We start from the raw sequence: 135,247 nt of genomic DNA, 5'->3' as shown, positions 1-135,247 counted from the left end.
TTGTAAAGGGAACCCAGTACAACCCAGGTGTGTGCTTCAGTGAACTGAAGTCTTACTGTCCGTACAGTATCTTGCTTGTTTAATATAATGTCTGCAGTCTGTAGATTATGATAAATCAAATCCATTACATCAGCTCATGGGGCACGTACCACACACCAACTTTTCTAGTCAGGGGTTACCAACAAATTATTCTTAAAACAAAGCCTGTTGTGAGATTTCCTGTCTGTGTCATTAACTGTTGAAAATACCCTCTCACATTCATCTGTGGTAGTTAAATAGGTCTTACTGGCAATCAGAAGTCTCTTCAGAGTTTCTCCCTGTGTCCCTTGTAGTTTAAAATCCCTGAATTCCTGAACTGCTTCTCTGGTTGGCTACCCAAGGAGTTTTGCAATCTTGTGCACCTCAGTCTCACCAAACAAGATGAGCTCTTCACTCTTCGGTGGCCAGCTAGATGTCTCAAGGGGTCTCAGTAACTGAACAAGGTCGTCAGACAAGCAGTCAAGTTGTCAGCAGCTGCTTGGTAAAATTGAGAGCTATTTATCTCCCTTGATTTTATTTTTTATTTCTTTATTTTATCAATCTATTTATTTTTCACCAGTAACACTCACACCTTTGAACAGGCCAGCCATGATGCTCTGTTGAGCCTTTGCAGTTGACTTTCCACCCTGCATTTTCATTGCAGTTAGAATTTCAGTTGTCTGTTGGATGTAGTGGTGTCTGTCAACAAGTGTCGTGTCTCTTCGCTGCAGCTTCAGTGAGAGGCTCTGCAACTCTCTGAAAACACATTTCATGCAGGCCAAATCACACAAAAAACTTGCATTGGTGAGGTACTTCAACAGCCCAGTGTACTTCTTCCTCACACTGTCAGAATAAGATTGGTCCTCACTTTCAGTTTTAAAATATTTTGCCAGAGCAGGAAAACTTTTCCACACTGCTCTCACGGTGTTAAAACTACTGGCTACTGATCTTATTGTGAAGACCTGGCCAATCTTCAGAATTTGAATGTTTAGATCAATTGCTCCTTCTTGCAGCAACTGTGCAGTTTTGCGGGACTAATGAAACAAGCTGTATAGCTTTGAAATTAATGTTTCAAAATGATTGCAGCTTGACGCAGATTTTAATGAGTCATGTCCAGCTAACTCCAATCGGTGAGCTAAGCAGTGAATGGATTTTACGTTGGGAAAGTCACATTTTAATTTTGCAGTTACTTTGGTCCACCACCTGCCATGGCAATGAGATTTCTGTGCAAAAAAATCATCATCGAAGCCAGCTTCCTGTACACTTCTTCTCAGCCCATTATAAATGGAATTTATAATATATTTATTTTCAATTCAAACAGATGTAAAAAAAATGTGATCAACATCGCCATCTCCAGTTACATCACATCTGATGAATGTGATCATGTATGCTAGACCAAACACTGTGCTCTCATCAATTGTTAAGTTAATCCAGAAGTTCTCATCTCTTATATTTGGCACCACTTTTTTCTTCATTTCATTTGCTATGTGGTCCACAATTTCAGCACAGGATTGGTCTGAGCGTTGCACATTTCCCACTACAGTTCCATTCAGTTCTTGCAGCTTCATCAGTGGAGGCATCTTTCTTAACAACCATCTTTCTTCTGCGATTGCATATGCAGTTCTGAATGAGGTAGTCCATCCATCCATCCATCCATCCATTTTCTTCCGCTTATCCGAGGTCAGGTCGCGGGGGCAGCAGCCTAAGCAGGGAAGCCCAGACCTCCCTCTACCCGGCCACTTCGTCCAGCTCTTCCCAGGAGATCCCGAGGCGTTCCCAGGCCAGCTGTGAGACATAGTCTCTCCAGCGTGTCCTGGGTCTTCCCCAGGGCCTCCTACCGGTGGGACGTGCCCTGAACACCTCACCAGGGAGGCGTCCTGAAGGGATCCTAATTAGATGCCCGAGCCACCTCATCTGGCTCTTCTCAATGCGGAGGAGCAGCGGCTCGACTCCGAGCTCCTCCCGGATGACCGAGCTTCTCACCCTATTTTTAAGGGAGACCCCGGCCACCCTACTGAGGAAGCTCATTTTGGCCGCTTGTACCAGCAATCTGGTTCTTTCGGTCACTACCCAAAGCTCGTGACCATAGGTGAGGGTAGGAACGAAGATCCATCCATCCATCCATCCATTTTCTTCCGCTTATCCAGGGTCGGGTCGCGGGGGCAGCAGCCTAAGCAAGGAAACCCAGACTTCCCTCTCCCCGACCACTTCCCTCTCCCCGACCACTTCGTCCAGCTCTTCCTAGGGGACCCTGAGGCATTCCCAGGTTCCACCCAGCTGCCACCCAGCTCACATTGCACCCGACCCCTACGGCCCCTCACCCCATAGGTGAGGGTAGGAACGAAAATCGACCGGTAAATCAAGAGCTTTGCCTTTCGGCTCAGCTCCCTCTTCACCACGACAGATCGGTGCAGAGTCCGCATTACTGCAGACGCTGCACCGATCCGCCTGTCGATCTCTCACTCCATCCTTCCCTCACTCGTGAACAAGACTCCGAGGTACTTAAACTCCTCCACTTGGAGCAGGATCTCGTCCCCGATCCGATGAGGTAGTCATTTCCTGGATTAAATTTGCATTCATTTTCATCACTTTGTTGGGCAGCGTTTCCTTTTGTTTCTGGCTGGCTTTATCAGTAGCCCTCTGATGTGATCAGTAATGATTGCCTTATTAAAAGTCCAAGCATATAAGTTGAGAAGAACAATAGGGTATGGTTGTTGTGCATCCCAAAAGTTTCTAAAAGTACTATATTCTAAATGTGTAAAGTTGCTTATGTTGAGTAATCAAACATAACTGAAGGCTGTCTTCTAAAAGTTAAAAACAACCTAATGTTAGCGTTCATCCCTAAACACTTAGACACAATCTAATTCAGAAATTCTGAATGTAAGAAAGTAAAGTGTATTAGCCAGCTACTTAATTTACATTAGCGTCCTCCAATGTCTCCATTGGCGAGTGCGACTTTTTTTTTTTCTCACGCTTGCGCAACATACATCACAAACAACATGTTCAACTTACATCAGCGTTTGTTTGTTTGTTTGTTTATTATTTAGCAAATGTTAAAAGTCAACATTACAATTATCATAAAAATGGGAAATATGCAAGGAGGTCCTAAAAAACCCTCAAGGGGCTTGACAAGAGGACCAACCTAGATCAACATTAAATTGGACATTGTCATATGCATGAAAATATGAAATCACTCTGAAGTTCACACACTGACACACACAGATCAGGTGGGTATTATTGATACAGCAAGAAATTCTTTACAGATTTTTTAAATGATTCATCAGAAGGTTTGACAAGGTGGGGAGGAAGTGAATTCCATAACTTGGATCCTCTGTAGGAGATCTTAAATTGGGATGATGTAGTTCGTGATGGTGGTGGCCGGAGCTGGGACGCCTTTCGGGTTAAATAATTGTGAAATTGATTGTTTAAAGAAAAGAAATTGTGAAAGAAAGTGGGAAGTGTTTTATTTAAAGAACCATACACAAATTGAATTATTTGGAAACTATTGATCTGATAAATATTGAGAATGCCGAATTTACGAAATAAGGGTAATGAATGACTTCTTGGGGCTGAAAGGGCGATGATCCTCACTGCTCGTTTCTGTAACTTAAAAATAGGTTGCAATTTTGTTTGGTGAGTACTGGCCCAGGCAATGTTGCAGTAAAGGGATAAATCATAGAATAATAAAGGTTGAGGGAAACTTTTGTATTTAAAAGATAACGGATTTTTCCAATAATCCCAATATTTTTTGCAATTTTAGTTGAGATAAGTGAAATTTGAGGTTTCCAAGATAGGTTTTTATCAATTAGTACACCAAGAAAACGAGTCGAATCAACATTAGTTATTGAGACATTATCAATCAACACTGTAATATTCTCATCAAGGTTCTTGTGATTGTTACTAAACAGAATAAAATTTGTTTTCTTAATGTTTAGCGACAGTTTGTTAATTTTGAACCATTTAGAGATTTTATCTAATTCTTCATTGACAACTTTCACAATCATATTAGGACTTCTGTGGGAAAAAAACAAACTAGTATCGTCAGCAAATAAAATTTTGGATAGTTGATTTGATACATTGGACAAATCGTTAATATAAATAAGAAATAACAATGGCCCTAGAATAGATCCCTGGGGAACACCACATTTTATAGTGAGAGGACAAGAGTTCACTCCTTTAAAAGTTACAAATTGTTTCCTGTGGTCCAAGTAACTGGTAAACCACAACAATGCTTGCTCACGGAGTCCCAAATATTTCAGTTTTTGCAGTAAAATATGATGATCTACCATATCAAAAGCTTTTGACAAATCTATGAAAATTCCAATAGTATGTTCTTTGTTATCATTGGCTCTATGTAATTCATTGGTAAGATGGGTAATAGCCATGTAAGTACAATAGGATTTCCTAAAACCATATTGATGTTTGTATAATATTTCATTCTTGTCAAGGTAGCTCAGTAATCTGTTATAGGCTAGCTTTTCAAGAATCTTTGAAATAGAGGGTAGAATGGAAATTGGTCTGTAGTTAGTAAATACTGCAGGATCTTCAGCTTTGTATATAGGAATGATTTTGGCCATTTTAAATTCCTGGGGCACAATTCCAGTTGAAAAGGACAAGTTGAATATATGTGTCAGTGGTTTGACAATTGCAACAGAAACCACTTTAAGTAGCTCTGCACTTAAATTATCATAACCTGGAGCTGAGTTCTTCAAAGAGTCTAATATCTCAGAGACTTCACTGCAGGTGACAGGACTTGGATGAAATTCACCATTAGGGGGTGGTGTTATAAATTGAAGTGGGCTTTCATTGATCACAGGAATTTTAGAGGCCAATGCTGGTCGTACTTCGGTGAAAAACTGGTTAAAGTTGTGGGCTATACTTATAGGATCCTTTATTAGTGATCCATTGATTCTAAATTCACTGGGAAAAGATTTCTGTGTTTTCCTTTTGTTGAGAATTTTATTAATGATACACCAGAGTGCCCTCATATTATCTTTACACTTGGAGAGTTCGGTACTGAAATAATGTTTCTTAGCCCCCCTAATAATATAATTTAATTTATTTCTGTAATGTATAAATTTCCTATGATGAAATGGAGTAGGATTAGAGAGATATTTTTTGTATAGTTTATGCTTATTTCTAATGGACTTGATAATTCCTATGGTTACCCCTGGCTTTGTTGGTTTAGAGTGAGACTTAGAATTCCTATTCTTTTCAGGAAAGGCAACATTGAAGGATTTGATTACTTCATTAATGAATATGGTATATGCCCTCTGTGGGTCATCCAAGTCCAAAACAGTATCCCATGAAAGATGCTCAATCAGCTCCTTAAATTGGTTGATAGTAAATGTGTTGATTAATCTATAGGTAGATGGGTTGGAGTTGTTGACCATAATAGATGAACGAGCAGAAATCATGATAAATATTGGAAGGTGATCTGATATGTCTATACAAAGGATTCCTGAATTCATTTTTTTATCAAGCACATTGGTGAAAATATTATCAATCAGCGTGGCTGAAGTTTCAGTAACTCGGGTTGGTTTGGAGATCACAGGGTAAAAAAAAGTGTGAAAACATTGTATCCAAGAATGAATGAATTTGAGTATTCTTAACAGAGTCTATAATATTAATATTAAAATCTCACATGATATAACAGTCTTTTCTCTCTCTGGATACAATGTCAAGCACATCTGTCAAGTGAGAGTTAAAGTCACTGATACTCAAATTCGGTGGTTTATAGATACATCCAATGATAGTATGATTATATGTTTCTATGAAAACACTCTCACCAGAGGTCAAGAAGCTTTTTTCAAGATCATGCCTTTCCTTATACTCTAGGCAGGTGTTTACATACAGAGAGGTTCCTCCGCCTATTTTATCCGTTCTAAATCTATATACGTGGTTATAATTCTCAATACCATACAAGTCACAGTTTTCTTGATTTAACCAAGTTTCTGAGACTCCCACTACAGAGAAGGTGTGATTTAGGTTAGATAAGCAGACTGTAAGTAAATCAAAATTCTTTGGTATACTGCGAGCATTAATATGCAAAAGTGAGAGGTCATCTTTCTTTTTAAATTGATCATTGATATATTTAAAGTCCTCTTCCACAAGATAACTAGAATCAGACATAAGGGTTTGTTTCCTGTCAGATAAACAATTCATATCCGGGTCATTGCTACACAGTATATCACTTGAGGGTGAGTCACCTCGATCAAAGGATCAAAAGTGATTACACCATTGGGCTTGACCTTTATATGGTGTTTTTTTTTGTTGCCACGGGACATGCTTACCTGCTGTTAAAGTTGAGATGGATGGATTTCCAAGTTGTTGAGGAGTTGCTGCTGCAGCTGGGCCTGGTGTGGGCCTGTGTCCAACATGGTAGCTGGGCTGAGACTGCTGCTGCTGGGCCTGGTGTGGGCCTGTGTCCAGCCTGGTAGCTGGTCTGTTGTTGTTCTGAAGCTAACGGCTAACAGTTAATATGGAACATGGAGCGCTGCTCGCGCTGTTAAACTCGCACCCGGTTCCATTGGTGAAGCAGTGAAGCGGACCCAGTGAAATGCATCCCCGGAGCGCCGAATCCGCTCCATCCCTCCGCACCACTGGCCTGAGACAGGCCAGTCTTTTTCAGTCCTGCCTCCGGTCCCGCGCAGCGGCTCGTCGCGCTGCTTGTCCCCGCTCTCCGGCGCTCTGTGGGCGGCTGTGTGGCGGTGAATGCCCGCTGCTCCTCCGGACGGACAGCTCAGTGTGTGTTGGCGGTTTGAACTGGGCTGTGGCGGGTCGGTAGGTCCAGTTTTCCGGTGTTGTTGCCTCGGCGTGTCCCCCGGTGTGTCTCTCTGCTGCTCGTGTATTACACTTTATTGTGGAGGATTTTGATGCAATTTACAGCTGTATATGATATGGGTTAATATGGTATGGTCTACTTTAGAAGTGTGAAATCATGTTACAGTATTCCTCCAGGCATGAATATGGAAAATAATATATGATTACGGGAATTGAATTGAAGTGAATTGAATTGAACTCCAGTTAACCCTTTTAGACACCAAAGTCACAAAACAACACAAACAAACTGTGGTAGATCATCAGCTTCTTGGTTTAGGTAAAATTACTGATTTTGTCAAAAGAGAATGGATAAGCTTTGGAAATGGCTGTCTGTTTGAGAATTATTGAGCACACAACTGGATAAACTACGCTGAAAAAGTTGTGTGGGAGTTTGTGAACAGATGTTTCGATGACGTTTTGCTGTTCTGAAACACAAACCCCTGTGACTAATTCATCAAGAATTTGCATTTTTGTTTAATTGGAGGCATGCAAGAAAACATGTTTTCTTCACAAATTCAACATAGAATCAGGGTGAGAAACTAATATACAAAGGATCACTTGGGAGAGGAAGTATTCCTTTGAAACCTCTGTGGGGAAAATCTATGTTTACTTTTTTTCTGATGGTATTGGGTCTGAATTAATCTCCTTTCCAGAGACAAAAAAACAAAGGAGAAATTGGTTTCCTTAGCTTTCAATGGTACTATTGGTCATTAATACTGTTCCTTCTCTACAAATAGTTTAATAAAACAGTTTCTTTCATCTGTTAAACATGATTGGCTACTTCAATCACTTAGATTTCTCAGTGCTAATTGTCAGTTGAAAGGGGACAAACTTTAATTCCCTCATTGGGGGAGTAACAGGCTTTAAAGTTGAGCGGACCTGAGGGCCTCCAAGCACTCTGCGACACCAATAATAGTTTGATTTCTTTGGCACAACTTTCAATCTTTAGACAATGCAGTTACATAAGGAAATGCCATTGAAGAAGTATCACAGAACACATGCTTTGGCTGTAATCTAAATTTACAATTTATTTGGCATAAAATACATCTATCTTCCAGGAACTCCTTCCCCAGGCAGATCTTGGATAGGATTTTAATGTTTTATGGGAAGGATGGTGGAAGGGTTCTGAGAGGGAGGGGCACATTATTCACTTTCTTTTGATCTATTTGCTTCTGAAAAACATGAAGGATATTGAACAGTAGTTAAGAGAAACAAATTTGCACAACACCAATGTTCAGTTTGGGTTTGCAGGGTCATTTAAATGTATCTTTGCAGATGCAAACCTGCAGCTTTATTCAGCATCATCTACAGACCATGAGCCCACTGAATGTACATTCCCTGTGTTGAAACTTGAGTGGTGTGTTTATTGTTTTAGTGGTGTTTTTATTGCAACATGTAAGTTGTCGGTGATGAGTAGCTTGCCATGTTGTTCTATGTATTGTATATTGGCTGTGGAGCTGTGGATAGTAGTTGGCCAGTAGCTCCCATGAACTTTGACTAGTTAAGGAAACTGATTTTTTATATAAAGAACATAAAAATGCTAAAAGGGCTTGCCAAATGCATGCATTTCATGGGAGTATGCAGGTTGATCAATGGGTGATGATCGGAAGTCTATAGCTGAACATTTAGGTGTTAGGATTTGCAATACTTTTTCCATTTCCTCTTGTTTCTCCAGTGTTCTTCTCTCCCTTCTTGTTGAATGTTTGTCCCCAGTTTTTTTTCCCCTATCTGTGTGTGTCTTGGCTGGACACTGAACTCCTCACACACCTGCTGCTCTTCAAACCCCTGCTCATTTAAGGCCGGACCCTCCTCTTTGCCAGTTCGTTGAAATTTTGACCACCCTCAGACTCAGTAGAAGAAGCATTTCGTTCAAATAACTGGTCTGAAATTGATTGCAAGTTTGATTAATCTTTCAGTATTTCAAAGTCTTTGGTGTTTTTTCTCACCGTATTTTTAAGCCATTCAGACAGCTATACTAAACTGCATGATTTAGCAATACTGATGTTGTTTCTGCTTAGATTGTTATCTCCCTGTTATTTTAACCAGAATGAAAATTACATGTATAAAATTCAGACTGTCCAATCTAAACAGCCCAAAATATCAGCTAGTACCAGTGTTTGATCCAAAAATGTCTGAAAAGACATCAGCTAACAATATCTGATCCGAAAGTGTCCGAAAATAATTTTAAGGGGTGGAAGGATTATACTGTCAAATAATGCATGCTGTTCAAGCTAAAAGCTGGGTATTTTATATCCCGTGGAGCATTGGGTGCCCTGCTCGGGTCTACGCACAGAAATCAACTCCTCTGGCACCTTAAAGACAACATGCAAGACACACACACACACACACACACACACACACACACACACAGAGCAATACCATCACATATACAACATGCAAAGGAATGAAATAAATAATAATAAATAAAATAATAAATAATATAATAATAAATAATATCAGTCAGTCAGTCATTTTCTGTAACCGCCTGTCCTCGTAAGGGTCGCGGGGGGGCTGGAGCAAGTCCCAGCTGTCATTGGGCGGAAGGCGGGGTACACCCTGGACAGTTCGCCAGACCATCGCAGGGCCAACACATATAGACGAACAACCATACACACTCACATTCACACCTAAGGGCAATTTAGAGTCACCAAATAACCTGAGCCGCATGTCTTTGGACTGTGGGAGGAAGCCGGAGACCCCGGAGAGAACCCATGCAGACACGGGGAGAACATGCAAACTCCGCACAGAAGGGCCCCCGCCCGGACCAAACCCGGTTCCAACCGGGATTCGAACCAGGGACCCTCTTGCTATAATAAATAATATAATAAATAATATTAAAATATCTATTGTCCCAACTTTTCTTGTCTTGTGTTATAAAATTATTACACACTATGATAATCAAGGAGATACTTGGTTAATAAAAAGTCCCTCCCTTGCCTTCTTTGCACCCACATATATGTCTTGTTATAGGCAATTACATTATTATTATTTTTGGGTTGAAATCATCATCAGACATGTTTGTGAATCACAAAACAGGATGCTCACTTGAGAGGAAGGAGACACAAATCTAAATAACATTTGCCAAGTGTTCATGCCTGACCCTTGTTATGGACTGGCCGGTATTGTTTCACTCTGTTCCGTTCCCGTTAGACACACCATTACTAATGGAACACATTCCATGTTGCCGACAGGAATGTCTGATTATTTGAGATGTTTCAATACATGAGAAAAAAACAGACATTACTAAACAACATATTATCAGCCGTTAGGGAGTCACTGAAATACCTAACATACCATTATGGACTATTTCATGTAAATGTAGCCAAAACAACTTTGGGGCCCTGTGTATTTTGTTTTTGTTGCTACTGTTGACTGAATTCCATGTAAGTTTAAAAATAAAATCTATCCAAATGTGAAGTTAATCAGCTTTAATGGAAAAAACAACATGCCAAACATAATATTTCTCAGTTGAGCTATGTTTCAGGGGGAAAAAAAGGAACTGTTGACTTTTGTGCAAACAAGTTTGAGGTTTATGTTTCCAAACACAGAAACAGGATGCTAAAAACATCAATTAGAAACCTGGACAGTTTACACACAAACACATTTGAAATATATTTCTATTTTCAGAAAAGATAGAGATATAATCTGACAAAGTGATAGTGACTGTGAACCCAAAAGCAAAGGGATCTTACAAACAAACTCAGGCAGTTGACACACACATATTGTCTGTTTTATGTTACAGTGATAGTTCAGTTTTTTTGAAGGGAGGTTGTATGGGATACTTATCCATGGAAAGTATTACATACAAGGGATGTCAGCCAGCACACCACTTTTTTGGAGAAGTAGGTTTGAGTCCAACATGGAAGTCAGACAATCTTCTTCTGTGGAGGAGTCCACAACAAAACATATTTTAGCCACCTACAAAAGGCCCCACCTAAAAAACAACAATATTTGTTTAGGTGCACACTATATTGAGAGAATTTTCACTGCTTTACCTTAATGTCAGTCAGTGATTTCCAACTGAAAAATGAAGCTGTTTTTCCACCCTCTTCAAAGCCAGACTCCACTGAGAAAAACAGTGATTTAACATCACAACACAGGAGCTGCTGGTCTACCACTGTCTTGAACATTTATTTTGTTTGTGTTATTATGTACGACAGAGGATTAGGGCCACATTAAGGGAAAAAAATTTAATTATTTACGAGATTAAAGTCATTAGTTACGAGAAAAAACTCATTATTAACGAGAAAAAACTAATTATTAACGAGAAAAAACTCATTATTAATGAGAAAAAAGTCATTATTTACGAGATTAAACTCATTATTAACGAGAAAAAAGTCATTATTAACGAGAAAAAAGTCATTATTAACGAGATCAAACTCATTATTAACGAGAAAAATGTCATTATTTATGAGAATAAAGTCATAATATTCAAACCTGCTGCTTTTGGAGATACTTGTTAACATGAGGGCTACGGAGGATTTGTTTCTTGAGACACAACGAAACCCCTCTGAATAGACCGTAGATGCATCCAACGATAACCCTGCAGTTGACCAGTTCAGCCATTTCCCCCTCCAGAAAAGCAGCAACATCCTCCAAATCCGACTGGTTCTTTCGCCAGAAAAGATGCAATTTCTTGCATATTCTTTTTAAAGTCCTGATACTTATGATAATGTGATGCTGATGTGCCAAAAGATTAAGTATCTCCTTGTTTGTGAAACCTATCCTAAAATACAACTCAACCAAATCCTCCGTAGCCCTCATGTTAACAAGTGTCTCCAAAAGCAGCAGGTTTGAATATTATGACTTTATTCTCATAAGTAATGACTTGTTTCTCGTTAATAATGACTTTTTTCTCGTTAATAATGAGTTTAATCTCGTAAATAATGACTTTTTTCTCATTAATAATGACTTTTTTTCTCGTTAATAATGAGTTTTTTCTCGTTAATAATGACTTTTTTCTCGTTAATAATGAGTTTAATCTCGTAAATAATGACTTTTTTCTCATTAATATTGACTTTTTTCTCGTTAATAATGAGTTTAATCTCGTAAATAATGACTTTTTTCTTATTAATAATGACTTTTTTCTCGTTAATAATGAGTTTTTTCTAGTAACTAATGACTTTAATCTTGTAAATAATTTTTTTTTTTTTTTTCCTTAATGTGGCCCTAATCCTCCGTCGTAATTATGTAACTTTGGCATTTAAAATGGTTAGTTCAGATTCACCAAAATCACACAGTAATAGAAATTAACTGATCGAACCAGTAAACCTGCAGCTCCTGTGTTCAGTGAGCTAAAATCACTGTTTTTGTCGAGTATGCTGGCGTTGAGAATAGCACTGATGGACGGTCTGATGGTAAGGTAAAGCATTAAAAATACTCAATAAAGCATCCCCTTAAACATTTTAAGATATTTTTAGATGGGACTTTTTTGGGTGACTAAAATGCACTTTGTTGCTGACCCCCAGCCACAGCAGTACATTGACTAGCTTCTGTGTTGACTACAGCCTGCTTCTCCAAACTGAAGGCATGCTAACCGACATCTACTGTAAGTAATACACTGACTATGGGTAAGACTAGTCTATGAAACCCCATCTGAAAAAGTCCTAACTATCCCTTTAAGACAAATAGAGAGCAGGAGTGAATATGTTTGTGTCTCATAAAAGGACAATAAAGATGGACTATTGAGCTGCTGATAAGCAGTAGCCATACACAGATCATTAAAACCTATTAAAGCTACCTGCAGACCCAGAAGCAACATCACCAATACACATTCAGATTGGGAATCAGCTGTTGAGTGATAGCATTGAATAAGACTGGAATAGATAGATAAATAGAATTGCATGGATGAGACAGACAGAGAGAAGAGTAAACTGGACTGACAATGTTCCCACCTGTAGCACCTGTATATTGATGGTGTCAAACAGCTGAGGAAATATTATTCGTCTTGATGCTGTCGCTTAGCGCGACTTCATAGCACACAAACGATGAAACGAAAATCTGTCTGCAGTCTTTACACGTGACAATGAAGAAGGATTTCTCCTGCTGCTGCCCATCCTTGATCCCTAGCAGGGAAACTGCTAGTTTCTATCTGCTCTGTGTGCTCGTTGCTCTTTACATGCTGGCTAGCGCTGCCATATTTTTTTCCTTGGAGAAACCAGCGGAGCTAAAAGCCCATCAGCTTTGCAAAACGGGGCTAAGAGATTTCAGTTATCAGTATAACATAAGTGGTAAAGACCTGAAATCTCTGTTGCACCACTATGAGGATGCTAGGACTGCAGGGATCCATGCAGAACCAGGAAGATCCTTATGGGACATCCCAGGCGCCTTTTACTTTGTGGGAACTGTGGTCTCCAACATTGGTAAGTCAACAAGAACGGTTTATGGGAAGAAACATATTTAAAATGGTAACGCGTGATTCATCTACAATCCACAAACAGCTGTAAACCTGATACAGAAAATGTTTTCAATTTCCAGATAGTTCTTAACAACTCCATTGTGTTTTAGAGTTGTTTTCTTCAAATCACACCACGTTCATATGTAGCTTAGCAGATTCCTTTTTTTTTCAATGAATGACCACCCTGTCATCGATCTTTCAATCTGAAGTCTTGCACCCACCTCCCTTAGTTATTTTTGATAAGTCGGACAAGTGTGACTAAAAAAAAACTGGCGATGCCTGGTGCCAAGGTGTCTATTAGATAGTTTTAGGGCATCAGACAATATAGCTTCGACAAGCAGACAGCAAGGATTGCAGTATGTGATGGAAGGATATATATTCACCATAACATTTTGTCATCAAATTTTTCTGAACAGGTTAGATTTTCTGCATTTTTTTTTTTCATTTGTCAAAAGCCTTTGGAGAGTTGTTTGACCAAGAATCAATGAGGAAAATGTGCCGGCAGGACACATCAATAAGACAGAAGAACGAGCACACAGTATCCTTTTCTTGAGTCAGATAGCTTACTTCTCAATAGATCAGATACTAATATTCTGGTGGATGATAATAATAAAAAAGAGAACAAAAGTGTGAAAACAATTGCTGTGTCCTTATTCAGGGTCTGCATTCTTTTGAGGCTGCATTTGAAGGCTGATTATGTCACAACGCTTGTGCGAAGGCTTGTCCCATTTCAAAGGCTCCTTCAAACACAGCCCCCAAATGTTCCCTCTTTTTGGAGGATGCATTGCTATTGTCCTTCACTTCCATTCATTTCCCAAGATTCCTTGCGTGCCCAGATCTTCAAAAATAATTGGCATCATGGCGGTACAGAGCATGCATTTCACTTAATGTGGGTTTTTGCTCATTTGAAAATTAAACGCCAGATATGTTAAACGTAGAGGGACATTAAAGCCTCATTATTTGTTTTATGATATGTGATGTTAGTAATGCTAACATGTATCCACCTAGCATACTAGCTATGAAAATGTAGAGCCAGCTCAGCCGATGATGGATTTCAAAAACATATCTGAAAAAAAAGACCAATTGTGCATGGGCCTTAAATGTAATCGCCAAAAGCAAAAAGCTAACATTAGGCTATAAACAAACGACAATATGATCACATGACTTAATATCCTCAAGGCTGTAGTGATGTTTCCCATGGAGACATTCTGTGGTCTCTTTTAGCCACTCATTGGCAATTGCCTACACTATGACTCTGGAACCAATTTTTAGCCTTCCAACTAAATCCTTTATCCATTAGTTACTGTGTGCTTGTGTTGTCTAAACATAACCTGCAGTATAATACCACCATGTGTTTCTGTTGACATCATGGTAGCGCATGGCATCCCAGAACATTAACAGCAGGTGAATAAGGATAGAGCATAATCAGCAGACGCTCAAGTTCATTGCAAAGCGGCAATCTGTGACGACTTGAGATGAAAACATGTTGCTGGTCAGTCTCATGGTAGCACTGATGAAAAGACCAAAGGATTCATCCTCCTATAAATGTCTGGATTTTGTGCTAATCCATCAAGTAGATGTTGTGATAATTCTCAGGATAAGTGAAAAGTTTGGGCTTCTGTTAGTGCTACAGGCAAAGTTGGAGATAACCAAAGTCTTTTGATTCGCCCTCTGGGCACCACAATTCGATCTGCAAAATCTACTGGCAAACCATTCAATAGTTAATGAGATATTTCTGTGTGGACTAAAGTGGTGGACAGACAGAAAGACCAACCGACTGACTGACAGACCAACATTGCCAGTGATCTGTCTCTTTGAGTGTCACTGTAGAATTGATTCACGGATGTCTGAAATGTATTGTTGAATAATTAGGGGAAAGTGCAGATCATTGTGAAGCCTGTGTACTTTCTGGTAGTTTTGGTCCAGGCGGCAATCACAAACAATAAGGAAACCACCTGTATAAACAATTACGTCAAGGTGACCTTATGAATATCATAACAACAAAGTATCATCAAAGTGTCAGCATGGCAGCCAACCAATAACACATAACAGATTTTAAGAAAATAAAAACACTTTATATCTTATGCGATAGGCAATAGAGATGAGCCAGAGATAAAGATAAATAGAGATATATTTGGAAAGATGAGGGAAAGACACTGTAGGGTGATATATGAAGGGACAGTCATGGCACAGTGGCCATTAAAGATAACCAAACACCCATGTCAGCACGGTGGCCAACAAAAAACACAGCACAAATCTGAAAAATAAAAATGGCACTTATTTTAGGAGGCGATAGTTCAGTCTGCAGGGACTTGATGTGGGAACTGGAGGATGGTGCCCTTGAGCAAGGCACAAGAGCTCTAACTACTTGGAGCTCTGAGTTTGTGTCGGCTCCAGTTGTCTAACATCTCCCTGCAAGTAATGCATGTCTATAGGTCCTGTGTGTGCATGTGTTTGTGTATAAACCTATAACAGCAGTAGTGTTACATTCAATTTCAACAGTTATCGTATAATATAAAGTAGATCTAAACCAATACATCCAAGTTGATAGACAACAGATAGTCATGGCATGGTAGCCATGACAGAAAATCAAACCAACCAAACACAACAAAAAACGTCACTTAAGCATTATATCTGACATTTTTTGTCAAAGTTATTATTCTTATTCTGTGACAACTTAACGTTTTGTGAGGTGTTTCATAAAAGTTATATGTATTTTTGTACTTTTTATTGAAAAAACAAAAACCATTAAACATTAGAATTTTTGCAACCATGAATGCTAAATTTTGAAGCTCAATATCTCAAAACCGCTCAGAATGCAGATAGAAACTCATAATTGTAAGGTGGCAAAATGTAAATGACACTTATATCTCATAGCAAATAGAGGGGAGATACAGACAGAAAGTCGGGGAACGGCGGCCATAAATAGATAAAGAGGGATGAGGAATAGAGATAGACAGAGAGGCAAAACCAGAGATAAGGGATAGTTACAGACATAAGAGATGGATAGTCATGGCACGGCGGCCACAATCAATAATCAAACAGATTGGTCAGCATGGCGGCCAACCGGAACCATAACAAAGAATAAAAATGGCCCTTACTATGTGTAGATTTAGTTTGGCAGCCGTAGCTCAGTGTGGTGTGGGAACGAGAGGGTGCTGGGTTGGAGTCCAGAAGTCCAGCATGGACCATGTTATGGAATGTGGACTGGTAGAAAGACAAAGAATAAGGAGATATAGAGGTATAGTCATTGCACAGCGGCCAGAAAGACAACACAGACATAAGATAAGCAATGGCTGTATTTTACCCAAATTTACTGACAATACAATACTAAATTTGTAACACAATAAATATATAATCATAAATTCATGGTTGATAATGAGGATGTTTTTTTTTCTCTCTCAACTGATAAAGAAGTAAATATTATTAGAAAATATTATGTAATACCACCTACCACCTTAAAAGCGCCGATGAAAATAGCTAACGTTAGCTAACTGTTAAGAAGCTATCTCTACACTGACAGGTTTCATTTGGAAACAAAGGCTTGGTGGCATTTACATTGAATAGGTTAACCTCAAATTAAAAAACCCAACATCAGTTTGTCACCAATTAAAAGTGAACCTCACCTTATTAATAAATGTTTAATTTACAATTGAGTATATGGAAGTTGAGAGTAGCTGTGTCCCAATTCAAGGTCTGCATCGAAGGCCAAGTACGTCACATCGCTGCGCGAACGCTGTAGCCCACAAATGCGGCCTTCTTTTTCCTCTTTTAAGAGGACACATCACTACTATCCTTCGCGGCCTTCCATTTCCCAAGATTCCTTGCACGCCCGCAGTTTTCAGAAATAATTGTCATAATGACAGCACAGAGCAACTAAATGTGGGTTTTTACTCATTTGAAAATCAAATGCCAGATATGTTAAACTTAGAGGGACATCAAAATCTCACAATTTCCTTCATAGTACGTGACGTTAGTAATGCTAACACGTGGCCACCTGGTATAATAGCTATGGGAATGAATCAGAATCATCTCTGTTTGATATTACAGTTGGGCATAAGATCTCCTTTAAGTTCATCAATGGGTTAAGGTTAATATTAAGTTCACCAACAACTTTTGAGGTTATGGCTTGTGATTTTAACCAACAAGTGAGGAGAGGCTCTCAACGCCAGCTGACAGGAACAAGCATCATGCACGCTGAACGTGAACGGGGGCGCTACATCCTTATGTTCCACTATTAGCTAATGCTACTTTAAAGTTAGCTCGTTAGCTAGCTATCTACCACTAGCTTTACCATGACGCAGCAGTGGTACTGAAGTTACTAAAAACAGTTTCAAATTGTCCTTAATATACTTGTTTTCCAATCACAGAGAAACAATTTTCACCACAGTATAACATTATAGCTTCAAAAACATCAGTAATACATCTAAAAGAAAAAAAACTGCCTTTTTTTAACCACAATACTGACACCAAAAATTTTGGAAGATTTCTGAAATACTAGCTAGCCTCCACTTCTTTAAGCTAGCCCCCGAGACGTTTTGCGCTGTTTATCACACACTGGAGCGGGATGATGCTGCCACTGTTTGATTCTGTGTGAAAGTGCAAAGGCAGCATAAAGAAAGAACTTGGTAGCAGCCTTTTAGCACAATCTCTGTGTAAGAGGGACTTCTGGCTTAGGGATCTTAGGTCTGTGCCCCATAGGTGAGACAATTTCCATGAGATCCATCCATGGAGGCAAGCTGAGAGAATGTGGGGATTTTCACACTTTTATCTGATTATAAAAATAATGAATATAACTAATGCTCTACAATTTTGTTTACTTTAACCTCATGGGTGGGTTTTTGTGGCTTGCTCACTGATTTTGAGTCAGATATGATGAGTCATAAACTGTGCACATTCAACTATTCCTGGGCTTGATATAAACCTATTAGCAAAGTGTTTGAAGTTGTAATTGCTATCTTTATTTCCCACAAACATCAAACACCGACACCAGAGATCTATCTGTTGTCTGATCCAGGTTCAAAGGATGCTTGCTTGATTGCTAAAAGATACTGGCTATGATAAAAATGTTGTCAGCTTCTGGATAGCATGGTCTATCTGGAGTTTTCCGAGAAGCAAACTTTGAAAATGATGGCCATAAAAACTATTGGTATATACAGAGTTTTATCTCCAACTGCTGTCTGCTGCCTACAAGATCGGTGTCAGGATATCTTTCTTATCAGAGGCAACATGTTGTGCTGGCAGCATTATCATGCACATAAATATGGTCATATAATGTTACCTAAGAAGTCAATATCTAAGAGGCTATGGTTATCAAGGCTAGGTTATAAGAGGCTGTGATTGTTCTTTTCATTTGTTTCTTACCTCAGTTGATATTATTTCTTTGTTTTTCCTGAGACTTTTGTTCTTCTCCTCTGTTTTAATTGTGATTTTTAGTTGATAAATCACTACCTTTTTTCTGCACAGACGTCTGCCTTCTGAGCATTCTTTAACACATCATCTTTGAAACCTAACTCCAAACCCAGCCACACAAAAATCCTACATTTACATACAGTTACTCTTGGTAATCCTGCAAAGGGGTGACCAGGATCAGCTAGGACTGACTGGGCCTTTTTCAGCGTTTTGATCCTGTGCACATAAGTCAAGACATGTAAGGTTGTGCCTGCCATATTGCTGCAAACATCCACAATGCCCAGCAACCTGTTTCTGTGCTTAAAGTTACGGTCCACATCCTGGCAGATAAAAGAAAAAAAATCAGAGCGTGTGGTATATACATGTGCTGATGAGCTTTTTCACACACAGCATACATCTGAAGTTCGAAGGTCTGCTTATCATTCATAACGGTGCCAAGATACAGCTTATAAGTCTTCCTGATTTTTTACTTGTGGCTGAAAGCAGTAACAAGTCTCCTAAATGAACAACAATACAGAATGGGGCTCTCTGATAGTATATCATAGCCATGTAGCTCTAAGGGGCTCTTAAATGAAAACAGAAGTGCTGTTGTTACCTGATCTTTGAGCTGCAGACCTTGCTTACCACTGTTATCTTTTTATTAACACCATTGACCACATGATTCTTTAATCCAGATTTTATTATTTTTGCACTAGCCTCCATAGCTGCCTTGTGCATTGGCCTCTGCTGGTCTGCCACAAGTAGGTTGGCAGGTAAGTGCGAATTGCTCTAGAAATTGCACCCATAATATATAGCAAAAAGCAATATTTGATTTTAAAAAGTCCTTTCAAGTCATCTATGTAAAGTTTCAAGTCATAAATACCAAGTCATTGTCAAGTTGAGTTTTCTATTGATGTTCGTCAAGCAATTCTCAAGTTCTCAAATTTTCAACTTGAGTCTGACTCGAGTCAATTCATCGTCTGCTTGGCTCTGGTAACCGTAGAATTGCCAGTTAAATGTTTATAGATGCACTAGTGTCCGGGAAATCATGTCTCAGTTTATCTGTAGTCTACACTTGGACTGGAGATGTACACAAAATGCTTAGTGCTGTTTGTAGTCTGTCAAAAGAGGCACTCTATCAGCTGTTTCTAAGAGTTGATTTTTCCCCACGCATTCTTCCTTCCTGCCCCATTACTCTCTCTCTCATTTCTGATGCAACACTGTGCCAATGTTTGCCTCTGACTGACCAGCTTTGGCTGCTCGGTGAGTAATACAAGAGCAATGTCTCCCTCTGCTGGAGTGTAACTCACATTAAGAAAGAAGTCACTGAAGTGCAGAACATATTACCTGCACAAATAAATATGTTGTGTCAAATATGCATCAGCCCTTGCTCATCCATTCATCGGGTTGTCATTATGACATTGTTTGTGTGCTTTAATAGAACATTTTTGCTGGTCCAAGAAATGATCTGATCTTCATATGACTTTAATTTAAAAGCATGGTGTCACATGGCATTGCTAATTGCCAGTGCAGATTGAATGGCGACAACACCAATAAGTACCCTCAACATTATTAGAACATGGAAAAACTGCACAGAAAAGTGTATAATTTAAAGAGTTGTAATTGCAGATTATAATGCAAAAAAGGGTGAGTCTATAGTTGAAGCACTTTGAAGCCTCAATTGATGTTGATGGCACTAATTAACAAACCAAGTGCAAATAGTAGCTTCACCATGAGTCTCTGTCTAAGTTTGTGTCACAGTTAACAGTCAAGACTCTGCATATACATTTGCATAATAAATAACACTTTTAAACTAAATCATCAGGTACAAGACCATAAATGCAGTTTTAGAACTGTACTATTATGTCAATGTACTGTCTTCCAATTATTCACTAGCAGAGGGGCACTGTGTGAGCTGCAACTGATTACGAGAAATTTCATGGAGACCTGTGAACGATGCATTGAAGTAGTTGAGTGTACTTTCTACTTAAAGGATGCACAGGCCTCTGTGTATCTCCGGGGAAAAGAAAAGGCCTGGCTTTGGCAATATTCTTTAAATGATAGACCTTTCTTGTAATTATGTTGCTTATGTGTGGCTAGAAAGTTCAAGATCAATGACAATGTTCTAATTATTATTTGTTATGGGCACTGTTTTGTATTTGTTTTTTGAATTGTCAACTAGTATATAGTTTGTTGAAAAAAATTTGAGATCTGCAATGGAACAGTGCCATAAATCTTAATTATTTCGCATTTTTATATTAAAATAGGGTCCAATAGCTACATCCAATATGAAAGGAGTCACACATACAGAATGGGGTTAGCTCATAATTTAACCATAGTGAGAGGTCAACAGTAAATAAGGTGAAAGATAACATAATTTCAGATCCCCTCCAGACATTTTTAGATGACATCCAAAATACTCTGTCTGATACCTTTTTTCTGACAAAAAAGGCTCAACTATTTTTTAAAAAAATTTTGAAAAAAATTCTGCTCTTTCTGAATCTATAGATATGCAAATGCATATAGCAGTTAATTATATGTAAGGCTTTTTGTTTATTTTTTGAAAATAAACAACAAATGTTCAGATTTTGAGTAATAATGACTTTTTAAAGTGATCTCATAGAAGACAATGTGTTACCTTTTTCTGATCTCCCCAGGCAGGTCATTCTACAACTGAGGGGCCCAAACAGAGAAGGCCTACTCATCTTCAGTGTTAAGGTTTGAAAAGTGATGTAATGTAACAAAATAATAATATTTTAATACATCACTGTTTGGGGGCATATCTAGTTTTTGTCAACTTAAACTTTCACTCCACTGCATTTCACAAAAGCATTTAGTTACTTATCACAAAATAAGAAATGAAGGGAGGCTGGAAGGAGGGTGGAAGGGACAGACGTGAAAAGTGAGTTAAGCCCTACAGTATCGAAAGGCAGTGCACCTGCGTAACACAACAGGATGTTCAATTGTTTCTGTTCAAAGTAACGCTGAACACAGCCCTGGGTTTCAGACTAGGAAAAAAAAACAGCCAACCATATCAAACAAAGTTATAAAAAAAGTGAGTTTATAAAAATGAGTTTTTAGTAGTGATTTAAAAGAAGTTAGTTGAGGTCCCGAGACAAATTTCAACAGGGAGACTGATCCAGCATTTTGGGGCCCTGACAGCGTTGTAAGTCTCGATTGGGGGAATGTAAGTAGGGTTTTTGTCGAATGACCTGAGATTCTGTGCAGGTACATTGTGACATAAAAGTTCACAGTTGTATGGTGGTGCTAGACTATATAGTGCTTGAAAAGTAATGAATAAAACCTTAAAATCAGTCCTAAAGTTAACAGGATGCCAATGCAGGGCCACTAACATGGGGGCTATATGTACTCTTTTGTTTGATCCAGTTAATAATCTTACACCGTTTTAAATTAAAAGCATAAATAACTTTCTCCAAGTCAATGAATGTATGAATGAATGAATGAATCTCAAGTAAGATATTATTCAAAGTTGATAAAAACAAGACTGACCTACATTATTGATATGTTTGGTGAACGTTAAATTGGACTCAAATATAACGGACCAAATTATGTTATTTCCAATTTTTCTTAATGAAATTGGAGGAAAATATTTGACATCCAGCTCTTGATTTCAAATTTAATGTCAGATTTAAAGAAGTTAGTCTGTTGGGGGATCCCATCTACAGACACACAGAGTTGAGACAGATAGAGCTTGGACACATAGAGTTGGTAACATTGAAACACGACAGAAAGAAAATTATATATCACTGCTGTCAGGCGCAAATCTTCTATCTCCAAAATTGCTATTCTCAGGACTTGGAGGCAACGCTGTGTTGATCCAGTGGAGGTAGTAGGTGTAGTCACATGCTTTTTAAAATACATTTCATTGGTTGAGAAATGGTAAAACCTACTGATAAATGTAGAGGGGGACCAATAGAATTAATTTATGGAAAAAGAATGAAAACAATAAAATTTTGAGCTACGAGGTTTTACGCCTGACAACAACTATCGCTATCTATCTATCTATCTATCTATCTATCTATCTATCTATCTATCTATCTATCTGTCTGTCTATCTATCTATCTATCTATCTATCTATCTATCTATCTATCTCACTATTTCTATATATATTATTTTTAATTTTTTAAATGTATTATTTATAGATTTAGTTATGTATTTGTCTATTTATTTATTCATTTATTTTTAATGGAAATGGGAGGAATGCAATAGAAATGGGGGAACAACAGTATTCGACATTGTTAATCTTCCATACACTGTCCCTTCACCATACAGGGTGGTGGGGGTGGTATCTTTCCGCGCTGCGTTTATATAGAGCAACATAAATTTTGGTTTTGAGATTTGCTATGTGTCAAACGGACATTCAGCAATGAATTATGAACGTGTACTGCAATTAAAATACTTTCACACGTGCAGCGCTCACTATCATTACAAAGCACAGAGTGGGGGATGGACAAAAGATGTGCGGCGGAGGGATACAGTGCTCTAACTAAGGCACTCCCGTTAGATAGGGCTACTCTGGTGCAACACAAGGATACAGTCTCTACTGATTTCCTGAGTCATATCTTGTAATACAGTTAGATAGATATCATTTAAGTGCTTCGTCGGAGCATCTGGCTTGTAAGTAAGGTTTATACAAACCTTACATTGGGCGTTTTGTCATCTTCACGGAGCTTGAAGCGTCAACGTGGTAATGGTAAGTAACGTTTCAGGCTAAAGTTAGCTGCGTTAGCTAGCATCGATTTGCGACAATTTCGATATGGAAGCCAAGTAATCGTTATTGGATTAAGGCATATCCTCTGCTTGTCATATAGTAAATCAACATAAAACTAAATGAAAGCCAACGACATATTTCTATATTGTTTTTTACAAGTTCGAAAACGGCAGTAAACAATGCGGTTGATGGGCACTTAACGTCACAAATAATCACTTTGTTGTCAGTTTAGCGCAGTGTAGGTCTGTGGTTTGCCATGTAATTAACGTTACTCATCAGTCGATGACAGAAAACAATTATCTTTACTATTAACCATCTGCGCAGCATTACGTATATGTCGTGCCGTAATGCTATATCAATCATGATTTTCTGAAGTGTGTATAAATGCTGTAGTTTAACCTCCGTGCTCGGATTAAGGTTTGCAGCGTTTTTTATTCGTTTGCTTTGAGTCGAGAGTGGGCGTGGTGATGAAGGAGGTAGGCTACTGTGTATAAAAATAGATGTGATCTTGAACCCCATCTCGTTAATCTTGCAAGACAGATATCAAAAAACTCCAGCTAACTGTCTTGCTAACTACCATTTTGATATAACAAGTTGCTGCAACATGGGCAGCAGGCTATCTCTTGCAGGCACATCAGCAGGGCGCTTTGAATGTGTGACATGCGCAACAAGCAAAAAAAAAAAAAGGTTGTAATCGCCACCAATTGTGGTTACGTAAGAACACAGCTCACAGGTAGTTTGCTGCTCAACAATTGTTTGTCATCATGCATGGAGATTATGAAGGTTATGATGCAACATTTTGGGGCTGTGTGCTCTCGTAGCACCACCATGACAGCATCTCCTCCGTTACGTATTGCGCCATAACGTTGAGCCGCATTCTGCTTCTGAACGATCCTCTTTGCCACCCCTCCTTCCTCCCCCCCGCATTGAAGCAAACCATGCTTGGTGCAGTAGGCTTTCAGGACCCGCAGTGCACCCTCCAATAGGGGAAGTAAATATACATATTAAAAGAAAAACCTTCTGTGGCACTACAAATGTGTGCTTTATCTTTAATCTTTCACTACTGTAGTTCTTTGTATTGTGGAAGAACAAACACATGGTCTGTGATGGATGTTAAGGAAACAAACAATGTCCTATTCAGTCACATGTTTGTGTGTCTTGACTGTAAAAAAACAGCACCTGCAGCCCTTGTAGTTATCCATACACAATGTGAGAAAATGTGATATAATCTTTTGTTTACGGACGCTTTTTAAAAAGCAGCAAGCCTGTTTTGCTGAGCACTTTTCGCAGCAGCCGTATAAATCCTCCATCTGTGCCACGCTCTGATCCAGACACTGCTTGCTTCAGCATCAGCGAATCGGATGGCAGTGGACAGAATGAATACACTGCAGTCTGCCTTGTTCCCTTCTTTTTACCCCCACCCACCCCACCCCGCCTCCCCCAACCAACAGGGTGACTCATTGAAACTGACTCGAGGAACACATGGCGTTACCACCACCTCCAGCTACAGAAATGTTTGCCTTAATCTCTGTTTTTAAAAAGGCAAGGAATTGTTCATTTCCGCTGGAGTGTGGCACAGTGTAAGAGCACATGGAGGTAGATGAAACATGATTCTTTGTTTATTTAATGTATTACCTTTGGGATTAGGAGTTCAATTTAGGGCTCTCGAGGTCATGAAAAACATGAAAAAGTCATGGAATTTTACAATTATGTTTTCCGGCCAGTTTGCAGGACATTTCTTTTCAAGTTTCTATTTGTCTCAATGCCTTTTTGGTTTTGTTTAGTTTTTCAAACGAAATTAAACCAATTTGCTAAGTGCTGAAATTACCTTTGAATGGCGTCTCATCAGCACAAAAGCACAAGAAAATCTATGTCAATCCAGGTCTCAAAGGGTTAAAAATCAATTTTGAAAAAAAAGGATGGAATTTTGGATGTAATTAAATTTCCATAGTAATCTTCCATGTAATGTAACATAACGGCAAAAATTATTTTCTGTAGTTTACGATGAAACAATGAAATGTAGCTCTTATATATGTGGATGTGTGACGTGTTTTTTTTTTTACTCTCCCGTTAGTTAATTAATTTTTTCCCTGCGTTCTGTCTCTCTCCACATGTATGCCAGCTACCTGAAAATATTGAGAAGTCATGGAAAAGTTTTGAAATTTTGTGCATGAATATGACTGGGAACCCTGTCAATTGATTTAATAGCTTCCTTTAAATGAGTCCTTAGTGAGTACTGTACCATTGTTGGCTTTATTTTATGGAGCAGCTAAGTTCCTGCCATGCCTAATCATGCAGGTTGTTTCCAAGCCATGTGAGAATAATTTCCTAACAATATGAAGGGCTACACACTGACAGGAAGCGCCAGGCACTGTCAAGCAACAGTTGGCTCAAGGGGTGAGTCTATGATGATAAACTGAGCCTCACATCTGTTCAGTAAAAAAGACACTAAGAGGTGGTTAGTTGCGGTGATATTCAGTGTGCTACATTGGCGACCCTGTTCGTGTCTCACTAATTATAGCAGGCGTGTGTATTTCGGGCTTTGGAGTATTTATACCCGTCCCTCATCACACTTCCTCAGCCTGAAGTGGGCATGTTGACTGACTTAGACAGGCCTGGTAAGACCTCACGAGGATGGCAGAATGACATATCAGATGAAGTTTTTAAAAACTTGGTTGGGTGTGACAATGCAAAAGTAAAACATGTCTTAACAGCAGCAGTTTGGAAAACATTGGCACAGTGCTTTTAGCATTGTGACTTTGTGTAAAGTAGTTATGTCTGTTTCTCATAATAAAAAAATAGACTGATAAAATACTATGTATGTGGTTCGACTCATGAAGCAGCATCAATTGTGGGACTTAGATGGCATTTTAAATAGAATACAAATGGCCAAATCTTGTATAAAATACCATCTTAAATTGAGTGTAAGGCTCAGCAATTAACTTGTCCTTTATTTAGCACCCTCCAAATAAAGGATAACATGTAAAACAGTATTTTAACTCTTTTTATTGCCTTGCATCTGTAAGGATCATCTTTAGCTAGGCCATAGGCAAACACTAGGCCCAGCTGTCAGATAATATCTCAGCCTGTTTTGAATTCATTTGTTTAGAGTGCATTTGCATCGGCATGGATCTGTGTGTTGATTACACAGTGAAGTCTGCTTCAGGTGCTCCTCACTGGGCCTACTAAAGCTTTTGTATGTGTTATCCTTACTGAAGATTTTTCAAGTCCCATCCACCCAAAATCTTTGAGTATCAAACACTCTCCCACTGAAGGCATTAAAGGTGACTGTAAAAAGTCTGTGGTTTCTACTGTGGCAGCTGTCATGTTGATGTAAGTTTGTGTTTTGGTGTTTTTCAAAGAAACAGTCAAACTAACGCCTAGCATATACTAGAAGCCCGTGACACCCTCTCACATCTTAAGACAAGATGACTTTTCTGAGTCAAAACTGTTAGATTTTGTAAAGACGGGGTATTGTGGGGTCACTTCTTTTTGCCAGATTATAACTAGAGTTTTTGGAGGTTATGTCCCATCCTGCTTCTGGTCGAAAATATAACCTAAACTACCTTTAAGGAATATGAAACATTAATGATTGTTTACACATCTGCAAAAAAATATAACGCTCTAAACACAAGATAAAAGGCGTCAAATGTCAACTATTTGCGTCAGTACAATCTAAAAAGATAAACCGTATTTGCGTACATTCTTTATAATTTGGATTTGGACTTAAGATAGCTTAGACTGAGTTAAATGACCAATTTACACCAATTTGAGATCATGGGAGTGCACACCAACTGAGGTGAAACTCTTATTTTTTTTAACCGGACATTAGAAATTTGTGGTGTAAGGCTGGTGTTGGGCTGCTTCAGCAACTCCAGCCATAGACCATCAGTGAAGCCATTGAACTCTGTTCTTCAAGATGCGTATTAGTTTATGTCTGCCCTAACATAATGTCAAATGAACTCACCTAAATTTTCAACTTAACAACTCATTTCAACATTGAACATTTGATGACTTTTTTAAGTCTAGTGATCTGAAAAAAAAATTGTCATTAGAATAAATAACAATCATTAACAGGGCTGTCCGAAATATTATTTTCTTAACAGTGATTTATCAATGTCTAATTCTTTTGTTAACAGGCTGATCAGCTGACTGAGGAGCAGATTGCTGGTGAGTGCACACCTTTGCCATGTTTGGTTTGTTTTAGGTCTAGCAGTTCCTTAATTCTCCACCAAACCTGAGAAACTGCAATATCTAAGAGGTTTAGCCTTCAGTAACCAGATGTGTGTGAGGATTTAAGCTGGTGGTTGACATTGCTACAATAAAAATCTGCAGAGTCACAGGATGAAACCTCACACGAGACGCTCACATTCATATTAGAAATTTTGCAACAGCTGCACCAATGCTTTTACTCTAGTGACTATGCAGTCGAATAGATCAGGGATCATCAGCCCAGTGCCAAGCATGTTTTGTTCCTTCCTGGCATTGAATTTGTCATGCACAGACCCTGGTAATGCTCAGCACGTGTTATCTATTCAGACTGTTTGAAAGAGTGAAACAGAAGTGTCTGTATCGACGTGAATGCTCATACAATGCTAACAGTGTTATTTCTGTAAATGTACAGAGTTCAAAGAGGCGTTCTCGCTGTTTGACAAAGATGGTGATGGTACAATCACTACCAAAGAGCTTGGGACTGTGATGCGCTCTTTGGGTCAGAACCCCACTGAGGCCGAGCTGCAGGACATGATCAACGAGGTGGACGCTGATGGTGAGGAAAAGAGCACAAGAAAATTACACTTGAAACTTATAATTACTACAGTTTTAAGGGTTATCTTTATGTCAGTTGTTTCTTTTTTACAAGGAATAAAACTGCCGGAAATTGTCATCAGTACGCACTATATTGAAATTTTTGGGGTATCGGTGGAATCTCTTGGCTTAATATTACTATTATGACATCAGTATCTCTCTTCAGAAATGTCTGAAAATCTTCCATATTACTCCTCCCTGTTTCCTATGTGATGGGCCAAAATTTAATTCTGTGTGCTACAAACGTAATTTGTCATTAAATATTCTTAAATTTGAATTTGTGAGGCCCTATAATTGCTGCAAACAATCTATTTAATGTATCCATCTATCCATTACCCATTTCTTTTTGTTAGAATTAGTTAAGCTTATCTATGTGAAAGTCCACATTTCAGATGTTAGAAATCTTCAAAAATACCACTGAATATGATACTTTGTTTATTTAATTGATGCACTCACCTGTTGGTAAAAAGTAGATTAACCTCACCCACTCTAATAATTATTTTCCTACATTAAATAACAATATTTCACATAATACACAGGACAGCACACTTACCATTATATCTAAATGCAATGCAGAAATAAAAAAAAAATGATTTGTCCAAAAATCAGAGTTGAAAACTTATCTTAAATGCCTGATACCTGTGGACACCCTCTCTGTACATGTAGATACTGACTCCTGAGATCATCTTAAAAGTGGAAGTAGTATTCACAAGGCGGATGTTTGCGTTGCGCTTGTTTTTGTTGCTGTGTCTATTTGGATAGTTAATTAAATATGTGGAGTATTTCCTTTTGTGCCATGAAAGTTTTAAGTCCTTTTGGATTGATACGCTCAGGTTTTGAGTGTAATTACTTTGTTACCAAAGTAATACAATTACTGTAAGTTAACTTTTTTTTCTGCTTGTATGACTGTGTAGGTAATGGCACAATTGACTTTCCTGAGTTCCTGACCATGATGGCCAGGAAGATGAAAGATACAGACAGCGAGGAGGAGATCAGAGAAGCCTTCAGAGTCTTTGACAAGGTATGTTATGACCGAGTAGACCCAGAAAATAAAGTGGCACTACACAACAAAATTAGCAACCCTTATTTGAGATATGTACATCCATTATACCCTTTTTCATGGCGAGCTACTCTTGTTTAGAAAATACAAAGAATTTCTTCATGTAAGAAATTCCTTAATGTTTACAGAGAGATTTGTTCGTGAAATTGAGCCACCCCTCTTTTTGTTTCCTTTGGCCAACAGTTTGGTTAATCAAAAGGCTTTTTGTCTCTGATAGCTGAACCATAATCTTTAACATGCTAACATGCAAATGTTTAGCCTTCAGCTCTTAGTACAGGTGTTGCTAAACAAGTGAAGTTCACATTAATGTAACTGGCTTTAGAGTTGAAGAGAACAGTAAACTCTTGTACTGACAAGACAGTAGGGTTAATGAATGTACACTGGCCTAGCTCTTGTAAGACATCATGGTAGGGTCTCTGAAAATGACATCAGTGGTATTCAGCTTTTATCTCCCATGTGAAATGGTAAGCAGTGACATTAGTTATTCTGTTGGCCATCTGCAGGACGGTAACGGCTACATCAGTGCAGCAGAGCTACGGCACGTCATGACCAACTTAGGGGAGAAGCTTACTGATGAGGAGGTCGACGAAATGATCCGTGAAGCTGACATCGATGGTGATGGTCAGGTCAACTACGAGGGTAAGATGCTCTATTTGTTTGCTTTATACCCAAAAAGGCATCAAACCTTTTTTTTTTAAGTTTGCAGATTATAAAATCAACAATATTTACTACCCTGCAACTGCTTGTGTGTTTCATTTCTTTGCTGTGTATATAAGGGGGTAGGAAAAAATCAATATAGCATAGTATTGTAATATTTTGCATGCTGATATTGTATCATTACAGTGACACCAAAAATAGATTTTTTTAAATTATAAAAATAATTAATGTTATTAATACAAATAAAACTTTTGGTAGCTTACCCAAATGGTAAAAATATTGTTTTTACACTCCAGTAGATGCATATTGCTGCATGAAAAAAATATTAAAGTCAGATAGACAGACTAAAAATGTGATCATATTAAAAAAAAACCCACAAAAACATGTTGACAACATTTTCCCATTTTCCTTTGGAGACATATTTGTCACAATATATCAAATGTTACTGCAACAACAATAATAAAATTACAATAATATTGTATTGTGACCGAAGTATCGTAATAATATTGTGCTGTTGGTCCCTGGTGACGCCGTCCCCAAGTTTTTATGAAAATCCTAATAGAACAAGGAACACGTTTGTTGTTATATTACTAAACGCCCTGGCACACCAAAGCAATGTAATTGTCCATAATTATTTGTGTAATTGTTTCCTCGTACACTGTAAATTATTATTTTTTCTTTAAACACAGGTTATTTCGTCAATGTGCTAACTTGCTCACTAGTGTCTAGTAATCCATCCTGTTGGTCTTCTGTTTTTCCTTTTTGAATGACTAATATAGTCTTCTGCTGTCTGCTGGTATTGAAAGTTATGTCCTCTTACGCAGACGCACAACATATGCGTTAGCTGGTTGTTTGCCATGTTAATAGTATAACATTTTTGGCGAAACAGGCAACATGAGGCAATGCAACAGTCGGCCTGCGTTGCAACCACTTCTTAGATGTGTGTTTGGTGTGTCTGGGTCTGAAGACAGAATCCAGGAAAAAAATCAGTTTCAACATAACCCTTATGAGGGGCTCTCACATCATTTTAATAATGTCTTGTACTAAAAGCGCTAATTGCTGCCAAAATTTCTGAATTTGCATTTGTCATTGAAGCGTTGTTTCCTGTTCTCTTCGCAGAGTTTGTCCAGATGATGACTGCCAAGTGAAAAGAACACTGATATTTCTCTCAGCGTTGCTTGATCACTCTCTTTAAGAACCAAAAAAAGGAACAATTACAAATGATAAACAAACTTTCCCCCCAAATCACTTAAATGTAGAATTTATCAATTTGTGTTCAGTATATCCAAATACTTCTAAGGTATCTGTTTAGTGAACACCAACAGAATAAACCCTAGAGAAGTTAATGGACCAAGCTTTAAGAGGGCCAAAGCCCCGAATTCAGACCAAGATTCTGCTGAGTCACCCAGCTCCTGATTAATTAAGAGGAAAGAGCAACACTGAAAAGGCAGAGGGATAAGAACCCGTGCCACAGTTCGTATAGTGAAGTTGGCTATTTAATTCTTCCCCGTATTCAACAAAGAACTCTAAATCCCGAATTGAGTACTCTTCTTGCATGCACCCTTTCTGTGGCGGTCTCTTGTCACAACAAGGAGGCTCTGATCCCATCAGAGGTAGTGGTCAGACTGTGTACACACTGGAGGTATATACATTACTATATAGCTATATATCTGTAAAATTTGTGTCACTTTTGATTATTGCAAGAGCAAATAGTTGCGATGTAGGGTGTTCGTGGGTGCTCTGTTGCAGAAGAGCATCCTTATACCTTGAAGAGTCAGGACAAGAATGAGAGACTGAAAAGTGCTGATGTTTTTTTTCCTCTTGGGGATGATATGTTGTCTTGTTTTGAGTCGTGGGCTTAACATTGCCTGCAGCACTGATTGGAGACAGTAGTGTCGTGTAATGCTTCGGGAGGATTATTGTGAAAACAACACTTGAGGACTGCAGTTAATATATTTGTTCTGCAATCAGATATCCTGATGATACAATATTGATGTAATGCTTTATAATTGTGTTTCAACTATTAATGTATTGATGACAAACTTTGGTCACCAAATATATCTCTATATATTAGTGTATCGTAAAGTTTGCATTGCCTATTGTTGTAGTAAATGACCTGTGACATGTTTTCTCTTTGGTTTTGAAATGTGCCATAATACTCTAAAACGCCTCAATCTTCTTCTTGTAGTTCATTAGGATATATAATAACTCTACTTATTATAATAACATATAAAAATACATGCAGTTGAACATATTTGCACTTTGGTATAAATCATGTGGATATTTAAAAGGTTTTGTTGTAAAAGATGAAAAAGAAACCAAATGTCACTGTTGCTGCTGCTATAACAACTCATATGTTACACTCATTCCTCGTCCTTGTTGGTGTCTGATCTTCAATTTGTAGTCCGGTGATTTAATCCTCAATCTGCTTGCTGTTTTACTGAACAGAATACATATACTGTATATTCACAAAAACTACCGGTGGAGGGGGCGATGTGTTTAATTTGGGTTATTAGAAAGGGACTTTCCGATAGGGATGAAATGGAGTTGTAGCAAAGAATTCAGCTTTAGATTGTGTAGGTTTTTAAGCAGTTGGCTCAATTTAAGAAGCGGGAAACTAAATTCTGCTCTGCTTGAGGCGTTTTAATTGGTTACCTTTGATTCAAATGTTGGGAAGTAAATGGTAAATGGACTGTTAACTTCTGGAGGTATCTCAAAAATGTAAAGATGTGATATATTTTCCATAAATCAATAAATTGACTGAGCTTTACTTCTGCATTTGACTGTCATGTTTAGCCGAACATAATACTGTTTTCAAGCATCCGGCTTCTATCCGGGGTTCCCATGGTCATGTAAAACCTGAAAAGTCACTCCTGAAATTATAAAATCACATTTTCCAGGCCTGGAAATGATATTATTTATATTATAATGGAATTAAAGTCAGAGAAGTTTGTTGTGTGTAATGAAATTGTTACAGTAGTCTACAGTGGATGACCTACTACTTAATGTAATATAGCAAATTATGTAGCTGTTGACTTAATGTAGCTTTAATATGCCTGACGTTAATATTTGTGAAGTTTTTGTCGACAGTCACGTACATGTAGTCATTTTCTCTCTGGATTAATTTCTTCCTTCATATATGGCAACAAGCTGAAATTCTGTTTGAGTAGAGTTTGAATCTGATATAATGCCGGGCTGGTGGGGCAAGAGAAAAATCTTAATTATGCGTCCTTGAAAATGGAAAAATTGGAAATTTTATGCATGAAAATGTATGGGAATCTTATCAGCTGGTGTAAAGCCATTGACATGCACAAATCTGCAGTTCCCATAGTCATGAAATTCCTGGAAAAATGTGATTTTCTATCTCTAGGCCTAGTAATGCTTTGGAATTCACAGAATATTTTGGAAAAGATTTGAAAAACTTTAGTATGGGCTCTGGTTTATAAAATGTTCATAAAAATCCCAAAACATGGCTTAATGTCACACAAAATACATTCCTAGTGTAACCATTTTCAAATCAAGTGCTTACTGTGCCTGCAGAAATGGTTGCAGTGTCAATACTATCACGTGATACACATGGACCAGACTGTCATCACATCATTGCGTTGCCAACGACGCGCACCCTTTGGGTCACTGATCCATTAGGACGAGGAGGACTGAGGGGACATGCCATAAAAACGTGACGTGTCCTACATGCCTTAAGCCGTAGGAACACTGTGTTAAAGCATCACGAATGCTCAGGTTCAGGTGTGGCTTTGACATTTTGTGCCAGTGTGGTCTACTGGCATGTGCAGTAAGTTGCTGGCAGGAATGTCTGAGAGAGAAAAGTTAGAAAGTGTGAGCAGTTTTTTTAGGGACTATTTGTTATTTATAAAACGGGAGGGGAGGGTGCAAAAGGAGGAGGCACTTTTGTTATTTTTTTAAGCACTGGGGATATAGATAAGTTTTTTTTAATTTGACTTAGGGGAAGGATATTTAACTTCAAATGGTCATATTTTGTACTTATTTTAAATACCCTCAGAACCCCAAAATCCCTGAGTGGGTTTGAAAGCCATGTTTTCTTTTAAAATCTCTAAAATCACAGTTTACCACAGCCAGATACTGTGAAATATGTTTATTTATGGTTTCATGCATTTTCCCTCAGTTACTCAGGGAGGCTCAAGGAAAAATTTTTGTAGCTCTGGGAAGGGTCATGATATATACAAAAGGAAAACAAAATCAAACCACAGCCACCCACCGACTCTGTTAACAAAGTACACTTTCTTATCTGCAAATGCCTGGGAAATGCATGTGTAAAAATGTATGGCTATATCTCTATAAAGGCCTAACCAATGTTTAACTAATTAAAGTCATAGAAATGGGGTAAAATATAGAAAAGTTTTGAAAAATAATTGGTAAAAAAAAACGTGGGAAATCTGCAAATGTCACTCCTCCATCCTGCATCAGATCCTTTCCCTGTCCGTGTCCCTGTGCCAGAAAGGAGCACTAATCCCATCCCGACAGTCTCCGCTTGGGTCAGGGCAAGTCACACTAGCCCTTCACTGGAGACACTATCCCAGGCACAGGCTATATTTAGTGGCTCATGAGATTGCTACAGGAGCCTGTGGTAATCCAGGTCAGCTGGGGTCGTGACCTCTCACCCACACGCACTAAACTCAAACAAGGAGCCTTCCTCTTCCTGCTGACAGGCAAAATCAGCAGCCAATAGAAGGATTCGTTATCTGGGGCAGGTAGATGTGATTGGACGTGCACCCGTATGCTTATCGTGTGGTTAAGTAGATAAGCAAAATGAATTAGGAAGCAACTCAGCAGGACAGTAAGAGCTGTGGCAACACAGGGACAGACAGGTGTGATTATCCCTCTCTGGTTGTGTAATGGCAGGCTGGAGATGCTCGCTGGTGTCGCTCCCAGTACGCTGTGCAGTAATTCTCACAGTGATATTTTTTATATGTTATGCTAGTTTCATCAGATGTACCTCGAATATAATACTTACATGTCCAGTGTTGGCTAATATTAGGGTGTTATAGTGGAGTTTTTTGCTTTGGTGTAGATTTCAAAGGTGACTCAGGGCACATGTCCCCCTCAATATTTAGAGCATGTGCATTTGTCCTGCAACATGCTAAAGTATACAATCTCAGAGGGAAATGTTTTTGTTTTACCTCCTCTACTATTTGACAAAAAAATGTATGATGGTTTTTTAAAGTTAGATGCAATACAACAGATTAAACTACCGAACATACAGAACAGTTTAAATTAGCTCCACCTAATCCAATGAATGCACTACCTAAATGTTAAAGCAACAATTATAATGATCCAGTAATACAAACCTGGCAGTATTCTGCACAATGACAACATGATACTTGATACTTAAATTATGTTTTATTGCCAATACTTGCTTTTTCTTTTGTAAAACTTTGAAGGCAGGACTTGAAGTTGTAATTGAGTATTGCATCCTTTACTTAAAGATATACTATGCAGGCATGTCACGTAATGTATGCAAATACACTCACCAGCAAAAGTGAAAATAAAATACAAGCCCAGATTGATTCTCATTTGGTGTTCCGACTCTAATTTTTTTTTTTAGCGCTGCAGCTCTTGGATGCCTTCAGCTTACCTTTTTCTCTTTTTTTTAAACTCCTAGACTCACCTGGGCACTGAGGATACACACTCATGAACATCCCAAACATGGAAAATAAGAGGATAATAAAAAAAAATACAGGCAGAGTCCTGAAAAATATACCACCACACAGTGGTTTGTAATTAAGAGGGATTACTTCTTTATTAGTTTCTACATGGTAAACACCCCCCACCCCCCTCTCTTGGGAGAAAAACTATTGTAAAGTACAAGTACCTCATATCTGTACATAAGTACAGTACTTGATTAAATGTACTTACTTTTTGCCACTGCTGGCCGTAAGATCATTTTTTTTACCAAGCCCCTGCTCCGACTCACACTGTTGCCTTTAATCAAAAGCCTTTGATACATTGCATAAATAAAGTTCTAGACACAATGTGGCCCATAAAAATTAAATGAAACCACAATCATGGTGCACTGCAGTAGCAAAGGATTTGACCATAACATCAACACTAGGTGGTGTTGTTTCACCATCCTCTCACTCATCTGCCCATGTGCAATCTGGGAGAAGTGCTGCACATACACTCATGCCGAAACCGGAAGGAGAGAAGACACTGTACATGAAAACAGCTGAGTAAACAAATAACTTAAAAACCAGTAAAGTTCTTAGTGAGTTAAACACAGCTTGTTTTGGGGCAGCCAGTTCTTAAAATGCAGAAAAAAGATTTGTGTGTGTGTGCGTGTGAGTAAATATGGGTGTGTGTGTGTGTGAATATGAGTGTGTGTGCATGAACTGTATTGTGTTTGCTTGAGTGCACCACACCCACTACCCATAATTGTGTGCACTTTGCAATGTAACCTTACCACTAAGCTTGAGAAATACAATCCTTTTCAGTCTCATAATGCCTGGCTGAGGGGGTTGTGGAGTATTATGTAAACTGCTTGGTGCAATGCAGACTCTTGAACAATATAACTATTTTAGGAATAATATGTTTGCACAGTTCATTTAATGTAAATACACAATACCCCTTTCCCTTTTTGTCAGCCTCTCACAGATGCTGTTTCGACATGCTTCACTTTCACCAACTTTTTCCACTTTGCAAGTGACCAGACCAACATTGTTAATACATTTGCTTTCTCCTGCCTTCTTCTCTCTTCAAAACAGCACCCTGCAACAAATGTGCTACCACTGTGGGCTCATCAAGTCAGCTGTTGTAGAAAATCAATCACCAGCTCCCACTGAAACAAATTGAAACAAACAAACAAAAACATAGAGTAGTTTTTGGGGTTGTGAGTATACCTTACTTCAGTTCTTGGACACAGAAACAGTCGTTATACTTGATCCCCTCTCACATTCCCAATTGGTTTCTCTGCTCAGCCTGTTACATGCAGATTAAACAAAACGGACACATATTGACTCTGAAATGAATATATATTTTTTCCAGATAGACAAATCAGGAGAAAATTAACTTAGTTGGCGACATGTCTCGTTTTTTTGCGACATACTTGTGAGATCTTGCTTGTGTTGTACGTCGCTTTGGATAAAAGCGTCTGCTAAATGAAATTGTAGAATTGTAGAATTGTAGATTTGCCGACAGCTGCTGATGGTTGATTTTAGAAATTAAGCTAGCAGATAAAAACGAGCAGCAAAATGAGGAACAAACAAATTCATGCTATATATAGTGTTGTATTGTTTGGAATAATATTTCATCCATCCACACAAAGTTTACTACACTTCCAAATGAGGTGGGTGTATGTGGGGAGAGAGGCGACCACGCCCACTCAGGAGAACGAGAGGTTGATACCATTTGGTGTTATAGAGTGGTGAAGTAATGAATCCTAAAACGTGGAAGTCTGTTAACCTTTTAGCACATCTGGTTCCCTCGTCTTAAAGTCTATGATTTTTTTAATGGGTTTTCAGTAAAATGCCTCAAATAAGGTCTGTAGTAAACAAAGGCTAAAGATATTAAGATGTTTTGTTCTGCAACATAAAATACATCACTTAAACCCGATTTTTAAACTTTTAAGGTTTTACTCATCTTAAAAAAGGCGGGACGTCAGACGTCATTACGCTGGACATACAAACTCATTAATCCCACTTGTCCGCCTTTACAGGTTTACAGAGTCGGACTCGAACGTGTAGATTTGTCTGTTTATATTATTTTTCGATCATCTTTTAACATGTTTTTACAGTGTTTGTAGTTGAGACCCTTAAGTCGTGTGACCGCGATGTAGTTTGTGTATAGCCTAACAATAGCTTTTTACTTCTGGAAATTTAATTTATGCTTTAAAACACACAAAAGTGATGTTCATCTTTGAATATTATCATGCTAAACAGAATGTGTAAGTCTCATTCGTCAGAGAGCTTATTTTTGGTAATAATCGCAAATCCCATGCAAAAATCCCATAGGGTTTTTGATGAGGGAACCAGTGCAATGCCAACTTCCTGGTTGGCCTACAAAAAGACATCATCCCTTCACCACTCTGTTGGTGCAGCTTCTAATGAAGAACTTTTGTCAGTATTTCTGTTGAAGGTTCAGCGCAGAACTCACTATGATGTCATGACTTTCCCAGAACCCTCTCTGTGGACTTAATCCAGAATCTTTCCACCTTCTGAGGCCACTAACAGAACACTTTCATAGGATTTCATCTAGAGCCACAATCAACTTCAGCTTTTTAGTGACTCTGCTGATTAACACTTTAGGGAGGGGGAGGCTGATAAATAACCACACTGACTGTACCATGTTCCTTATATGGATGTTTGTTGAGATCACAGTGTTTTTTATGTGTCAGAGGTGAAAACCAGCATATCCATTATTGTCATACCTTGAGAAACTAAAGCTTTTATCATAATCATTTCCTTTTTTTAGACCACTTTTTGCCATTCCCGTCTGTGTTGGTCCGTCTTGATCGGTTGGAGAGTGATAGGTGTCATGAAACATAGCTGCAGTGATGTGGTAACCATTTTAACCACTTAGCCATTGGGACACTCCTTTTTTTTTTGTTTTAGCATTTTCTGCAAATTTCTCAAGAAGGACACACATTAGCATTAATATACCAAATTCACCCCTGCAATGAAACCAGATGTTCATGTAATTCATTTACCAGAGACACATTTTTAACTAAATTTAAATATCTGATTACTACAATGTTTTCATGGGATAGTAATGGACCCTGGGTTAACCCTCCAAATATTTAACTGAATTTCAGAGATAACACTTAAATGTGCTTCTCTTCTTTTCCTTTGAAGCCACATGTATGTGTCAGACCCGTGGTCCAAAAGTGGGTTGCAGGTCCACTCAGAATGGACTGTCTTGTGAACAAGTCAAGATTGTAAAAGCAAAACAAAACATTATTTTGAAGTGCCGTTTCCGTTTATTTTTGCAAAATGCGTTATTTCTTTCTTCTCATCTTTCTTCTTATCTTATGAACTTTATCTTTTGAACTAATTCCTGAGGAGAAATTTGGACCCTGTGGCGAGACCAGTTTGGAAACACTCTGTTAAACTATACTTAAAGTTCTTTCAGAATGCTGAAACACGAAAAGAGCACAACCTCTAAAACAATTAACGTTTGTAGCCAATGCATTTACCAAGTGTGCCAGACTGAGTGAAAAGTCTCTGCTTTACAGTACATTTCTAATTTTATATGACACTTGATTTTTCCAAATGCAAATATTTTTGTTTTCTCCTGCTGTGGTTTTGTTGTTTTGAGGAACATTAGATCATTTTGAGTGAAAAAACAAAACAAAAACATATTTCCCTATTATTTGTATTTGCTCGTGTTGTATTTGGAATGCACAAGTGTTTTTCATTTGTACTACAAATGCATAATTGGTGCTTTGTGTCCTTTTTCAAATAATTGTTTATGTATAGGCTATTGTGCACAAGCAAAACACAATTTTAATGAGCTTTAAGTTTTGAAAGAAATAATTGCCTCGGAAAGATTATGTTTTGCAGCTTTTCTGCAAGGTTTTGTGGTCTGTGTGTAGAGCTTTCCGAAAACAACCTGTAGTCTCATAGATAGTGCCTCAGCGGTTGGGGAAAAAAACTGTAATCACACTGTTTTATCTGCCTTCTCTACTATTTTCACACCTTGCTAAGCTCTACGGTAGACTTATGACTGTTGATCATTTATAAAATGTGTTCAGTTTTATTCTCTACAAAAGCAGTTGAGCTGGTCTTGTCATAAAATTTAAATTCAATTTTGTTTTTCAGTTCTAACTTCTGGCAAATTGTATCTCTCCATTTTCACAGAGAGCAAGAACTTCCTGCGAAAATGTGGGAGGCTTTCGCAGAGTTCTTATGCATGCTGATAGCGTGACTAGACTATTTCCTGCACATTTTAGTGATTGCTGCGTGCTATCACTGCCTGATTGTGCCAAGTCATGTCTGTAGCTCACTAGCGCACAGATAAATGCTTCTAGAGTATTTTGATAAAGACTTATCTGATAAATATTAAAGGCTACTCCGTCTGTCTTCAAAATTAATATCACTCTGGGCTGTTAAAACTTAATTTAAGGAAAACACACTGTGATGATGCCTCACAGCTAGATGGTCCCTGGTTCGAGACCCGGTTGGAACGGGGTTCGGTTCGTGGGCGGGGGCCCTTCTGTGCGGAGTTTGCATGTTCTCCCCGTGTCTGCGTGGGTTCTCTCCGTGGTCTCCGGCTTCCTCCCACAGTCCAAAGACATGCATCAGGTTGATTGGTGACTTTAAATTGCCCTTAGGTGTGACTGTGAGCGTGTATGGTTGTCTGTCTATATGTGTCAGCCCTGCGATAGTCTGGCGAACTATCCAGGGTGTACCCCGCCTTCCGCCCAATGACAGCTGGGATTAGCTCCAGCCCCCCCCCGCGACCTTTACGAGGACAAGCGGTTACAGAAAATGACTGTTTGACTGACAATGTTATGATAGCCACTGTTTAGAAAATGATGATAGTATTTCAAATGAGATTATGGATGAGTCATCCCTGGAATACTATGAGCTTCAATCAGTAAAAGAAATTGATGTGGGATGCTCCACAAGGACGCTGTTAGGTTTGAGAAAATCCTCCCATGGCCTTAAATGGTCATTTCTCTGGACGTAATTGCATATCAATAAATCAGTTAAGTGGTTTCAATTGGGACATTCCTGCAGGACTCTTTTTCTGACTAAAGACCACAATGGCTTTCTGTTTTGTTTCTTTGGGTCTTTTTTTTCATGACTGCATTGAACTGCAATGCAGTTCCTGAAACCTCAAACCAAGCCCAAGATACTGTAATGGCTGATGGACACATTTAGAGAAAACAAAACTGCTCAACTTTCTTTTGTGTTGCACCAAAATCACGCTGAGAACATTTATCAAACATACTTCGGATGCAAGCAGAGGGTATTATACAGCTGGCAAATACAATCTCAACTCACAGTCCTCTTACTCTCTTTTTCAGGAGCTTTTGACCATGTTGAACAGTCCTCTTAGCTGTTGGAATTTGCTCTTAGCACTTGTTAAGTGAATGAGACATCGAGATCAACCGTTAAACAAACTCCCTTTAAGGAGTAACGCATTTGCACATGCAGTTCAAAGAAAACTTGGCTTCATCAGCTGATGAAGACCATGAGGTACAGTAAAAGGCTCCTCTATTTGGATATAAAATACTAAGGCAAAATGTTAATATCAGAAATCTGACTGAATTTTTTATGTAGAATTTGTTTGGTTTTTTTGTTTTGTTTTGGTGGGTCTGTCATCACAAGACTGAGACATAAGAACAGCCTTTTTATGTATCAAAAAAAAAAACCACATTAACTTTATAGTGCTATATACATTTACTGAACTGCATTTTGTTTTAGTGTCAGAATTCTGAGTGCAAACGAAAAAGGTGGAGTCCCTGGTATGTCCATGACTGTCTGCTAACATTGTACCACATTTTATTAATGGGAAAATAAGCTCTACACCTTGGAGTGATGACACAAGAATGATGCTGATTAGTAAGTCCGACATCCCAATTTACTGCCCAATGTTACATAAATTCAGTGTCTAATATACAGAGAGTAAAGAACGACGGTGTCCCCTGATAAGTCCCTGGACTTAAATAGCTGTCTGTTACTGTAAGATGCAGTGAACTACAGGGAAAGAGAAGTGAAAACTTTCACAACTCCTAGAAAGGGGAACCACTGTGTCATCTTTCTTCATCCTGTCTGAAAGACCAGGGAGGCCTAAAGTGATATTTCACTTTGGTGGAGTGTTCTCTTTTTCACTTCGTGGCAGCATATAATGTAAGTCTGCTTAAGTGTTCAGCAGAAGTAGTTTGGGTTTTTCTAGGTACTATGTCTAGTATGCCATTTTTTGCTTTCTAAAAAATAAATAAATTTGTGTATTTGTAATGGCCTTGGAGTGCTTCAAAGAGACTGCGCTCCAAATGGCCAAACTCAGAGGTGAAAAATTTGTCATCACAGGCTCTTCCTGGCTGCATCCCACTGCATCCATCATTTCTTCCAAAGAATTTGTTGTGTGTGTCTTAGCAGTCTTGATTTTAAAAAAAATTACAAGATCAGATACAGGGGAAACTTTGCACAGACTCTTCTCCAAAGCATGCATTGTGTGGCATTTGTTTGTAAACATGAAAAATTATGTAAATAGTTTCATCAGTAACATCCTTTTTAAACATGGGTTATGTTTGGGTGTTTGCATGGGCAATGTATGGGACAATGTCCCCCTGAAGGCCCCTGGGCACAGATATGCAAAAGGCCCCACAGCCTCTTCTCACATGAGCAAGAAACACAGACTTAGTGGCGATTTTGCGTTTTTTTTGTTGTTTGTGTCTTTTTGTATTGTTATGCATCTTTTTGTAGTAGTTTGAGGTCGTTTTGTGTGTTTTTCCGGTTGTTTTTCACTTTTTGTAGTTATTTTGTGTCTCTTTGCACATTTCTTTACATTTCTTTGTGTCATATCTCTTTCTGGTCTGTACGTGTTAATTTGAGAGACATTTTGCAGGTAAAGACCTGACACTTTGGGCTTCTGGACCAGCGCCCAGTAGGTCCATTCAGTAATCCATCAATAGGTGTGTGCTGTAAAAAGAGAAACTCTTCAAAGTTTGAATATCACTGTATATGTTGTTGACTAAGTCTGGGATCATACTTATTATCTGGTATGTGGAAAGCGTTGTCTGAGATGATGTTCGTGCCAGTCGAGACCTGTTTAGACAGAAACTACAGCAGGTGAAGTTCCTGAAAAAACAACCTGTGTTAGCAGAGAAAACATCTTCAGATTCCATTATGGTTTGAATTACATGAAACAAGGTAAGCTAATTCAGGCCTGGCTCATTATTTCTGTATTACAGGCGCCTGTGTGTCGTCTACAGTATTGGGGAAGCCCTGTGTGTTTCTGTGTAGATTTCCACTGTACCACATCATTGGGTGTGGTACTTACTGTAAAGCCTGTCAAATGTCTGTCAGCACTCTATATTTTTTGCCATTCATTCATCCGTTATCCGTAACCGTTTCTATTCAGGGTCACAGAGGTCTGTAGGAGGAAGCCAGAAAAAAACGTCTTGCTGTGAGGCAACAGTGCTAACTGCTGCACCACCATGCTGCAATATGGTCTACCATCTCTGGGTAAATAGTTCAGTTTTAAGCGATGCACTCCTTTCATAAGCACAGAATTAGAAATATTAGGCAATAATCCAGCTGGCCACCAATGTCATTCAACAACATCTGCTCGAATTTAGGATTGAACATTAGATAATAAAAATTAAATGTCAGGATATTGTCTAAAGCCAACATCTATTTCCTGTAGAATACTGACAATGTTAATATTTGGTTGGTTTTAAGTTGTGTTGTTAGTGTAAGTCCACCATTGAAACGTCTCATTGCAAAGTCATCTTGAACGACAGCTTGCGATGCCTCCACGTATACGGTACATGTAGTCCTCTACTGTAGGAGTCGAATTACACATCATTTTACTGCACCACCAGTTTGTTGTGACACACGTATAAATGCCACGGCTGCACCACTACTACACAATACACTTTTTCTCCCTTCCGCTCTGTTTGTCTTCTCCCGTTTAAACTTTATTTTTTTACATTTAAGTTTTTATTTGGAAATCAGAGAGGACAGCAAGCTACGAAAGTCATTGCACTTGTATGCTTCTGTTGCACAACCTTTTAATCTTGAATCTAGCAAGCTTTTAAATTCTGATACTCTAATTAGTGCTTTATTAAGAGCAGGTGTGCTGCAGAGGTCAACCAGGTGGGGTGTTATCGGAGTGATCAAGCTGTAGGACACCATATGAAGAGGTTGAGTATGAAAAAAATAAACGGACTTATACAGTGACGTTTTTGGTTGCTAATCTTAAGGTAAGCATAATGCGTGACATCACATTATCAACAGAGCTGTTGTGTATCAGAAAGTCAAACACCTGCACTGTTTTAAATAGGTTGTCAATTGTGTGTGTCTTTGTGTGTGTGTCCTCACTGTTGACATCAGCAGCATCTCTATCACCATCTCCAGCTCAAGTCTTTGCACTCAGTGTTAACTCCGGCTCATTGAACAATATTTACCATCACAGATGTTAAAACCTGTTTTGTATCTATGTTTTGAATGAATGTAAAAACAAACAAAAAGAAGGCACTGAGTTCCTGGAAGGCAAAAACTCTCAGACATCGTGACATGCAGCTGAGTACATATGCTGCTGGCCAATTAAATAATTTGGTGATTAACATTTCCATGACCTACGGACTTGATTCTTATCAATAAGTGAAAACACACTGTAGTAATTACACGGCAAATGCTCAACAAATACGCCAATCAGATGTTGAAAGAGTAGAAAAATGCAAAGACAGGACATCCTTTATGGTCTGTCCTGCTTTCTTCCTCACACACACACACACACACACACACACACACACACACACACACGCGCGCTGCTCTCCTGAGTTTTGTCATGAAGTGACCTGGAACAGTGTTGGCTGCATATTTGTTATGTGACATCACACATAGCGTCATATGTGACTTTTTCCAATGTCAAATCAGAATGAACTTTTTCAACTTTGCATTCAGGTCTTTGTCACCACTAACATTCTGTTTTTAATTAGGGATGAATGAGTCAGATAAAAAACGCCAAGACCGAGCCTCCCTATGTTTCAGAATTCTGGTCAAAACAGTCTCAGGGGATAATTGTGAGTTGTATTTAGTGCATTGAAATTAACTGGTACTGGTTTGCTTCCGGACAATTGTTCATGTTCACGTCAGCAATAGATGCTTTAAATAACAGAAAAACAAGCCAGAGGTTGACATGTGACACCTCATTCATTTATTAGTGAGTGGAGAGGTGCCCAGTTTTCCCTGGGATTCAATTGCAGGGGGATGGATATGCATCGTCTGGTAAATATCATTTGGTTACCAGACCAAGCATATCCATTTTATGGTGAGACAGGTCCAGACAAAACACACACACACACACACACACACACACACACACACACACACACACACACACACACACACACACACACACACTCGTCTGTGCCTCATGTTGTTAGTGGTACTTCTAATCAAATTTTATTTTGATTCCACAGCTAACCTCTTGTATTCATATTTAGTATGTTCCGAAATGTACCCGAAAGCAGCCGTATCAGTTATTACTGTAAGACGACAACATTTCCAGCTGTCAGGATTTGCATTTTCTTATTTGTCTTCCATGACAGGGTGAAGATATAAAACAGATTGACATGTTTTCAGTATGATGTAATATGTTATCTCTCGGATGATGGAAAGCCATGTCATAACGTGCGGTTAATGTGTGATAAAGCCACCCTGACGTGCAGTAGTCAAGTGTCAAGAATATCATGAAAAGCACATTTACCCAAGTATTCACATAAAAATTTGATGTACTTTTACTATGGTTATGTAGTTAAACTGTATGCCACTTTTTACTTTAACTCAGAGGAAAATACAGTACTTTTAACTCCACTACAATTACTTGATGACTTTACAAATTAACATATTTGCACAAAAGCCATATCAAAATGTACAAGTGCATGATAATAATAAGTTATTTTTCATGCAAAAACTTTTCATGGTACAGCTTCTCAAATATGAGGATTTTTCCTCTTTTTCTTTCAGTTGTTTTAATGTATTAAATGGATTGAATTTTTTGCATTGACTACTTTTACTTTTGTTACTTAGATGTCCAGTGTGAATTGTAAGTGTGAAGAAGTCTCTTTCTCTCCAAAAAAACAAAAACAAAAAAAAAAGACCCAGTGAGTTCAACTGCTAGAAACACTGAATAATGCAGTTTTAAGTGACAAATAAGTGTAACTCTGGTGCTGCTCATTGAAGATGGGCTTCTGACTGCGATGGCCAATGCGAAAAATGTGAAAAAACAAATGACCCTATCTCAAGCCGGTGTTTGGTTTTGTCCATTCTAAGCTACTGCAGAAACATGGTAATGCAACATGGCAGAGTCTGTAGACGAGGACCTGCTCCCTATGTAAGTATTATTTTCAGGAGATCATACATCAAATAAAACACGCTTACTTCATTATTTTCTGCCAATAAATCACCCTAAATCCTACACACTGGACCTTTGATGCATTTTCCTGATTGTACTTACAAACTTTTACAAACACTTTCAATGCAGGACTTTCAATTGTAACATATTTTTACAGTGTGGTATTCACTAACTGTACTGTAATGATGTGAATACTTCCTCATCCAGTGATGAGTTGTTTTTTACCTCTTCATGAAAAGAGGTCCAAATTTGCTGGATCAGAAAGTTACAATGTCCAGTTTTTAACCCATCCATCTGTCAGTTTATCCATCCATCCAAACTGCAGGTCTGGATCACCCCACCTATTTACCCTTTAATTAACAACACACAACCAAACACCAGCAGCTTCTGTGATTTGATGCTTGGCTGCACTCATTGTAAACTGCTTTGATAAGATGAGTGTAAATTTACCAAGTGTTATACTCTGAGTGTCTTGGTTGGTATGTTCACAAAGTGGTCTGCTAGTTTGGGAAAAGTATGTCCGTTTTGAGCGCCTGCTGTTTATTTAAAGGTGGCAGCCTGGTTTGTTTTATCGGCAGGGCGACTGTAAACACCCGGAGTGCCATCCACGCCTTAAGGTGCCTTGTGGTGGTTAAAAGTAAATTAGAGCTTTGTTTGTCTGGGAGGGAGGGAGGACTGCAGAGATGAACTGAAACTGAGAAGAGGATGGAAAACAAATATCTACATGTCTTTATTTAACAATATCACAGTGGATCGTGCCAGCAGGCTACCACCCACTACCAGCTGTGTAACTCAACACTTTCATTTACAGAGTGTAAAATATGCAGGAACTCGATCTCCATTACTCCATCCAGAACTGAACATTGGCGCTACGCTGTTATCATTATGTTCTCTCAATTACACAAACAGAAACATGAGGCAAAGAGAATTACTGAGAGTGGAAACTGAGCAATGAAATTACTATGAAGCAGTTTTTATTCTATTTTCTTGGCTGTGGTGATTTTATTGAAGCGAGATCTAATTTAAGGTGTCATAAAGAGAAACCATTAAAGGAAGCAGCAATGGCTCCCCAGAACTGTCGTTATTACATCCTGTGTCTGCGGATGTGAAATGGTGATGTGTTCATTATGTGTCCTTTCACCTTTCATATCCATCAACCAACACATCAACACTGCTGCTGGCTCTAGTTATTGATTTGTTCTGGTATTTTCTAACAATTTTACCTACAGATGATTTAGTTTCCTTTCTTTAAAGGCCCTGCGCGCGTGTGCACACACACACACACACACACACACACACACATGCACACACACACACACACACACACACACACACACACACACACACTCACAAAGGTGTTTCCTCTTACTGTCATTACATTTCCGTTCAGGTTGCTTTTTGGAGATATATGCATGCAGTGATAGGACTGACGATATGCAAAAATAAATAAATAATTATGTTGCGATTGTTTTGACAGATATTGCGATATGTGTCATGATTGTAATGAGATTGGTTATTTGTACATCCAATTTTCATTTTCAAAAAAAGATGATGATACGATTTTTGCTGGGGTCCACGCAATCACGTTCCCTTACATCTGGAATATGATTTGTAGAACAGGGAATCTCTATAGCACCCCTATGCTTCATTTATAATGGTATATTATGACATAGATTTCCTTTAAAAAAATGCAGCTCCAGTGATTTGGATATTGCACTAGGCCAGTGTTTCCCAAACCTTTCCACTTGTCCTCCATCTGTTAGATCTGTCCCTGCTGCAAAACAGCTGAAGTGAATGTTCAGCTTGTTATCAAGCACCTTCAGCAGTTCATAATGAACTGATCATTTGAATCAGCTGTTTTGGAGCAGGGAGATCTAACACATGCAGGACAATTAATACTCAAGAGAAGAGGAAAAAAGAAGAAGAAAACACCTGTGTCGATGTACTATGGCTGTGGATTGCATTGCTGCCTTCAGGTAGAGTTTAACTCAATATAGCAAACTTAAAGACAAAGCATAAATCCAAACAACAGGCTGTAAGTGTAGCATTTGTCCTGGGTCAGTCAGATCCATTCATACAAATGCTATGCTCTAAACTGCATGATTTTCCTTTTTCTTTCTTTCTTTCTTTGGTATGTATGCTCTTTTAACAAAGCATACGGAGTATGCACACAATCGGTACACACCACATTGTCATAAAACTGGGCCCTGGACTTTGTCCCTCCTGCTTATATTCGTTGCAAACCATAGCATTGAATTTCAGTAAAAAGAAAAAGTATGCAATTTGGAACACAGCAGATCTAAATGTTATCACTAAATCTGTGGTGGACAACTTCTGCAAAAATAACTTTTTGTCATAATGGTTCAAACTGCCTCTATATTTACATGAAACTGCTAGTGTGAATAGAATCATATTTCACTGCCTATTTTATTGCAGTCTGCGGTCAAGTTAGGCAGCGCTGATCAAATATAAATCAAGATAATAATAATAATTAAAAGTGCTTAACGTCTACTTATAGGGTCAAATTTTGAATGCAGGCGATTGACTTGGAAATTAGTCATCTTAAATTATTGTATCAGTACTGTTTATTCAGTAAAAGACCATAGAACATATACAATCAATGTGTCCTTGATCCACAAACTGTGTTTTCTGAAGTGCTTTTCTCTGTTTGTTCACCCCATTTGTCACACTCTCTTCAAGTTGTCAAATATTGACAGCATATTCAGGAGATGATAACCCTGAGGGCTAGATCAAAGCATGCAGTCAGAGCACACACACACTGTTGGAGTATTTACCTCTCTCTCTGCACAGGTATTTTACCAAAGGCTGCAGAAAAATAACAGCAAGTAAAGAATCCAAAAATGAAGAAGGATCAAAAACAAGCAGCGGGAGCTTGCTTTTTCATGGCTTTAATATTCAGCTAAAGCTCTGGTTCTCTCTTTCTCGGGTGACTTGCAGCAAAGGCAGCGTGAAATGTAAACTAGCCGAGATTAAGGCTATCCAAAACACCTTTTTAGAAACCAAGAAGAGACACTGCCAAAGCAAATACTTACTCAAAAGACTAATTGGATTACATTTTTTTCTGAGCTCACATGGGGAACAAGCCAATAGCCTGTTGACCAAAGTGTGTGTGTCAGTGCAGCTGTAGCCCTTGAAACCTAATCATTTCAACCTAATCATCTTTGTTTTATGGCAGTAAAAGTTCCTTATAGTTCACCATAGGTGTTTCGTCCAAACTTGAAAAATCTGTTTTATGGGTTAGATATGAATAGCATGTGTGCTCAGAATGCTATTTCTGGATACAGATATCTTGAAACAACCAGAAACAAATCAATTCTTAATGATTTTTAAACTGTGATTGAGCTTAAATGCCGCTTTGAATATACCCAGCGTCTTGTCAGCGTCTCACAGTGGGTGGGACTAAACATCGATCCGAAACTGGGAGGCGCTCAGAGAGACAGACAGAGAAAGTCAGCGGAGGAAAAGTAGAGCGTGTTTTGTCTTTCTCTGCGTCCCGTGAGTTCAGTGTGTAGCTGCTGACACGTTACCGGCAGCGGCAGTTTTAAACTCGCTTCATATTTAACAAACTGGGTCGCTAAAAGAAGAGCAAGCAGCAGAAGAAGTTTGAAAGTTTCAGTCGCTGAAGTATCGCTTTTCTCTCCGCCGGAGCCAGTGAAAGGTGAGTGCTCATTAGTCACTAAAACTATGAGAACAATCAGCAGTGGAATAAATACATTAATATAATGAGAAGAAAACGTAAGCATGATGTTTAAAAAAACCCTTTTTTTTTGCTGCCGGTAAACACTAAGCAGTTTTTCTTGTGTTTTTGTTCAACAGGAGAATTTCACAACTGTATGGAAGAAACAGAGACAGACAGAGAGTTCAGTCAGCTTCCAGCATTATGGATCCCACCTGCCTTCTGAGCTGCCAAATGATGGTATCAAGAGGTCAGGTTCTCCTGTTGTTGTATGGGTTTTCCTTATTAATTCCACACTGAGCTGGCTTATTTCTCTGCAGTGTGTTAAACATTAACAAAAGCATGGTTTCAAACGAATCATGTAATAATACCACCTGCAATGACACTCTGATCGTGAATGGGACTGGCAAGCCAGCAACAAGCATCATTATGTTTTTAGCGGCCGTGGTGGGGAACCTTCTGGCTCTCTTCATCCTCGGGGTGCACCAGAAGGAGCATCGCTCCAGGTCTTCTGTCTTCTGCATCCTGGTGACTGGCCTGGCGCTCACCGACCTTCTGGGCACCTGCCTCCTCAGCCCACCTGTGTTCATTTGCTACGCCCGCAACATGTCCCTAATAAATCTGGGTGGTGCGGGACTGTGCAACCTCTTTGGCTTTGCCATGAGTTTCTTTGGCCTGGCGCCCACGCTCATCTTGTGCGCCATGGCCGTGGAGCGATGCCTAGCCATCAGCCACCCTTACTTTTACTCAACACACATCCGCCGCAGCTTTGCAAAGTTCATTCTTTTCTTTATTTACATCTTCTCTTTGGCCTTCTGCCTCCTGCCATACGCTGGCTACGGCAAATACAGACAGTACTGTCCCGGGACATGGTGCTTCATCGACATGGACGCGACAGGGGATGAACAGGCCAGCTTGGTGCTGGCCTTCTCCCTGTCCTACTCCTCACTCATGGCACTGCTGATCTTTGCAGTGTTTGTGTGCAACGGTTCAGTGATTGTCAGCCTGTGCCAGATGCACCGGAGCCAGATGATGCGGCGCGGGTCAGTTGGGTCCACAGGAAGAAAGAGGAAGCTGAGCCTGGCTTGGTTCGCACAGGGTGAAGAGGAGGTGGACCACCTGGTGCTGTTGGCCCTCATCACTGTCATCTTTGTGGTCTGCTCCCTGCCACTCACTGTGAGTTCACATTTGACCTTCCCTCAGTGTTTGTTTGTTTGTCACACAGATTCATATCCCTCATTGAAATGTTCAACTCTCTCTTAACTTCTCTGTAAATTTTACAACACAATTTATGGCTCCATCTCAGCATTTTAGGCAGATTTGGCGTCTGAATCATGACATGACAGCATGTTTATCATGGTGAAAAAGGAGGAAAGAGCTGACACCGTGATGTGTCATTTATTTCTGTTGAAACACGAAGCAAACTTCCCAGTAAAATCAAAAGTTAAGGAGAGTTTGAATTGAGAGGGCAGCAGAAAAAGGGACTTTTAAAAAGGTTGTGGTTATTACTGTCATTTAGGCCCTGACTGGATGTTTGTGTTCTCATTTATAGTTGAGTTGAGTTTCCCATAAAAATAATTCCTTCCCATCACGTGTGATGATTATGTACATATACTAAAGCTCAGCTGGCAGGGCGACCGTTGATGTTTTTGTTGCTGTGGTATGTGTTTGCGTGCCCTGTTGAAGTCTCCCTGACGTTTGTGTTTGGCTCTGCCGGCTGGCTGTACTTATAAAAGGTGTGCCTGAGAGTGCAGCCTTTGCCACACAAGGCATGTTCTCGCTCTGTGTATGCCGCTCCATATCTGTCCCTGTTTTAGAGGAGTGTGCCAAACCTGACAACCCTGGAGGACTGGTCCAGCCCTGCCTCTCCCAGAGGGCACAGCTCCTCTGGGAGGAGGTTTACCAGCCTCTCCTCTGTGTCCAGAAACATCAGCAAGAGGTCCTGAGGAAAGTTAAGTTGAGGAAATAAAAAACAGCTGGAGGATGTGATTAATATGTGTTGTATTATAAAGGCATCCCTGCTTTCTTTTATTTCTGTTGGCATTGTAAACGGCGGTGGTCTGATGATCAGGTGGTTTACAGGAAGCAGTAAAAAGTGCTCGTTCATGATCATGCTCTTCACTACCTACTCATAGTCTGCGTGTGGAGTGTTTGTGGTAAGCCTCGGCTTGAAAAGTTTGACTAATGTACAGCGCATGCTGCAGTTTTTGCCCAGAGATGTGGCAAAGAGGATCCAGGGCTATGAACAGTGATGATGACACACGGTTGTCAACACTTTACCGTATGAGTCAGACTTCAGGAAACTGAAACCCCCAACTTCACCACCTTACATACCTTCTAGCTGTACAATACTGTACGTTAACTTGCAGGTTGACTTGTGTCACCAAAGTGGTAATTTTCATTTTTGTCTTTGTTCTCTAAATTGATTCAACCACTTTACAACCGTGTTTTATTTTTACCCATCAATAGACTTACAAACCTGATCAGTAACATGTCGTTCTGAATAATTGAATGCCCTGTTATTAAGTAATTAGTGATGAATGTGTCATCTCAGCGGATCTGTGCGTGTGTTTATGGGTGCTTGCTCACTCATATGCATGTACATCCTTGTGGTTGTAACCAGAGCAACTGAGACAGTGGTGAAGTGTGCGAGAGCATCTCAGCAGACTTAACATGCATCCAGACAGATATGACTTCATGATTAATAGTATGCCTGAAGGATAACAGATGTTTGTGAAAAAATCTCTTGATTTATTGGAATGAATATATAACAAGAGGTGCATATTTAATTGACTCTATTCTCAGTGCTGACAGATAAGTTTGTTCCTTCAAGTGTACAAGCCGTACGTTCAGTCATTATCGTTGCATGTGTCACACATGTTTCCGGTTAGTCTTAATTTACTCAAAGCACTTTCACGTAATTTAATATACCTCAGAGAACGATGCTTTCAAGCTCTGAAAAATGGGCTCTGCCTACAGTTTCGGTGGCAGAGACTGCACGCTGGTACATGTGGGTGAGATAGAAAACAGGCGCTGGAAGGTTCATGCTTCCTTTTCCTGAGATCAGTAAACATTTATTATTTTAAATGTTCCATAGCCTCACAGGTATGAATAATGTTGTGGACTTTGTCATCACAGATGAAGTTGCCAGGTATTGAATTGGCTGACTAAAACAGATGAGGTAGTGTTTGCTTTGTACATTTCTAAAGTGTGACTGTTTCTTTGGTCTTAGCGGGGTTATTTGTTATTCAGAAGCCGAAAGTTCACATGTTGTGGTTGCAATCAGGGAAGTGGTAAAAGATGATCAGATGCGTGGGAATTTCTCAGAAAATGTTTTTTTGGGGAGCTGGTGTGTGGGTGTGTGGTGGGCTGATGTCATTTTTTAAGAGTTATACATTTGCTGTGAATGTTTGTTCTGTTCATTGTTACCTGAATTACACCAGCTTCCCAGGCTCGTCACTCTGCAGCCATGGCCTTATATTATATATCACCTTAAACCTACGATACACACTGTGCAATTACAGTAGCTGAAGAAGATAAGGTGCCATTAACCAACAGAAGCTGATGAGATAAATGTTATCACTGCAGCTGTTCTGTGAAAGAGCGTTTGATTTGTTTGATGTGGTGTAAAACAGGAGGTCCGTCTGGGTTTTTTCTAGGAAGGACTATTGACAAATTGTTAATGTAATGTTGAGCCATATGGGATATATGGTCATGGCTTGTTAAACATCAAATACAGCCACAGAAATCCATCTTCATCTGTGGGACAGGACTTTAGTCAAACACTGTAAGAGCTACAATATATGATGCTATATGCTATATGATGTTACAACACCAAATTTACAATCAACATACATTAAAGCAACATTATAATGCCGTTTTCAAGGTTTCCCACACATACACTGTTTCTAATCTTCATTGCACCACACTTGTGGAGCACATTGAAAGTGATACTCAGAAATGTATAAATGTGTGTAAAAATAGGACAACAGTGCTCTCAATTTAGTGTTTTTTATCTTTTTTTTCAACCAGTTTTTGAGAAAAAAACCACGTGTTATCATAAAAAACTGTGCATTATGTGCTGCAGCACCATGCCAGACCAGCAAAAAACTCAACAAATTATCGACTTGGCTGATTATTGGGGCTGATATTTGGCATTTTGCCAATTATTCGTATTGGCGTTTTATTTGAATAATCGTCAATAAAATTATTTAATTAAAAAGTGCAAAGGGAGTTTTAGCATGGGAGGAACTGTTACTTTTAAAAACCTCAGGAAGCTATTATCATTTTTTCATTTTTTATTTAAATTTTCACTTGACTTTATAAAAGAGTAGCTGGGAACCTGCTGTACATGATGTTGAAAGTTTTAGTTTTGAGTAAACATTTGCTAAAGGCATTTAAACCGGAGGAATGCCAGAAAAAAAATCCAGTTTTTAAGTGCAGTCCACACGTCTGTCTATATACTGTCCCTCTCTTACTAAAAGTAAGATATTATTGAGAATGTGAGGTTTGTGCTGTTTTATTCTCCATGAAATTTAATTAAAGAAGTAACAATAACAATTTATAGGCTACTATTTACCTTCAAACATGACACAAAATGTGATCAACATTTTCATATTTTTTATGTAAGTTAGGTTACAATAAATACATTAATCCAGCATGCTCACCAACCCTACCCAAGCACATCATCCTTACTGGAGTTACGGCCGTGTTGATTTCTGTGACTGATGTGAGTATTTAGGGTCAGTATTTCATGTGTCTTGACACAAGCTTTTCCTTTGAAAGGGAAATTAACACTCCTCCATTGAGGCCTTTCTTCCTTTCCCTTTGTCCTGTATGAAGTTTACAAATGATCAGAGCTGTCTCCTGCAGGGACAGGTACAGACTGATAGCTTGCTTGTGACAATCACCAATACCCGTTCCCTGTTGTTCCCATGGGAACCACAGAAGGCGCCTGAGGTCCATATGTTGTCAGTCAATACTTGGATCAATGATGTGCACTCCCATTATAAGCTTTTTGCAAGATTGCAAATGGTTTTAGGTCTTATTTCACCCTTTATTATATTAATCAATAGTTCAGACTGAAATATTTATAAAAAATAACTGCAGGGCAGGTTTTGTTTTTGTGCAGGAACTTAAATCCAGAGCAGCACTGTTGGAAAGATTTGTATCCCGCATATTTTGACTTAATGACAAAAGGTTTCCATTAGTGTAGCTACAATATCTGAGTCTTAGTAAAAAGACTCATATTGAATTGTGTGCATGAGGTTAGAAGACAGGAAGAAGACAATATTTCTTAACTAAAATTTCCATCACTGCTTTCTTTTAAGTAGTGCCAAAATGGCAGCTGTGCTGAGTTGATTTACACTAGTAAATACTCAGTATTCAGTAAATACTGGATCCCGTGATTTAAGTGAAGTCAACTGCAAGATAGTAGACCACAGTTGGTGAAGTTAAAATTTTTTGCATCAACAGCTCTCCTAAAAATGAAAAATGTATTTGTTGCCAGCAGATATTTTAATGGTGGCAGGCCACGAAAAATAAATGATTGTTTAGGAAAACCTGGTGTGCATATTTCTGTCTTTGTGCATACACACAGTTTTCATTGTGAATCTAAACAGACTTTTATGCATGTGAGCCTTGGATTTTAGAGGAGTTTTTTTTTCATTGTAATTTTTACAATATTTTACACGTTTATTCAACTCTGATATTTCTTTTTTGCACATTAACAAAACAACTTTGAGGTTTATGAGAGCACAGTATGTTCTGTGAACTTGATTTTGGTAATGGGAGTACCAAACCACTTCCAGTAGCTCTGAGCAAACTGGGGAAGAGGAATCATTGTCAGGAAGAATATAAACCAAAACTCTGACACATTTATAGACACACGGCATCATGCCCCAAGCAGTCAGTGCACCACTTCATAAATCTGGGCTGTCTGACAGACTCGGCAGAGGGCAAAAAAGTGAAACAGGAAAAGATTCTGTTGTTTGGGCACATAAAAGCATAAATGCTCACCTGTAAAGAGACTCTGAGACTGAAGAAAGAATCAAGAACCAGTTAACAGAGCTAAATGAATAGAAATGAGCTTTAGAACCACTAAAATGTTGACACAAATGTGACATTTCCCCGCAGGACTTTAACTTAAAGCGTACAGCTACATCGACCTTAAAATAGTTTCACAACAGCACAGAGCTCTTAAGTCCCTCAACAGGCCCAGTCAACATTTAGACTCGAATGCCATTGGAAATATGCAGAATGACAGCTATAGGCTCCCCTCGTCCAACTGGATCCAGATTTTTGTAAATTAGTGTGGATAAAGTGGGGAAGTCCCCAAATCCAGACATCTCCAAGATGACTCAAAACTGAAATCACTTAATGCCTGCCAGAGGTGGTATCAGATGTGTCTGGTTGAGCAACAACACAAGATGTGGAAATAATGGATGAGGACTTTGTGGCGAATCATGACCTTTACTTAAATTTGAGATGTGGGAGTGGTACAGTCAGAGATGTAAAGACACACATGCTGTGACAGAGTTAACACAAAAGCCAGCTTTGTCTCCCATACTGCTGTTTTGCATGAAGTGCTCCAGGTGCTGCTGGGAGATAAATCTCATTGTGAGCTTCATTCGGGGATCTATAAGGAAAGACGACACTCCGCAATCAGTTGCTGGCTTTTGTGGAGTGAACAATGGGGATTTCCTTTGTTAGTGGATGAACGCTTAATCCTATAGTCAAAATACAAACAACAAACGCGCACTTCATGTCAGTGCACACATTTACTTCTAAACTACAGCAGCCACAAGGCTGCAGGCTTGCTAATCCCCTCCTTCATTACTAGTTTATCCTTGTTTGTTGTCACATTTTACTCAGTTTGAGTCACACAAGAGAAAGTGGACAAGAGCTGGTGGCAATGAACTTAATGACGTGTAGATATTGTATCCCTTTCATGTGTCGTTGAAGTGTGTGGTTGCTGAAGAACATTGCCTCAGGCCTCGATCAGACAATAAGAGTGAACAGATTTGTCATGGCTGAGACACAGACTGATGAAAAGAGAGCAAAGACAGATGTGAAGTGCAGATCGGAGATAGAAAACAGAACCACAGAGGTTATTGTTCCGAAATGTGTTTTTAGTTATACACCCCCCTAAAAAAATAAAAATATTCATGAGCCACATGAGATGTGTGTTGTCTAATGTTCAGTTAATGTCTCTAATGGAGATTTTAAACGAACCCTATATTAAGTGTTTTTTTTTTTTGTCACTTTAGGGGCAGCAAAAAAAAAAAAACACCTGTAAATACTGATGTATCACCCTTAAAGTTGATATAGTGAACTTGTTTGCAAAAAGTTACTGATTTAGACATCCAGTAGTTATGGAGCAACATCATCATTCCTTGTGAGTGTAGGTGCACAATTTTCTGCCTTTTGCTCTATTTTTGGTTTCCACCAACTCCTGAGGGAATGATCTGTCTCCTTAGGTGTTCAATGCTCCAGGATATTTAGCAGCTAATTGCTAACTTTGACTTTTGGTTGTTTGGTGCTGGGAGAACTTTTATGCTGAAAGCAGCTACCCTTTGCTGCTGGACACAACAAGAGCACAGTGAAAGTGAACTGAAAAAGTTGTGGACTGGAAAACCAAAACAATCAGCTGAAAGATGCTAAATTGCTTTGTTGCGGTAAGAGAAACAGCAGAGTTGGGTGATATATGTGGGTTCATCACTGCAAGTGGCCCCTTTTATAACTAGTCATGGGATTTATGATGTGAAAATATTGATTATAAGTGTTAATACTACCTTGTCCCATCCATCATCAACAATTAATCAATATATGTTATGGATTAGTCATAATGTGTCACAGCCTTACCGTTAGTCCTGTGATGGAATCTTATTCTCTGTCCCTTAAATGATTTGTCTACTTCCAGTCAGACTGCTTGCCACATATTTTGTCTGCAGCTACATGTTGAAAACATTACTGTGGTGGTAATAAAAGCGAGGAAAGTAGAGCAAGAAAATACCTTCAAATGCATTTGTTCCGCCACACTGCTGAGCTCCCAATAACCCTCTAAATCACAGTTCCTTAATTGCTGCAGTTATCAAAAATTGATTGATAATTGATAGACAAATTCTATGACTTTTTTTTAAACTACTATTCCCCACTGCCCACTCCCCATAATTGGCCCAAATATTTCCTTGATGTGCATTCACGTCTTTAAACAAAAGCCAAGCAGTGTTGGCAACAAATATGCAGTTTTGCAATAGATGATATGTGGAAACATTTCTATGCCTCTGAGCCAGTGAGAGCTGTGGCCAGAGGCATTGTTTTGGGGCTGTCCTCTGTTTGTCCACACATCTGTTCGTCGGTCCCATTCTAATGAATGAGATATCTCAAAAACGCCTTCAGGGCCGATTTTGCACAAACCGCCACTTTAACTCAACGATGAACTGATTAGAATTTGATGGTCAAAGGTCACTGGGGCCTCACAAAACATGTTTTTGGCTTTAAATCAAGAATTCAGTCACAAATTTTAACAAAATTTCACACGCAAATGTTTAATATAATAAAAAAAGTGTTGACATTTTATTTCCAAAAGGTAAAAGGTTGACTTCACTGTGACATAATATTCTGCAAAAACACCTTTCTGGCTTTTAGTCAGCATAATGACTCAGGAAGAGAAGGGCAGATATTTGTCAGATACTGAACTGTTGACTCTAATTTTGGGTGTTCACCCTGAAACTGTGCAGATAGTGTAAAAATTCTGTGCTGTCGACTTGAAGATGTGTGTGAAGCCTCCATGTTTTAAAATTTGAAGCTTCTTTGTAGCAACATCTGTGTTTAAAGAATTGCCAGCTGTCATGGTTACATATGAGTCTGGACAGACATGGATGTAAACTGTACCTGCAAGTTGATCGGTTCGATGAGGCATACAACTGTGAGATGATATTTCTGGTTTCATTTGTGCTGGTATACAAACATTCTGCTTAACTACTTTATTGACAAATAAAAAAAATGACATGGCATGTTAATAAATACCCATTTTGCACCAGTAATGAATGTGTGATTCATGGACTTTTTTAACAGTAGGCTGGCAATCAAATGGTTTCTGTAGTTCATGAGCGTCAGTAGCTTGTTATTTTATAATTAATGCTTCACTGATATTCCGTCAGTTTGGACACAGTTGCAGTTAATTAATACTGAGTGATCCTGCTGTGCTTTGTCAAAGCAACAGTGAAAAATGCTGTTTTACTGAACTGTGTGCATGTGTGCAATATTGCGTCATCGTTACCTTTAGCTTTGGCCATTAGTGTTGCACTTGCGTCATTGATGACCCTTGTCTGTTGTGTATTTCATGAGATGTTTTTCAAAACTTCTTGTTCCTGATAAAGATCCATGTCAGGTTGAAATTACAGCTAATTAAAGTTGTATGGGAGCATGAAACTCGTGCACACACTCTACTTCTCTATTTGTTTTAAGTCCAACATCTAACAGTTTATTACATTGACCAAATAATAAAATCTTATTGATCCTGGCAAATGTTATTAGTTTTGGGCCTAGTTTGTGTCCTCAGGAGATGAAGAGCGTTGAGCCCAGAATAAATCTGTCCTCCTCAATCGATAGCAGCCTCCAGACTCATTTGTTTAGTTACTCACACTCTTAACTGAACGCCGCTGTCATTTGCTTGACCCAGACCAACCTTTTCTTATATGACCTTAGATCACATTTGTTGTAAAGTTCAGGCAAATCTGTTGTTTTGTTTGTGTCAGTTTGTAACAATGAGAGGAAACAATCTGCCCTTCAGCACCTTCAGGTGCGTTCAGTTCACACATGCTATCTCTGGCTAACAACGTCATGACAAGATCGGCTGATTTACTGAGGTTGTTACTGTAGCGCCGCATGGTTGATGGTTGCTGTCAATACTACAGAGTAAAAAAGGAGCGCTAACAGCAAGACAAACAACATAAAGAATATACACACCAGCACTGTGGATCTGTCATTCAAAAACAAGAGCAGCGTTAACCTGAGAGATTCTTTCTTCTTGTCTTGCTAACTGCCTAAAACTTTGAACCAGTCACTTAATTAACTGCCAGAAATTCAACATCAGATTTGATAGCTGTTTAAAGTAATGAAACAAGCAACGAGCCCAACCTTCCTGTGATGTAAGCTTCTTAAAATCAAAAGGATTTACTGCGTCTTTCTTCTTTTCCTTTGACGTCATTTCAAATTGAATATCTTTTGGAGTGCTTGTTGGACAAAATAAACCATTTGAGGATGTCATTACATCGACATTATATAGATGAAAGGACTAATCAATAAATTGATTAGTAGATAAGAAGTATAATCATCAGTTCCAGTTCTAAGTCCAGGAATCAGTCGGGCCAAACACGTGATCAGAACGACAAACGGTGAGAAGCTGAATAGGTTTTTGAAGGAGCTTATTCTTGTGTTTCTACAATTATATGTATTTGTCTTCATCATCATCATTATAACAGTGTCTGTTAATATGAATTGAACATTTATATGTAGTTTATACACCATTAAAACCAGCAGCTTTTGAATTTGTTTCATTGACATACCAGATGAGCTCCTCTTCTTTATCCACCTTGTAATTGTATTTTCTGTGATTTTGGATCATCCACTTGTTGAGATAGACCACTGATCTGAAAATGTCTTTCTTCTGATCTATTGATTTGTGAACAGAAAAAGAATTTCCCTTAGATGCAATGGTGTGCAAAATGAGGAATAGGTTGTGGCATGTGTCTGTAAAGGGTAATCAGAGAGCTAGGTGAGAATATTCACGGTTGTTGCCAAGACATACAGCAAATATCAGTTCGATCAATCTTTCACACGCAGCCATTTACTTTATGCACAAAGACATTGTTTAGCGTGCTCCATATTTGTCTTTTCTGGGCTCTTGCCATGTGTGCCCACAGTTATTTGTCTATCCATCAGCACCTTTATTGTTCACACAGAATTGCTTAAAATATGCTCCACACCCACGTGTAGAGTTACTTAACTTGAGAGCTGGAATCCATTGTGCTGTCATTTGATGATTTAAAATCCGTTTTGAGCTCCATTCATGCTTTTGAAGAGGTAAACTATGCTAAAATTCAACATGGCAACTTTAAAGATATATTTGAGGATGAACAGAAAAAAAGGCGTTTTGGTACAAATATGTGGCTTAGTAACTTCGAGTTTGGAGAATGGGGCCAGAAACTGAAACCAGAGGGAAGCTGCAGATTCGGGTGATAGTTCTCTTAGGGTATCTATCATCAGGTGGGTTAGGGTTGACAGTGAGGTCATCAGTTAGATATAGTTTTTATAAAAGAGCCGCCACCCTGTTGGTTCCTGTCCAATGGTGGTCGTACACTTGTGTTATAAAACTATGTGTCTTTCCCTCACAAACAATCTAAGCCTGCTGATTGTTTTCAATCGTGAACCAAATCTAAAATGAAAACAGACATTGAAACCACCCCTTGTGTTAAATTACTTCTTCTTAATAATTACACTTTGTGGGGGGTGGCGTGCTGGTACACAGAGGAAACAATAGGATTCTTCTTTTATGCTTCACCTCGCCAACAGTCTCAGGAGATACATGGCCTAATAAAACTTGGCTGAGCTGCAGGAGTGAAATACAACACCCTCATATCAAACAAACCCTGAGGCTGTGTTCAGATTGCAGGCAAAACGTGGACATCTGATTTTTTTTTTTCATAACAGTGTGAACAGCACAAATTAAAGCGGCAGCCTCAAGGGCTGAAAATTGAAACCAACAAACAAGTGCCAAAAACTGCAGTTCCTTGATTAGTGGTATATTTCAAATATTAAATCTACAGTTTAATGCTGTCACTAAAACAGAGTAAATCTCCATGTTAAAAAGCCAAACTTTACAGCAGAAATGAATGGTTTTGGTCTCTTCAGCTAATTTCTTTGTCATAACAACTGTACAGGGGTTGAATATTTGTAAAACTCACCCATTTACATTTAATTAAGACTTAAAAAGGAGATGTAACACTGAACACTATGACTCTGGTTAGTTTGAATTGTAGGTGAGATATGACACTGCAATCAAACTACATATCCACTTAGACAGGTAGATTATATTTTATGATTTCGCCAGCAGGGCACAGCCATCTTCCATCAAGCAAGCTGGTGACGTCACTGGGTTTCGTCTCTGTTCGTCTTCGTCAATAGAAGTTGTTGAGCTCGGCTTGGTAAACTTGGTACCGTAAAGCAAGTTTTGATTTTTGATGGCTTTTATTTTTCTGGCAATATGTTGAGTTTTTTTCATCTGGTGTTGGAAATGTTTTGAGTAGAGAAGTACACAAATGCACAGGAAGTCACATAGCACGTTAAATCGGCATAGTCACCTGGTTGTGGTGCAGGCATACGCCGCAGGTCCACCTTATTTGCTGTTTCGACATAAGAATTAGAGTTTGGGATTACTTTCATGGATGTACAAAAGCGGGAGAGGAGCCATTATGAGAGCAGTAAGGAGTATAATTTAAACTTTGGCTCGCTTTCTCTTTGACCTCATCGTCATTATTATCTGCCCACACATTTTGCTGGTTTCACACATCAACTTATAAACCTACATAAAAATGTAAATGCTGTCTTCAGTGACCTTTATCTTTACTTATGTACGACAGCGTGCTGGATGTGACATCTTTGTTATTGTTCTCTTGTGCGTGCAGGTCAGTTTGAGAAGTGACCAGTTCACTCTACAATCTGCTACTGGCCACAGTTTAAAAAGTGCTCATTTGTAATTATTGATCAGATCTGATCTTTTTGTTTGGCTGTTCACATTAAGGCTTCCAGTGTAAACGCAGCCTGAGTGAAGGAGAGTTGGTGATCTTCTGCTGTTGTGCAGAGAGACGAATGGAGAAAGGAAATACCTGATATCCATTTCAATTAAAGCCTGATATCACAAATCACTTGGGAATCAGTTTGATTTAGCTGACATGAGATGGATGTGTTTCAGCTTCAACTCTCAAGCCTTTCATCATAAGGAGAAAAAAGTAGTAAAATAAGAATTCCCTCTCAGGATTTAATTTCATTCACAGAAAATTACATTAAATATAACTGAATCACTGAGAAAAAGAAGTATGGATGTTTCTGGGTTTTAGTACAGTCATAAATATTCTCTTTCCTGTTCCATGAAGTTGACTGAAGCTTACATCAGATATGATTCATGGACTTTGCCCTAAAAAACAGATAGGATGACCAGTCACGTTGGGCTGTGGTTCCCAGAGGGTGTTCACTTTTCTGTAAATAATCAAAATCAGATTCTTCTGACACTGTCTGTAACAACACCATATGAATAATTTAGCTTTCAATACATTCAAATTCATCTCACATTTCAAAAACACTGTTTTCTGGCTTCAGTTTATTTATTTATTTATTTTTCTCAATTTTGGGAACAGGCGTCATTGAATCATCTTTGTGGTTGTTCCAAATTTTTTCTCCGTAGCATAAAAGAAGCTCTGCCCTCACAGAGTGCATCATAGCTCTCTGACAACTTGGACTAAACAAATTCAACAAGATAATTGCAACCAGGCAGCCAGCGCAGATTTGTGTGGTTTGGGATTTTAGAGCCCAGTGAACTCTAGCTACAAGTGGCTGAAAATAAGTGATGGGAATAAGCCTCTCGACCCCCCACCACCTCTCCTCTGCTCCCAGAGACTGCCTCACTGTCCCAATAATACCTTCAGAGACATATGTCACACATGGGACAATATCTTGATCCCCAACTGACTTATTTCAAGTCACTGTATATTTGTTTAGATGCTCAGCTCAGTTATGAAGTCCGCTACTTGGTTTGGAACAAAGCAAGCCGAGATGAGAGATGTTTATTTGGAATAAACAATCTTAATGGGGATGAAAAGAAGTGTGCCCTTTGGGACTGGTAATGTATTTTTTGATCATTAAAATGTCAGCTTTTGGAAAGACAAACAGTGTTTGCTGAATTTAAAGAACACTTGTTTTTTGTATACTTTGTAGATCTCAGGGTTGAAACTGAACTGTATCTGTGGATTCAGTTGTTTTCTATTGTCATTTTTAGAGCGCTTTTCAAGGTACTCAAAGACACTTCACATAAGTCATAAATGACCATTACTGATATTAGGAATATACAATTACAACAATTTAAGTTTGTGGTTGAGCTTTATGTTGGTTTACATTATGACAGGCTCGCGACAAAATTACCTGGCATGATTTCCTTATGTAGATGGCAGGATGGGAGAGGGAGCTGCCTTGTGGCTGCGCTGACCCTGAACAGCAGGTCGCTAAAAGGGTCTGAAAAGTCCGGGGCTGGTCATAAAACAAGCAGGACTGTAGTCTCAGTCGTCCAGGTCTGATGACACCACTGTTTACACAATACTGAAGTCTCCCCCCATTGTGCAGCTAATTTCTTCACCATGGAGCTGGTAACAATTTTACTTTCAGCCTTGCTTGTTGTTGCAGTGCGTTGTAATATGTAAGTCATTCTGTCAACAAGTCAGAAAATTGCCATTATCACAATATGAATTTTTTTAATCATATTAAAATTATACCAGTATTATTGTGAATTATATGTATGATATGGCATATTCCTACTGGAAACTAGTTTTTGTTAAAAACTAAAGTTAACCTGCAGTTAACTTTTCTAGCTGCAGTTTCTTGCAGCTAGAAAAAAAAAAGTATAAAGGGTCCTCCCAAACATTTGCCATGGTATGGACACCCTTTTTAGTCTTCTATGACTCTCTTCAAGAACCCCTCGATAGAGAATAGAGTCAATGTCAAAAGTGATCTACTGCAGCACTTGTCTGACAATGTATTTTTGTACTGAATATGCATTGAAAATCAAGAAAACATATTAAAAAAAAAACTGAAGTTAACAGACTGCATCAACTACTTGCATACAAAACATTTAAAGAAATAGTTCAATATTTTGCAAATGTGTAAAGTGTGAAATGTTTGGAAGGACATGGCAATAAAGCAAGCCTTATCTTTATTTATATTGCCCCATTCCACAAATTTCCCTCAGATGGCTTTACAAACTATTTTAGGTGTCAGCCAGTCTGTGTAGGAAGTCTGATGTTCACTGATGAATGCCATAATCCTTTGTTACTATGTAGTGCTGCCCTTTTTCTGCTGATCTCCAGCTGACGCTCACTCAGCACACACATGTATAGTCCCAGCAGCCCAGTGGGAAAACCTCAGAGTTGGATGTTGACCGAAAGGAAAGCTGGGCACCAAGTGTCCTGACAGAGACATTATTTCTAAAACGAGCATGCAAACTTTCCCAGGAAAATAGAAATAAACACACAAGCAAAGCCGCATGTTTCCTTACTTATCAGCATTCAGTTACACACACTTTTCATAATGGAAGTGCTTTGTGATTGTCCCTAATTGAGATTACCAGCATGAAGAAGAAATGGATGTGTGGAATGCAGTCTGGATTATGCAAACCTGCAGTGACTGCAGAACAAAATAATTTTTTGTTGGTTGCTGATAGTTAGATTTACATCTCCACCATGCAGCAGGTGGTGTTACTCACTGGTGTTGGCATTGCTGCAGTACACATGGACAGGATGCAGTCTTCCTATGTTTAACCAAAACAGTGCTGTAATATTGCTGTCATCTTGATTCATATTAGTTTAATTCACCATGGCATGTTTGTTTTTGTTTTTTAAACAAAACAAAAACACCTACAGACTGTGTGGGCGCATGACAGATTGGTTTGGCTCTGCTTTGTTGCCACAGTCAGTCTTGTGAAAGTCTATAAAAACTACAGGCGAGCAATGCGTGTCAGGACTTGTAGTTATTTCCGTTGTGTAATCACAGCAGATCGTTTTGCCTGTTTCAGTTAACTTTGCTTAAATGCCAAATAAAATGATCTGGAACATCCCCAAGACTTACAAGTAAAAAGGCTGCAATTTGTAACTCTCTGCACATTGATCCAATGCATTGATTTGTTTCTTGCACCATTCTTGGGTGCAAATAGATATCAAGCTAAATCAAAACTTTTAACATCGACCGCATAATGTCTTTAAATAATGTCTAGGTTGTCATTTGCGTAAGAGGTGGAATTACACACTCAAGCAGCTCGGGGGACGTACAACTTGCAGTTTAAAAGCAACAGGTGTAATTTGAACAGCCGGTGTTGTAAAAGTAACAAGCTGGTTGTGACAGCAGTAATAGAAGCAGAGCCACAGTGAAAAGTGCTTTACTTCTAACAATAATCCACCATTGCCATGACATGAAATTACTTTATTTCCACCCAAAAAAGCTACATATTTAAGTTTCAGGTACTCAAAATGCACATCTAAACTCTGGGGTTTTTATACCCTGGATACGGACTAGAGGGAAATACAAAGCTATGGCCACCATTATATGTTAAAATAACATAACAGTCGGCCATCGCTGGACCAACAATACTAAATATCGTTTTTCTTTGTAGTGGACAACTTTAATGGACATTTGAATTTTGTATTCTCTTCCAATCAAAGGGATACTTTGCCTAATTTACAACCAGCTTTTTATCATGACAGTGTGGGTAGTATGTGTAAATTAACTGCGGTAAACTTCCTTCCATTTTACTTCTTACTAGCGTTCAGATGCCTGATTCCTGATGGTCTCCCAGGTTTTTTGGGGGGGCTGTTTCTTGTAGCACAGATTTTACTTCTACATTTTTGTGCAGCCACAACGGATGCAAAGATTATAATCAGATTGAGAAAGATGGAGACACCCTTCTCTTTTTTTCTCTTAAACTCGGACCAAACAGTAAAAGTGAGCAGTGCTGATAAAATATAAGCCGAGATTCTGATAATGTATTGCATATTTCTTGCCTAAAATGTTTTCAGAAACATACTTTAGTGCTGTGTTTGGTTGTAACATGAGTTTGTGAACAAACGGGCACCATACTGTTTTCTATATAAAAACAGATGCTAAAAATATTGAGACAAAACAGAAAAACTAGCAGTGCTGATTAAATATAAGATGTGGTTTTACTGCGTTGTCAATTTCTCACCTAAAATATCTTTAGAAACATATTTTAGTGCACTGTTTACCTATCATTTGAGATCCTTTGTTACCAGCCTGTCACCATATTGTTTTCTGTGGAAAAACGGCCAAGCTTGCATTACATCACCCATCGGCAGGAGCTTTAATAGGACCAGTGCAACACAGTACATCTGATTCTGATTCTGTATTTGCATCTTTGTACTAAATTAACAGCCCAGTTTAACAAAAATGCCATCTTTCCAACTTGGAAATACTTTAAAGTGGTTTAGAAAAATATAACGTTAAATTAGGGAGTTATTTTCAGCCCGCCTGGTCATCTGACCACTTGTATCTTTTGGCAACTAATAATCTTATCATAGGTGTTATCACATCCCTACAACTCAGTAATGATGTTGTTGTCAGAACTAATCTGAATGATGGATAAATTTCCAAAAATGGGACCCAGGCTCTAAAACAAGATGATTTCAAGTGAATGTTGTGCATTGCCAATGAAAATATTAGATACAATTTATCAGGCTTAGCTGTACTCAGCTGTTGGCAAATGATACAATGAAGTGCGTGCATGGCAGTGGAATGAAAGTTAATCTAATCGTGAAATTAAACACAAATTTAAAGTAACAATAATCAGACAAATAAAAGTTTCATTTTAACATGACAAAGAACTTTGACATTTCTTGGAACTGATGTCCTTTAAAAGATAATCTGCCACTGATCTCAAATACATGACATCATCAACAAATCACACATCAGCAACATCAAATAAGTACTGTGCAAACATCTTGGTGGCTCTTGCAGCTTTATGGCTGTTGAAGAGGAACTGTGGTAAACACCTGAACATCTTGTTTTTTTTGTCTGATGCAACAGCGACAAGGTTTTGCAACATGGCCATTGTGCTATTCTTATCACATATTGACACATATGATCAACCTATTTCATATTCCACTCTGCCTATTCTTTGAGTCTAGGTTTCGCCTTTTTGCAGTTGCTTCCACTTCCTCTTTGGCATTGCCACTGTGTTTGGTTTGTTCTCAACAGTTTCTTCTTTGGTTGTAGTTGAGCAGTACAGCAACTCCCCCAGCTTCTCACCCCACACACGTATGACAGTTTACTCATCAGAGAGCGCACAGTGACCATTTTGTCTTGCACTTAATTACTCAACTTACTCAGGAGAAAAATGGCTGATAATTATAGATTTTGTAGACTTAAACGCTGTATTTGTTCACTGCAGAGGAGAATGATGCATAAAGCAAAACACATGACTTGTAGCAGGAGACAGTCACTATTGAACACTATTGAAACAGTATCTTGCACTGTCTCACTTTCCTCTCAGGTAGTTGACTGGATTGAAAGTCAAAGTGAAGTCTGTTTTCTGACATAGTTTTCTCACCTAAGTTCATTTTGCACAGGACCAAGGTCTAATCGCTCCAGGTAATTCCCTGAAGCCTCAGGCACATTTTTCAAAGTAGGACACTCACTAATGGACGTTCAGGCAGTGTAATTTCCCTGATGAAACTCGTCTGAAAACAAACACAGGCTGCTTTTTCATGTTGCTGCCAATCATTTGTTTTTTTTTTCTCCTGGAACATTCACAATTGCGCAAATTGATTACATGCACCAGATGCATGTTAACACTCACTCATCAGCACACACCCACTCCTTTTTCCTCTCTGTATCTTTTAATGTATCTCAGGCGATACGAGCCACCTCCTCACTACCTTCCTACCTGTAGTTTGTGGAGCACAGAAATTCCCCTTCAGTGTATAAACACTAAGCTTTGCATTACATTCCTGCACTGTGTGCCTTGCCACAAGTGTATCATCAATTCCTTCAGGAAGTCAATCTGGGTCAGAGGTCAGTGTGGTCAGTCAGCTTGGAGGCAAACATGTATATTTGATTCTTTGCTGACTGGGAGCCTCATGCCTCTGGTTGGACGAGCTTGAGGTGTTTGAAGGAGAAAACACTGGATATTGAACACTGAAGTCATTTGTGAGAAATGAAGGCAGTCAGCGGAAAAGTAAATCAACTCCAGTGTTCTTGTGAATCCTGGATCAATGCACTGATGTCACACACAGTGTGGGTAAAGATTGTTTTGTTTCTGATAAACTTTGTCTGAACTGTATCTTCAAGAGGACTTACAAAACATGACGGACGAAAAATGACTTGAGTGTTAAAGATAGGGCAGAGGTACAATGGAAAAACTGAGTGATTTTTGTTGAAGTGTGAGGTTTAAATTAGAAGTGACCATTCTGTGTCACCTCACTGATTAAACTCGTCAGGGTCAAAACTGAGTTGAGCGACATCTACACCCCTTTGGTAAACTGTTGTGGCATGTTGTACTTATTTGCCTTTTTTTACATAAAAAAGTAAAAAAAAAAACATTGATATCAATCTCATACTTTTACACTGAGGACAGATGCTCAGGATGTGATTAGTCTGATAAAAACACACAGGAAAGGAAAGGCGTATCAGCACCTTTCAAGCTTGGTAATTAGCATGTTTTTCTCTCTGTGTTTAATCTGTACTTAAAACAGAAATGTGAAACCGCCGATTTGTGGTTTTAGGTCAAGTTACTGTTCCTCAAGCCGGTTGCTGTGAATGTACCCAACCCTCTTGAGTGCCATTGTCAAAACCATGGCATTGATTTGGTTTAACAAGTGGGGGAAAACAATGAAGTGAGTAAAGAAATCAGGGTTATCACAGCTATGGAAAACCCAGAAAAGTCATTGAAATCAAATCATTGAAAGTTTTGGAGAAGTCATGGAAATCCGTTGTGTGTAAAGAAAGTGTTACAGTAATCTTCCATGGATAACCTTCTGCATAATGTAACATAATAGCAAATTTACAGTATTTTATGTTGCTGTCGATGTAATGTTGCTCTCATATGTGTCAATGTGTGATGTTTTGTTAACAATCATGAGTCCCTGAAAACATGAAAGTGTGTGCGAACCCTGAGAAAATACCTTGTAAATCCCTGCATTATTAATGTGCTAACCCTGTAATAACCTACCTATAATGTCCTTGATAGATGTTGCACCAAAGACAGGAATTTAAGTGAATGAATCAACTTTATCCTATCTTTCAACAACTATGTGAAGAATTTTTAACAATATTTATTATTTTTAATAATTACAGTTATATAGGGTGCAAAATACAATATTTTTCTACATGAGTGCGAATATTGGCATAAAATAAAACAAATATTTAAGAAAAAAATAACACATCTATAATTTTCTCCTTATAAACATTAGACTCAGTCATAAAGAATTACATGGCTACAGCGAGGTCAACAAAGATGAAATAGGCCCAGCTTTTTGTGAAGACAGTGATATCTAGGAAGAATAAATTAAAGCTAAGGGACACACATGAGTGAAGTTAGCATCAGGTGAGCGATGCATACGCTTGACAGCTTCAGCGCCAGGTGATGAAGAGGCCAGTGTGTTCCCGACAGCTTAACAGTGGTTGTGACCTAATAGTTTAATGTTAAAACAGCTCTAGCAGTTAAAAATGTACTCAATAAACTCTGTAATCTGTGCCCAGTTTCCTAATGTGGTCTCTTAAATTCTGTTGTGTGTAGCCTGTCTATGAAAAATGTTAAAATTTGCCAGCTCTGTGCTGCAGTGAAGAGCCCCACTTGCGGTCAGCTGCAGGGCGGTCCTATATGTTTGCATTACCATGCTGGTAATATGTCAGTGTTGTGTGTTGTTCCAGCACCTCCAAATGGACAAAAAAAATCCAAGAAACAGTTTTTGCATTTTAAACAAACACATGAGACCAATATCAATCTTCTCATCTTACTCTTGAATGCCTAGCAGTTAAGCCTATTTCCCAAAATGTTGAATTACTCCTTTAAAGAATTGTGTAGCACTGCAGCATTTCTCTCCCTCCCTGCTGGCTCAGTGCTGTAAACAGACCTCTCTGAAAGGCCTGTAATCTCTGTGCTGCCTCCTCTCATCCCCCTGTAATGATCCTGCAGTGAAACAGGATCAGGAAGAGGGAGTTAGGAAGAGTCCTCCAGGACCACGAGATGGAAAATAATGGCTTGTAGGGTGTAGACATCCATTACGTGGTCTGTTTCCTGAAAGGCACAGCAATCATCAGCCCCAAATAGCATCTTATGAGTTTTTGCCAGGATGTACGCATTTACACCAACTGGGTCCAGGTACTGGAATATTCTCATCCGTCAGGATATTGGAGATAAAAATCGCGTAACGTAATGCCTAAACTAGGATCCAAATTCTTTTTATCAGTAGTTTTAGATAAGGGTAATGAGTGATTGCCCATCAGTGTATGGGGATAGATTTGTGTTTGCACATATAGAAAATGCAGTGTGTGTTCAGCTGTATGCAAATGTGCTGCATGCACCTGTATATACAGGACACGTGTGTATTTATTTGTTTTTTAACTGGATCTTTATGCCTTCGAGCACACTCATGGTATGTTCCCTCAAAGCTTTCTGCATGGGCACAACTGTCTGTTGTCCTAAATAATCACCCTGATCCTTGGCTGCTGTGTACTGCTTCTGTGCTGCTCCAAAAGCACAGACTGATACATTAATACGCTCCTGTTTAAGGAGAGCCTGACATCTCATCGGTTTTGGCCCCACAGCCTGCAGTGCTTGGAGAGGACAGCTCATGATTTGTGGTGCTCTCTGCAGGGCTTGAGGTGTGTCGAGAGGACCATAAGAGGCAGGGTGGCATGCAGCAGCAGAAGCAAGGGTAAGGGGGGTAATGTGAAGCAAGACAACAAGGGCAAGGATGATGGCGGAGCGTATGAGGGTACGTCTGTTTGAAATGTTTCTGGCAATGCCACATGATGAATAAAGTGTAGGTTAACTGCACGTCAAGCACATGAGACATTTGTTATTATGTATGTTATTGCGTTTTATGCCAGTAGGCCTCTGATTAATTTTTTCTTCAAGTGTTATTTTAAATAACAAATTGTTGCCAGCATAAGATCTGTGTCTTGGTCATAAGACAAGACTGTTAATGGTGTTGTGATTCTTGTCGTAGAAGAGGCTGAAGGTCAAAAAAGGGCAGATTTCACTTATTTCGGAGGCTTTTAAAACATATGTGTATCTACTGCCTTCTGTATTGTGCTAGCTAGTTAAACTGAGCATACGCTTCACGATTTGAGCCCATGTGATCCGATTTTTGAGCGGCATGCCTCATTTTAGAGTCAGACTAAATTTCAACTTCGTCAGGTATCGTTTTCCATGCAGTGTACTATAGGTGGGAGCAGGAACTGCAGCAAGTCATTTCTCCACGATCAGTGCCTGTCTTCTCACTTGATCTGTTGTACAGTGTAGCCAATACCGTAATACAGCTCGCCTGTTGGTGCTGCTAACGTGTGTGTGTGTGTGTGAGAGAGAGAGAGAGAGAGAGGCTAGCAAGCAAACTTTTACCCTCTGGCAACCTCAGAGCTTTCCAGTGAATATTTATCGGCAATCATCAGTAGTTAGTACAGTCCGCAGTTTTGTTAGCATCTGTTTTTATTAAATAAGATAGACTTTTTAGTCCGTACATCTCACTCATTTTTATCGCAGCAACATGTAGCTAGTGGTCTGAAAAAGCAATGGATTTTATTATTGTAGTTAACCAAAAGTTTAATATTTATTTGCAGTATTAATACTTTGTATAATAAAGTTATATAAAATTATTATATATTATATATTATTATATTATTATATATATTATTATAGTTATAGTAAAGTTATACTTGGTGTCCGTGTATCGATACAATTGCCATGCAAAATACTGTGATTACTATGCCATATGATGTATCTTTTTTTCTCACCAACCCTAAAATGCAGGGGGTTTATTATTTTACACTTATGGTGTGAATTAAACAGCAACATGGCTTAAACTGACTAAAATTGTACGGTAAATGCCCAGCTTAAGAGTTATCAACACACAAACTTAGTAACGGATTAACGAATAGATGGTGGTGCAACCCAGTCCTGGGGATATTCATGACATAACTTGATCACAAGACATTTTGAGCTTAATGTCAGCCATTATTCTGACAAATAGAGTAACCAATGAAGAAACTGTGAGACAGAAGTGGCCAAATTAGGTCAAATTGTGAAATGTTTTGTCAGTCTCTCACAATCCACAATCAGCAGGTTTAAAGAGGAAACTTGTTACCCTGTCAAAAGAAATTGTGGCCACACCATCTCAATTTGTGTCAATACTGACTCTGTGTGTGTCCATATGAGTATTATTATAATCCGTAAATACTTATCCCTTCATGTATTCAACCTTAGCAATCACTGAGAATCCGACAGTAATCCTGACTACACCGGTTGTGCAATTCAAGAAATTTTACAGAGCCTGAAACAACCCCAAACCTCAAATACTTCCTAAAAAGTCAAGAACATCTGGCTGTTGTTTTTGTTCCACTTTTGATTGTTACCATTTCTGAAACATGTAAGATGACGACTCTTTCAGGGTGTTGGTTTGAAGCTATTGTGCCATTGAGCTCAACGTCTCTATGGAAACGTCACAAGATAATTGCTGTTGTTTTGGCTTTGCATGCAGTTGCCCTCTTTCTCTTTCTGTCTTTCTCGTGGTGTATCAGTAGATCGATATGTGAGCGACCACATCCGTGTGAGTTTAGGCAGATAATGAGTGTGGAGAGGACACACTGAGCCCTGTGTCTGGTCCCTCTGGTTGGCTGGTTTGGCTTGGCTCTGGACTTGCTCCCTCTGGCCCCTCTCACTCTGTCTGTAAGCTTATTAGTGTTCAGTCCAGGCCCTAGCAACAGGGAAACATTTACACCAATGCATAAAAGCTCTCAATCAGCACAGGCCATTAATTAGGCCACTGTTTGTTGGATATTTCATGGAGGAAATGGAGAACTGTTGATAGAGAAGATGAGCGAGGTGACAAAGATGCTTCCTGGGCCAGCTGCTGCCTCTCGCTCCGTCGTGGATTAATAAGCAGTGAGCTGCTGTTGTCTGGGCTGCTTCTCAGCACTCATACTTTAAAGGTCAACGCAGGGAAAAAGTTGTGGTTATGTCATGTGACATTGTCTGCATCTGTATTCAGGACACTTTGTGCGTATGAAGGTGTGCTCACACCCAGCATGTTTAATTGGTGTAAAAAGAGAGACGTTGACATTTGCCTTGCATAACAAGCTGAACCATAGTCTCGTCTGACACGAAACTCAGTGCTCTCATCTGATTTTAACAACAAAGTGGGAGTCAAAGATAATCAGAAAACTGGCACATTGGCACTGTGAAGCTGTAACCAGAGTGTTTCATAATTTAGCTAGATTTATGATTGAAAACTTTTGTTAAGTGATTATGAAAAGCCATAATTAAGTAAGAGACAGAGTGTTTTTTTGTGTTTAGGCCTGGTATGCTTGTAACTGGGCAGCATTAACCAAACACACCCTAAACACAAAGGGAAACATGCTCTGTGTGACGGCACAGATTTGTAATGCTCATTATGTCCTGTCATATTTAAAGGTCCAGTGTGTGAGATTTAGGAGGGTTTAGGGGCATCCAGCAGTGAGGATTGCAGATTGCAACTGGCTGAAACATCTCCTGGTTAGGATACCCTCAGTGTTCATTGTTTAGGAGATTTTTACCAGGAGCCGAATAATCCACACAGGCCTCTTCCTCCCTAAAACAAACAAAGGGAATTGATTTAAAGTGGTAAAAACACTGAATAAAGCAGTTGCATGTTATAAATTTTTCCTACCCTGACGACACGTTGCAGATGGCACACTAGCCCAGCACCTGCTAATGTGTGCTCAGCTTTTTTCTCTTATCTAACCTTGACATTTAGGAGGTTTTATCAAGAGCCAAATTATCTGCAGAGAAGATTTGTGTTTTTACAATGCTCTTGTTATAGAGGTTTTGCTAACTTATCGCTGCCAAAACCAAATTGCATGGCTCGATGTAAGAGCCAGTGTTTGTTTTTTCTGTTCTGGGCTACTGTAGAAACATGGCGCCACAATGGAGATCTGGGTTGATGATAACTTGCTCCCTATATAGATATAAACGGCTCATTCTCAGGTAACAAAAACACAGCAATTCTTATTTTCAGGTGATTATACACTAAAGAACACACACTTGATTCTCAGCTGAGCTGTGCATGCCAAAAAAATAAGATATCCCACTGGCTGGCACGTTATTTTTTCTTTCCATGTTAATAAAAAGCTCATTCTAAAACACTGGGGAAGAAAACAAAGGTGCCCAGATTTAGAAAGAAATGATGAGATGAATTAGAAAATACTTTGTCTGGAGACTACAACAAAACAAAGCAATTTAATGAGGCATGAAAGTACATTTATGAGGCCCCATGAGATTAAAAAAAAGAAAAGAGGGGCATGGCTAGGAAGGGAAAGGAGGGATCTGCTGGAGAATACAGGACATAGAACTAATATAATGTATGTTTGTGTGTGTGTGTGTGTGTGTGTGTGTGTGTGTGTGTGTGTGTGTGGTGGTGGTAGTGGGGGTTGGAAAGGGGGTGAGAAATATATGTATTGTGTGTAAAATCTATGAATGTGGTATGAATGTACTTGTGTCTGGTGAATGTGATGATAGTGATGTCTTCATGTTAGCCCAACACCCTCATTGGATATTATACTGTCTACTGGCTAATACATCATGTTTTATATATTTGCTTTTGTTGGAATGAAATAGCATGTAAAACGTCATGGTGGAAAGCATGAAAACAAGGATAATTATACAAAAGAAATAAGAAAACATACTTATTATATTTAGTTCTTTCTCTGCCAATATGCGCCCCCTAAAAACAACACACTGGACCTTTATATAGTATTATACTGAGTGCTTTACACAGCTTCCTCATCCTAAAAATGAAATTAACCGAATGACTAGTAACATGAAACAAAGGAATTTTTTTCAGGAAATACTTCGGAAATACTTTGGAAACTGTTTATTTAAAGAAAGCAGTTGGTCAGTGAATAGAGAAGTTGAAGGCAGGATGGCATTATTCTTGATGAGTTTTAGGGCTGAGGACAGATAGTGAGGAGAGAGCAAGAATGTTGAGACAAAGCTGTAGATAAAAATGCATGTATGTAAAGGTTGAAACTCAACATGACAGTCTGACAGCGCTGCTGGTTTTTTTTGTGGTTTTTCTAATCTGGGTCAGATACCAGCCGTACTCTGACACGGAGATCTTGTGGCACACACAGATCTCTTGTATTTTCAAGCCTTTACATTTGTCACCTTGAAAAGTAAAAACTGTGACTAACATCGACCCTCTATGTCTACAGATTGCAGGCTTTATCAACGCCATTCACCCATTTTGTGGCGACTCAGAGAACCTGACAGCCTTCCGCTTCTACGCCCTCAACCCCATCGTGGACCCCTGGGTTTTCATCATCTGCCGCAAGTCTGTGTTTCACCACCTTTGCTCTCTGCTGAGCTGCCGCTTCAGCAGAAAAGCTGTGAAGACAACGGCACAATGTGCTCTGTCTTTACCCCTGGACAATCACATACAGCGCAACCCCCCAGACGGGACAGTTCCACAGACAAACACGTACTCCAGTTTACCTCTGTGACCCAACAGGAGCCCTCGGCTGTGTGGGACGACTGGAGCCTTCATGTCTGATAAAACATTGGAGTCAACCTGTGACATTTGCATACAGTCCTGCACGCAACATTTTAAGGCACACAGACTTTGACAAAGAAGTAGATGCCAGAATGGATCTCTTTAAACTAACTTTGGAAAAAATAAAACAAACGAAAAAAAAGACAAAAGAACAGTTGCACTAAGACTTAAATTTCCGTTGAGTGATGGAAGCAGTTTCAAACTTTCAAAGAGAGTTGTGCCATAAAACAAACAGCACTGTTACTTAGCACTAAGGAACACATCAAACCATATCATACCTATGAATAATATACTGTAAAATCTGAATACATGCACTTGGGCAAAAAATATATGGGTAAACAAAATGCATGAATGTACACTTTCCTCTTTTTTCTCCTTGCCTTTTTTGAAAAGACACAGCCTGGAAACTTTACTGCAGGTCACACTTAAAATGATGCTGACAGTCATTTCCCCATGAAAGAATAAATGAAGTCTGCATACTATTGCATGCTCCCATGAAAATTTATTGGATTATCTCCACACGTTTCGGGCATTAGCTCTTTCTCAGATTCTTCCATATCTATTTTTGCTTGGTCCAGCACCTAGTTTTTATCACTTTTGGTTGTGTGCACTGCTTGAACTTTTCTCGACAGTCATTTCCCTGTCATCGCCCCCTCAGTTGTGACTTGGTTTCACAGACAAGGTGTGGTATAAATATTAATTATTAGCAGGCCTTAATCTAGAATTGTTAATCATAAAACAAAACTTAAAGTTTAAGGCCACGCTAGCGGTCAAATTAAATCTTTATTATGACACAAGGGTCCCATGAGCTAAATCCTAACGTCAGCATGCAAACATGCTGATTTTCAGCAGTTACCATGTTCGCCATCTTAGTTTTACAACGGCACCGCTGTGCTCTGAAACCCATTTTTACCAATGACTTGTGCCGCAGCACAAAATCTTTGCTGTATTGTGCAAAATGCAAGTACAGTCACAGCCAACGCCTGTGAGCTTGAGACACTGTTGCCAAAAGTTCAACCAGGTTGGTGCAGCACTGCAGTTCGGTTGGTCTGAAAGTCCCATTTCCCCGCAAATATTTGAAAAATAGCACTAAATACAAAGAATAGCTGAAGCTGATTTAGTTTGCAGTATTCCTGTTTTGCAGGTATTTTGTCCTGAACGGAGACATAGTCAGTCAGTCACAGTCATTTTCTGTAACCGCTTGTCCTCGTAAGGGTCGCGGGGGGCTGGAGCCAATCCTAGCTGTCATTGGGCGGAAGGTGCGGTACACCCTGGGCAGGTCGCCAGACTATCGCCGGGCTGACACATATAGACAGACAACTATACACGCTGAACAGAGACAAAGAAGAAATTAAAATTTGAACTGAGGATTGCCCTCAATGAAAAAGTCAACACCGAAGACAGCTGTGATTAATCCAAATGTGTTGACCTCAGGAGTCATGGGTTTTACAAGAGTCATGGGGCTTCCTGTGCATGATTTAATGGCCAAACATCCAGCAGTAGTTGAGATATTTCCAGTTTGACCAAAGTAGTGAACTGACAGGCTGGCAGGCAGGCATCTCTAGAGCACCTAAAAAAAATTTCTCTGAAAGACAAATCTTGACTTTGGATCATTTACATCTTGACCTTAGAATGACCTCAGCTGTATTGCATTTAGGCTATATTGTACCTGTGAAAATGGTCTTAGAAATGTGTCTTGCTCCTTAGAAAGAGCTTGTCTGACTCAGGGCAGCACTGTTATACCTGAACAGACTGCTAGTAGGCTACTATTTGCAAGATGCATTAATAGATTAAAATCTTGTCTGTTGTAGTCAGTTCAAAATGGAGCAACCTGTTGTAAAACATTTAAAAAGCACTCTAGTATTTCTATATTGCTATAAATTAAAAGTAAAAATAGTCTATTTCAATTTAGGCTGATAAATCATTCATTCATACAATCTGTATTTATACTAGAGATGTCATTGATCAGTGACCCTCATCTCCAAAGACATTAAGTCAATTACAAAAACAAAACAACAGCAAAGAAATATACTAATGAAGAAAAGGAAGGAAGTAATTTTTTATTGTAATAATAATAATAAAGACATTATAACTTCCCGATTATAATATCCGATAATATCTTTGTATTGCATGAACGTTTGCTTCCACCCCTCCTTCTGATTCTGGCTGATTTCTAAGCTACCTATGAAGATTGTCCATGAATGTTGAACTCTGCTGCTGCAAAACGCACTGTGAGATTTAGTTTTTTTTTCTTGTTGTTGTGACTGCATTTAAATGTGATGTATTTATGTCTTTTCACTGTGCTGTAGTGTGTATCCTTACGATTGTGCTGATTTGGTTTATACTATGGGGGGGGGGGGTGATGCACGTTCACTTTTTTGCTGAAATTCTTCTTCATGCATAACCACAGATACAGACACATTACCCCATATACATGCGGTCTTTGGGGGGGTATTTCAGTTGTACATCCATTAAAATTAATGAGAGAACACAAGTTTTTTTTTAAGTATTCATTGTATGGTACACATCTTGTTCATGTGAATTAAATGTTGATAGAAAAAAACACTCTGTCTGTGTATGTTCCCAAAGAGAAATGTTTATGCTGATTTTGTGATGTTAAACAGTCCTGTGTTTAAAAAAAATACACACTGCTCTCTATCTCACTCCATGTATAGTTCTTCACTGTCATGAGACCTGAGCATGTATGCTGTGTATATGAAATGGAGGCAGTGACAAGATAAACAGAAGGTGATTGTTTAAGTTCAGACAATCATTTGTTTTTGTCTGGTTACAACTCCTAACATCAACCTTGACTGCAGTGGAACATTTATCTGACATACAGAGCTCCGGTTGTTAGACTCCAACCATTTTGAAAGCACCTCTTACTGTATGAAACAATTAAAAATGAAACATCAAGTTTCGTGACAAGCAAAATATGTTCCAGTACATCAAGTTCACTTGGAAGTGAAAGTTGTCAAAATGGAAAGTCAGTATGTCTCATAATTGACTGACTTTAGAAATGACATTTTCCCATAAATGAGACTCTGATATTCAGGTTCCTGTTAAACTCTGTTTTTATTTTTCTGTTGTCCATTATGGAAAAACTTTATCTCAAAATTTCAGAGGGCATTGTCTGAAGATCTTTTTTTTGTGGGCAGGATATTTTTATGTTTCCGTTCCGGCGATAGGCAGCATCATGTTCTGGGTTTTCTGTCCGTCTGTCACATTCTTGTGAATGCAATATCTCCAGAGCGTCTTGAGAGAATTTCTTCAAATTTGGAAAAAACGTTCACCTGATGTAACCATGAACTGATATGAATTTAGTGGTCAAAGATCACTTGTGTCCATCTCATTCTTGTGAATATAATATCTGAAGAAGGCCTTAAAGGATTTTCCTCAAATTTGGCATTAATGTGAACTTATAAGAATTTGGTGGCCAAAGGTCAGGGTTACCTTGACATTATAACGTTCTGCAAAAACACTTTTCTGGCCATTACTTAACATCATGTTTCAGGAACAGTTGGAGAGACATTTGGCCAGATACTGAACTGGTGACACTAATCATGGGTGTCCACCTTGAAACTGTGCTGATTATATCGATATTCTGCACCGGCAGATTGAAGTTGTGAGTGAAGCATCCATGTTTTCACAGACATGAATGTAAACTGTAACTGCAACTTGACTTGCTTGAGAAGTTAATTCTACTTGTGTTATGAAATGATTAACCATGTAGCAATTAGAAGTCATGATTCGACCTGAGGAAAGCACACGTAAAGTAAAGCAACTTTAAGCAACTGTAAAGTGATGGATCATTTCTTAAGGTTCTTCAGACATGAAAGGGTGTAATTGCTAAAATTTGATGTGTTTACAGATGGTCGCAGACGTGTGATTCAGAGTAATATAAAGTGTTAATACTGATAGATAAATATTTACATTTGGCACTGCAAAAATAAGGAGGGCTCGTTCACATAAAAATGACATGCTACATTAACAATACTGTAAGAGCTGAATGATGACAGCTTATTATCCAAACAGTCTCATTTTTATGTATTAATATTGCTTTGCCATCTTTAGAAACAAATGATTTATCTGAACACTGACTTCATGAAGAGTTAGAAGAGCAGCAGAGCGTTGGCTGGCACTGCAGCACCACTATGTGGTTAACAAGTGTACACTTCCACAACTAGACAAGCATTTCCAAGCAATTTTTTCTCCTCTGGGAACTATTCGTGTGTATAGTGATGAAAAAGATTAACTAAGTATTATGTAAATCAAAGCAGTTGCAAAATACCATTTGCTTCCCAGACATGACTTGCTCAACAAAACACACAGGGGTTTGAAAGAATGAGAATTCGCATACTGGAGTAATTAGGATGTGGCTAATTTATTGCAACACCAAATGCAGAGGGATTTGTTCATGTTCATAGGAATTACCTCAGAGGAATATTCCATGGCATGTCAAATATTTTATTTGATTAAAAAAAATGTTATTTTGTTTTTAATATTACTTACAACAGGGAAGAATATTAAATGAATACTTCACCCTCAAAATGATCATTTTTATACTCAACTAAACACTTAAACACAACAGTTTTGTTTTTGCTTCCATTTTTCACAGTTTTTAGGTTGTAAGACTTTTGCACTCAATAGATTTTCTTCTCAAATTTTGGTTTTTGGTTAATCCATCCACCTGACAGGTGTGGCTTATCAAGATGCTGATTAATCATTACTACACAGGTTTGTCTTGGGATGGTCACAATTATAGGACACTCTTAATGTCCCATTTGATCACAAAACAATGCCACTGATGTTGCTGGAGTGACAACAAAAGTGTTGCATTAAAAACACACTTTTAAAAACCCTCATCAGTAGTTTCAACTGGTTTTCTCAGCAAACTGAAGTTATGTTTCTATGAATAAAACATGCTCAGTGCGTTCACCGATCAACAGACGGTCTCCAATCCTGACAAAAAATGATGCCACAAAGAACACAGTATTATTTTATTGTCAGTGGCCTTTGAGCACAAACCAACCACATCTTTAAAAACAATTGCATCATTCTGACAGGAAATAACTTCTCACAACTGACCCTGGAGACGCTCTACGAGTAGCTTCCTGCCTCAAACAGTTTGATGACGATAGCTTCTTGAGGCCGCAGCACCAGCGCGTCTAGAGTTGTCGACCCCAGGCGGTCCATTCCTGTGTTGGTCACAAACACTCCAGCTTTGGGCAAGCTCGGGGCCCAAGCAGGATCCAGGGCGTGAGGCTCAGGGCCGACGTTCAGCAAGATGAGGAAGTGGACACAACCCCAGGAACGCAAGAAGGCCAGGATGGGTGGAGATGAATGAGAGGGCAGAGTGGAGTTGGAGGAGGAAGAGGAATTGGTGGAAGAATTGAAGGGAAGAAAAGTGAAACTGCCGAACAGAAGAGCTTCTTCTCTGGCTCTGGAGTGACTGAGGGAGGTGAAAAGAGCTACAGCTGAACGCCTCCTCTTCTCTTTGTCCTGAGGAAGGGATGTAGAAACATTAAAATACGCAACTACTGCTTTGTGTCTTTAACTACAGCTGTATGTGACTGAAACTGACTAGTTTAGTCATTTCTAGGGGTACAGCTGGCTTGATTACTCACTGCCTGGGTGTCTGATGTTTCATCCGTGTCTTCATGTGATGAACTGTCTTTCACAGACACAATCTGTAAGACAGAAATGTTTTCCTTGACAATCTGAACTTCAAAAATGGATCATTTATAGACTCCAAGTTTAAGGTGGGACCTCACCTGGTCGATATCTTCATCATACTGCACTGCAGGTGATCCTGGCAGAGTCATCGTCAACACCAGCAGTAAGTTCTTCAAGTCAGGGGATGCTTTACCCCCAACCTGCAGAATATAGTGAATTATTCATCTCATTGGGATTAAGTTGAAATGATTAATCAGTTCCAGCTATTCTGATTATTGACATTGCACATGCATGTCTTACTGTCCAGCCAGGCCATATATCTTCATCTTCTCTTTGCAGGTGTGTCTCAATGGCATCAGCAACCTCCTTGGCAGACAAAGGGTATTGTGAAGGTGGCAGAATTGACCTCATGACCACATCCACCAGGGTACTGTTTCTCTGGCTGGAGTTTTCAAGAGGTGGCAAAATGTCTCTCGTCTGTTTGACTACCACAATCCTGAAGAAACACACAAACAGGCACACTTTTAAAGCATCATTTTATAATGAAAGACATTCATGTGCTGCATGTTTAACAATACCTTTCCTCTTCCTCACTGCTGAAGTCTTTGAAGACGCCTTTCCACTCCAGCAGAGTCTGAAATGTAAATATTTTACTGGAGGTGAGTTTCCTTGAATGACAGAATACAAAACATGTATGTGAACATCATTTTACCTTTTCTGAATAAGCTGCATCTGTGTCACAGATTACAAAGCCTGCCGCACCCTGCTCCAGCCAGAATCGGAGTGCATACTGTGGACAAAGTATCGTCATGTTTTTTAAAAAAAAACTAGCATCACTGAGAATTTAACAGGATTAAGCAGCATAAGCAGACAGTAGTTTTTACATGTTCTGTGGCTGAGAGGTTTGGTGTCACATCTGCACTTCCTGCTACCTCCTCAGGTCCCAACAGATCCAGTTCACAGACGTCCAACACCACCTTTAGACCTGCAGCACCAATAAAGAGCTCATCACGGTCTTACCAATGCAGGCTGGTTTAAAAAAAAAAAAAAAAGAAAGACATCATTCACTCACCAGCTTTGGTACTCTCAGCGAGCAGATGCTGGATCTGAGGCAAAGTCCCAAACCTTTCACCAGTCGCATTCAGTTTCAAAGGAGACGCCTTCTTGTCAAACAGACCCTCCAGGATTAGAGCTCCGATGCCCAGGGACCTGAGGTAGGGAAGCTCCTCACACAGTGCTGTAAGAGAGATTAAACATTAGACTTGGCATTTAAACACAAAGCCATTCTGTTAAACATCCTCACTTTTTGTCTCAATACAATGTGTAGCTACCATTTCTGTTTTGTTTATACATGTTTTTTTGTGCAAGTTTCATGTTGTATATAATAGATATTCATAATATATGTAGTTTTTTTTTATGGTTACTCATCTGCAATATATAACTTGTTCTTTCTTTCTTTCTTTATTTATTTGTTTATTTGACATGGACATACAGTAACATTGGTGGTGTAACACTCAGACATGCACATGTCCCAGATGCACTGCTTTGAGTATTTATAACAAAATGCTCATTTGCAACACCTGTTCATGGGAGGCTTTTAGAAATTACAAATTAAAAAACAGAGAAAAAAGAAGAATAAAATAAAAATAAAAGAAATATAGGTCATTACAAATACAAGTCGTAGATAAAATACAAATATAAAAGGCTGTGTGAGGAGACTAAACATACATGAGTTTCTCCTTCAGCAATGACTTCATACCTTTGTCAAAAGCAATACAACTGTTTTGCCTTTTTCGCTCAGTGGGTAGACTTTTCCAAAGTTTTGCTCCAGTAACAGAAAAGGCTGATTGTCCAAATGAGATTTTGCACATTGGAATGCGACAGTTTCTGTTTAACATCTTTTAGTTATTCTGGGTGGGATCAAAAAATCTTCTTACACTTCAAATCAGTGCTCTTTTAATATCTTTTCAAAATTAGTTGCAAGCATGTAGTGATGGGCCCCAATATTATTGCTTTGAAGCCAACGCTGTTTAGTGAGAATGAAGTGTGAAAAACTTTGGCGGCCACATATAGTTATAGCATATATAGTATAGTAGAGAAGCCAGCCCCTTTTACATGTTTAAATACCTTTAAAGGGCCAAAAGTCAAGCAATAAAATCCAAAGAGGAAGGGATGCAAGTTTAATTTAGGGCTGTAGTCCCCAAAGACTCCACCTCCTACCCCGCCCATAGTCAGATAGTCAGGTTTCTCTAAGGAGATCTGTATTTCCTCACCTTTGAGTCCCTCTGACCCCTCGGCCTGCCTCTCGGGTAGCAGTTCGGGCTCCAGCTGATAAAACAGCGTCTTCTGCCACCACTTCAGCGGTGTTTCAACCGGCCGGGGGCTTACCGCGATGATGGCGATGGAGATTGCGAGCATGGCCAGCCAGGCCAGCCAGAACACCAGCACCAGGTAACAGCGCACCTTCCTCCAGCCCGGACCCCCCGCTGCCACCTCCAGCTCCTCTTTACTCAGTGGCTGCCACCGCTGGAAAAGCTCCGGTTCAGGCTCCGGTATGAGGAGCGGGGCCGACTCCGAGGCCCCCACACTGCCCGACAGCCCGGAGCCCGCCACGCTGCCGTACCCGGTGTCTCCTCCTGCGTTCAGAGGCATCCTGTCCGGCTGCAGGTGGGTGACATAGAGTTAGATGAAAGTTTAATTCCCTTGTGGATAAACAAACATGCAGACACTTCAGTTGTGGCAGACTGGAGTTATTCAACTGCTGCTGGGCTCAACTTTTGGTTTGATGTGTTTGTATGATCTGTGCGTACCTCGTCAGCTGGCTCTTTATCAGATGGCTCCATGTGAACCACAGGAGGACTGCAGGTGCAGCAGGAATCAATGTTTCTACTCTAAAGTGCAAACACACACAGCATGCAGCTGTGCCACCGCCTGCACCCCAACCTTCCCCTGCCTGTTTTACACAGCTGTTTCAATGAATTATATTAACTGCTTATATGCTACAGGTCAGCTGACAGGCAGACGTCTGATTGGCCAATTAAGAGTAAGATGACATCTGAATCTTAACTCTAGGACCGTTTCACTAATATAATCTCATAGGCTAATGTGGCTTCAACCAAATATTTAGATTACATTTAACACACAACACAGATAGTTGGTTTTGTTAATCAGATGGTTTACATTGAGGGTCTATGGAAGTGATAACAAAAACACTTTCACAAACACATGGGCAACTTTAAGTTGTCTAGAAGCCTACCCAAGCATTTTAGTGCCCCTACACAGATGCATACATACATAAATCAAATTTAAACATCACATATTAACTACTTACGTCTTATAACACCATTGAAAAAACAGAATGAGATTCAACTTTACTAATATAGATACATTTAAACAGAACAATCTTATATCTCTTCCCAGATTCTCATGCTTACCAGTATTTTGATGGACAATTATCACCGCCAGGCATTAGCCACTTTCACAAACTACTGGACCAATCATCCTACTATTTTGTGTGCACATTACTGGTTGTATGCTCAATGACCTCTTGCAGTTGCAACGATTCCCAATTATTAAAAAATACATTTTTATCGAATTTTTTATGTCATCAATAATTGTGACTTCTCAGTTTTCTTAACCAACTGGTAAGGGCAGCAAGTGATCGACAAAGTTAAAATTTCCGCATTCATTTTGGCTAAAAAAAGCCTCACCTCATCTGTTGCAGGCCAGATTTTGGCCTTTGTTGTGGCTCAAAAAACCATAAAAAAAAAGTTGGTCTTATTTGAACTGGAGCATCTGCAGATTAATTCCAAACCCGACCCACTAAAGTTAGGCAAAGTACGAGATGAATTAGCCCCCATATTTGCTACCTGTAAGGGAGCCAGGAGAGAGAGTGGCCAGAATGAAGTCGGACGGCAGCCTGCTGTAGATTTGCACTCTGCTGAGTCCGCTTTTCTAGTTTATGGATGTTTCTTTATGTATTACACATCTGCTTATATATTTATTTTGTTTCAATTTAATGTCAGTGAGGTGTTGTCCTGGTGAAATAAAGTCTAGACAGAACATTTGAAATCTAGGCAAATAAAAACCCCTGAAACCTCTTTGGACAAATATGCAACAACATTCCTGTTAGTTCCTATGAAATGTTGACATTTTGTGGAGAGAAGCTTCACCTGACAACAGTTGCTGGTTTAGGGGCCCTCTTGTGGCCATCATGCTTTAAACAGCTGCTTAGTTCACCAGTCTTTGCTCCATAAAAAGGCTCCAAATGAGCAGGTCAGGTTCAAACCCCACTTTGTTCCCATGTTGCTTAAAAACTGCCCGACATTAATCACAGTCATTACTTACGTTGTCTGTCTGAGGTTTGAGGTCCTTTCCTTCTTTCCCACCTCTTCGTCTTTGTCTTTGTCCAGTTCCCAGCCGAGCAGTGTCGTTCTGAGTTGAATATTTGACTGATCTGTCTTGTCTGGAGTGAGGAGGTGAGAAGCACACTGTCCAATAAACACTTCGCTCTGTTAATTCATACAGAGGTGCTGAGCCTCACCACACCCTCGCAACACATTCTGAAGAACCCATGACTGTCAAAGAGAGCCCCCTAAAGTCCCTCATGTGTTACTTTAGACTTTGACTTGAACCACCTTGCCTTTATTTTTTGGAGTATTGATGCTGTAGATGGGTAAGGGAGAAATAGTGGTATGTTTTTTGTTTTTTTTTATCTCCTGTAAGGTTTTCAGTCTGTTTGCTTAATGTCCAACACACTTTTATTCGGGTTTGGGTGTCTGAATGAAATGCAGGGTTGTAAATTCAAAGCTTTTTAATTCTGAGACTTTGCCATACAATGAGAGATCTTAACATTAATCTGATGTTATATTTCTTTTTGTGTGCACAGGAACAACAGGAAATCCCCCAAATGATAGCTGAAACTATTGATAGAAAGTTGATGTCCATCTATTTAGATAATCAATGAATCAATCATTTTCAAGTGAAAAATGCCAAACATTTGCTGGTTCCTGCTTTCTAAAATGTTTATCTCTTTTATTATTTTATTTGGTTTGATAACTAAACAGTGTTGTAGACTAGACTATTGGTTGGACAAAGAAACAATCTAAAGATGTCACCTTGTGATTTGAGGCTTTTTTTCACTGTTTTCTGAAATTTTGTGGACAATAACGTTAATTAATGGATTGATCAACAGATTAATAGATAATAGTTGGCCTCTTAAACGACTGCAAATCTTATCATATGTTAAAAAGTAAATGAGTCTAGCTATCACACAATATAATATTGTTAAATGAAAAAATGTGTCAAAACACTGATCATGTACTGCTTGCCTCATATATTATTTGATAGTATATATCTATAATTTTAACTTTGTAGTAATTGAACATACTCTATCAGTGATACCCAACTTAAGGCCTGCTGGCCAAATCTGGCCTATGATAGGGTGCTGTGTGGCCCGCCAGCCATTTTCTGATTCAAGAATAAATCAGTCACACTGGGATTTTTTTCTCTGTATTTTGAATAAAGGGCCAAAGTGCAATAAAAAAAATTAAAAATGGAGCTTGTTTACAGAAAGTACTTGGGGACGATCCCTCTAACCCCCCCAACAGAGGCCCTGAATATTTTCAAATTCTCGAAACACCCGTGTGTATGCCTGACCTGTGAGGGCTGTTGCGACTGGATTTGCCACTTGGCAAACATTAGTAAAGAGAGGGACCGTTAAAAGGCTAAGAACATGCAAATCATTGATGATTATTGGTGGTTTATTGACTGGCCCTTGACAAAAGTTGCAAAAGTGACCTCCAGGTAAATTGAGCGCTGAGTATCAGTGTGCAAATCTGTTTCCTGCAAGAGAACAACTTTCAGATCACACAGTGACATCACACATCACACATCCTCTCTAAAGAGCCACAGGGGGCCACATTTAATGAGGTATGTGTGCTAATTCCTGGGAACATCTCCTCTACACGTGTGCCCCCCCCTCCCCATCTCTTTCTCCTGTGATCTTTCTCCCTTTGCGTCTCTCCCTCTGGCTTTCTTCTCTTATGGTATACGTTTATGTTTTTGCTATAACAAGCTATTGATATCCATGTCACCCCTGCTCCCTGGCAGCATCGTGCAAATTGATTATTTACTTAGACATACTGCGTTCCATCATGAGACTCTCACACACGTAGCTTACGTGTGGTGCACACATTAGAGAGTGAAATGCTATTTTGTTTATTTTTGTGTGAATACTTGCTTTACAGTAAGGAGTGTCATATCAGTTGTTTTCGGCACACACAGGTTGTTACAGTTATAGCCACACAGTCATGTAAAATGAGCTGCCTTAAGCCTCTGGCATGTGAAGATAATGTATCTATTATATGTCAACAACAAAAAAAGATATAGTGCCAATATGACAAAAAAAAAAACACAGCGGGGATTTGATTTACATTTCATTACAATTGACCAGAAAGCAAGCTGTCAAAGAGAATATATCACATGACAAGAGTCATCGTTACTTAAGTGTTTATCTAAAATGGGAAGTCTCTCATTTAAACCAATGTCCATGCAGCTGGCAGTGATTGTGTTTCCATGGTGACGGTTTTAGTTTGAGTCCTCCTCTGATCCTTCGATGTCCTGAAACGTCACAAGACAATAATATCACCAAAACTGATAACCTATGTTGTAACTTTATTTCACTCACACAGAGCAAAAAGTGCTTTTATGTTATTTTAAAAATCATAGGTCATGACTTATGATTTAGTTTATTTCCAGAGAAACTCACAAATATCTGCTCAAGTTTTTATTATTAGTATCATTGGTCCTAATGATTATTTTCATTGTTGATTTATTGGTAAATTATTTTTGAATTTCATATACTCATCAAAAGAGCAGTGTGTAGGATTAAAGGGCATCTAGTGGTAAGGACTGAAAATTGCAACCAACGTCTCCCAAGTGCCACGATTGAACTTCCGGTTAGGATTCCTTCAGTATTAATTGTTCAGGAAGTTTATACCAGGAGCCAAATTATCCGCAGAGTTCCCTTCTTCTCCAAAACAAATAGATCAGGTGGTTAAAAACCAGTAAAAGCAGTTTCACATTACAAATCAGTGTTTCTCTGATGGTGTTTAGCTCATTGGTTGACCAGAGGATTTAAAGTGATAACAACACTGAATAAAGTAGTTTTGCTCACTCCTCGTAGCAGATGGGCTGCTAACTATGGAAGCCGATGCAAAAATGTGAATGGCCCTATCTAGAGCCTGATTTGGTTTGTCCATCCTGGGCTACTGTAGAAACATGGCGGTGAAACATGACAGACTCAACTTACAATCCCACACACTGGACTCTTAATTACAGAAAATTGAATAAATGGAGGTTTTAGTATGTTAGCTTAAGCAGGCCATAAATGGCATCATCACTTTGGACTCAAGTACACCGAAAAGGATATTTTTCACTGTTTTCTGATGTTTTAGAGAGCAAATGATTACTAATTAATTGAAAAAGTCATTTGGTGCAGCTTTGGAAAACTGCGTAAATCGGGCACATCATAGTGTCATGTGACTCATGTCTTACCATTGGCTCCTGAGACCTGAGAGTCATGGCGTGTTTCTGATATGAAGAGATGATACAGTCTCGCCTTCAAAGAGACAAACAGTAGTGTTATGTTAAAAGGATTTGAGTCTCCAGAAATGCTCTTTCTTTGTTTTTACTTGCTTAGACTTACTTGCTGGTGATGCCTCCTCCTGGTGGAAGCCCCGGCATCTCTTCTGCAGCCAGGAATTTGATCACATATAGAAGGTCAGGGTCCTCATCTCTGGATCTCATCATCTGAATAATTTCTGTTATGGGAGATAGTCAGAAAATATGCTAATAAATAAGGGAGCTGGCAGAAGTGCTTTGTTGTGGTGGTTTGAAGTGACTCCTTAAATCACCTTCCACTTTCATATCGATCTGTTGTTCCAGCTCTGCCTCCTGCTGCAGTGCATCCTGTGACACCTGGGGGGCGCCAGGGAAGCAGATGATGATGATGCTCATGTTATCCAAGCTGCCCTGCAGAGGGAGACAAAGAATCTCGATACTGCAGAGGTTCAAATGAACTCAACAGGAAGGTAACTAAGTGCATTTACTTTTTGAGGTGTTTGACAGCTATTGTTGATGATAAACCCTAGTTAATCTGCAAATGAAGAAACCTATAATGAACATATATATTAACACATTGGGCTTTGCTTTGCAGTCAACTGCAAAAGTATATACATGATTTAGATTAACTCCACCTCAGCTAGGTGTTACATTAGAATGCTGCTTATATGTTAAATCAGAGTTTATACCCCAAAAATATAATAAATAATAATCTAACACCGAGCCTTCTGCCTGCAAAATGATTACTTTGATTTTTGATACTTCAGTTTAAGATTACTGATAATGCTTCTGCAAACGTTTGAAAGCAGTACAGTCTTCCATCACTTGAAATAAACGTTGATAGCAGGACACTGACATCTGTGTCCGGTTGGATGATTTATATTATTAGATTTATTTTGGTTTGGACAAGATATCAATCTCCCGTGATTTTACAGTTAAGTAGTAATGCCAGATGATAATATTGATGATTTACAAATACTGCACTTTAAGTCTGTGGCTTTTGAGCACCCGTGAAGTCAAGCTTGACAAATAGATAAATCAGCCAAGCTGATATATCTGCTGATATTAACTTATTGCAGATACATCTAGTCAGTGTATGGGCTGGCCTAAAAACTCATTGTCAGTGCAGGTTTAAACCCATCGTCATGTTTGTTATGACATTAGAGAGGTGAGGAGTGCAGCTCAGTGTGTACTGGAACATGTAGTCTTTTAACAGTACAGTGCAGTAAGCCTTTTTAGGCGAAATAAATAGCAGCCCATCGCAGCCAGGATAAATCCTATGAGCTGGTATGTATTGAACAGTAACACTGAGACTCACATTCTGTCCTAATCCGAGCCATGTGTAGCATTTCTCTCCTCTTATCCCATGCCTCTGCATGCCGTAATACAGTTATTTATAGGCCGGGCTAACGGGCTAAGGGCTCGTCAGTGTTCAAACGCACAGTTACGCTACTAACAAGCATTAACAAGACCTGCAGGAGACTTGCATAACAACACCACCTCAGATCCTCTGTGTACACTTGCCCTCAAGCTTCCCATTCATAAATCCACCTGCTCTAATGCTGTGCGTCACAGGAAAATCCTGGGAGAGGATTTTCCTGTGAAGTTTGGAGGAGTGGAAGTTCTGCCGAACTAAGACTAACGGAAGGCTGCTAATGTAAAAGTACTCAAGTGTTGGGTAGTTAAGAAGATTAATAAAAAATGATTCATATATTTTGTGAGTTGTTGCAGTTTAGCAAATATGTTTGGGGCACAGATATATTCTTTAAAAACAAGATTTTAATGGAGAATCTGGAACATCTGCACTAATAAACGCTATGGGGAAACATAATTCATATGTTTTGGATCAAAATGTTTCAGATCTACAAAAGATTTACACAGTATGTTCCATCTTTATCATGTCAGGATATATATGTTAAGCAGATCGACAGAACATTTAATTCAAACCGAAGTTTGAGGGCCGGGTATTGAACCTCTGTGGCTTTGTGATACTAATGTTGCAGATTTATTTTTTGGTTAGATTCCTGGTCTGAATCAAACTTTAAACCATTTTATTTTAAATTCTGGCAAAGTTTAACATTTTAACTCTTTTATTATTGAATTCCATCGAGAATTTTGCTGAAAGATATGTTTATTCTTCAAGAATCTGACCACAGCGTTGCATCCACGGGAGCTTTCCATCATGTCATGATTGTTTTTTCAAATGCTGTTTATTGTTGTCAAAGTAGAAAAGTATATTGTGCTGTCAGCTGCATTGAAAAATACCTATTAATAGTCATAGGTTTTTAGATGCCTTTATGCTGAGGTACCAGTGGCAAAACACCATCTTCCTCCTTGCTTTTTTCATTAAACATGTTAGCTAAATATTCCATCTAATTAGCGATTCAAGACTCTTACTTCCTTGTACAATGTTTGAATCATCATCATCATCATTTTTTCATGCATCTCATATGTGTATACTGTTGTGGTGTCGACTTCTCACCTTATAGAGGCAGAGGTCAATGACTTGGGTGCAAATCTCCCTCAGGTCATCGCACACCTGCAGACGGCTGCGCACAAAGGCGCACAGCTCCTCATTACCGATGGCGTCCCACACACCATCACATGCTAGAATTAGGAACTCGTCTTCAGGTGCCCTCTCCAGCTCGTACACTTCTGGCTCAGGTGACACCAGCTGCTCTGTCTGCGGCCTCCAGTCCACTTCCTTGAAGTCAAAGTCCCCCAGTGCTCTGGAAACAGCCAGCGATCCATTAACTCTCTGCAGGGTCACCGAGCCTCCAGCGTTCTGGATGCGCTCCTTTTCTCTGGGGTTGAACGGCTTGTGGTCCTCTGTGTAGAAGATCACCTGGCCGTTACGGCAGAGCAGGGTGCGAGAGTCCCCGCAGTTGACAAAGTAAATGTAGTTTGGTGAAATCATGACAGCTGCTGCAGTGGAGCCACTGCGGTCCCAGTTGTCCTGGCGAGCCAGTTTGTGCATGTGGCGATCGATGTCCAGGAAGCCTTCACGGATCCCCTCCTTCACCTGCTCAGGGTCCTCGTTTGCTTTGACACCACCTGTTGGACATGAAGGAGAAAAAAATGGTTTTAGTGTAGATTTACATCGTATTGTGTAGTTTCTGGCATCTCCAAGTTTTTTTAGAGGCCAACACATATGGACCCATGGAGGCACCATGTAAACTGGGTGTCTGTCTTGGGTATAATTTGTGAAATAACTGGCTCTGGAAACGGGACATTTCTCCCTCAATGTTTAGAACCCTCTAATAAACATTTAAGTGTGAGAGGAAATTGATTTTAATGAAATCAAAGACATTTCGCCCTTAAATTGTTGAAGAAAAGGAACAAATTGGTGCATAAAAATTCACAAGAATGCAATTTGATGCTTAAATTTTACTGGGGGAGAACCCTCAAAAGAGTGTCAGACTGACAGTCTTCTCTCATATGGCCAACCAATCAGTTCACAACTCAAAGTATAAACCTTGACATCTGGTTGAGTCTCAGCAGCTCTGTTTTCGTTGTTTTGTTTTGGGTTTTGCTTGAGCCCTGAAAGTTCAACACTACTTTGCTTGCTGCTGTAAAAATAATTACATAATATCCAGGGTCCTTATTTTGACATATGTTGCAGCTTATATTGTATGTGTTTTTTTTTTTATCAACAGTTCTCATTTAGATGTTCATTTTATTAATCAACTTTATTGTATATGCACTGTGCCATGTTAGATTTCCAGGGTTATCTCACCCTTAGACCTGTATCATTTTAGCTTTTATTTATCTGGTCATAATTAGCTACTTTCATGGACTTTGTGTTGTGATTTTGTGGACTTTTTGTTTGGGTTTTTTTATGCTTAAAAAGTGCAAATGTATAAGTAATTCAGTATACTGCTAATACTTTATACAGAGTGCAGTAAATTTTCGTCTTCCTTGCCAGCATATTTATTGGCAATGTAGGTGCAGTATATTTTCAGTTTGAAATATGACTGTAAAAATGTTTTACATGTAAAACTGACAGTAAGTGCATTTAAACTCTGCATGAACAGCTCTCAAATGAACGACTAAAAGTGTGTTTTCTGCTACAGTAAAAATGTGATTATAGAGTTGTACAGCTCTATATTTTTACCACCTTTAATAATTAGATTCATTTTATCAGTCCCTAACTGTTGTGTACCTGTTGCCAGGATGTGCTCCAGCAGGTTTCTGGAGCAGTACTGTGCCACCGTGGTGCCTGCATGTCCATCAAAAACAGCAAAGTATCCCCAGTCTGTCAGCTCGCCTCTCAGCTGGGGCATGCAGGTGTGGGCGTCCTCCATCTGAGCCCTCCAGCCCTGCATGCTCGCCACAGCGTAGTTCATCCCTGACTGAGATTCCCCCTCTGACACATGCTTCTCCAAGATTGGACGATCCAGGTACGGGCTCGGCATTGTGTCATCCTCATCCAGATTGTCGTCCTCCTCAGATCCAGGTTCCCTGGCCCCCCCTTTAAAGAAGAAGGTGACCATCTTCTCCGTCTCTTTGACCAGCTGGCGGAGGAAGGAGGGCACCTCTACATTGCTGGCACGCCTGGCCGTCTTCATCACGCCGCGGAGCCTGTGCTCAAGCCTTTTGCTCGACCTGGCAGCAGCCCGTCTCCTCCTAGTGACCCTCCTCCGGCCCTGTGTTTTCCGCAACAGGTCCAGCGCAGCAGTTAAGCTGTGGCACCACAAGCAGGTAAACTAAAAATGACTTCAAATGACTAGAATCCTGTTAAATGAAAAACTGAGCTGGTTTTGTGTTTAAAATATTCAGGCCCATTTTTACATTCCTTTGGGTACAATCTGACAATCCTTCTTCTGTCCTTTTTATTTGACCATCAGGTGTCTTCCTCTCTTTGTTTCTGTTTCTGTTTCTCTGCCTTCCCTCAATTCTTTCACTGTCTTGTATCAGCCCTGTGCTTCTATTGGCCTATCTATTTCTGTTGAGTGATCCCTCCCCTCTGCCCCACCTACTGCCTCATGTCCTCCCTCTGTCTGTGTAATTCTGCTGGATAATCCTTCAAGGCATCTCAGGTGAGCTGTGTCTGCACACATGCATGGATTATGAGCATGATATTTTGCAGTAACAAGGAGGGATCCCATAATCAGTCTCACTTGTCTGCACAGGGGTTTCATGTCTGGTATAAGATGTTTTTAAAGAGGTATGGGACTTATTGTGGGGAGCTTAGTGAAAAAATTGGGTTAAAATATGCAACAATAATTGAACTTTAAATTAAATTATTGAATCCTTGAAAACAACATTTAACAGAACAATCGTGTCTGTTAATGAACACTTCTGGGGTTTTTGATTATATCACATGGTCTTCATGAGCATTTTGCTCAAATTTGCTGGGGCAGGGGTTCCCAGACTAAATAATAAACAAACTTGAAACAACTTAAGCCACCATGGACTAGAGCTGCAATTAAGAATTGATTAGCTGTCAATTATTCAATTAAGACAGTGCATGTAATATTTTTGGATTGTTGACAAAAGACATTTGAGAAGATCATCTTGGGCTTCAGGAAACGCTAAATGCTAATTGATTTTACAGTTTTCTAAAAATTTCATAGACCAAAAAAAACCCCCAATTGATTAATTGGGAAAATAATCAACAAATAATTTGACAATTAAAATAATCATACTGTGCAGGAATTGTCAGCTTCTGTTCTGCAAACAGTATCACTAGTTAAAGTTAGAGCCATGTGCTGTGTAGGTGATTTTTGTAGCTTCCTCTCAGATGCGGGCTGCTTACAGCTGGCTGCTATGCCCAGAAATGTCCCTGACAGCAAGTACATGAAGAGGGCAGAGTCTCTGCAGATAAATACAGTGCCCCACTCTTCTATTTGGTCATAACTGTTGCTTTAGAGGGATTACTTTTGTATGAGTCTATATATTATTCTTCATTTTATTTTTATTTTTTTTATCACTATAAATGTTGTTATTGCTATTAATTGTATTATTGCTATTTTTTCAATGAAAATCATGCTTTCGGTTTCTAACAGGTTACCAAAGTTTTATATATCTTTGGGCTTAACTTAATTTTTCTGTATCATAAAACTTTCATCTGTGGTAGATCAAAGATGTTCCTAAAGAAAAAAAAAAAGAAAAACACAAGACAACATTAAATTAAACATTTAAATAATGTGAAAAATAATCAAATAGAAGTTAAAAAAACATCCTAAATGGAATAAAATGGAATATAGATAGACAACATAAACATTGCAGTGCAAGTTAAAAATAAATCTTTCTAAATTTGTGTTATATGTTGACACACCTATTTTAACCCTACCCTGTCCTGTACATGGCTTCCTGTTTCCATGGGGTTCCTGTCTGTCAACTATGTGTCATAATCTCATTACCTGCAGTTTATTTTGAGCTCCTGACCTGGTTTACATATAGGAATGTTTCAGGTATAATAGCGTTAAAGACTATATGTGTGATACTTTATTCTTGTCCAGCTTTAAGTAGGGCTAAACCTTTTATCAGCTGATGTTGGTCTCTGCTGGCAGTGTTTCAGGGTCTGTTTACCTTTATTAAGAGTGAGCATGCAGACAGGAAATAGATAGCCCTATAACTGCCTTAATTCAGTATGATTTGCAAAGCACTTTTGAACACATGTATAGAATTGTAAAATTAAATGTAATACTTAAACAGTGATCTGGCTGATTGGTTGTGTCTATCTCACATCACTTGCATGTGTAGAAAAGCCTTTTTACTCAAAATTCTGACCATTTTTTCCATTAACTCACTGCTGGAAAGATTGTCTTTTCATTAAACAGCAGTAGAAAGACACAAATACTTTTATAATTGGTCCAACTTATCTGGAGAAAACAGATAAAAAATAAAAAATACTTTGGCATTTGCTTTTGCTCAAGAGGTAGAAAACCTACAACTACCAGAATGCAGTGTGCTGCACCTGCACCCAGCGAACCCAAGGAGGCTAAAAATTGTACACCCAATGAGTAACTGACAGGCAACACTCCCTTTATTTCTAGCGCCGTCTGCTGTAACCCTCCAAGGTTGCAGCGTCAGTTACATTGCATATGTGTAGTACCACATAGCTGCCATGCAGTCAAAGAGCATTTCCTAGCCTTCTTTGAAGAGCCTTATTGGCCCCCAGGAAGCGTGCCAGCTTTGAAGCCAGTTTTGGAGTTGCCAATTTCAAAGTCCATCACTGGTCCCAGAAACACTTTTTCCCATAAACTTATATTGTAAAAGAAATGTGCAAATGAGTGGAAACTTTTTGGGGGGTTGGCACAATGAGTTGTTTCATTGTCTGGATTTGATCCATTTGGCTGTCTGCTAACATTGTAAAGGTAAAGCAGAAATGCACTGTTAAAACATTTTTATCCTAATTCAGATCTGTGGTGATTCAAACCTGAAGTTAGCCACTCAGCTGGTGGAAGTCTCTGGTGTGCTTACTCTATGTGGAGCACCACGATGCCAAAAAAATCCATGTAATTTCATACCACAGAAATCAAACTTTATTTGGCTTCATGTACCACTGAGCAACTTTCATAGAAATGACCCCCCCCACACACACACACACACACTTAACGCTGTATCCATAAATCCATAAACCCACTTGCTCAATTTGTAACACTTTAATCAAAAAGTCCATACATATCCTTGCAGCAGCCATACATATCCTTCATTTTCTACTCTTAACCCTTTATCATTTGTCATGATCAAAGCAGTATGCAGCAGCATGAGCTACAGCTACACACTGCTGCCCCCTGCTTTCCACTATTGCACAGACCTCCATTCCCATTGTTAAAAAAAGAAAAGAAAAGCTTTTAGTCATCTGTACATTATTTATACTTCAGCTTTTGTGTGATTTGATTACTTGATTACTTGATTTTGATTACTTTTGCTGTTAGTTTTTTAGTCAAACTGTATTTGTAAAACACCAATATTTCTTATAAGTGAAAAGAGAATATGATACTAAAACACAGTAAAGCTGATAAAAATGCTCATAAACTATTAACCTGACTGCCTTCAGCCTGTTTTGCCAGTCTTCAAATGCATCCTTCTCTGTGTACGTTTTGTAAATGCTCATGTTTTACATTATTAATGACTTATCACTCCTTCCCTTCCAGTCTCGCCCTATGAGATCCTGAGATGAAATCACATGATGAGGGAAAGAGATACAGTTAAGCTGTGAATGGGGGATGACAGCAGACGCACACTGACTCAGGGACACACTCCTGCTTCCCTCGCTTCACTGTAGTGTTCATCACCACAGCTGCAGTCAAAGCGATGCAAGAGGAGATGAGGAGAGGAGGGAGGATGTTGGAGGGAGGCAGGCAGGGCGGGGCTGCTGAGTGACAGCAGCGGGAGGCAGCAGGGTGAGGAAGCTGCTCAACAGACGAAGAAACAGGGAGGAGGAGAGAGAGAGAGAGTATATCCACAGGACGTGAGTGCTGGCAGCAGAGGAGGGAGGGGGGCTTCCAGACTGGATAGGCCCAGCGATGCCTTGATGGAGTATGGGCCAGGTTTTAGGATTCTCCCACTGCCGTGAGTCTGCTTTTGTTCTGCTGTATCCATCTGCGTTTTACTTGCAGGAGGTCTGCGTATCTCAGTATACCATTGCTCTGTATATTCCAGCTCAGCATCTTTTCTTGCTAATTGCTGTAAGCATCGCATGTGTTAGCTCAGCCCCTCTCCCCTCCCTGCTACTCTCCATTCCTCTCCCCTACCTTAATAAACACATGGCTGAATGGATGGATGTACTGCAGAGGGAGACCTATTCTGTTGTCGTTACCTCTCATTGATTTGTAGATGTTTGTGTGGTTGTGTACAAGAGGCAGGCATGCCAAGAATACAAGTTCCCTAAAAGCTTCTGTTATACTATCATGTGTGTTTTATTTGATGTTTTTGTCTCACCTGATATTCTCTACAGTTAGATTAAAGTGGTTTATGCTTATTTGCAGTTGATACATGCGTGGAAGAGAATTATGGTGCATTTTTTGCGCTGCCTGGGTGGGTTTATTGGCTAATGTCATGCTGCCTGTCTAATGTAGTGAAGGCCTTTACTGCCGCCAGTTTAGCTCTGTAAGGACATCTGTAGTCACTGACCTACAGTATTCATTCGGTATGAGGAGTGTATGGTTGTCTGTGATTTCCTTAAATAACATAAAGCTCACTTTCTATTACAAAAAGACTCATAACAAAGTGTTGCAGTGTTTCTTGGGGCTTTTTTGTTATTATTCATTGCATATTAGCACACCTACGTTGAATCTTTTGAGATGCACACTAGTAAGATGAATGTGAGGTAGTGGAATAAATGGGTTTACAGTAGGCAGTATCTATTTTTTCATACCTTACTCAAATTCTAAGTTGTTTAATTGTATTTGTGCGCAGTGCTATCGCCAAAAACCAACCTGTGAGTTTCCCAACGCTACATTTTGAAAGTGCTCTTTGCTTTTAAGCAAAAAAAGTTGTCAAAAAAGATCATATTCTTACAACTATTTTCTTTGTTAAACATAGAAACACAGCGGTACACTTTGTGAATTCAAGTTTCTGTCTTTCTAGACTAATATAAGCTTAATTGCCTTGTTAACTCATCATTAAATACACTTCAATCAAAATCAACAGAAACAAAAACAAAATTCACCAAAACTGTCTTGGTTAGTCTTACTGTTCGCCTAGTTAGTTAGTTCACTTTTCCAACAAACATGAGCTCTTGCTGGGTCAAAATAAATCCTTAATATACTGAGTTAGATGTTGAAATATGCTGATTTTACTGCAGTCTCTCTATTTTTGCTAGCCAGCTGTTTACAGTCCTTTAACGTTATCCCCACCACTTGCAGTTGCCATGTTTCTCAGCTCAAATGCCTGTTTTACCAGTAGAGACTGACCTCTGGTGGCACTTGATGTGCACTATTTGCAATATGTCCTTATTACAGCCTCTCGGTATGAGTATAATAGACAGAGGATTGTCTGTATTTTTAATGGAATTGAAAATCACAATCTCATGATTTCTAAATACCCTGATATATGGTAATACCATGACCCCCCCCCCCCCCAAGCCTAGTTTCCATTATGTAAAAGCAACAACAACATATCACCAGTCTTTTGCTCCAGCATGTTTACTAGTAGATTCATGTAAAACTGTTTCTTTTTTCTTCCAGAGGAATATGGCTCTGTGGCATCCACTCCGGACTCAACACCTCCATGCACCGATGGTACGAAGCAGATGTGTGACACAAAGTCTGTTTCATTATATTTATAAAAATAAGAGATTCCTGCTTCCTGAAGCCTTTCTTTTGAGCTTAACATTAGAGGAATACATCAGACATCTCTCTCCTACCTCTAAAACACGAGCACGGGTAAACATAGAAGTACAGTTTGATCAAAGATAGATTTTGGAAAGGAGCGACGTTTATGCTCTCATCAAAGAGGATTTCATTCGGTTTAGATGTCACACCTTTTTTTCCAGACATCAAATTACACACCTGGCTGCTTTCAACTGACGTAACCATTTATTAGGAGCAAAATCACTCTGCTCAGAGTGTGTATTGTTTGTCTTTCTTTGGTCCAGTTTGGGTATGTCTTATTTATTTTTGTCTCCATTCAGGCGGAAACGAGGAGTCCGAGATGTACGAGCTGCAAACAGCCAGGGAGTGGTCTGACGATGAGGTGGGGGGAGATCCAGATGATGACGAGGGACTGGCTTCATCCCCGTCCATCTGGGGCACGCCACGCCAGCACTCCTTCGAGCTGACTTTCTCTTACATTGCCATTGCTGAGGCCGAAGCAGTGGGAGCCTCGCGACACCTTCGTGACCGACGCAGGGGCGGCTCTCGGGGAAGTCGCACCCCTCTGATCCGCACGGACACCCTGGAAACACTGTTGGACTCCCCCGATGTAGATTGGGACCCTCAAGCCTTCCTCAATCAAGAGGAAGAAGAGGAAGAAAGCAGGATGCAAGTGAGGCTGGAGTCAAGTGCGGCACCAAGGAGCGAGGAGCAGAGACAAACTATTACAATCCAGCCCTCTCCCCAAAATCTGGACACAGAAACTCAGGGGAGAGACACAGGAATCCAAAGAGAGGAGCCTTCAAGAAGTCTCACCCAGTCTGACCAAGATCCCTCCCAGTCTTCCCAGCATCAAAGCCCCTCAGAGATAATTCAGGGTGAGAAACAGGAGGAATGTGTTTTATTTGATGTAGTGGAAGACTAAAAGGTGCAGTGTCTGGTAATCCTAATGATGGCCCAAAAATAATGTGCATTTTTTGCTCTACTCATCCAGTGATAGCCTCTCAAAACACACAGGAATAGGCTGAGCGCATGTTTCAAAAAGGCTGCAAAGAACAGTATATGAGCACACACAGCAACATATTAAAACAAGGACCTGTGAAATATCTCTGAAACTTTCCATCTTAGCTGCGTTTCACATCACATTTTCGCCTCCTCTAGGCCAGTTGCACCAACTTCAGATTATACTTTTGCATTAGAACCCAAGAAGTATATAAGTGGATCGAAAGAGAGACCCGCCTCTCTCTCGCTCTTTCTCTCCCAAAATCAGGCCAAACTTTGATCAAACTGTAAAACTTATAGTGCTAATGAAATACGAATCAAGATCCTGACATTGTATTGCAAATTTTTCACCAAAATTTCTTCAGAAACATATTTTGGTTAACTGTTTTGCTGTAGAAGAAGTTGCGAACAGGAGATGGGTGCCATATTGTTTCTTGCATTGTAAAAACCGAGGCCGAAAAAATTCCAAACAAACCGTAAAGCTAAGTAGTGCTGATCAAATATAAACCAAGATTATCTTACTGTATTGCCCATTTCTTGCCTAAAATGTCTTCAGAAACATATTTTAGTGCACTGTGTAAGATGTTTGTTACCAGCTGGCCGCCATTTTGCTTTCTGTGTCAAGCTTACATTATGTCATCTACCAGCAAGAGCATTTATTGGTCCGTTGTGGTGCTCTGTATTCTGGCAGTTGCAAGTTTTCTACCTCTTAATCAAAAGCGAATGCCAGAGCTCTTTTCGTCTTCACTGATCATATAGCACCAAAGTGTTTGTGTCTTTTTCCTGCATAGACAGCCCAGAAAAACATAGTTCCACTGGTGAAATATGTCTGTAAACACACCCAACAGGTCACCTGTTGGTCTGTCAGGTATCTGGCTCAAAGGATGCTTTCCAGATTCATATTACATCTGGTCTTTGCTTGGCTAAATAATATGAGAGTGGTCATCCATCGTAGCACTCGTGATTCTTCATAATTCCTCCCCACTGTCTGCTATAATGAGTGTCAAACCCTGATATGCCAGAAGGTAGTTATATTGTCTGACCTCTGAAGATCGTACATGTCTTTTCTTTAGGCGGACTTGATGTGATGTGGCGTAGAGGCAGATTTTATGACAAGACATGACCACATGGTGCATCATGGCCATGATCTTTCTTTGTGATAATGCGGTAAATGTTTAAGTGTCAAATCACTGGGATGTTCCTATTTATCAATTCTTGAAATTGCTTGGGCCACAGCAAGTAAAACAGACCATAAACCCAGGACAGGTCAGGCATATGACAGGTGATTATTTCATTTTACTTTGGTCAATACTTCATTCATCCATTTAGATGTAAAATGATACGCTGACTATTGCAAGTAAAAATAATTTTAGAAAGGCCATTTTAATATGTAACCAGGAATGCTAACATTGCAAGACTCATAATATCCTGTGGCTGGTTTCCTGAATAAATAACTTCATACCAATATGTAATTCATCAAAATTAAAAAACAATAAAACAAAAAAATATATTATATTATCAGTTAAGCCTTAAATTATCAGATTCTTACCACAGACATTATAGATAGTAAATAGTAAATTAAATTTGTACCTTCTAGAATGCTATTTCTTGAAAAGTTTGTGTAAAAAAAGTGAGAAATGTCTTAAATATGAAACCACAACACAATGTTGCTGTGGTATACTGTGCTTCCAAAAATGTGATTTAGTCAGTAGTTTTAGATCAAGTTGAGCATGTGCAGCAACTCAATGGTGAAGTCATCATGATAGTGACATCATCTTTTGTTTCCCGGCAGCAGCAGCCTCACCGACCCCCGAGCCAGAGTCTCCCGTCACCAGAGAAACCATTTCAGTCAAGCTCCTCACATCTGTGCGACCCAGAAGCCCGGCGTCCTCGTTGTCAGCTGCCATTGGTCTAAACTCTCAGGAACAGCTGGTCAGCGATCACTGGTTTTCAGCACTTAACCTATCAGAAGACCCGACAGTATGCACTCATATAGCAGGTACAAGCCTCACATCTGCACCTTTAAATATTCTCATTCTTCTGACTGCAGTCCTTCTCCCTCCCACCCCTCTCTCTGTTTACTCTGGTCATTAATCAATACTTAAAATAAGGAAAATATCAGATTTCGCTCAGAGAGCAGGCAGACAAAGATAGACCCCCTCCACAGGAAGTCCTGCCTGTTCATTGTGTCTCCATAGTAACTCTCTCCGGGGGGATTTCAGGAATGATTGGCTAATTGAGGGGATGGCATTCTTGGCATTGGGTGACTTTTTGCACTTGCACACCACCAGTGCTGATGTCAGAATGTATCACTGTTTGACAGACACACACACACACACACACACTCACAGAAAGACAGGTATGTGTTTGTGTGTATATGCAAGTTTTAAGGTACTTGTTTGAAAGAGAGAGCTAGAAATAACATCATATCCTCCAGCTTGAAGGTATTTTAAGTGGACAGTCAGTCAGAGTAGAGCTCGGTCTTATTTTAGTGGATGTGGAGAGTCGGTAAACCCTCAGACCGTTGATGAATGTGTGGTCAGACTGATGACAGAGTTTAGGGTTTCCTGAATAAATAGCACACATGATGCATCTATTGGAGCCTCATCTCTTCTGGTTTTATTACTTGTATTAGGGGCTGCATGTAAAACCATATCGCTTTTTTGGCATTTTGTCTCATCCATCAACTAGTTGTCAAATATCAAAAGCTGGCTGATTTTAGAACTCATTGTATTAGGTGATAGTGTTGTACAGCTGATTGTGTTTGGAGAACATTTTAAATATAAGAGCTCCTTTATTAAAAGAAAAAGTAAATTGATCTGAACTATAGCGCCTTTCTGGTCGTACGAGCACTCAAAATGATTTTATACTTTGAGTCAAATTCACCTATTCACACACTCATGCATGCACTAATGGCCGAGACCACTGTACAAAGTGACACATCATACTCAAATTCTTAGACATTCACACAATTTTAGGCTTCAGTATTTCCCCCAAGGATACTACGCCATACAGACTAAAAGAACTGGGGATTGAATCACTGATTTTCCGATAAGTGGACAACCCACTCTACTTTCTGAGCCACAGCTGCCCCAAAACAATGTGTTTTGTAGAACAAAATGTAAGTTGTCGAAAGCCATTGCCACACATAATATGTGCGCTCGTATCAAAACATTGTAAATACAATGCAATACCAAATCATGCTTGTTGCACTATGCAAGTCATTTTGGGTTTTACCACAATACATCTGTTTTAGCAGTTAACTGCGTACCAATGTCCTAATTTATCGGTAATTACTTCATGTGAATAAGTCTTGTCTAAATTAGCCCCCTAAATCACTCAGTGTCTTTAATTTTTGCAGCGAATCAAATAGATGAATAGAGCAATACAGCATTTACAACTATGAACTAGTACATTAACTCACCCACAGAAAATCAAGCCACTTGTCTATTTATTAGCAATAGTGGCGGCACAGAAAGGTTTGGCTTTGTGACATAACAGAAAAGAAACCCTGGTTCTCCAGTTTCAGGTGCTGGATGGCACACACATATGAGCTCTATATAACTTAATCTTAGTTCATATGAATACCGTAAAATCTTTCTGCTTTAGATTTCCTTAAGTTTTAAGGAGGAAGATCTAGTGATTTTAAGAGTATTATGTGATTGTCATGAATCATGTCTTCATGTGTGAAGTTCTTTGAGTCTTGATGGGAGGTGGGCGGTGCTGCGAACAAGATTATTTTGGGCTGCCAGGCCTTGGGAGTGCTGAGTGAGCAGGGGGTGGCCAAAAACAGCTCAGAGGGGTGAGGGTTGTGCAGCAGGACGGAGAGGGGGACAGAGTGTGAGAGGGATCACTGGAGCAGCAGCCAACATGACCAGTAAAGGTGAGAACATGGGCTTGAAGCGAAAAGAGGATAATTCGAGACAGCAGAGTCCACAAATGTTAACGATATTTAGGTATTTGATTACAATATGAGCTGACTGTTATCTGCTGCAGGTTGTTCTATTTCAGAGAGAAAAGCTTAAGATTTAGGCGTGAAGGGGTGAAAACAGCTCCTCATCTTTGGACTAGTGGTGAGAGTGCTGGACTATCAGGGGACTAAAGGTGGGAACTGAGCGGATTTCTCACTTCACTTTGATCATCTTACAAGCCGAGTCTCTGGAGACGGCAGCGTCCGTCAGCAGGAGGTGTGTTTGCTTTTCACTGATGAGCTGTTCAGATGTAGCAGGGTCGTTTCTGTATCAGTGGCCTTCATTTAAATTAGCGACAGCCATTCGAACAAGTATTAATTGCCCTGTTGTGGTATGCTTTTGGCAGATAAGTTGACTTTGCCAGCTGGGATCTCTTACATTTTAGTGTTTCCTCTTCAGGCTGAAGAGCTGGCACGAGCAGAGACACTTCATTCTGTAGTACTACAGTATGAGATTTCCTGCACACGTGATTAAGATGACATGAGCTGGGTCAAATTAAATGGAAGTTGATGTTAAAATGAGATCATGTCATGCTGTTTAGAAATAAAGTATACATGAGCAATATGATTCACTTTCATATCGCTTAATTTGCTAGTTGTCACATCGATTGATTGGATTATTCGTTCCTTCATGTGTTCTCATATAAAAAGTGATGAATCTACTGGGTTTTGGGTTGCATTATTGTGGTATAATGTCCCAACTGATTGGAGATAATCACTACCAACTGGTTATTGAGTCATCACAGCTGCTGATACAACAGCTGCACATGAAGCACACTTAAATAACAAATAATGTTAGTAGAACAAGTTTAGTTGCTGTGAATTCTAAATGGCGATAAAAAGAAACAGGATGTCCGAATTTCTCTCTAAAGGCTGATTTATACTCCCTTGATGAACAAAGATATGTACATTACAAACATATGTACAACAACAGCCAACAGTGCCCACATACTTCCATGCATCCTTAATGTAAAGACATTTAGTAGATGGTAGTAGAGAGCAGAGTCAAAGTTTCTGACAATAACAAACGGTGATGTACCTTTTAATAGAGGTGATGTTGTAGACTTGATTTGTGAGGCTATTATATATATTGCGACAGGTGGACAGAGAAGTCTTATCACTATATTACAGATTTGTTCTGTCCTGCAATTTTTAAAATGTCTCTGTGATGTCCAACATTCATATTTTGCTTGAAATATGCTACACTGCCCCATAGTCTCCAGTTGTACAGCTCTGTTTTTTCCCTACCCATGAGCTTTTAGAAAACGTGCACAAATAAGGACAAACGTAGGACAGAAGGCTTCATCCATGTCCATATCTAACATAAATGAGTCTAAAAGGAGCAGTGTAAGAGATTTAGTGACATCCAGTGGTGAGGATTGCAAATTGCAACCAGCTGAAACTTCTCCTGTGTGACAAGCATGAACTTGTTTTTTTTCCCTAGGAGCTGAATTAAACGCAGAGGTCTCTTTTTCTCCAAAACACATCGGCTAGGTGATTACTATAAAGCACTTTCATGTTACAAATCAGTGCTTCTCCGAATCTGTTTGACTCATCGCAGACAAATTGCTAGCCCACCTGCACCTGCTCATGTGTGCTCACCTTCTCTCTCTGATAACTTAAGATCCTGCCATTCAAGAGGTTTTTACTGGGGCCCGAATTATCCTCTTCATCTGTGACCTAAGCTGGTTAAAACACTGAATAAAGCCTTTTTGCGTTAAAAAACTGTTAACTGTGGGGGCTGATGTGAAAACTGGAATGGCCTGTCTTTAATTTGTCCATTCTGGGCTACTGTAAAAACATGGTGGACTTGATGGATAAGGTCCTGCCCCCTATGTAGATATGAACAGCTGATTTTAAGAAAACAAAAACACAGCAATTCTTTTTTTCAGGCAAATATACATTCAAGAAAAACATACTTATTATGTTATATTCCATTTCTGTATAATATATCCCCTTAAATCCTACACACTGGACCTTCAAGGGTCATAGATAGCACCGGTTTTTGATGTAGCTTGCTTGTTTGACTTTAAAAACATAGTATTTGCTTTGATGCTGAGAGTTAAATGAGAAGATTGTTACCATGTGTATAGGAGAGAGTGTTATCGATGTTCTTATTTAAGGCAGCAAATAAGTATATTCCCCAAAATGTTGAACTATTTCTTCAAAATAAACAACTTCAAGACTTTACAATATGCTCAACGATCTGTATTATTAAAAATGTTATGGCTCCTGTAGTGCTGATGCTTAGTTGCTCCACCACAGTGTGTTTAGAAAACCCTGGGTGAGTTAAGGATAAGTGCGTGAGTGTTTGTAGTTTTTCAATACAGTGGCCATGTTTTTAAATATAGAAGTGTCTTCCGTGTTTCCTTTTTTAGCATAAAGATTGTCCATAGATGCTGTCAGTATTCCAGTTTCTGTGTATTGTTCTGATTAAATTAGGCACCTACTGTGCTGAGCAACCCTGTCCCAGAGTGACAGCAGCACAAACAAACATGTTGGACAGGTGTCTTCCAGGGGCATCATGGGTATTAATATTGTGCAGTGATGCTTATAAATAACCCACCTGCTGTCAGTGCACTCTGTTCAAAGAGGCTTCCCTTTATTCTAATGCTGAGGCTTAGCATTTCACTGAATGACGAGCACAAACAGCCATGCCTGTCTGGCAATGTGGCACCACAAACCCTGAAATTACACAACATGGAATCACATTCATAAAGGTTATGCTATGAAAAGAGAAAAGTGTTGTCTTTAAAATTTTATATTTTAAAGACAACACTTTTCTAATATTTTGCTAATGTTGTCCACTCTTGTAAAGCACAACTCTATGGACGCTTCAGTATCCACGGCGGCTGTTGCCAGGTGACAAAGCGGGACACCAACAGGGTGTGGAGAAGCGGTTGCTGACGGCCTGATGTCTGTCAGCAGGTGCTGTGAAAGGCTGCATTTAAACTCTCTCCAAGCACTCGCTTCCCTCTTTCATCTGAGGTCTAAATTTAGCCAGAGCCAAAAGCCTGATGGGTCCTTGAAGTTGCTGTGTGTGTTCTCTCAAACTGGAGGCTGGAAATCCCTCTCTGCCTCTTGACGCCCCTCTCTTTTAACTCTCTGGCCTCTCCTCCCCTTCCTATCCTTATGTCACAATGACCGCATCTTCCACATTCTTCCTCTCCTTAGTTCTGTGAAAAATGAAAGATGGACTTGTTGGACCGTAGGGCTGTAGGCTGATTGATGTTGTTGTCAGTTCCTCTGAGTAAACCAGAAGGGATGCAGTAACTCACGATGATGTCAGCTGCATACAGCTAGAAAATATGTGCTTGAATTTTACATACCAACCACGTAAATAAGTTTCTAGACTGGTTAAGGGCCTTTGTCGCTGCAAAATCCCCGATTTTCACATACATTCAGGTTAAATCAATCTATTCTATGAGTCCAATGCCATCTCAGAAGCCACCTGTACATTTCCCCATTGGATTTTATGCCGCCGGGGATAGCTGAGGTCAGCGGCATTATGTTTTCAGGTCGTCCATCCGTCTGGTACATTCTTGTGATTGCGATATCTCAACAGCTCCTTGAAGGGATTTATTCAAATTTTGCACAAACTTTCACTTGGACTTAACGATGAGCTGATTAGAATTTGGTGTTTAAAGGTCAAGGTCACTGTGACCTCATCAGTTGCATTCTCAGAAACACAATACCTCATGAAAATCTAGAGGGAATTTCTTCAAATTTGGCACAAACATTCAAGTAGACTCAACGATAAGCTGATCAGAGTTTGGTGTTCCAAGGTCAAGGTCATTCTGACCTTGCATCCATCTCACCTTTTTGGACACATATCTGAAGATTGCCTCAAGGGAGGTTCTTCCAATTTGGCACAAACATTCACTTGAACTCAATAATGAACTGATTAGAATGTGTTGGTCGAAGGTCAAGGTTACGGTGACCTCATACAACATGTTTTTGGCCACAATTCAAGAACCTTGGGTGTCCACCTTGAAACTGTGCTGATTGTATAGATCTTCTGGGTTCCCAGGAGAAAGATTTGTGTAAAGCGTCCATGTTTGTACAGACATGGATGTAAACTGTAAGTGCAACTTGACTGCTGTACGGAGGCGTGGTGGTATATCTAATTCTATTCTATATATTATTACTCCATCCTCTCCAGTGTATTCATCACTATCACTCTTTACATTTCTCACCTTCCTGTCTTAATGTTTCTCTTCTCTTCCCCTTCTTTTTCCTTCCTCCACTCTCTTCGTCTTTCAGTGATGGATCTGATCTACTGGAAGGACACGGAGCGAACAGGCATGATCCTAACAGGGTTAGTGGTCGGCCTGCTGTCCCTGTTCCAGCTCAGCATCATCACCGTGATCTCCACAGTCTCCCTGGCTGTCATGTGCTTTACCATCTCTGTGCGCATCTACTACCAAGTCCTCTACATCCTCAGCTGGGGCGATGGAGAACACCCCTTCAAGTAAGATTTATTTTTTAAGGACAGTGGATGTTTCTCTCTCCTTTTCTTTGTTTTTCTCCAGCTTTTCCAACAAGAATGAAGAGAGTGGTCAAGATAGGGGAAAGAAAATGACACAACACACAGAGGCAGATTAGCCCCATTCAGTCACAGTGCATAAATGTTTGCCAAAACCAGTGCTTGAGTTTATTTGGCCAGGAGCCTCTACTCCAATTTTTCTTCCTTTGATTTCACAGATTTCCTGCCTTTTAAAATTCAACCTTTATTTTACTATGCTTACATCCCAATTATTAAATATTTTGTGGCTCCAATTATGGTTATTAATTGGTGGGCGTTCTATCAGCATGGTTATATTGAGGTTAAAACAGTTACATCATTGTAAAAAAAAAAAAAAAAAAAAAAGGTTTGTTGTAATAGGTAAGTAAGTTCCAGGGTGAGTAAAAGTAATTGGATCACCTTAAGTGTGGATTTGATTTATCACCCATCCAACACAAAGACAACTTTTAATATTTATTGATTAGTAATATGCCTTCCTATGTATGATCAGACAGCAGTGTAGACTAAATTATTATATATATATTTTATATATTATATATTATAAAATTATAAAATATATTATATATTATATATTATATATTATATATTATATATTATAAAAGCCTGTTGTTCACAAAGCATATTGAAAAGCTTGGGCCTTTTGACCTCCGGACACTGAAAAGAGTGACAGGAGAAGATTTATATTGGGGCTTGAAGGATTGCAGCCAAAATGTATGAAGCACTGTTTTGTTATGCATCATTACTTGGTGATAATTTCCAGCTTCCTTTTTCATGCGTGTCATGTTTTCTTGTTGTTGCCTGGCTTTCTCTCAGGTCATACTTGGACCTGGACATCAGTTTCAGTGGAGAAGAGGCTGACCTTTATATGCAGAAAGCCATCGTCATGACTCTGTCTGCTGTCAACTCGCTGAAGGGACTCTTCTTTGTTGGTAACCTCCTGGAGTCCATCAAGGTGAGCTTAGCTAAGTAATGAAAGTGGGGGGGCTGTTCTGTCTCATAGTAACCCTCTTAATGACCTGTCCTCAAAGATTTGCTCCACCCTGTACTAGATGTCTCCTCCTCCTCATTAACCCATTAACCCAGACATCAGTCCGTCTCTGCATTTTTTCATTTTGCTTCATCATCTGTCATCTTCCTCTCTCCATCATCCCAAGCGTCCTTCATTACTGGAGACAACGACATTGCCATGCCGACCGTCTCTCTCATTATAATGGCTCACAGCTGACAACTCTGCTCCTGAATTAGAGCAATATCTCTGATGGCAACTGTCAGCCCCAATGACATATTTTTGGTAAATCATGTGGAAAGCAATCGGTCCCTTTGGAAAAATCCTTTCAAATTAATTTGAATTAGTACTAAAGCATAAAAAAAGAAGCAGTCTGCCTCGTCTTTCTCATCTCTGCTTTTTATTCAGCTTGTGGGTATGCCTCTCCTGCTAGCAGAGCCAAAGCATTATGTTTATCAACATTACATGGAAATTGACCTGTCAGTATCACTTGTAATCATTCGAAGTATGTTGCCACAGTCTTTATTTATTCTAGACTTTTTAGTTTGTGTCAACAAAATGTGCAGTAAACATTTTTGCATATTTTTTAACAGTGCTTATATGACCCAGGGCCCTTTTTAAAAGATATATAGGGCATGGTCTTAAATAGGGTTGTCAAACGTACAACCCGCAGGCCAGAACTGGTCTGCCAAAGGCTCCAATGTGGCCCACTGGATCACTTCATGTAAAATGCTTTTTCCACCCTCACCAGAACACAAATCTCTGAAAAAAACAATGAATACTTATTTTGGTCATATTTAGAGATATTGAATTTGATCTGGAAGGCAGGGGGTAACTTAAAGTGCTTCCCCAATAGCTTCCACTTTGATGTGGTGTCCTGATGCGAGCATTACCACACAGGAATGGATATCTATGGAAAAATGCACATGCAATGACAGTGAGTAGCAGACTTACTGACTGTGAAAAAACTGAGACATATTGTTGAAATTGCACAGATTTTTGAATGTTTTCAGAATGTTCTTCTTTACACTAAAGCAAAGGGGAAAATTTGGATGTGTTGTTATTTAGGGGTCATTATGCAATAGTTTGCTGGTCCAGCCCCTTGAGATTAAATTGGGCTGTATGTGGCCCATGAACTAAAATAAGTTTGACACCCCTGGTTTGAAGTGCATGACCTTAGTGCATTTACGGCATATCCAATTTGACTTTTGCTTGTAAAACGGCGCATAATGCGAGTGAAAATACTGCGCCATTCTGACTCACCAGGTTTTTGTTGGTCAATGATGCAATTGCTTTCGGCTGCCTAAAAATAGCAATGTGCAAACAATTCCCATAAGCGCAAAAATGACCACACCTACATTTGCTATTTTTACATTGTGGCTGCTGGCCATGAAAATGACAACTGTGTTGATGTGAAACTAGTTGTGACAGTTGCACCGCGCTGTGTGTTGCTTTATCAGGAGTGAAAGACAGGGCCCTTTAAGGTAAAGTGAGATGGCTATTGGTCATAGCATAGCTTGTTCTACCTGTAGCTCCCTGCTTCCAGTTGTACGTGTGTTGAAGTCAACAAACTTAAATTAAACAAAAGCATCTGCCAAATAAATGTGTTGTCTTAATGTTAAACGTGATATGCAGTATGAATATTTGTACTAATATACACAAGCTATTTTCTTAGATTGCTCTATTTTATGGAGTAATTATATATTAAAAGAACATGGTAGGAGTATCAGAGGACACTATATTTTGAAAAAGAATTGTGCTGTTTGAAGTTAATTTTTTGTCCTTTTGATAATTAACTTACAATACAATTATATTATTTATTTATCTATTTTGAACAGTTTTTCAGTTGACAAGTAGTCAGGATCTTGCAAGAAAACATCAGCAGCACTTTGTGACCAGGCAGGCTTTACACATTTGCATTAAATGGTGAGTCAGTGTGAGTTGAGTTGTGTGTGTTGAGCTCCCCTAAATCCCAGGACCTCCCAGTCTCAACCCTGACCTGGCCGGTATGTGACATGACACACAGGAGGAGGTACGCAGAGATGCCTGGGTTAGGCTGGAGTCTGAGACAGGGGTGTCCCATATCAGGGCTACACTGGATCCCGTCCACAGTACAGTGACACCGAGAGATATAAGGGGAAACACAGAGACCCATATTGGGAGTCTCATACTTGAAACTCTTTCCTTTCTTCATCAGGGGGAAAATTATGTCAGAATGGATCATTTTGCAGGAAATGATGCCACACTGCTGCATGATTTAATCATTTCTGCAGACATGCACACATTGTTGATGACAGTTAAAGAAACTAACTCTCTTCTCTTTCTCTTGGTCTTAGTTCCTGGCTCTGATGTACCTTGTGACATACCTGGGAGACCTGTGCAATGGCCTTACTCTGCTCATCATCAGTAAGAAACAAATGTCACTGCTGGAAATACAGAATCTATTAACATAAAGTGTGGCTGTCATGTTAACTGCTCTGTGTTTCTCTTTCAGGTGTGATCGCTCTCTTTTCTCTGCCACTTTTCTACAGACAGCGCCAGGTAATTACTCTCTTAATTCACTTTTTACACTGTCACTTCACTTCATATCCATTAACATGTATTTTCCGTTACTTCACAGGAGCAGGTGGATATGTTCATTGCAAAAATCCAGGCCAACATTGACAACGTCAAGGACACGTGAGTATGGCGCCACCTTCTGGCACAATGTTACTATTAACACTGGTATTTTGCAGCTGAAGCAGTAACATAGCTTGTATGGTAATGGTCTATCTGCGATTAAGATATGTGTGAACTTTTATGAAAATAACTTTGTGTCGTGTATGTATAAACTGTCACTATATTCTGAAAGAAGTCCATGAAACAACGACCATGGTGCAAAAAAACAGTCAAACTGTCAAACTAGGCAGCGCTGATCAAATACGAATCAAGATTCTGTTTCCGCATCACCTTTTTATCATCATAAATGTTTTCAAAAACATATTTTAGTGTTCTGTTCAGCTGTGAAATAAAAAAGTTTGTGACCCGGCCATCGTGTTGGCACTGGTCGACCAAAGAACCAAACACCATCCACCTGCTGGTCCAGGTTTCATATTTCTTTCACCTTCTCAATTCATATTTGATCAATGCTAACTAGCGTCACAGTTTGACAGCAGTTCACAAGCAGTGACATTATCGACAGCTGCGTATGAGAATCCTTAATTCTGATTGTTTTGGGTTTTTTTTAATTCACATGCAGTAGAGCCATTAGAAGCTCTACAAGACAACAGAATAGATAGAGGAATATGGTTTTTTTTATCTGTCTGTATGATGTATGTAAATACAGAGAAGTAAATATAGCAAATATGAAAACCATTACTTTTTAAGGAAGCTATCAACTACAGCTTCAAGTGTACTGTTGGCTATTGGCTACTACCTGGTGGCATATTAAAGTGCTCAGAGCCACCATAGTATCACTGGGTACTACAGACCCTAAATTTATTGACCTGCACAAGTCTCAACTACTCTGCTGTCTCTCATCCACAGCTTTCAAAGACTTGCCCATGGTGGTGGCCCTCCTCCTGACCCAACTCCTGGTGGTGCAAAACCCAAAACCCAGTAAAGACTGATGGCAAGAACTTGAAGAAAAGCTCCCAGAGTTGCCGGCTGTCACTCAGATGTCTTACCCAGCAGTCTGTGCTCCGAGCTCCAGAGAACAGAGCTCCAGAGACTTGGGAAGGGAAGGGAGGTTACTTAAACGGACAATGATGAGGCTCACGCATGGTACTTTATACTCTATATACTGTTTCTAAGTTATGGGGGTTGGAGGTTGGGGTTGGGTTTAAACTTAAGGTGAAATCAAGGTGTATGAATCCTGGATGAGACTCTCGCTGCTGACGTCGGAGATGGAAAGATTCAACGACACAGCTTGTTGTACTTGACCATCCATGGAAGTATTCCCTGTTTTTAATATGTACCAATGACTCAAGAAGTGTCTTAGATGGGTTAGATATGTAGTCCAAATTAAGGCACTAAGACCAGGAATGGGACGTTCCCACACTGACAGCTACTCACCTGAGGAAAAAGTGAGCTGTTAAGGTGAAAACCAGGGGTCATCATTACTCATGGCAGCATTAAACTGGCAATTAAAGATGCATGTGTCAGCACATGTACCTTTTCTGAATGCATATTCATCCTCATGACTGTGTCTGTGTATGTAAGTGTGAGTGAGTGTGCGCATGTGTGTGTGTGTGTTATTCCTGACATACAGCTTGCTGAAATGAAAATGTTACCTAAAAGCAATTAAAGTCACATTTCTTCTTTATTTTCCAAAACTTTCTGTTTCTTCTCATCCGCACAAACATTCACTTTCATTCACACGGGTATTTTATTTTATTTTATTTTTTTTTTCTTGGTCATGTTTTCTCATGTCTTACATCACCAGGAAGTTGTAGCTTATTATTCAGAGAGATGGAGACTGATTCCTCCGTTACATGTTCAATAATTAAGATGTCTCATAAATGAAAGGAAATCACTTGATAGGAAGTTCCCATTGACGGAGCATCCGAAGTGCTGAAGGTGTCAGAGTTAATTAAAGGATCTGATGATACACGCCCCCTAAAGATTTCAGAAGGATATCTACTGTGAGGAATGTGATATCCGGTCTTGTGAAGGGATGCGAGAGTGAAATACAGCAGGTGCCTTTCTAACTGCAGGTAGTAGTGCATGATCTGATTCACAGTATTTAACGACAGCTTCCAGCGACCTCTCCTCCCATGACAAACCACTTCTCATCACCTCACCATTGCCTTCCTGAGAATGGTGTTTTGTACAATAATTGTGTGACGTGCACCATGACAAGGTATCTTATACAGAATTGTAAGTAGATCCATTTTAGGAATAATAAAATGATTCAGGATATTCTGCAGCTCCACATTTCCCTTTAGCAGTCTCTTGTAAAAGTCTCACCAGAATGTGTCTGTTTCAATGCCTTATTATTGCATTACTGTGCTGCAAAAGTGTTGTTATGTTGACAGACATGATCCATTAAACCAAAACATGATGGCCTGTTAGCCTTAGACATCATGTGCTGCTTAGTGTCGGACCTACAGTAGTTGCACACACATTGGCCTTCTGTAGCAGTTTTCTGTACAAATGGGGTTTTTTTGTCTTGGATCTTTTCAGCAAACAGAGTGGAGATAGCAGTGAAACTACTTTCCTTATCTGGCCATAAAAAAAGGTTAATTCACGGAGATTGTGCTTATCAAACTATATTAAAACAGGCTGATGTTGATCTGGTCAAACTCACTAATCGTTTTCGTGGAACCACGTCACTGAGTCTAGACTACCTGTTGCTTAGGTATTTGTATTAACTGTGTGAATGAATGATGAATAAATCCAAACAGGAAAGTAACTTTAGTTCATTTAAAATCAATCAGAATCGAGCATTACATACACTGTAGTAGTACACTAATTATTTTGTATTCTTGAAAATAACTAGATTTCAACCTTGGAAAAATAAATGCTGAGAAAATAAAAACAAGTGTTTAGTGTGACTTCTTCAAATAGATTTTCAATATGTTAACTAAACACAAATAACACTAATAAAGACCTTATCTAACCAGTGGAAATCACTATGCTGTTGTTGAATTTCCAACACAACAGTAAAGTGCCCTTTACATCTGCAGGTTGATATGTGGTTAATAAACTATTGATAGACCAGAAACTGTCAACAGATATTATGCCAGTTGCTAAATTGTTTTACAAATTATGGATGTTTCTGGAACTTGGTTCCCTGTTTGGTCCAGGGTTTCGTAATTCAAGTTTGAAAGGGCACAGCTGGTGTAAACTCAAAGAGACAGTTAAACCCCAAATCAAAAACATGTATTTCTCTTTTTACCTGTTGTACTGTTTATCAATCTAAATTGTTTTGGTGTGAGTTGCCGAGTGTTGGAGATGTCTGGCCTCTCTCAAATATTATGGAACTAGCTGTCACTGGGATTGTGAATGCAGGACACGTAATGTCAATATAACATCCTACAAAGAAATGGACTAAAAACAACAGAAATAATAAAAGCAATTAAACCCCAAATAAAGGGAAATAAAAAAAACATCCATTTAAAAGGTAACATAGATTTAAAAAAAGACAAAATAAAAAGACATATTTTTAATTCTTTGTGCCATCTAGTTCATCTACATTCCAGAGAAGGCAAACATCTCTACGGCCGATATCTCCAACACTCTACAGCTCACACTAAAACAATCTAAACTGATAAATAGCACCACAGATAACAGAAAATAATTTGTATTTTTGAAACTGTGGCTTTTGGGACCCGTGATGTGCTTAATATCCCCTGTGAGCATTCAGACATGTCAGTGTCCTTTTGCTCCTGTACCCAACCACAAGGAGGCGACACAAGTCAAGACAACTTTCATTCTAGTTTTCTAGGAGTCCAAAAAATGTCACAAGTTTGGGAATAGGAAACAGGATCACCTCAGCCACTGGACAGTTTAAAAAACTACCCAATCAGAAGGACAGTTTTGTTTGAATGTGTTTTTGCAAAGCTCCCTTCATTTAACTATATTTTTGATCTTGTGCTGTGCATTCTCCAGCAGCTATAGTTTGTGACTGCTCGTTGTTCTCTGCAGGCTCAACTGGCTACAAATTAAAGTAGGTCAGGCAGTGACTCTGAGTGGGTTTGAAATTTCAGTGCTTTATGTGTCATGTTCAAAATGGACATCAAGGTTGTCCTCTCCTCAATGGTGGGGACAAGTCTGGACTTGCTTGCACAGGTTCAAACTCACTGAGCTCCAGGCAGCTTCAAGACTTATTTGGCACCAGAAATTGACACAGTTTGTGGTGCTGTGGAATATAGATCAACTGATTAACCATTTTAAACCTGGGCAAACTGTCCTAATTTATAAAAAATTCAAAAAAAACAAACAAAACAAAACAAAAAAAAAACATGGGAAGGCCATGAGTAACGTAAGAAGTAATGACTCAAAAAATGAGCAAGAAATTAGTTTTTGAAATAAAAACAAAACAGAAATCAAGAAAATTAACAGAAAATTAGCACAAAAACCAAATCCAAATTTAAAAAAAGCAAAAACAAACAAACAAAAAACACAACAAAACAAAAAAAAGAACATAACAAAAAATGGGAAAGTAATAAATAAATAAAGCAAGGAAATGACCTGAAAAACTTCTTAAAAACTAAAATAATACTGTAAAATAGTTTTTGTTTTGTTTTTAAATATATGTATAATAATTATAAATATATAGTTACATTTTCCTTTGCTTTATAAAAATAATCTTCTAAATTTTTTTTTTTTTTTTCAATATGCAGGACATTTTTTGCCAAGTTGCTTATTGTCTTTTTCCCATATTTTTGAGAGAAATTGCACAAATTTGGAGTTCAAAGGATCAATGACTTGTGAAAGGCATCTGAAAGCAGCACAAAAGTGACAACGCTCCAGGTTTGAAAGGGTTAAAATAAGTAAAACAAAAGTGAGAAAAAATAGTGCAGCATGAGTTATCATATATATATATATATATATGATAACTCATACTGTAGCCATGTCTCATGTATATATATATCTATGATAACTCACACTGCACTATTTTTTCTGCACTTCAACCTGTCTGTTCAGCCGTTCAGCCGTCCGCTGGGAGGGTGAAGTGGGTGGGATTAGTCAAATCGATCCGAAGATATATCGCTTTAGACCCGCCCTCGCATTGTAAACTGCAGGCTTCAGTCCTGATGCTGATCTGTTATAGTGGATTTGGCAGCGCGCAGGACAGGAGGAGAGACTTTACGCACGACTCGCGACTACAAGCACACGCCAAAGAGAAGAGAAGGAGTCCTGTTCTCATGGTGGGTCCCTCATCTGCCCTTCGAGGAGAGCGCGGTGAAGTGCTGGTTGATTGAATGTCACCTCCAGTCACCATGGATTACGGACGGACCATGGCCCCTCCGGTGCCCCCGCACAACCCCAAACAGACCCGGCCAGGGCAGGCGCAGGAGCGGCTGCTGAAGTGCGTGCTGCTCGGGGACGGAGCGGTGGGCAAAACCAGCCTGGTGGTCAGCTACACTACGAATGGCTACCCAACCAAATACGTACCTACTGCATTTGATGATTTCTCAGGTAAAATAAAAATGTTGCTGTTATTATTATTTTTTTTTGTATAGCCTGTTTAATACGTAAAGTGTCCAAAGAAGGGAGTAGCTCCCGTCCTTTCACTGGATTTAGAGGTTAGCATAGACCTTGTTAGACCAGAAAGATAATATATGGTTGGATAACTGAAGTCCAGCGACAATAAGTGCAGTAAGATTTGAGCTTTGAGTCAAATTGAGACGCATTTATTGAATGAAACGCTGATGTCATTTCTTTCACTTAAACATTAGTTAATTATTTGCACCTGCCTGCCTAACTCACTCATTTTCACTTGTCTCTTCAATCAGCTTTGAGAGCACCCATTCTCCATATTCTCCCGTCATTATGATAGATGTGTTTCCTATAATCTGCCTCCCAAATTAGTGTTAATGCACATGAGTTATCCTCCCTGATGCAGCCAGGTCTCCATTTGCCAAAGATTTCCGCACAGTCTCACTTGTCCCAGCAAGCTTTGTTTACTGTAAAATAAGAGGAGAGAACAAAAATCTTTCAAAGGGAAAACTTTTTTTAAACTGATCAGTGTTAGTATGAAAAACTACACCTGTGACCTATTGATCACCTTCATGATCACAGATCAGGATGGTTGCACCATTTTCTTTAGAAATGCCAAAAACTGTACTCCATTACATGCAAGTCTATATATGACAAAGTTGTCCATATTTAATACAAGAGTATAAACTGGTAGTATCTCAAAAAAAAACCCCAACATCTATGCTTATCTGGAATGAAAGAATGAATACTTGACAATGTACCCTGTAAACATAAACTTTTGTAATTAGTCTTAGTCTGACAAGCAGTAAAACTAGCAACTTGGCCAATGCACATCCAATAAAACACTCTTTGAGAACAACCCCCCCCCCCAAACTCCCAAGACGAGTGTTGGCTCAACCCTCCCGTCCAGCAAACAGAGCGTCTCTGGTTCAGGGGTTTTGGATTGCACAACTCCACCTATTGTTGTCAGCCTTGACCCTGCGAGCCCTCTCTTCTATACTGGAATGGGCACATCTGTTGCAGTGGCTCAGAGGCAGAGATTGTCTTTCGCCTCGGCCTGACAGAGAGCGATTGTGCAGTTGGAGGAGCCCTCATTGGTGATGTCATTTCTCGGTGCACTGGTATCAGAGCGTCCTCTTGAGAGTTGACTTTTGAGCAGTTACGCAATGCCACAGGTGGCAGAGACGCTGGGGAGAGAGGGGACGATAAGAGGGAATTTTGGTCCTGAAAATCAAAGGAGTATCATATGTCAGGGATTAAGAAATGATTACACAATGGCAGCTCCCTCTTACTCTCCTTTCTTTCTCCCCTCCCGCGCTTTCTCCTTGCTTTTGTAAGGCTGTGATGCCTGTCCTACATGAATAGTTCCAGCAAGCCCTTTGATCAGGTGGTATGACCGACCACACACTCCAGGCGTATTGTAAATGTTTCCATGTGCCTGCCGCTCTGCATTGTGTTCCCTCTCCTGAAAAGAATAAACGACCTTATAATGAAACTTTAACATGACTCATCCACTTTTCCAATCTGCAAATGAGGCTTGTTCAGAGAGTCACTGAACAAACCTCCTATTAGACAACCTGGGAATGGCCTCTGTCAAAACAGAACAGAGAACAAAGCTCACAGAGTGGTCCGAGTGACAGTAAAGTGTTATGGTCCTAACAGTAACTGGCAGAGTGGGTGGGCAAGGCAGAGCAGGCCGCCTGTGAGCGGGAAGAGCTGAGCAGGGGGTCTTTGTGTTTTTAACTGGCAGGCTTTTGTTTACTCCAGAAAATATTGTGGTAGGTGGCACAGTGTGTGTGTGTGTGTGTCTGTGTGTGTGCATGCGTCAACTTCTGAAATGTCAGATGGGGGCTTTCTTCTATCCTACACTGACTGAACGTCATGTTGACAGCTGTGACTTATTATCTCTGTTTCTGTGTCCACAGCTGTGGTTCAGGTGGATGGAAACCCAGTGAGACTACAGTTGTGTGACACTGCAGGACAGGTGAGTTTTTTTAATGAGCTAACACATGTTGCATCACATATTAGGCGCCCTATCCATATCACCATGTACACTGCTGATGTCACAATGATGGGATTTCTAACTTCGATGTAACACCTTGAAAAATATCGATATCCAATGCCATTTTCAATGCAACAGGGAAAAATGATCATTGAGGGCATACAAGTTAAATATTAAAGCTTTAACATCACAACAACAGCTTTTCTTTCTTGGTTATTTGCAGATAACAGCAGATTAACTGTCGGACACATAAACAAGAAGAGGGAGTAAGAAAACTGAGCTAGTATCAGTGTATCGATACTATGGAAAATTTGTACTGAAGCTGTAATCAAAGGCTTATTCGAAGAGAGTAACTGAGCAAACCCTCCATTAGACAACTCTAGAATGGCCTTTGTCAAAACAGAAAACAACGCTCACAGAGTGGTCCAGGCGACAGAATTGATGTGTATTAATAAATCAATATTTTTGACAACATCAATCTCAAAATGCCTCTCAGCCTTTGGTGCATTCAAATGTCCTGTCTTAGCTATGTTAGTGACATGACTCTGTGGATGGTAATGTCAGTGAGTTGGTCTTACTACTGCTTTTCTCCAAACTGAAATATCTCAACTATTGCATGGATTAAAATACAATTTTGTAGAGACATTCATGGCCCCCAAAGGATTAAGCATGGTGACTTCTGTGATCCCCGACTTTTCATTTAGCTTCATCAGATCAAAATTTAAATTTGTGCAATACTTTGGACAAATCAGCCCATCTGCCTTAGTCGTGCTTTTGTAGCAAAGTAGCAAATGCTTGCATGCTAACTCAACAAAATCTGAGACATGAAAAAATATTGGCATAGTCATTTTTGGACTGTTGGCGTGATAAACTTGAGCAATAAGTCAGGACAAGTTGTGGTTTATAGTGATTTTAGAAAAGCTAAGGTGTGTTTTAAGGCATGACGCAGAGCGGAGGACACAGTGGGTTCCCCGTAGGCTTTCTTTGTTCTTTTTGCAGCAAATTTGCGGTTTCTTGTGCATTCATTGAATCACAGTGTTGCATATTTCTGACTGTTCTCATTCTGGCAGATTCGGTCTTCAGTTGGTGGCTGACCTCTTTAGCTCTGCGTCCCATATGACCATAAGTGACTAATTGGCATAGTAATATTTAAATCATAATGTGGTCAAAGCTGTGTGTTTTTAATGCACTTTACAACAGCTTCAACATGGCTCATTCAGTCATAGATAGATAGAGAGATAGATAGAGATAGATAGATAGATAGATACTTATTTATACTTACTTATACTTAATAATAATCACAGGGGAAATTCCGACAGTCAGTCAGCTGCTCACTTTCCATTCAAGGGAACAATAAAAACACAATAAAAGCACAACAACAAACTTGATAATACTATAATAAAATGCATAATAAATACACCTGCATAATCAAGGACTGGTATTATCTGTTTTATAATGAGCCATTTGACCACCACACCTTGAGGTCCAGGATTTTTTGAGGGTCATTGCCACGATTAGTGGATATTTGATAGATTAAACAAAGACGTGACTAATTAAATTTAAAAAAAAAAAAAATCCAGTAGTTTGATTAGTTGTAGACATGCCATTTTTGTGCTGTGTCCATGTTGCTTTTACTTCACATTGGCCTCTTGCATACTATCTCAGGTAGCTTATCTGTGCACCAATGCCAAAATTCCTGTGCTGTCAGTCTTCATCTGGAATGAAAACAACATTGCTCCATAGGATAGATATAGCTTTATGGTGGAGTAGTGACAGGGTGCTGAAGAAGGGGGGAAAGCCTGCAGATTAAAAAAAAGATAAATCTCTCTCTCTCTCTGTCTTTCCGCTGTTAAGGGCACAGTGGTACAGGGAGCTTGCCAAGCAAAAGTTATTGACTCATTATTATGTTGATACTTGGAAGGAACAGGTTGTGAAAGAGTGTTTTTATATCCCTGGAGCATGGGTGGTTGTTTCATAATCCTACTCAAAAGAACCCTGCCCTGGGAGCAGCATATTTGTCATTCAAAAACGCTGCAAGGGCACTGCCAGTCCTAAACACGATCAAAGACGACTTTGCTGTAATGTGGAACAAGTCATTTGAACAAGCCCCTAATACATGTAAAAACTCACAGCATGTTGCAAGCTGCACACAGCGTTAAAACTGCTCACACACGCAAACACAGACTCACACACGCAGACAAGCTTGGGCAAATATGGGCAGATAAAAGTCGGCAAACACTTACTGCACTTATGCAATTTCATAAGAGGGGAGCTTCTGCCAGAAACAGGTTGGGGTGTGCCAAAAAGCAGAGACAACAGAGAGAGAGGTAGACACAGAGAGAGCCCAGACAGAAAGGCAGAAATGGTCTAGAGAAAAATGATAACAGCTGTTGCCAGAACTGATAAACAAAGTTGCTCCTTACTCAGAGATGTTGATGTGTGTATGTTCTGCAGATGGACCTACGTCATCAGATAGAAAGCACAGCCAAAGTGTGTGTGGGAAACTCACGAGTTGATAAGTGTCCACTGCAGTTGTCTAGCTTCGTGTTAACTGTTTAAGTTACAGATTGTGTGCGCAGTCAGTTTTTAAAATCGGAGGAGTCGTCACAGAGCTTTGTTTAAGCAAAGAGGAATGAGGAGATAAGTGCTGGGAAGGAGAGGGTTAAGGGAAAGAAGGAAAGATTTATGTCAACTTTCCGCCAACCTTAATCTGTGTACTCAAGGGTGTGGGAGGCCCTTGATAGTCAAAGCTGTGTGTCGCCAAAGTGTTAATTTCAGAGATTCACCGTAGATGTAAAAATGAGTGGGCAGGGCTGTGTAGGCCTATACTGTATATTAGCGCAATGTAAACATTATTTAGACTTTTTTTTGTTAAACGGTTACTGGCACCATTCCCTTGTTATTCTCTTGTTATATTATAGTACTTAAGTGTTTACCAGTAAAGCAAAAACTGAAAGGGCATTAGTGTATGGTCAATCTAGGTGAGATGTTAAATAATGAGAATATCTTATATAAACTAATATAAAACTGCATTGGTAGGTCATCAGTTGTTTTTTAAAGATGTTGACAGAGTTTGCAAATCTTTGTAACTGAGCGGACATAGTTGCCAAAAGCAGTTTCCTCACTTATTTTGTGGACTACTTTAGGGACAGTTACCAGCAAATAAATACCAAAATACCAGACAAATACCAGCATCAGAGGACCTAAGGGTGCTTTGAGCTTTACACTGGAGATAAAAAGTCAGAAATGAAGTTGTCTTGTCAACATTTTCAGTAGGGCAGTGATGAGGGCATTATGATAGTCCAGCCTGGTAGTAATGAAAGCATGAATCAATTTATGGGCATCCTGCTTCGTTAGGAACGGCCTTACTTTGTCAACATTTCTCAGGCGAAGAATGCTGTCTTGGTCCCTTTGCAAATATGAGATTTAGTTAGATTTAAGAATGACACGAGGACTTCTGATTTGGTCTGATGAGCCAAGTTCCCGAGCCTGTCACAAAGTTTCTCTTGTTGTTTTAACAGTTTTTCACTCGTCCATTGTTTTAATGAGGCCAAGCAGGTAGTCAGAAATGATAGACCATGTAGGTTCATTAGCTCAACTGGAATGTATAACTGTGTGTCATCTGCATAGCTGTGGATGTTTATATTGAATTTATTGATGATATAACATAGAAGCATGTAGAAGACAAAATTGCAGGGGACCAATGTCCTGTACGTAACCCTGGAGAGAGATAGTTGACTGGCGAGTCACATTAAATGCCAACATTTTTGGTTGGTGGTTTAGTTCAACAACCAACTTCAGCGTTGGCATTTGACACCCTGGGAATAAGACTCATCAATTGACTATCCCTTTCCGCAGTCAGTGAAAATACTTCATTGCAAAGTAACTATTTCTAGCCAAATGGAATGATTCATTTCTGTTTCTGTCTCTCATAGGATGAGTTCGACAAACTCCGCCACTTCTGCTACAGTCGGACTGACGCCTTGCTGCTCTGCTTCAGTGTGGTCAGCCCTGCCTCCTTTCAAAATGTCTGGGAGAAGTGGGTTCCTGAAATCCGCCGCCGCTGCCCCCTCACTCCCATCCTCCTTGTTGGCACGCAGTGCGACCTGCGGCAGGACGTCAAAGTGCTGATCGAGCTGGCAAGGCGGAGGGAGAGGCCTGTGCTGGAAGAGGACGCCAGGGCGCTGTCAGAAAAAATTGGAGCAGTGACGTACATTGAGTGCTCAGCGCTGACGCAAAAGAATCTGAAGGAGGTGTTTGATGCGGCCATTGCTGTCGGGCTGAGGCAGTCTGACAGGAGAGCGAGGCGGGAAAGGAAAGTCCGCAGCACAGCGGATAAGATGAAGATGCTCTCAAAGTCCTGGTGGAAGAAGTATGTGTGTGTCCAGTAGGGAGGGAGGAGACCATTTTTGTGTGACTGATGATAAAACTGAAACTCCTGACTTGTTGGAGGGGACTGAGTTTGATGTAAGGACTATTTTTACGTTCACCTGGACAACCCCAGATGTGTTGGCCAGAATGACATTAATTCAATGGAGCAAAACTCAACAGAGGCAGAGTGTGCCTGCCTGAGCTGTGGAGTCATTGCAGAAAACATCTCTTTGTTGATGCCTAAAAGACAGAGAGCATGAGGCTGTGACCACTGTTTGCTCCTCAGAGCCAGTCTGGACTGTTAGAAATGACTGTGACCAGCATTTGACCAAAAATAATGAGGCTAATAAAATTTATGGTACATGGACTGTGAGTCATACTGGACGTGTTCATAGGAAATGCAAGCCAATATGGAGGGGAGGTGTTCAGATGGTGATGTTATGTACTAAAAGTGTATTCCTATGTGTTTGATTTGATGGCCTTTTTTTTTTAACAAAGTATATCAATTTATATGTTCTACACTGTAATTCAGCCCCCGACACTTCTGATAGATTTATTTCACTGAAATCTGAACATGAAGTTAACATAAACCAGCAATCAAAGATGTAATCTACTGTTGCGAGTCCTGCACCTTGTTACTTAAATCAGAAGCAAATCCCCTGAGTCAGATGTGTAAATGACTGCATTTATTTTAAATTATTCCCTTATGGATTACAATCAAATGTAAATGAGTATAATCTCTTATTAAATCTATGAGTTTTGGAGAGTGTTGTAGTCCAGCCATTCAGTTCTGTATAAACAGTGAGCTTGTGCAGGGATTTCTCTACCCCAGCTTGTGTCTGTGCCACATTTCAAAGTGTTAATACAGCTGTCACACTGTTAGTCGACCACACAGTTAGAGGTCTGTAAGCTTGTCACAAAAATACACCTGCTACTGTAGCTTGATGCCACCAAACACTAACAGAGTTACCTAAATGCCCAATTATGTCAGAGTTGTTTCAGGAACTTTACTTACAAGGTTTCAGCAATAATTTGGGTGGTGCCACTGTACATTGCACTTATCACACACAGTCCAAACACATCACTGAAGTCTTGCCATGCAATGGCCTTTGGAGCATTGGTGTGGATTAGATATAGAGCAGGTAAATGGCATCTGTGGTGCTGGAGATGTACTCAGTGTTGCTGAAATAGAAGCAGCTGATCTACATGTTCCCTGCACTACTCACTGGTTTAGATTATCTTTCATCGTCATTGCAGTCAGGGCCTTAAACAGATTATTATCCGTCTTTGTCGGTCGGTATATTGGAGCTCTCTCCTCTTTTAAAACTATACAGGAATTGAGGTGAAATCACCAAAGAGACTGATTCTATGCTTGCTTCTTATTTTTCAGAAGCTCTATTTATCTGTTCCCTCTGGGCCAATAACTGATCAGCAGCACTACAGAACAGATGTATGAAATATCGTATGTCATTATGTATGTTACATAGTAATCATTTATGATGTTTGTAATGTCATCAGGATGAATCTGTGTGTAAGTGACTCAGTCATTGGCTGTGCTGTCCAACTCTAAATGGTACTTAACAGTATGAGTGTTTCAGTTGGTGTCTGATTTTTTGGCATGAGAGCCTTTTATTGAGTTGTATGAGCGGAGCAAAATAAAATGTGAAATATTTAACCTGTTTTTACTGTAGTCTGTTCCGTGGAGGTATGCTATCTCGACTGTCACACTGAAGAGAAAATTATGTGACGATAAGGGTGGAGCATTGTCTGTTACATGCTTGCTTTCTGAGGTCAAATGTTAGGAGAGTATGAGTAAGTGTTAAGACAGACGGTATATGTTCTGTATTTAATTCAGAAAGAGAGAGGGAAAAAAGAGAGAACTTGTCAACACTGATGTTTCCAACCGAAATGGAGGTTAGTTGGCTATCGCCATAACTTTACCTGCAACCTAACAAAACGTTTTCAAGTCTTGAAGGTCTAGTGTGTAGGATTTAAGTGTGTCTATTGGCAGAAATGATATATAACAATCATAACTATGTTTTTATTGGTTTATATTCACCCAAAACTAAGAATCGTTGTCTTCTTTACCTTAGAATAAGCTGTTTATATCTACATACTGAGTGGGTCCTTTTCCACTGAGTATGCAATATTGACTCCCAACCCAGACAGTCTGACGGGGCAGTCTAGCAGCAGCACCATTCAAAACCCTAACTCATTTAGTCTAATGAATCTGTTCATTTAAACTGAGGATTTTTTATTTCTTTGGGGTGATGAAGTCATAAAGTACGACGATAGACGTTTAAAGTTTCATTCTGAACCTGAATAGAAGCTTTAAATGTAAAAAAAAAAAAAAGACATTGAGTAAAGCCCTTTAAATTCCTCATTCGTCATTCTCACTATTTTTGTTGTTTGAATATCTATTACTCATTATTATACCCTATATTGCTAATTTATATTACCCCATAATGCAATGTAAAAAGTGATGCACAACTGAAGGCCATTAACCAGCAGCTAACTACCAACATGCATTGCTAAGACAGAAAAAAAAAAGATATACAAAGAGACAAGTACTAGATGAGTAATGGCCTGAGACGTTTGTTTGTCTGTTTGTTTAATTTTGCCTCGTAAGTCACTACATAGTCCCTTGCATAGGCTACATAATGTCCTAAAGAGGAGGTAGTGACGATGTGAACCACAATCTCTAAAATTAACTTAAAACTACCAAAGTTCCAAAGTTGGAAAAGGGTTAACTTCAAAGATTTAACCTCAGAGGTTTCGTGGGCACCAAGACTTCTAACTATGCGGGATCAGATGATTATAATTGCCTGAAATAGGCTTTTCCTCCTATTCATAGCTTCGTGTCTGCACCACAGTGTACAACAATGGGCAGAGAAAGACAGCGAGGTAGGTATCTTGTACTCATTTAGAAGCGCTAATGATAGGGTAGGCAGCTAAAAGAGAGTTTGTGTTGTCTGGCAGACTGCAGATGAGTATGTTGTCCAGCCTCAGAGTGGGTGAAACTGAGGCAGAAGTGGTGCCAAGTGGTCTAATTATGATTGTCAGGATGGCTCCACTTTGCACCAATATTTTAGCAGCAAACCTCATTGTTGTGTCCCAGCGAGGCAGCCATCTTGTGAAACGTCCTGTGATTTAGCATCGTGGCTCATTACAGTAATTTCTACCTGTCTGCTAGAAGTGCAAGTTATTGTCTGTGGTGGGAATATTGAACTGTCAATCATGAAACCAACAGATACAGATCACATAAGGAGTGAGGTCTACACATCTCTTGAACTTCACGCGTAGACTGATAGATTGTGTATCCATGTGTGAGACTGCTTAATCCAAATCCCAAACTGTCCCTGAGGTAGAAAAGAGAATAAATACTCCTCTTCAAAAAACAAGAGAGTTCAGTGTTAAGCAAACATGTGCGGGGGTATTTATGTAACCATATGTAAACGTAAAACATGTCGACGAGCCAACATCACCAAACCCCTAAAGACTATGGAAAAGACAAAATATTATCATTCAGTGGAAATGTATCTATATGCACTGGAGCCGTTTCATGGTCACAGGCTCACAGGGGGAAAATCTTGGCTCAAGTTGATGGCTCTCACGGTGGGTTTAGTCCAACAAAGCTGCTCAGTTTCTCTCATAGTGTAGCTGGAGTATCTGTCGTCACTTTAAAGAGGATAACTACAACTGCTTATGGGAACAGGACCACAGCCTGGACTGTTGAAATACTGAGGTTATGAGTCCAAATTCCTCAAGCATAGACAAGTTTTCGAATATAGGTAGCAACTAATATCAGTCTGTGATAAAGATGGCTATCCCGAGCTTTACATCTGTCCCATGGACGATATTTTGATCAACATTTGAATCAGATCAGCTCTGAAATCTGGATTTCTTGTAAGAAGGCCATGATATGCTGCTGGTTATGGTTGCTTAGCAACTTCAGACGCAACTTGCCACTGTGCACATAGAATGGCTTAGTATGTCCCAATTGTATGCATACTGCATGCAACAGTATATATTTTGTAAGGGCAGTTGCAGTATGTACTAAAAGTAAAAAGAAAAAGTATGCGATTCGGAACGCAGAACTACATTTTCCTGACAGTTAAAGATTTAGTATCTGTCCTGACCCTGAAGTATCAATTTCCTTATTCTAACCACCTTGGCAAGAAAGCAAATAAGTATATATTTTTTAAATTTGAACTTTTCACTTTTAGATACTGAATCAGCCTGAAATAAAACCAACCTGTGGTAATATGATTGTAATCCCAGAATGTTAACTCTAAAGCTATGTCACTGAAACCTCCCAGATTTCCAGAATTGTTACGAAGTTTTTGCTGGTAGCTTCGGCCCTGGATGGAAATTGTTGTTAATAAGTGAATGCTGGGTGAGTAAATGGGTGTTAAAATGGTGACCCAGTCAGCTGTAGCCTGTTTCAGCTGTAAAAACTCAGATGGTCATTGAACCTTTTCGTCCTGTAAACCCAATTCCTTACATAACTTCTGAGAATCATTTAGGTAAGACGTGAACTCTGACTCCACATGAAAGAGCAGCTCTGTAATCAGTTTTGATGTCTTAAAGTTGCTGAAGGATTTCTCCGGCACCCCTCAGATAATTGCCAGCATAATGACTGCAGCTCAGCCCATGGGGCGGGATTACTGCGAGACATTAACGATGTTGATCAGGTCTTTGGGGTGGGAAGGGATCCAGCTAGTAGACTGTGGTCCACTTTGTACATTGTCTTTAGGATTAAGTGTTGCCCAAGCTCTTGTAATGCGATGCAATATGTCTGGGGTCCTGATTAGAAGACACCCACACATAGACTTAACTAACAATTGAGTAAACGTCATGATTCTTGAGAAAAATCTGCTTTCAGAGCATGTGTAAGACGTCATTCTTTCTCCTGTAACAAGTTACCTCAGTGACCTGCTCTCTTGTTCTCATCTGTTAACTCTAAACGTTTGAGTCCCAGGTCTCTTTGTAACTGTGACATACACTTTTACAGAAAGGGTGAGGATTATGTAAAGGTTCAGAGGCCTTGAAATGTATGGAACCCCAAAATATTCAACAAAATGAATAAAAAAAGACATTATAAAATGCATAATCATATGAATAAATATGGTGGTGCAATAAACATAAGTGAACTGATATAGTCATTCAAATGTAACTATGACATTTTCACATGAACTCAGTTTTATTTAATTATTATTTCATCTCAAAGTGCCCTTTTCTGCAAAAGTCTGACATTCCCTACTTTCACTATCACATGACCTGACCCAACATCCACACACCTGTTTCCACTTCCCTCATCGGCCCTACCTGACCCTCCCTGCTCACCTGCATCTCATTACCTCATCAGCCTCTCATGTGGAAAACTTCAGTGCTGGTAAAATGTTCCCTGCTCCTGCATGTATCCCGAAAGCTTTCAGATGCACCACTATTCATTTACAAAAGATATTCACATCGTATTTACTCAAAGGTGTCCAAAACATTTAAGATTTTGGTGGGTTTTTTTTGTTTGTTTTTTTCCCTTTTTTCCAGACTTTGTAAGCCGTTTAAAAGAAGTGGACCCAGCCACTGTGACATTTGTGGACTATCATTTTGAAGCCTCAAGTTTGGCATTTTTACCATTGCCATCTTGTTTGTTTTTTTGGGGTTTTTTTGAGCCAGAAGTGACCATACTTGGAAGAGATAGTGGAGCTGTCAAGCAGTGAGGGTTGGTTCTGACTGAGAACCAGAGGACATCGTGCGATGGTAGCAACTCCTCAATCCGAAGGTAACCACACAGTAACACACATAATGCTTTATCATATATTTAACTAAAAATGGGACCATAATTTCCAGAAGGATCATCATACTGTACTGAAGAGAACTAACTCGTGACTAGTGACTGAGATCATAAACTCGTTGGGAAAATGTTTACTAAGGTAATAAATCAAATGAGAAGGTTATAAACGTCTATACGGTCTATGTTTACAGCCGAATCGCCCCCTTCTGGCTGTCAGAAAGAATGCAGATTTAAGGCGCTAGCTCATTAGCTTCGCTTTTCAGATCTAGAAGTAACTCATTGGTCTTGTTGTTTTGATTTGAAACTCTTGAATTAATATTTTCTATTAACAATTAGTAAAATGACTGTGTATAATGTGAAAGAGGTCTCTCACAGTGGCAAACCCACAGAGAATTATCAACAGACTGTAGTTTCCATCAGCTCTGCAAAGCATATTGGCATCCTTCAGTTCATTGTTTTGGTTTTACAGCCAATAACTTTACTGTTTTGGTTGACAATCCCTCTCAGTTATGGAAAGAGTAGTCTCACATAGCCAGACCTACCCCCACACGTCATTTTGGTGATGTGGCAGCTAAGGGGAAAAAAAGCTCTGGGTTGTTTGTATTTATTTAAACCAATCACAATTGTTTTTTTGCCCTTGCAAAATAGTGTTGAGAATGCAAGGAAAGGAGAATTCCATCTAAAATAGGTGACCAATAGCAGTTTTAAAGTACAGGGTACATTATGTGAGTTAGACTGGAAAGAGACACCGAGTTGCAAAAAGCTAAGTGGACTGAAAATGAAACAAAAATGCAGATTCTTAGCTTCCTGTTAGAGCTGTATTTACATACAACACCTTTATCTGAAAGTACTATTAGTAGGCCAGATGCCCCTTTTACATAGACCTCAGATGGGCATTGTTACTACTTATGTTGCGGTTCAAGGGTGAGACAACTTTTTTGCCCTGAACTGGCAGTGTTAAAGGGGCTTCAGTCATCAGACTATATACAGTGTAAAGACAGTACATGATGTAAGTCTGGGGCCACAGGTTAATGTCTTTGTCATATTTATAATCCATCAACAAAAAAAATGTTGACTCATACGAGACATGAATCACTTTTTGCATTCTTAAATATATCTAGTGGTAGCCTTGTGTTACGGCAATGTCAGACAAGTACTTCCCACAGTGCTGTTGTACTTCACTGTCCTCACCACCTGTACTGTACTGCACCAGCTGTGTGACATACAGAACTCCTACCATTAGACTAATGCACAGTAAAAGGCAGAGCAAAGACTACAGGTCTAATGGTAATTAATATTAATAGAATTTGCTGTATGAATAGAAATCATTTCTTAAGTGAAGAAAGATTGGAGAGAGAAATTAAGTTTGGTTTTATCTCCTAAAAGAGGAGTTTTTGATTTGAGAAGTTGATGTATGACTACAAATATAGTCTGAGCCCTCTTTTTATTTCTTGTGAGCATTGTAGCCACCAACCTGCTGTTAGCTAACACTGTAGTTGCAGGAGTGGCCTGTCTGGCATGCTACAATATGGCCTTGCTTGCAGGATTATGTTTTAATAAGCTTATATAAACACCCCCCACAGTGTGGTCTCATTATGGGAAGCTAATTGAGACGCTCTGTCCCGGGGTCAGCAGGGCCTCTTTGAACAGCTCAGTGTTTTGCTATGAAGAGGCCCATCTCTGCCTCCAGAACATCTGTCCATTGGTCTGTGGAACATGTGTCTTCTCTGCAGGCAAATGATTTGGACGTTTACATTTATGTACCATTGTGCTTGCACATGTCCAGTGCATTTTGTAAAGGTACTCCAACTATCCCTCAGGTTCATTCATTTAAACACATAAAAGCAAATTCCTTATAGAGCAATTTAACCATTTGTCAGTCTCTCACAGTTCTATGTCCTTGTCTCTGACTCTTTTAATAATTTCCTGGAGCATTGCTTGTGTTGTGGGCAGCCTGCATGCTTTAAATTTAAATTCTTATTCTTATTTTTAGTCATGCTTGCGGGATGGAAACCCATACTGAAGTATTTGTTAAGACGATCATGTCCCGCTCAGGATGAATTCTAATAACTTTGATGATCTTCTGACTTTTCATCTTGTGCTTGATTTTCCACCTGAAAAACTAATTACATACCCATCAGCCTCAACCCGGTGTACTTGTTGTTTAGTGGTATTTAGAAAAACGGTTGCATTAAATGCTAAAAAACAGTGGCCATGGTAATCATTGCCATATATCTTCGTCATTGTGCACGTTAGCATGCCGACATTAACATTTAACTACTACCGGTCTACATAAGCATAGGTTTAAATTTAAGGGGGGAACATGTGCATTTGTTTCCCCCAATAAAAACAAACATAACAGCAGCACTCACATGACAGACAATGTCCTTGAGCTGGATTATGTTTGTTTTTGTGAGTGCCCCTGTTCTGGTTATTTTATCCTTGCCAAAAATATGCACCTGATACATTGTTAAAGATTTTGAGCTGTAAGCGCTGTTTTCCTCATCAAACCCCCACCAATTAAAACATGAAATTAGAAATTAACATTATAAACTGATGCAGAAAACACAGAAACTGATGGACAGAAATTCAATAGAATGCAGGAAATGACATGTTTGGTGCTAAAAAAAAAAAAAAAAAAAGGCAGCCCCCAGCCCCCACCGCAATTAACAGTCTTAATATTCTTTGTCATCGTTGTTATGTGCATTCAACATTTGTAAAAGTAAACTTTTGAATTACTTTTGAAGTAAGCAGGAGAGTTTCTGAACAAAATTGAAGTTAATCTTTGTTACTATATAGACATATAGTATACAAACATACATATGTTCTTCTGGACTTCTAATATAAGTTCTTATATATAAGTTAATCAGTACAGGAACTTCAGTCCCTTTCTTTCTTTCAACTTTAGTATTGACTGGCTGGCTTTTTTTTTCTTTTTTTTTTTTTTTTTTAGCATTCAGAACAATTGTATAAATTTGTGTTTGTGTCTGTAATAAATCTAGTTGTGAAACTAGAACATTTAACAAACTTGGAATTGTAAGAAGTCCAAGCAGATTGTTGCTTCACTCTCTCTTGCTATCTCTCACACACACATGCACACACACTTGTGTGCTTGTCACATGTGCCTTATGACATATTGGTTTTTAAAAAGGTAAACACAGGCGAAGGTTGTGTAATTTCTTTCTGTTTATGGTTGAGAATAGAAAGATAATTAACTTGTTTCAGATAAGAGGAGGTGACAGATGCGGCTCCATATCTGTTCCTTATCAGCAGCTCTGCAACACAATAGAAACTCTTCTCCACTTAGGACTGCAGTTGTCTGGAGGGTTCAGTTGTAACATTTTGTCTTTCTGTTCTCTGGTGTTTAGGTAATAAACAGATGCTGCATGCTTTTTGATAAGGAGAGCATCTGCTGTTTGCAGAGTGTCTCACGTTGCTTGCACTGTACTTGGTTTCGGTGTTAAGGGCCAAACTGTATTTAGGGCATGAAAAGTAGTTCATCCCTGACTCTAGAAAGTAATGTTTCTGATGTAACTGGAGCACAGGAGTAAAGTCTTTGGGGTCTAACTCAATAAGGTTTGTATTTCTAAGAGGAGCCACCCTGTTAAAGTTTTCCTTTCCTCAGTAGATCAAATTCCCTGGTTTGAGTCCAACTGTACGTCTGATGTCACTTAGAGAGATTGTGATTGGCTCACAGCTGCAGCCCACTTGGCTGATGTTATCTGATTGGCCTCCAGAGACATACATTGTTCTCTGTGTTGAAATGGCTCATGGGTGTAGTGACCTCATTTACTCTGGGACATATGTGAATATTTTCTTCCTTGTCTCTCTCTCCTTTGCTCATGTTTGTATCATTGCATCCTGTGCTTCCTCTTTCTTTCTGTCGCCTGTATCACTTGCTCTGTCTTTATCAGTTTATTTTGCTGGCGTTCCCTCATTCTCTGTTTGATCGCTGACAGCTGGGGTTCTTTGATCTCTCATATGGGACAGATAAGGTGTGTAGTTTCGTTCTTGTGTCCATATGCACACGCACACATTTATGCCCTGTTTTACCCGGCGTTGATATCATTCTGTAGTTGTTTGGACTGCAAATCCAATAGCCTTCAGTTTGACTGATTTACACAGGACAAAGACACCTCAGATAACATATGGGTGACTCACTGAGTTTAATATCGATCACACACCCTGACTGAGTGTTTCTAAACATCCTCACAGAATTGACATTATCAACGAAAGTGCAATTTTATTCCTAGAGTAAACAAACGCCAATGAAATCAGTCCATGGGTTTAGTGGTCACTGATAATGTCAGAGGTGGAAGCTGATTATTTACCCACCCCTGTGACTCATTAGTGGCCTAACCAGCTCAACAGGACAGACGGACCAAAGTGTTCCTTGTTGCAAAAGTGAACACAGATAATTTTGATCAACACATGCAAAACTGACTGAGCATGTGGTCATCAATTCTTAAGAGAAATGTTGACTGTCCTCCCAAAAAAAGGACAGGATCAAAGGAGGTCAAGTCAGTGGATGGGTCAACAAAACATCTGTATGACATGTTAGAACAATCAGCATTGTTAGTTTTTTTTAAACCATGACCACAACTACCTAGTAGGTATTTTTAGCCATGCTGGCGGCGGGGA

The 135,247-nt window shown here is 39.4% G+C and overlaps 6 protein-coding genes across 8 annotated transcripts; 4 read left to right on the top strand and 2 right to left on the bottom strand.

Annotated features, from left to right (window-relative positions):
• Positions 1–23,138: 23,138 nt before the first annotated feature.
• calm3a (calmodulin 3a (phosphorylase kinase, delta)) lies at positions 23,139–32,653 on the top strand. Its single transcript, XM_042486213.2, has 6 exons — positions 23,139–23,342; positions 27,500–27,530; positions 27,985–28,128; positions 29,081–29,187; positions 29,730–29,865; positions 31,003–32,653. Exons 1-6 carry the CDS (start codon positions 23,340–23,342, stop codon positions 31,029–31,031), a joined length of 450 nt encoding a protein of 149 aa, XP_042342147.1. The 5' UTR covers positions 23,139–23,339; the 3' UTR covers positions 31,032–32,653.
• Positions 32,654–49,358: 16,705 nt separating this feature from the next.
• Positions 49,359–80,019, top strand: ptgir (prostaglandin I2 receptor). 2 transcript variants are annotated; one of them, XM_088078962.1, is made up of 4 exons: positions 49,359–49,624; positions 49,783–50,818; positions 71,295–71,415; positions 75,887–80,019. In XM_088078962.1, exons 2-4 carry the CDS (start codon positions 49,985–49,987, stop codon positions 76,222–76,224), a joined length of 1,293 nt encoding a protein of 430 aa, XP_087935088.1. In that variant the 5' UTR covers positions 49,359–49,624; positions 49,783–49,984; the 3' UTR covers positions 76,225–80,019. The 2 variants fall into 2 exon arrangements, with proteins under 2 accessions (XP_087935088.1, XP_042343317.2); XM_042487383.2 differs by lacking the exon at positions 71,295–71,415 and having other exon boundaries at positions 49,365–49,624.
• Positions 80,020–81,209: 1,190 nt separating this feature from the next.
• On the bottom strand, positions 81,210–84,885 carry LOC121943525 (amino acid transporter heavy chain SLC3A2). The gene is made up of 10 exons (XM_042487054.2): positions 84,711–84,885; positions 84,174–84,561; positions 82,973–83,137; positions 82,785–82,885; positions 82,613–82,690; positions 82,479–82,534; positions 82,201–82,396; positions 81,999–82,100; positions 81,852–81,914; positions 81,210–81,726 (listed from the first exon to the last, which is right to left on the bottom strand). Exons 1-10 carry the CDS (start codon positions 84,741–84,743, stop codon positions 81,325–81,327), a joined length of 1,584 nt encoding a protein of 527 aa, XP_042342988.2. The 5' UTR covers positions 84,744–84,885; the 3' UTR covers positions 81,210–81,324.
• A 2,758-nt stretch (positions 84,886–87,643) lies between these two features.
• ppm1na (protein phosphatase, Mg2+/Mn2+ dependent, 1Na (putative)) lies at positions 87,644–94,385 on the bottom strand. Its single transcript, XM_042487403.2, has 6 exons — positions 93,686–94,385; positions 92,006–92,577; positions 89,817–89,934; positions 89,609–89,723; positions 89,458–89,521; positions 87,644–88,521 (listed from the first exon to the last, which is right to left on the bottom strand). Exons 1-6 carry the CDS (start codon positions 94,089–94,091, stop codon positions 88,489–88,491), a joined length of 1,308 nt encoding a protein of 435 aa, XP_042343337.1. The 5' UTR covers positions 94,092–94,385; the 3' UTR covers positions 87,644–88,488.
• Positions 94,386–97,918: 3,533 nt separating this feature from the next.
• rtn2a (reticulon 2a) lies at positions 97,919–114,604 on the top strand. 2 transcript variants are annotated; one of them, XM_042487400.2, is made up of 10 exons: positions 97,919–98,046; positions 99,663–99,716; positions 100,109–100,666; positions 102,583–102,789; positions 109,024–109,231; positions 110,099–110,237; positions 112,628–112,697; positions 112,786–112,832; positions 112,912–112,970; positions 113,817–114,604. In XM_042487400.2, the coding sequence occupies exons 1-10, from the start codon at positions 98,016–98,018 to the stop codon at positions 113,890–113,892; spliced, it is 1,449 nt and encodes a 482-aa protein (XP_042343334.1). In that variant the 5' UTR covers positions 97,919–98,015; the 3' UTR covers positions 113,893–114,604. The 2 variants fall into 2 exon arrangements, with proteins under 2 accessions (XP_042343334.1, XP_042343335.1); XM_042487401.2 differs by having other exon boundaries at positions 97,920–98,046; positions 102,586–102,789.
• Positions 114,605–118,013: 3,409 nt separating this feature from the next.
• rhoub (ras homolog family member Ub) lies at positions 118,014–126,484 on the top strand. Its single transcript, XM_042486431.2, has 3 exons — positions 118,014–118,415; positions 120,362–120,420; positions 124,374–126,484. The coding sequence occupies exons 1-3, from the start codon at positions 118,199–118,201 to the stop codon at positions 124,827–124,829; spliced, it is 732 nt and encodes a 243-aa protein (XP_042342365.1). The 5' UTR covers positions 118,014–118,198; the 3' UTR covers positions 124,830–126,484.
• The last annotated feature ends 8,763 nt before the right edge of the window (positions 126,485–135,247 follow it).

Source organism: Plectropomus leopardus, chromosome 6 (genome assembly GCF_026936395.1).
Source record: "Plectropomus leopardus strain MGB_pleo_1.0 chromosome 6, ASM2693639v1, whole genome shotgun sequence".
NCBI lineage: Eukaryota > Metazoa > Chordata > Actinopteri > Perciformes > Serranidae > Plectropomus > Plectropomus leopardus.
This window is presented reverse-complemented; position numbering and strand designations above follow the sequence as displayed.

Excerpts from the sequence above, each read along its gene's own strand:
- ptgir (XM_088078962.1), top strand. The coding sequence starts at position 49,985 with ATGGTTTCAAACGAATCATGTAATAATACCACCTGCAATGACACTCTG. Across the intron at positions 50,819-71,294 it reads TCTGCTCCCTGCCACTCACT|GGCTTGAGGTGTGTCGAGAG; the intron begins GTGAGTTCACAT and ends TGCTCTCTGCAG. Across the intron at positions 71,416-75,886 it reads TGATGGCGGAGCGTATGAGG|ATTGCAGGCTTTATCAACGC; the intron begins GTACGTCTGTTT and ends CTATGTCTACAG.
- rhoub (XM_042486431.2), top strand. The coding sequence starts at position 118,199 with ATGTCACCTCCAGTCACCATGGATTACGGACGGACCATGGCCCCTCCG. Across the intron at positions 118,416-120,361 it reads TGCATTTGATGATTTCTCAG|CTGTGGTTCAGGTGGATGGA; the intron begins GTAAAATAAAAA and ends CTGTGTCCACAG. Across the intron at positions 120,421-124,373 it reads TGTGTGACACTGCAGGACAG|GATGAGTTCGACAAACTCCG; the intron begins GTGAGTTTTTTT and ends TGTCTCTCATAG.
- calm3a (XM_042486213.2), top strand. Across the intron at positions 27,531-27,984 it reads GACTGAGGAGCAGATTGCTG|AGTTCAAAGAGGCGTTCTCG; the intron begins GTGAGTGCACAC and ends GTAAATGTACAG. Across the intron at positions 29,866-31,002 it reads TGGTCAGGTCAACTACGAGG|AGTTTGTCCAGATGATGACT; the intron begins GTAAGATGCTCT and ends TTCTCTTCGCAG.
- rtn2a (XM_042487400.2), top strand. The coding sequence starts at position 98,016 with ATGGGCCAGGTTTTAGGATTCTCCCACTGCC. Across the intron at positions 112,698-112,785 it reads CCTTACTCTGCTCATCATCA|GTGTGATCGCTCTCTTTTCT; the intron begins GTAAGAAACAAA and ends TTTCTCTTTCAG. Across the intron at positions 112,971-113,816 it reads ATTGACAACGTCAAGGACAC|CTTTCAAAGACTTGCCCATG; the intron begins GTGAGTATGGCG and ends TCTCATCCACAG.
- LOC121943525 (XM_042487054.2), bottom strand. The coding sequence starts at position 84,743 with ATGGAGCCATCTGATAAAGAGCCAGCTGACGAG. Across the intron at positions 82,397-82,478 it reads AGCAGTGAGGAAGAGGAAAG|GATTGTGGTAGTCAAACAGA; the intron begins GTATTGTTAAAC and ends GTGTTTCTTCAG. Across the intron at positions 81,915-81,998 it reads ATGATGAAGATATCGACCAG|ATTGTGTCTGTGAAAGACAG; the intron begins GTGAGGTCCCAC and ends TCTGTCTTACAG.
- ppm1na (XM_042487403.2), bottom strand. The coding sequence starts at position 94,091 with ATGAAGACGGCCAGGCGTGCCAGCAATGTAGAGGTGCCCTCCTTCCTC. Across the intron at positions 92,578-93,685 it reads GGAGCACATCCTGGCAACAG|GTGGTGTCAAAGCAAACGAG; the intron begins GTACACAACAGT and ends CATGTCCAACAG. Across the intron at positions 89,724-89,816 it reads GATCGATATGAAAGTGGAAG|AAATTATTCAGATGATGAGA; the intron begins GTGATTTAAGGA and ends CTCCCATAACAG.